The sequence below is a fragment of the Halichoeres trimaculatus genome, unplaced genomic scaffold (genome assembly GCF_033239565.1).
Source record: "Halichoeres trimaculatus isolate MK-OKI-2021-1 unplaced genomic scaffold, fHalTri1.1 fHalTri1_scaffold_17, whole genome shotgun sequence".
Taxonomy (NCBI): domain Eukaryota; kingdom Metazoa; phylum Chordata; class Actinopteri; order Labriformes; family Labridae; genus Halichoeres; species Halichoeres trimaculatus.
In genome coordinates this window covers 27,990,383-28,100,612 of record NW_027437195.1, presented here as the reverse complement: position 1 = coordinate 28,100,612, position 110,230 = coordinate 27,990,383, and the positions used below count along the sequence as shown (strand labels likewise).

The 110,230-nt window shown below is 39.4% G+C and overlaps 2 protein-coding genes across 2 annotated transcripts; both read left to right on the top strand.

Moving 5' to 3' along the window:
* Window positions 1-411: 411 nt before the first annotated feature.
* Window positions 412-98,945, top strand: LOC141806806 (uncharacterized). The gene is made up of 9 exons (XM_074692486.1): window positions 412-537; window positions 5,603-5,745; window positions 6,338-6,509; window positions 49,044-49,115; window positions 96,401-96,518; window positions 96,853-97,115; window positions 97,251-97,386; window positions 97,482-97,738; window positions 98,897-98,945. Exons 1-9 carry the CDS (start codon window positions 412-414, stop codon window positions 98,927-98,929), a joined length of 1,320 nt encoding a protein of 439 aa, XP_074548587.1. The 3' UTR covers window positions 98,930-98,945.
* Window positions 87,517-88,506, top strand: LOC141806839 (phospholipase A and acyltransferase 4-like). Its single transcript, XM_074692523.1, has 4 exons — window positions 87,517-87,531; window positions 87,776-87,884; window positions 87,980-88,245; window positions 88,370-88,506. The coding sequence occupies exons 1-4, from the start codon at window positions 87,517-87,519 to the stop codon at window positions 88,493-88,495; spliced, it is 516 nt and encodes a 171-aa protein (XP_074548624.1). The 3' UTR covers window positions 88,496-88,506.
* Window positions 98,946-110,230: the final 11,285 nt, after the last annotated feature.

Below are 110,230 nucleotides of genomic sequence, written 5' to 3'. Positions count from 1 at the left end.
GACTAGCTCTTCAGAAGCCTCCTCCACTGTTGCCATCATTGAATTAACCAGTGTTTCTCTATTCAAACTGTCTGATTGGAGAATGAAGAAGTTTCATTTAAATCTTGGCCTCAAAGGAAGCTTCAGAGAAAACCCTGGTCTTGTTTATCGGTGGATTTGTAGATCTAGCGGTTTTTCAAATATTCTTTTGAATCATATCTCACCATCTCTAACCTCGAAGGCTCCCTCCAAATGTTAGAAAGCCTCTGTTGTATGAAAGGTAAGACCTCAGCCGGCTCCATGAAGCCCCTCAGTCACGCAGCGGCCCCCCCACTCTCATGAAGCCCTCTCAGGTTGTTTGCTCAGGCTGTCGCCCTGAAGACAGCCTACTCAGTTTGGATGTTCTTTTCCCAGGCGAGAGCTGCCGGCTACATGTTTGCTTTCCCTCCACTCTCAAAGGCCACATTCACCTCAGGGCCTGAGGAGAAAGGGACCATGCTATATGAAAGTATGCAGGCCACGGTGGGCAGCGCTACTTTGAAACTAAGTGCCCGTTTGGTATGTGCAAGCAGGCGAGGGTCGTCCTGGTGCTTTTATTTATTTACTTTTTTGTGAGGGTGCTTGCATTCCTCACAGTGTGGGTCAGGGGTTTGATAGGTGGGTGCCACCGATGGTAAAACCTGGAAGATGGTTCTGCTACGGTATTTTCAAGCCTCTGTTTGAAAACTATGAATAGATCAAAAATACAGAAAGGCAGTAAAATATGACCGACTAATTTGAACTTGTTCACACGAAAAGCCCGGCTCTCTGACGCTCACACTGTTCACTCATCAAAGGACAACTTCAAAGCACGATCCCAAGTCCTGTATCCCCTCGCCCTCTGAGTCACTGTATGATAACAGAATATATAAAAAGTTATGAAATGTGCAGCTCAGAGGACGGTTTCCCTTCTCCTTTCTCTCTCCGGGTTGTCGTCTCTTCCATATGCTCCTCTTTGTCTTGTACATGTGCAGCAGAGCAAGCAGCATGGGAGCTGTCTGCAGTGATTAATTAGCCAAATGCATTAACACCTCTAACACACAAACCCCGCAAAAGTAATTAGTGCAGAGAATTAGCAAAAGTCAGTCAGATTATCTTGTCAGAGCTTGTTATGAAAGTTTGAGTCCAGAGGAAGCTCCCACTCCCCCACCCACTGTGGCAGAATTAATCACATGAAATGCACTTGAGCTGTACATACTGTGCACTGACTGTACCAGAGGTGTATGGAAGTAGAGCTAGCATCCTGATGATCCCGGTGTTTCCATTATCATGATTTTAATGCAATATTTAGGTTTTGCGCAATTCAAGGTATAATGAAAATGCAGCTGCTGAGGCCATGTCCATATGTAGACCATGGACTGGAGAAAAAATTGGACGTTATCTCGCTCAGCTTGAAGTGAGGTCGCCACAAAAACTGCTCCCCCTGGTGGCTGGCTGCAGTAGAGGTAAAAAAAAATCCATCTCTCCAGTCATTCCAGATGGGCTGTGGTCAAACTTTAAAAAATGAATACACTTCGTAGAAATGTTTCTCATGCCCGATTGTTGTGGTGATTTAAAGATATAATTTGGCTGCATTGTATTCAGGTCCTCTTTTTCCTGGAAAGTTTCATTTTTATTAGTTATAAGAGGTTTAAAATGAGGTTTTACGTCACTTTAACGATGATTGACAGCTGTTGGGAGGTAGAGTTAAGAAGAGATCAGACTCTTGAAATAAAAAATCATTATTACTTTTGTTACCCGGCACCTGGGAATTTTGGCTTCGAAACCGTACAATGGTAAATGGTGCTGTCCACTCTATATACAGTCTATGATGTAGATGGGTATCTAGGAAACCTCATATGTTTTTACACGTATAGGCCTGTCATCCACACCCACCCACAGTTTTGCGTCACTAAAAACTTTTGCTGAAAACTCTGGCTTCATGGTTTCATGTATACACCAGGAAACAGAGTTTTTGGTTCTCAAACATCACAGCTGAATGATTTGGGTTTGTTTGAATGACAACACTTATCACAGGATTTGCCAGGTTACTTGTGGGCTTAAGTACTTTTTAACAAAGCAAATGAGGGGGAATATTATTTTTTGAAAAAACCAAGCTACAAGTGTACAAGGCCTACCTAAATAAAGACGGTCCTCGAGTTACGAACGAGTTCCGTTCCTACGACTTGCCGTAACCCGAAATTCCACGGAAGTCCAATTTTTACCCTTAATACCCCCTAAATCTCTAAATAACTATCCAAATACACAAATTCATGGGAAAAAGGTACAGACAATTAAAACAGACAATCTACACTATGGCTCGACTTGAGACAAAGTGGACGATGCTGATGACGATGTAGCACTGCGTAGCTGTATCAATACGCACTCCGCGTCATAGCAGCTTACAAACAGAGTGACGTAACTTTGAAACCGTCTCTATTTTCTAATATACATATATTTATTGGGGTTGTAAAGTTGAAATGACATAAGTCGAGGACCTCCTGTATCTGAAAGTAGCAAAAAAAAACCAGACACTTACAGGTAACAGAGGTCAAAGAAGGGCGTGATTTGCTGTAATTTTGCAGAGTCATTACACACAAACACAATGTTACTTACAGTGTTTTTCCACCTCTGCATTTGGTCAGAAATTTGTAACTGAATTCAAAACTTTACTAAATATCATTCAATGGGCTTTTGAAGAAAATAGAGATACGATTTTAGCTGTTGGGTACATAAACGGCAAATAACATATTAAAAAAAAAAAAAAAAACAACCAGACAGTCAGAATTAAGGTGATTCTGATTCTGATTCTGATTCTGAAAAAAACTTTTGCAAAGTGCACTGTTAACTCCAGGAAGATCAAAATTGGGTAATTTTCCATTTTGACACAACTTTCATCTGCAATATTTTTGTTCCCAATAAAATTACATGGCTCAAAAACAGTCTTCAAAACTTTGTCTGTTTCAGTAACCATTGAACCAACCAAACTCAGGATGAATGTCCTGGTGTTCTAAGTCATCAAAGTACACCGTATTGTCCCTGTTGCCACCTTCCTTATACTCCAACAATACAAACACACACACAATGATCCATCAGTGTTATAAAGTGTAAAAGCAGCCCAGCCTCTGTCTCCTTTCAAGATCCATTCTCCTCATGAGGTTTAATAATCAGAGGCAGCAGCTGACAGAGAGCAAGTTCACTCTGAAACTCTGGGTGACCAAAAAGTGCTGCCACAGACACAGCAGGGTGATTCTGATGAATATTTAAGCTTTTTGCTTAATTTTCAGTCAGTCCCTCCAGGACGTCAAGTCTTCCTCCATTATTGGGACCCGAAAGATCAAACACTTCTCTGTGACTCGTTCCTCTCCTTTGATTTTACTTTCTCCTTCCACGCTCTATCTCTATCTCAGATCTGTGTGGTAAGACTGAACCTTGACGTTTCTTTATCTGCATTTCAATAAAGGATTGGGTTTACTTAGAACTGCAACAGATGCTCTCAAATATATCATTTAAAGCCTCCAATGAATTGAGTTCAAGTTTATTAAGGATTCTTGCAGACAGATGGATTTGGCATTAGAAAAAAAAGTGCCTGTTCACTCGTTGGTTGGGGTTCTCAGTTACACTGAATCAAAATACTGTGAATACTGTTGTCAGTATTTTAACTTTATTTTACAGCAAAGTAATTTTTGTTGTGATGGTGTTTTGTAACCGTGAGTGAGGTGGGAGCACAGTGGGTATGAGACCCTGCTGTACATTGATATGTCACACTAATGGGACAGAGGCTGTCAGTGCTCCACATGGCCCGCATTGGCTGTCTGTGCTCTACATGGCATTGTTATGTCTGTATGTGTGTTTCCTGTCTCTCCTGCAAATTCCAGGTGAGGCCACCAACTGTCAAACAAGGATCACCTGGTCACAGAGCTTAAGAGCTCAGAGCTGCTTGCAATAGTGAAAGGCATTTGAGCTGGGGACTGCTGCCTTGCTTCCTCTCCTTGAGGAATATGTCTTGTTGTGTTTATTTAGCGTTGTTTAAAGTTTGATTCTTTCTGTGTTTTAATAATAAATCCTCTTTTGTAATTGTTGAAGATGTTAATCTTAGTTTTTTACATGGGTCTTTTATGGATTGTTGTTAGCCCCATCGGGCCACATTGTTAGTGGGGTGTAACTCCATGGAATGGCAGTCTGTGCTCAACATGGCATGGACGGTCTGTCTGTGCTTTACATTTTTTGCATTGGCTGTCTCTTTTTTTACAAAGCATGCACTGGCTGTCTATCCTCAACACAGCACAGCCCAGCTGTCTGTGCTCTACATGGCATAGACAGGCTGTCTGTGCTCTACATGGTAAACACTGGCTGTCTGTGCTTGACATAGCGCTCACTGGCTGACTGTGCTCTACACTGGCTGTCTGTGCTTTACATTGCACTTACTGGCTGACTGTGCTCTACATGGCATAGACAGGCTGTCTGTGCTTTACATGGTACTCACTGACTGTCTGTGCTCCCTATGGCACACACCAGCTATTTGTGCTCCTCATGGCATGCACTGGCTGTCTGTGCTCTACATAGCACTCACTGGCTGTCTGTGCTCTACATAGCACTCACTGGCTGTCTGTACTCCACATGGCACGGACCATGTATACAATGATTTTTAAAGTGTGTTGGCCAATTTTAAATGGAGTGGTGATTTTTTAATACCACCACTGGGGCAGTAGTTTAACTGGAACACAGACAGCCTGTGCCATCTGAGCAGCATCTCAATGTACAGCAGGGTCTCCTATCCACTGTGTTCCTTCCTCATTCACGGTTACAAAACACCAGCACAACACCCTCGCAGGTTGCAGTATACCTGAGTCAACTGTCAAAATCTGATAAGCGGCTGGAAAATAAAAGTTCTGGTCTTGTCTGATCCCACAGATCCAAACCTCTCTGTCTTGTTATAGAGTTGCAACCCATAAATCCAGAGGCTTGTGTTTGGTGTTTGTGCTCTGATTGAAACCTGTAGCATCAGGTAGCACCTCTCCTCACAGCACACTGCGAGGGGGAACCTGAGCGGATGTGAAGAAAGTCTTGAACTCGCTGTGTGATTCTCCCACTTTCGCCTGGCAGGTATCGCTGTCTCTCCTCTGCAACGTCTGATTTCAAGGCAGGTTTTTCAAAACAAAACACTTCCTGCGGGCCACCACTCGCTCCGTGTGAGGAGACATTGTGGCTGTGCAGCTATTTCTGCACGCCTCAGAATGGTGTGCACAAACAGAAAGGCTGCGGACAATGGGCAGCATGCAGTGAAGTGCAGGCTATAATGAGGCAGATGTCTGGCTATTGGGAGCCCACAGCAGGCGGGGGCTGGGGTGGGGGGGACACATCCCTGCTTTTGTTGGTGGGGTTCACCCTCTCCCTCTGCTTCTCCTCTCATGGCCTCTCGCTTCTTCTTGCTCTCATACAAACATGTGAACATGCACACGTGAAAACACACACATACCCCCCCACACCTCCTCCATTGGTTTTAATTATCCCACTCCAAATCCGCCGCTCCATTAGTAGCTGTATAATAGTGTCCCCCCCACTTCTACCTCCCCTCTTCCTCCCCGGCTCCTCTCCATTCAAGTCGGGGAGGAGAAGCTGCCCTTTGAGCCCCTGTCAGCCTCGCTGGCCGGGGTCTCCAGGTTCTCACATTCCCCTTCAGCCAATCAGAGCTGCGCGTCGAGGCAGGGCCCAATTAGATGACAGCGTCCTGCCAGAGGAGAGGAGGTGAGAAAAAAAAGAAAGCCAATCGCTGTGATTAATTTATTCAGATTCCCTCCGGGGACCGACTCTCCTGGAACGCACCCCATTTTTATGTACCCTCATACCCGACACCCCCTCGCCCCCCTCTTCATTCTTTTATTGCGTTTGTGAAGAGTGATAGAAGAATGCAGAGTATTTCTTTTTCAGGCACTTTTAATATGTGCCCCCCCTCTTCACTTCCCCATTTTATTCACCCCTCCTCCTCCTCCTCTCAAGGTAATTACAGAGAAGTCTCAATAGATGGGAAATTCATGTCTTTGAGCCCCGGCCATATGATGTATGAGAGGGAGGCTGGTGCAGAATTAAAGGAAGGAGACAGAGAATGGGGGGACGGCAGGAACTTGAACCCGCAAGTGTTATTGTGCTGAAGCCGAAGAGGCCAAAACATAGTATCCATGGTAAATAAAACAGAGAGCTTCTTCAGGCCCCCTCAACAGCGCCCCCTCCTCCTCCTCCTCCTCCTCCTCCCACCACCCCTCATGACCTGTTGCTTTCTTCCAGCCACCATTGTCTGAAGTGTGAAGTGGGTGACATCACCGTTTCCTCTTGTAAACAGGTGTGATGGGCTGGAAAAAACAAGCCCCAGTGTGCGCTTCGGGGCTCTCGTTTCTTTTCAGTGCGTGGGTTCCATTTCACCTCCTGTCCTCCGGTCCCCGGTTCTGGGGCTGCTGCAGGGGCCCACCCTCACCCTCCTGGACCCCACCCTCCATCCCTGCGCTGTATCTGCTGTAAGTGAAAACACAAGTGAGGAAACCAGGAAAAAAAAAAAATCTAATTAGTTGATTTGGAAGTGAGGGATCTGTCTGAATGATTGCTGCTGTGAAGAACGGGTGGAGGGATTATTGCAGCATCAAGAATCTCGAGAAGATTTTTTTTTTTTCTTTGTCAATATGGGTGTTGAATATTTTTTTTGTTTTAAGTTTTCTCTGTTCTGACTTTCTTTTTTTAAATTATTAATTAGTGCTGTCAGGCGATTAGAAAAATTAATCTAATTAATTATGGGATTTGTAATTAATTAATCTAATTGATTTCATTTTAATCTCATATCTGCTTAAGGTCTCAAAACAAAGAATTTGAATTCCAGGACATTAAAATTACATTAAGAGACATTTAAAAAACCTTAAAAAAATAAGGTGGGAATATATACAACTCATTTTTAGGTACCCTGAGGCCCGCAACACATGAAAAAAGTGTTGGGGTTCTACCTTAACAAAATCTACACAGTCCTGCACCTAAGATAAGCTGATTTGATTTTTAGGACGGTTTTTGCTTCTGTCACATTTTACTCGATGTGGACTCAACTTTCACTGCAATATAAACTTCTATACTTCTATGAGGTCAGGAGAACCAGGGCTAAAGACTAAAAACTGTGAGGAACTATGCATAAAACACTTTATTTAAATCTTGGATCAAAGAAAAGTGAAGTATTTTCAGTTTTACATGCCCTGAACACACAAACTGTTGCTCATTGGTGCAGAGCAGCCCCAAGCTGAAACATGACACCAGGAGGATGGAAGCAAATTTTCAAAGAATTCTTTAGATTTAAATTCAGGATATATATCGATCATTCAGGGCTTGTTTGATGCAGTAAAGAGTGTAGAATTATCTGTTTTTTACAGAATTGAGCTAGAGCAAACAGTTGATTTTCTGCAGATTGTCAAAAAGGACGTGTTAATAAACGAGACCTGGACTGTATCACTCTCGCTTCCCCCCTAAAGCATGTTGCTGACATCATGTGTGATACATTCAGGGACCATCGGAAATTTGAAAATCTGACAAGAACACCACTTTTTCTAAGTAGGACAAACGGTTTGTAAATGCCAGACATTTGAAAATAAGTGCGTCCTTGAACGCCCTGCGGGTTTGGGATCCAGATTAATCTGCGTTAATTTTTATAACGCGTTAATTTGCGTTGTAATTAATTAATCTAATTAACGTGTTAAAATGACAGCCCTATTATTAATTATTACTGACTTTTACATGTTTAAACATTTTTAATTTTGAGTCATTTAACCCCTTAGTTTCTTTTTTTTGTTAAAGTTGTAGTCTGTCGATCCTGTATTTGTAATACAATAAGCAAAAATAAATGTTGCTGGAGTGTGGGCTCACATAATCCTCAGTACCCTACTCAGAGCACCCCAGTCTAAAAATTCTGGGCACACCCCTGCTTGTCACCGATTGCCTTGTTGTAGCCTACGTTATGATGATAAACGGAGATAAACGGACAGGACTAACCTTTCCCCCAGGTAAAAGTCAAACAACTTCTCAAGTGTTTGTAGCCGCAGTGCGCTGATTTCTCTCTAACCAATTCCTAAATGTTTCAGTCAACGATCTTAAGCTAACTGCCAGCACAGAGTGAACAACGAACCTTGATACTGTCATCTTTAGCTGACACAAACTCAAAAAGTGACTGTTTCCAGCTAGAAAACACACATCTCTCCTCTCCCCCTCTATTGTCTACGTTTGTGTCGCCGCCTGCAGTTACATGTGAGTTGTCCTCATGCTGAAAACATGATGAATGCGCAACTCCCATCACTCCCCAAGACGTAAGAAAAAAGCATATAGATTTTTTACAAGAAAAATGAAAAGAAAAGTAACGCACAGTGACTTGGGTTAGTAACTTTAATCTGATTACTGATTTCGAAATAGTAATGTGTTAGATTAGTCAGGGTAAAGGCTGATTTATGCTTAACACGTCCATGTGGCTTATTGCGGATTTTTGCACCTATGCCCCCTTGCACGGTCCTTGCGCAGACTCAAAAATTTCTAACCTGCCAGACGGGGACATTCAGACAAGATGGCGGAAGAACAGGATCTCCTACAGGCATCTGTATGACTCTTCACACAGAGATCACCATGGTAATCTAGTGGTAAATTAATCAAAGGCGTTAAATTGCGGCCACTCTCTGCAGAGAAGAGGAATCTGTTTATAGAACCTGGAAAAACTCCAGGACAGATACGTCATGTTGTAAACAAAGGCAAACTTCTTCGACTCTTGTTTAGTTCTTTGGTAGACGTACGTTTGAGATACACCGCCCCCCTACAGTTAGGGAATGGACACCAAAGGACGCCGTGTGGGGCGTTAAAAAGCACAAAAGTCTTACCACATTCTCTCGTGTGGATCTCTGCATCTCATTTTGAACGAAAGCATAACATAGCCTTACCGCGTTTCTAAGGCTGTGTTCAGACCAGAAAAGTCCTTTGGTCCACTTGTTTGGTCCGGACCAAAAGCAGACTTTATTTTTTTCGTTTGGTGCGGTTCGTATTCAGATTGTACTTTTTGCAAGTGGACTATATTCTGTAAACACATCCACGTGTGTGAGGATCAGTGGTCTCATTGGACAGCACTGACAAAGGGCAGCACACAGAGTACAGACCTGGAAATGGAGGTAAACATGTGTTTGTGCTCTTATTAGAGCTGCAAAATCATTTTCACTTTCAAGAGCAGCTCCTTCAAAGCAGGCTTAACAACACCGTTTACAATTTAGGAACAGCGAAGACCAATGCGCGCAGCAAGGAGACGCTATGCTCTGCGTGTCCTGACCCACAACATGCTAGCAACAGCGTGGCTAAACAGAAGACGGAGGATCAAGTATGAACTAAAGACGGTTAGGTTACGGTGGCTTTATAGGCCCAAAAGGCGCATGTATCCTGTAGTTAGTTCGGATGGACCTTGGTTTGTATTCAGACCTGCACTGGAGAACCACGAACCGCACCAGAGTTCGTTTGGAAGCGGACCGAGACCACCTCAAAAAGTGGGTCTCAGTCTGGTTGTTTGGTCCGCACCAGGGTTCGTTTGTGTCTATTCACACCTGCATGAAAAGTCCGCACCAGCGTGGGAAACGAACCCCGGTCCGTTTAAAGTGGACCAAACAGTCCAGGTCTGAATACACCCTAATAGTCATTCCATTTGTGCTCGGACCTGGGAAGTCGGGAGTGGGAATGACATCATCTCCGAGTTCAGTGTTCCAGTTGCCAAGTGGGAAAAACTTGCCATAACAGCAACATTTCTGTATATGAATCTAGAAAAATACTATGTGTCCGGCGACAAACTTTAGTCAGGAATTCTAAAATAAAAAGAATATAACAGGGGCGTAAATACTGTTTTAACCCTTGAACTTGGATTTTCCTACTGGAAACTCAGGGGTGTTGTGGGATTCTGACCTTGGGGGGCGTTCCAGTTGGGTGTTCCCACTTGGGCCTTGCACAAATGGAACGCACCATAAGTAGCATGTTTCCAGCATCACTGGTGCCTAAAGACAGCTGGGATAAGCCCCAGCCTCTGTAACTCTGAAGGAGAAAATAGTTAAAGATACCTGAGGGATGAGAAGTTAAAGAGAGCAAATCATCTCTAGAAGCAGGCTGTAAACATGTTTGATTTCTCTGTAAATGGGCTTTTAAATATCAGCTCCGATGGGATACCCAGCCAGCCTGAGGACAGCCAGGCTCTGCAGTTTCATTTTGCACACTCTCAGTTCACTATCACTGAGTTTATCCATCCACTCGTCGCACAGAGCATCAACAAACACGTTGTCCTGAGCTCAAACTGAGCGTGGAGTCGATGTGCTGTTGTGATTTGGGTGTTTGGACCCCATCACAAACCCGCTCTCTGTCTCTCCTCTGTGATCCCTGTCACTCTCGCCTCTCTTATCCACCCAAGCAGAAATTCCATTAAAAGCCGAGCGCTGGAAGCTAACGTCAAGTTTTCTTCCCGTTCTCAGAGTTGATGGAGCCACTGTCCGCACTCCCTTCTCCATCTGCTGCCACCCATCTCTCAGATTAACCTCCATTAATCTGAGTGCCTGTAACTGTGTCCTGGTGATTTATGCCTCTGGACGGGCCTCACGCTCTCAAGGCAAAGTCTTCTCCCTCATCAACAATCCACCAGGGATGACAATTAGCGAGGCGCTTCCACAGATGATCAGGCCGCCTCATTAGGCGTGTAACCTAACATTGCGTGTGCGTTTCATCCACTCACTGTGCTGACACTGTGACGTATTTTGGTTTTGATCTCAGAGCGTCACATCACTAACGCCACACATGATCTTCACTTTCTTAGACGAGGTTGATGACGGTTGCTTCTTGATGTTAGCGAAGGTTTCGGTCGTGCTTGACTGTTGCAATCGCTGCCAGTCGCCGGGCAACTGATTAAGATGCATAAGGGCGTAAGTGTTCAGCTTAAGACTTTACTGTAACACCAGCAGAGTGTTTCCTCAGCATCTCTCCCCAGCTGCAGGGACGTGATGAATGCATGATTCATCGAAATGAAAGTAGCGTCTAATGAGAGCGTCGGTGGAGTCCCGTTTTCCCACCTCTGCTTCGGCTGCAGATGGACCATCATGCTCCAGCTCCACAGAGGAAATTAGATATTCATTGAAGGCTGAATTAAACAGTAGCTCACTGATGTTGCAGCCTACTTCCTCCTTGTTTTCAGACTTCAATCAGATTTTCAAGTGAGCCGTAAACTGAACCAAACATGACAAGTGATGCTGTTTACTCCTTGTAAAGAAAAAATGATGAATGGTTTGGGATTTCTGTGAACAAAGAAGCTTTTTTTTGTTGATTAATCTGTATCAGAGACAGTTTCACTGAGAGCATCCAGCTCCACTGGAGGAAAGTGTGTGTGTGTCTGTGTGGCAGATCAGGGATAAACACTCACTGTTGGCACCAGATTGTCTGTTCTGGTAAGAACACTAAAGTTTTTTTTAGGACTTTCAGCCTCTTCCTGTGGTAATGAGCTCCTGAAAATACTTAAATACACGGAAAGTTAGCCGGCACATTTCAGCTGTAAAAAACGTGAATTTATTGAGCAAAAAAAAAATCAACAACAACAACAAAAAACCTGTCATTAAATTGTTTGACATTACTAACACTGGATAAATTGCATTTGTGTCAAGTTAAACTTGTTTTAACTTGCTTTAGTGGCGTTCATTAGAACACGACTTTCAAGTTTGTACTCCTGTGTCAGTGTCCTCGTCAGCCTGCAAAGCTCCTCCAAAGCACATGAGGGCAGTGTATTGGCAGTGTAGCAAGCACTAAAGAAAGAGAGAACAACAACAAAAAAATGATATCTTTACAGTACAGACAATATAGTGTATAAAATTCTGTACGGTTGAAATGTAATGAATAATTATTCAAACAAGTTTTTTTTTTTTTTTTCTAATTTATGAAACTTGTACATGTGATGTCTTAGTTTTTCATGTTTAATAAATTCGCAAAAAAAAAAAAAATAACAAATCTTAAATACATCAATGTTTTTTAAAAACAAGAAACTTAAAAAGAAATTGAGAATTTTTTAAAAAATTTAAAGTTTCAGAAATTTTCAAAAAAATATGTATATATATGAAAATGTAAAAATAAAGAAATAAAGCAAAAATATCTCACAAATGAAAATTCTAAAATTTGATGTTAAAAAAAACATTTGAAATTTTAAAAAAAATGGAATTTCAATTTTTTTGATTGAAATTTTAAAAATTTGCCAAATTATCCATATTGAGCAAAGGAAAAAAAAAAAAGAAAACAAAGGAGATTGAAAAACCAGTTTTTTTTTTTTTTTGTTTAAATTGATAATTCTAAAATTTGCTTATTTAATACAAAAGATTTAAAATGTACAAAAATGTAAATATTTTTAAAAATTGAATTCAATCTCTTATATATATATATATAAATATATATATATATATATATATATATATATATATATATATATATATATATATATATATATATATATATATATATATATATATATATATATATACATTTAAAAAATTTGCTTAACTATCCAAAATTAGCAAAGGAAAAAAAATCTGGAAAAAAAAATGAAATTTAAAAAAAAATAGAGAATTTTTTTTATCTATTTTTTTTATTTGTAATTTCTAAAATTTGCAAAATGTATTTACTTATTTTCTTTCCGGAGTCATCTTCAGATAAAAAATATGTTTTGAATTGTTTGTGCCAAGTAAATAAATATCTTTCAATGGAACAAGAGAAAGGTTCATTGTGTTAAGACATTTTTCTAGTAACAAGCAAATTTTCTGGCAAATTCTCTTGTGTATGGTTGCCAGTCTGCCAGTATTTTGGCGGATATGGAGACAGCAGACTGGCAACCATGTACGGGCTGCACCACTGAAGTCTGCAGGGGCCTGAGTAGAGGATGCTTCCCTCAAAGTCAAAACACCACTTCCCCTCGAGTGATAGACGAGGTGTTAACATTTCGTCCCAGAGGAGCCCACTGAGTTTCTTTCTGATGAACCAAAGCTAAAAGCTGGTTTCTAATGATGGAGCTGGTCCGGATGGGGTTAAAAGTTGCTTAAGTCACTGCTCCAGTAAAAGCAACGTGTCACTTTTATAAGGTCATCAGGAGGTGTGATTAAACCAAAGGCAAAGCCAACTTATAAAGTGTGTTAGTCAAGCCACAAACCTCCAGAGCAGCTCCAAGACTTCAATTTGGACTCCAGAATAAACCCTACACTCCTGGTTTGGGGCTGAACCATTCAGATTTCATGGGGGGAGTCAGTTTCCTGAAGTGGGTCTGATTGTTTTAAGATGTTTTGGATCCACTAACATCATCAGACACCTGCTTACTCTAGTTTCAAATCCAATTACATCCAGCGTGTGATGAGTCAGTTTATATTGGAGTCTTAATGTGTTTACTTACACAGAGGCCCTCGTGAGACACACACACTCACACACTCAGATGTCTGCTGATAACACAGACATGAACACACTCTTGTGAAGAATCCATTAAGACCCTCGACAAAGTGTTTTTTTTTTCTCTTGTACTCAGATTCTAATTTGCTCAGACCTATAATCAAAGTCGAGAGGGCGCCGGTTTGTTTTCAGCGCCCGCTGAAGCTCCACGTCCTAATGTTCGCTTCACTGTCATTCACACCATCATACTTTCATTTTCCCCACGATGAGGGAGAAACCCCGGGGGTGTTTATTAGTCAGACCCCCCTTCTCCTCCCTCCTCACCTCCCTCCCCCCTCCTCCTCTCGTCACATAATTGCAGGGCTCCACAAATGGCTCCACTTTGAGTCCATATTTGAGGGACGTGTTTGTACGAGAACTGTCAGTTTTATTGATTTGTGTCGAGGCGTGGAGGACAGAGCGAAGAATAACGGTAAAGCAGTGATTTAGAGAATGAGCAGAGGAGGTTGTGGATGGAGGTGGAGGTGGGGGTGGTGGGGGTGCAGTATGAGACGTTTCCCGCCTCGTGTTAAGGAGTATGTCTGAGCTGCTTGTGACAGCTCATTTACAATGCGTTTTGATCCTCTCAGAGAGAATGGGTTTCAAAAAGAATTCAAAGTGATGCAATTATGTCGTCATCAGACTGTGAGGAGCGACGGCTGAGGAGAGGTCAGCGCAGAAGAGATCTTAATCTGTCAGCCAGGAAGCGTCATCACATCCAGCAGCACAGGAGGAAATAAAAGCAGGTTTCAGTTTCAGTATGTAGATTTGACTGTCCTGTGACGTGTTGGTCACAGGACAGACTCGGGACTGGATGAAGTGACCCAAAAGAGACGCATGATACGTAAACTGGAAGGATTTTTTCTGCCTCTGAGGCCCCGTTTACATGACAACATTTCACCACAAAATGCAGAGAAAAAAATCTGCATCTATGTTGTTGTAAGCATGCCAGGCCTGTAGTTAGCGCTATACTGAAATTTATTAGATTTATTTCTTTTTAATTTTGCAAATTCATTTAAAATGAAAAAATAAATAAATCTAATAAATTTCAGATATTTGAATGTTTTTCAAAAAATAAGAAAATTGAAATTAATGACAAATTTTCCAAAATTTAAAAAAGTTTGAGAAATTTGCAAAAATAAAAAAATGAAATGTAAAAATGAAAAAGTAAAGCAAAAAATACCTCAAAAATGGAAATTCTAAAATTAGATGATTAAAAAAAAATAGCCATCACATGTACAAGTTTCACAAATTTAAAAAAAAAAACCTTTGTTTAGATAATTATTCGGGGGGCTCATTCCCCGCTGCTTGATAAAGACTGAGAGATCAACAGTATTGTTACATCTGAGTCTCGAAACTCCAGAAAGATCACAAAAATTTTTCACTCGTCACTTTATTGACAATAACAAATAAATAAATTACAGGGTCTGAAAAGTTGCCAAGTTGGACGTGAAGACAGAGCATGCTCAGACAGAACCCAGCCTGACAACTTTTCTCTTCATCGTACACATGACAGAACTTTACTTTTGATCGGTTTGGGAAAAGGAATATTCCACCCCTGAATGAAATTCCATTGGGTTCAGCCTGTTTATCCTGATTCTGGTGTTTAAATGGAGCATCTATATTTGTTTTGGGTCTCTAACCCATTTCTAACCAGAATATTAGGCTCCATGTGAATCCAGCTGTTGACGATTTCCAGACCATCCAGACCCCAGGTCTGCAACCTTAATTTTCAAAGGAGACATTTTGCCTCAGCATAACTAAAATAAAGTCATTCCAGAGCCACAAAATCAACTTTATCTTCACAATAAAGACTATAAACTGTATAAAATCCTTTACAAAGAAAAATCTAGTGATTAAATATCTAAATTTGAATAATTGTACATGTGATTTCTTAGTTTTTCTATTTTTAACAAATTTGCTAAAGACAAAAAATTTTAGAAATTTCAAAAAATTTCACAAAGTTTCAAAATTTTACAAAAATTAGCAAAAAGTAAAAAAAAAAAAAATAAATTAAGTAAACTTGCAAAAAATATAAAATTTCAACAACTTGAACAAACAAAAAAAATGTCAGACCTATTTTGGAATTTAAAAAAAAATTTAAAAGAAAATTAAACTTGATAAATTTGCTAAAAAAAAAAAAAAAAAAAAGGAGAGAGAAAGAATCCTTTAATCTGGTAACATTTGTTTATTATTTTGCTCAACTCATCGTTTTTTGTTGTTTGCTAATGTCTCGCCACATATCAAGCATGTATAAAAGTTGTCAGTTAACAGAATCCATCCACACAGTATTGAAATCAGTATTTTCTTCCAGATTAGTCTTTTTGTAGATGTAGTTATCTTCCCAGGGCTGTAAAACTTGAGGTTAGCCACAGGTGCATGGAAAGTTGGTGGGCTGTTGATGTTGTAGGAGGTGAAGTAGAGCGGTGGCAGGCTTTATTGACAGATGGGATGAAGATTTAGTTCAACTAAATGTTAACGCAGGATTTTATTTAGTGTCAGTCTTTAATCATCAATACCCTCGGCTAGGGGCCACCTTGTTGTGGCTGCCTGTTGCAGCAGCTCTCTCTTCTTTGTCCGTTTCTTGTTATTTTTTGTCTCTTTTTCATCATCTCTGCATTTGGAGTGGATCATTACTTTGTTTGGCTCATTTGTTGGTCGTGGACACCAACTGTTTTTGTCTTCAGTGATATTTTTACTACTTTTTCTCCTGTGTTTGTCTGGAGATCTTACATGTAACCATGGCTGCATTGTTTACATGTGAAATCAGCTGTTTGCAGCCTTTAGCATCTCAATGCTAACTGGTGCAAGGCCGGATGTTTCCCAATAAGTGAGAAGAAGGAGGTGAGGATGACGTGGAGTGACAACATGGACCTGGATTCTTAAACAATCACTATTTTCTCTCCTTAAAGCAAAAGAAACATACTTAGCATCTTCCTCCTTTTCAAACCTAAAATAAATGATCCCAAGGTCTTTTTAATCAATGCCACTGAGGCTGAGATGTTCTCATTACTACACTTCTCTACACCAGCTACCATGAATCCACTCAGCAGCTTACATAATTTAATTTACACTCTCTGGAAAATTCTGTTTTAAACTCAGTGCCTTCAGTTTGTTATGTAGGCACTAAAGCGTTGAGTCCAGATCACCCAGTGAGCTCACTTTATGACTCCAGAAACACGACACAACTGTTTAAAAGAGTAAACACTCAATAAAAGACTAATTAATCCTGATTTATGGTCTTCTGTTGAGAAGCGTTCGAATGCGGAGTGATTTTCTCAGCTCACGTTTCTTCCCTCCTCCGCTGTTATTCTTTGAGATTTGATGTTTCAGCGTGTAAGAAATCAAACGTGACGTTTCGCTCTGAACAAAGACACAAACAACTCCCGAAGCAGACATCCACCCAGCCTGTTCGCCTCCCCAGCCTCCCCCCGGGGGCTGAGAAATGGGAGCGTTTCCTCAGTGACAGAGGGGCAAAAAAAAAATGATTGTTTTCTCAGATGTTCTGTGGCCCCGCCGTTCCCCACGGTGACGGTGACAGAGGCATTCTGGGATAGGCTGTGGCCGCGCTTGGCAGGCCTGGAAGGCGTCAGTGCTGTTTCTCCCGGGACGTCCTGGCACCGCGTCCCAACCCGCAATGCTGCAGCAGCCGCCTAATTAAAACCACACCGCTCCTCTTCTGCTGCTCCTCCTCACACTCGGTTACATCCCCTGACTCATAAAAACACTCTCACTAAAAAGCATCTTTAAAAAAACTCTTTGCATCTAATCCTCGCTCTGAGTGTTTGTTTAAATCCGCTTGAAGCACCACATGGGTGGAGTTTACAGCATCGGATTTTGTTAGATTAGTTGTCAATCGCGTAAAACAGCATCAAATTAAGTCTCTAGCACTTTCTTGTGGTTGTTAAATAACTTTTTGGCGCTGGTGGTGTTGTCAAATGTGGGGAAACTCAGCCATCTGGCTTCAAAGCAGCTGGAGTAAAGCAGCTTTGAAGAAGTATCAGCCCAGGTCTGAGTCAGAGTCCACACACGGAGTGAACTCTTCACTCTGCCCAGACTCACAAAGACATGGGGGTCTGTGCCGCCCCGCCGCTGTCGGTTCAACATTTAAACATCCAAATGTTTTCCTGCTTCTCTGAGCTCATTTCTCTGCTTCCATTAGCAGAAATGTCGTCAATCAAAAGCTCAAAAAAAGAGTTTGTCACAGTTCACTGAACCTGGATGGAACAATGTTTGCAAGTCATGTCTGAAGTTTGTTTAAGTCTTCGTTTTGGCGCCAGATGGTTCTGCCACTAAGCCCCAACAACCCCGACAATCTCAAAAAACTGTTTGAGGCTTCACTCTGACGGACAGCTCACTCCACGTTATTTAAATCACCCTGACGTGCCACCAGCCCCGGCAGGCCAAGACATATAAATCAAACAGGAAGTGGTATTTTTGAGGGTTTCTCACCCAGGTCTCATCGCAGGTTGGCGGAGGGAAACGCTTCTTTAACTTCTGCTGCTGCGCTGCTGAAAAGCGTCATCAATCAGAGGCTCGTTACCGCCAAGAAATGAGATACCCAGAATCCCCTGGCAGAGTTTAGACCTCACATGATTTCCAGCAGCTTTGATTCTACCCAAAGAAACTTTCCCAGACTTGTGGCCTGCCTGTTACATGTTACACTTTGCATGATCCCAGAAACACAGAGGCTTGGGTTGAACAAGAGGAGATAACTTTGTGTTGCTGATTGTTCTGTGTGTCTTGTTTTAGCGCCGCGAAAGCATCCGTGATCGTCTTCCACAAGAGCCGTGAAATCCCAGCGGGTGTCACGGGAGCCGCTCAGTAATTAGCTGCATCTCAATCAGTCCAAACTGCAGCACGTCTGACTAATCCATTTAGCTCTGAAAAGCCTTCCCTGTTCCAGCAGAGTGCTGGACGAGAAGAAGACTGGCTGAGCATGAAAGTGGAACATATGACACAAGTAGTTATAAGTCTGAAAAAAAGAGAGGATCCAAGCTGTTTGATGCTAAAAAGGAGGAGAGCGACGCAGGGAGCTGCGTGTCACAGCGATGAGTGATGGAGCTCACACAGACGGTTTCTGTACCAGGGAACAGCATGGCCACTGATGCTACATGAATATTCAACGCTCTGCACGCTGATGAATATTTCAGAGGATGTATAGGTGGCACCGCGCTCCTGGAGCCTCTCAGTGACTCAGTTGTTCAGTTTTAATTTTATAACCAGATAAAAACTCCTCACAGGTGCTTTAAATAGACGGTCTGATAATCTTATATATCAGCTTGACTGAAAAACGTTAGCATCAGAACATGTTGTGCTGTGTCGTGTCAGAAGTTGACATTTGTTTAAGTAAAGGCTAAAAGCACAAGCTAAAGGCTGAAAAATGAGCTTGAGGCTAAAACATTAGCTAAAGGCTAAAGTATGGGCTAAAGGCTAAACATGAGTTAAAGGTAAATACACAAGCTAAACACAGAAACACAAGATTGAGGCTATAACACAAGCTAGAGACGATACAGGTCAAAGGATATATCATAAAACTAAAGGCTAAAACATTAGCTTAAATCTAAAACACAATTCGAAGGCTAATTAGCTTATGACAAAAACATGAGCTAAAGGCTAAAACACTGGCTTAAAGATTTGACACAAGCTAAGGGCTAAAACAAGAGTTAAAGGCCAGAATATGAACCAAGGCTAAAACACTAGATAAAGGCTAAAACACAAGCTAATGGCTAAACCAAAAGCTAATGGCAAAAAAATGGAAGTTAAAGGATAAAAACGTGAACTTAGGCTAGGACACTAGCTAAAGGCTGAAATACTAGCTTAAGGCTCAAACAAAGATTTAAGGCTAAAGCATGAACTGAGGCTAAAAAATTAGCCAAAGGCTTAAACTCAAGCTAAAGGCTGAAACAAGAGTTAAAGGCCAGAACATAAACATAGGCTAAAACACTAGCTAAAGGCTAAAACACAAGCTAATGGCTAAAACACTATCTTAAGGCTAAAACAAGAGTTAAAGGCCAGAACATGAACTTAGGCTCAAACACTAGCTAAAGGCTAAAACAAGAGTTAAAGGCCAGAACATGAACTTAGGCTAAAACACTAGGTAAAGGCTTAAAAATAAACTTAAGGCAAATAAGCATGAGCTAACATCTATGAGCTAAAGGCTAAAACTAAGGGTAATGTGTTTGTGCTAATGTTGCCTCCAACCCACAGTCAGCAGTTATTCTGCAGTGGTCTGTTCAAACTTGAGAGTCTATCAATAAAATGAAGAGCCAGGTTACGTTAGCTCTGCTTGGTGAGGTTGGAGTTGGTAGATGAGCTCTGGTAGGACAGAACCAGGATTCACTAACGTTACATGTTACAGACACGTCTCAGAGCACCGGGCTGTGAGGAACACTGAACAGATCGTCTGCTCACCTTCAGGACACTAAACTACAAATTGAGTTTACAAAACTACAAACAAATACCTTACCTTGTCGCTTTGCATCCTGGGAAAAGTTGGCTTGATCAAAAATAAGTCGAGTTATAAGGGAGATCTGATCTCTAACAATAAAAAAACACCTTTGCAAGAGTCACATCCTCACAGCAGTGTGTGCAAGTGCTCATGGGAAACAGAGTCTATTTCCAAGAAAAACACAAGTTTTTCCCTTTTTGTTGTGTTTTCTTTGTTTCATTAATAATCTTATTCTTAGCCATCCTTGTCTTGTGTGTTTCCTGTTTTATTTTTTAGTTCTTCCTGTGTTTGTAGTTTAGTGTTTCACTCCTCTTTGACTGCCCCTCATTACTTTCACCTGTGTCTTGTTTCACACCTGTGTTGATTAACCCTGTGTGTGTGTAGCCTCTGATCAGCTGAGCTGCTCCACTTCTCTGTCAGTTCGTCTTGTCTTCTGATCATGCTATCAATGTTTTCTAGAGGTAAGTGCTTTTGTTTTGGGCTTTTTGTGCTCATGCTTGTCTGTTTTGGAGTATTTTCTAAAGATGATGGACTTCTCCCTGAGAGGACGTGATGGTGATGTGTTTTTAAAGCTGGGCTGAGGTGTGTTTGTGTCGCTAAGAGTGAATGTAAACATGATTATCACACTCAAATTCCTCATAATCTCAGATAAATCTCTCCTACATTTCTTTCTTTCATTTTCTTTTGTGAGCCACACACACACCCGCACGCTGTCTGTATCCTGTATATAAAGGCAGACTGTGTAATCTGTTGGATTAGATTATGTCTGAATTATACTCCTTGCTCTCTTTTTGACAGAGCTGCTCCTTTTTGTAAATCGAGTTAGCTTTGCTCCCTGCTTCGTCTTCACTGTTGTGTACTTAAGATGTTATTGGCATGACAGAAAGCAATATCCAGAATGTTCTACGGTGTAGTTTGCTTTATATTGGAGACAGTATGGCACATAGAGTCTTTAAATCCTGCTTCAAGCTTCACTCCTGGATTTATTTGGTGCATAAATTTAAGGACAGACGTCTGCATTTGTTTCAAATCCTGACTCGAACACGGAAAATAGGATTACAGGAATCTTTATGAGGCTTTTAAGACATAATGGGTTTACTTCACTGAGACGTTACATCACAGTGACTACGTTAATATACCTCCTGAAACTTTAAAATACCCATAAAGCTCAAGAGTTCCCTGTCTCTCAGCCACTTTGTGTTGTATACTTTCTGTATGAATCAGCTCAAGAGGAGGCAGAGCCAAAGGCGAGCGAGGAAACCTTTGAAAGAACAGCATCAGGACAGGGTTTCTTTCTAGACCAATGCTGTTTTTTACAGGGTTAAATCTGTGAATATGTGTCTTTGCAAACTTTAAATCAAAATCTCTGTTAATTCAAAAAGGAAGCAAATGCAGAACTGTGAGAAATCCAGTTCCATCCATTGACTTTAAATAAAATCATGCATTAAAATTTGTTGAATATCTGTCAATAAAGCCTGCCACCGCTCTACTTCACCTCCTACAACATCAACAGCCCACCAACTTTCCATGCACCTGTGGCTAACCTCAAGTTTTACAGCCCTGGGAAGATAACTACATCTACAAAAAGACTAATCTGGAAGAAAATACTGATTTTAATTCTGTGTGGGTGGATTCATTTAACTGACAATTTGCCAGCTTAATATGCATGCTTGATATATAGCAAGGTATAAGCAAATGCAAAAAATTATGAACCAAGCTACTTTATCAAAATATGTAATAGAATATAAGTATTTTTCAAAAAAATGTAATTTAATTAGATTGATAGTATATTCAAAGATATATTTTTAAATTAATTATTGTTTAAAAATTTGGCAAAGTTTTGCAATTTTTGAAATGTTTGCATATTTTTGATATTTCAGAATTTTTTAATTTTAGTATTTTTTCATTTTTTGCTTTTTTGAAAAAAAAAATAAAAACTAACATTTTTGTAAACTTTTTAAATTTCATTTTAAATTTCACAAATTTTTGGAAATATTTTAAATTTTAATTTTAGAATTGTTTAAAAATCTAGCATAGTTTTGTAATTTTTTTTATTTTTTATTTTTTGCAAATTTTTCATATAACAGAATTGTTTCAATTTCAGTAATTTCAATTTTGTTTACATTCTTGCATTTTTAAAATTCTGAATTTCAATTTTTTGACACTTTTAAATCTAATATTCAAATTCATTTTAGTAGAGAGCTAAATTTATTTATTTATTTATTTATTTATTGAATTTTTAAATGTATTAAATTTTTTTTGAAATTTTTAAATGTATTAAATTTTTTAAAATGTTTAAAGAATAAAAAAATACTAGGACATCATACATACAATTTTCTGTTTAGATAGCTATTCTCTTGTTGTAACTCTGTATTGAATTGTATACCCTTTTTAGTCTCTATTGTCAAGACAAAGTAGATTTTATGGCTCCTGAATGACTTTAATCCAGGTGAGCTGAGGCTAAATTTGCTCCTATGAAGATAAAGGTTGCAGACCCCTGGGTCAGAGGTTTCATCCCTGTTTCATTCTGTTTATGCTTTAACCTCATTGCATGGCTTTGAACCTCCATCTTCAGTCTGCATTGTTGGAAAATATTCCATTCATGAAACTTTCTTTTAAGCTAAGCAGCAAAATGACGCAAACAAAAACAGGTCGGTCTAAAGAAAGTTGTTTTCTTTCCGACAGCTTCCTGTTTTTATTACCTAAAGTTTTGCATAAGTGCTTCCCACACATCACACACTCCTGCACTAACACACGGCTACTTTCAGACCTTTCATCCTAAAGCCTCCTGTGTTCACCTCTGCACCTCATCTCAGGGAAGAAACCCAACATGACGCTGACTCACACTTGAATTACCCGTGTAGGTGCGCGAAAGCCACATCCTAGAGCGCTCACTCCAGTTCCAACAAAGGATCAAAAAGAAAAGTTTCTCCTTCGTTCTTTGTGCTTCTCCTCTTCAGCTCTGCAGCATTACGCCTCAGTCTGAGAGGAAGCGCTCATCGCCTGTGGAGAAACATGAAATCAAGAAGAAGCATTTTCTGCTCCAGCGCAGGAGAAAATTCACTGTCTGTGTTCTGCAGGGAGATGTGTTTACACCTCTGGAGCTGCTCCACAAAAGCTTCTAATGATGTGGAAAATGAGGAAATAAATACCCTCCTGATTTAGCTCCTGATGTAACACACACTCACACGTATAATTTTCTCAAGTGTTTTCACTGCCTGTCATAAAACAAGACAGTAATCCTGCACGCTATCACCACACTCCCTGAAGGCTTCCAGGAAGTCTCAGCATTCCCTGTTCCTCGTGTTTGTTCCCGTGGTTATTGTGACGTTTTCTCGATTTAGACCAAATTTACGTCTGGTTGTTTGGGTTCCCCACCACCGACGCTGCAGCAGCTGCGCAGAATTACAGCGAGGAAACGATAAAATATCCCTCTTTCTGGAAACGGTCCGGGCACGTCTTCAATCTGTCAGACTTGTTTTTGTTCCGTTTTAACGTTAACGTCTCATTGTGTCACATCCATAAAATGATATCATGCTTCCACTCTTTAATATCAGACATATGAAGACGCTTATCGATGCTGCAGTGCAAAGTCAGCAAAAAAAAAAAGGAGTACTCACTGAATTTTTATGCCTAAAGAAGACAATTTTGTACCATGTTGTAATTTTGGTGACCCTTTTCCACGAAACTGGTTGTGTTTTACCAGGGAGTGTGTCACCTTGCGCCCCCTGCAGGTCTGGAGTACTTCTGTTTCCAAGCCTCAATTTAGAGAGCGTTTTGTTTTTGCAGATGTTGGATGATATTATGTGTTTTTTCTTGGCATCATTTGTCAGAGCAGTTTATTCAACTTTTTCTTATGTGCATGTGTTTCCTCTGTTGTGTTTGCGTTTGACTCTGCATGCATTCGTTTCTGCATTTGAAGCTTGTTCCCCTCAAAGGCGATTAGTTGGAGCAGTTCTTGCAGCTTACTTGTCATAATTTATCCATCTAATGGCTAAAATACACCAACTGCATCACTTCATCATAGATTTCTATCCAAAATTATTTGTCCCCGCTCCGGCAAGTCAGAGCCATGAGCATCGATTCGCAAGGGTCTTGTTTCTGCCGGGTGCTGGAGCTGTGACCAAGGATGTACAAAAAGCGGATGGAGTGAGATGGGAAAACCACCCAAAAAAAGACCAGTGACTTTCGAACTACAACAAAGTGCGTCAAAACCAAATTGTAATTGCCTCGACGACAAACTGATATCATGAGTGGAGCCCGGCGTTGGTTCATAGCTCACATATCAAGCTTTCTCCATCTTGAACAATTCTTCAACAGATTTGTTTTGCTAATACTGCTCCAGCATCAGCCATGTGGAGAAAAAACAGTGACTTGCTTCTTACCGCCAAACTTTACAAGTAGGGGTTCCCAAATTTCTCGGCCCCCAAAAGATCAGTTCCAGGGCTCAGGGACCCCCTGCTGTGGGGATACAGGAACAGGGTGAATTCTAAACCAGAAAAAATGAGCAAAGCCAAAGAAACTAGTTTAGCTAAGAGATAGAAAATGAGTCTACCTGTGTGCACGTGGCTTGTTCATCTCGTGGTCTTGTGGCAACAAAGATGTGTAGATCAAACATTTTATTTTGATTCATATTTTATAAATAATGGATAAAATTTACAGCTGTGAATAGTTTTTGATTATGGAAGGCATTCCATGACGTCCCCATCACTGGATCATGAACTCTCAGTAGGTCCTGACCATGGACTGTATAAAATATGGATGTTTTTGTGGACTTCATCCATCGTAACCCCTAAATTCCACTGCAAGTGCCACGCCGCAGCACGGCGCGGCGCGGCGCGGCGGGCAATTGGAACGTACTGCGGAGCAGTTTAGCTTCCATTGTAATCTATCAGGCAAATTCCACTGCCTGCGCCAGGGCAATTTCTGTGCAATTTTGTTTGGAAAGTTTTTATCAGACAAGCCCTCGATCTCAAAAGGTTGGTGACCCCTGCTCTAAACTGTGGAATAACAAAGAAATTCAGGTACGCAGACCTCAACCTTTTTTTTAACCAGTCTGTGAATATGATTTTAATTAAGGATGGAAGAGTACTGGTATCGATATTGGGTATCGGGCTGATGCCAATTATTTTTAAGGTATTTGTACTCATGAAGGCTGCAGATACCTCAATACTCAAGCCAAAAAAAATCTTGCGTCAAGTCAGTCCTCCTTGCCAGTAGTTGGCACAATTGCTGCAGTTTGACACCACTACAAATACATGTCAGGTTCTGTTCAGACAACATGAATGAACCAGGGAGAGTTGACGGTTAAACTGTTTTATTTTTCACTGCAGTTTATTTTAAAAAATACTTAAACTTTCACAGTTGTTTTATTTTGCACTTTTGTTAAATTATTGAAAAAAATCATTAACTCAGAGTTGTTTGTGTTTTATTTTGGACTTAATATCAGAGTGACTGAGCTGTCTTTGATCAAAATGATCCGTTACTGTTAATTGTAATTTTGTGTTTGATAACTTTTGGACACTCAGCCTACAGTGGATGTGAAAGTCCATGATTTATCAGATCCCTTGTTGAGGCCTGTATCACGCTGGTAGGTCTGGATAATTTTACTGAAATGTTTCCAGTTTTATTGGAAAAACCAGAAGAAGTTGAAGAAGTGGCTCATGAGCTCTAACAGAGGTCTACGGGCTGCCACGGCAGACCACCTTTCCACATTTGTGACCAGGAACACCAGGAACTCAGGCTCATTATGCTTTTACAGGAACCAGATCTCACAATGTGCAATTAAGTACAGCACACTCACACACTCACACACACCAACACACTCACACACTCAGAACTATGAATGAAAAAGAGCTGAGGTTGTGTTTTCATGAGGTTGCAGTGGATGTTAAAGTATCTTGTTTATTTACAGCACTTTCTGCGGCGCTCGCTGTCTGGGTGAGGACGGGTGATAGTGGAACAGGAAATCCAGAGTCGTCACTCACAGCGTGGAGCAGATGGAGAGCACATGTCTGACTACTCTCCCTTTCTGTCTCTGCTCCTTGGAAAGGTTGTGGTTGGAGCGCTGTCTTTGATAAGCAGCCAAAACAATCTTCCTCTTCACTTTGGACATTAGTTATGAGGATTAGTTGTTTCCTTCTGCAGCGCTTGGCCCATCAAAGGTTCCTAAAATGGATCGCTCTATATTTAGACTGCGGTTCTCTTTTTGTCTCCAGGCGCAGGATGTACAGTAGCAACCTGCACGTCCAACATCCGGAGTGCTGGTTTTGATATTAGAGGCTGGACGGTGGAAGAAAAAGAGAAAGTGGGAGAGGAAAGACTGGCCAAGGATTGGTTGCTTTAAATAGATAGCCTTTGCTGTATTATTTAACACTTCTTGGTAAATGTAAATGAGGCATCTTAGCATAGAGACAAGCCAACATTTCCTGAGATGCTGATGGTTAAAATGCTGAGTCCTTACCCTCTAACCCCTAGAGACACCTCCTGTTCATAGAGGGATTATTTGTTTATCAACAACGCTGGATGTGCGAAGGCACTTTGGAGTAAAATGGTTGGACGTGGAGGAGTTTACCAAAAACAAAACTAGAAAATCAGAAACCGTCCAACACCAAAAAAAGCACACAGACTGCTGACTCTGAGATTCATAATAAAAGAACCAGAAAACTACATCCAGAGCAGTGGCAGCTGCTGGTCAGTCAAGGAGGGGAAGCTAATTTTTTTTCCGGCCTACATCAAAAATTTGTTTATTTAAACGTTAATTCTACCCTCTGTTCCTTTTCAAGAAAATGATCGTGACCCTGTCGTACCAACCAGGTGTTTTGCCAGGGATTTTACCAGTATTCTCTCAACATTGGTTGTTTTTAAGAAGGGTAACCTCGCTGGGGATCTAGGGAAGCCTCAGGATCAGTACAGAACAACTGAGAAGATGCTCCGGTGGAGGGTTATACTTCAAGATCGCTGACTGGCTCATTTCACTGTCAATCAAAAATGGATTCAGCCTCAGACAGATCATCCAATCATCATGCAGAAGCCCAGCGTCCAGGCCAGCCCCCTGTCTCATAGACCCCCAGAGACGCTGAGCGTCTGATGGGCGGGACAAAGCCCAGCGTTTATCCAATGACCGTCCAGTTTCCACAGTGGAACAACCCACTCTATGCTTCCCCGCTGAAGTCAGAAGACGCTCAGCGTCCGACTGTGTCAAAGCTCTGAGACGCTGCAGGGATGAATGAGAAGGAGGTGGAGCCAGTTACCTGTGATAGGAGCTGATTCTGAACTAAAGATGAAGGAATTCTAGCGCAGATTTTGTTGATGAAATGTACACACAGCAGAACATGTCACCACTTTTTTGGAGACATTTTAGGGGAAGCTGAGCTTCCCTTCCAGTCCTAGAGCAATTGCCACTGGTCCAGAGTTAATGATTTACCCACAGACGTCGCTGGTGTTTCAGTGTAAACGGTGACCCTGTTAACGGGTGACTCTCTGCCGTTAATCACTTATACTGTCAGCTGAGAGTCACCAGTTAGCATGGTTACTATTAACTCCAAAACACCAGTTGCTCTGTGACAGTCAAAACTTGACAGAAGTTGCCTCTGTTGTACTGTTCCTAAAAACTGACCACAAAAAAAACGAACGTTTTGATGCTGATAACAGGTTGAATTTAGTGTCCAAAAAATGCTAACTTGTCTGAATGAATGTTTCTGTGGTCAAGATGTGTGCACATCTTGATGATGACGTGAACTGATAATCCCTCTATGGCATCTGTTCAGAACCCCTCGCTATATCCCTTATGACATCATCAGCTGTGCTGTTTCCATGGTTTCCACGGTTAAGGTCTGTCTGAAATTACTTATTGGTAGTTCTTTCCCATACATGGAGGGACATTCCATTTCCTTCTATCCCTTATGACATCATCAGCAGTGCGTTTTCTATGATGATGGGGAATAAAGCTACACTCCGGAACCAGTCCTGTTTGTAACATCTGTTTGGAACCAAATTGGAATCCCTTATGACATCATCAGCTGTGTGGTTTCCATGGTAACAGATAATTTTCCATTCATGTTTATAGGCAATCCTATAAAAAGAAAGAAAGTTGAGTATTTTAAAAGTCAGAGGGTTGAAAGTTTAAGTCATACACACATGATTCTCTTGAACATTCTGAAAAAATCGCAATTTGATTGGGGAAAATCTGTGATTATTTGTTGAAGGAGTAGAGAGCCAAAAAAACATTGCACAATTATATTCTGGCTCAAGATGGTAAAGGGAGGTCAAAGTTTATCATTGCATAAAGCCAGGTTTAAAAAGTCAGAACAGCAGTAAATGAAGCAGCTCTATAATCAGCTTTCTGAGCTTCAACACGTTGAATGTGGAAGCTCTGGGTCCTGGCGTAACCTCGCTTCGATCAAAAGCATTTCCTCGGCTCTCCTCCCTCTTGTCTCTGTTCCATCTTGCTGTCAGTCTTCAGACCTGCACACCTGCAGACCATCCGCTCACCCAGTCCAGCAGCATTTAGATCCAGACTCTTCTCTCTGTGTTGTTCAGATCACAGCATGGGACCACTCTCTGAGTCCTGCTGCTATTGTCCAGAAATGAGAGGTGGTGAGTTGATACCGGCTCTGAATACACCCAGCATGTTTATCATATAAAGTCAATGTGAAACTTCCGTGGTGGTCATTGTCAAAGTCTAAATATCTGACAAATTATTTTTGCTGTATGCATGTTGTGTCTGCTTAAGCATAAACAACACCTCTTCATAGTAATAGTGATACCAGCGCAGGAATGAGGACGTCAACCTGCAAGAAGGACTGAAAGGTGGTGGTGCTAGCTCTGCTAATGTTTGCCACATACTGCAAGCAATAAGTTATTGTCTACCTGTAGACTCTGAGCTTGCACGAGACAAATTCTGCTCATTTAGGGCTCTTTTGAATGTTTTCTTACCTTTAGGCAAAAAGACATTCATTTATGTACAACCAACAATGAAACAAGTCACTTTAGACTTGTGTAGCTCCAAGTGTGTAGCTCACACACACTTGGGTGCATTAACCCACAGTCACTCGAGAGAACTGCCTTTTTTCTTGCTTGTCTCGACTATGCTGAAAAGGGAAACTTGCGTCAAGTCATCATAACTCATCATGACTGACAGGTATCAAGGTGACCGACCCTTATTCACAAAAACAGAGACCTGGACCCTGGTACACCTGCACTGGTTGCACCATTGATATTTACGGCAGGCCCGGACTGGCAATCAGGAGAGGTGGGACTTTTCCCGGTGGCCTGCCTCCTTATTGGCCTGCCTGGACAGGCCAGCCACGGACTGGCAGGCAGGGGTGGGCTGGCCATCGGGAAATTCAGGACTTTTCCTGAATGGCCGGTCTATTCCAGACCCTAACCAGCCGGTAGGGATGGGTACCTTTCACATTTGAAACGATACAGTACCGATGCCCTATACCTGGCAATCGGTCTTCGACGGTACCGCTTTTTGGTACTTTTTTGTGTTTATGTGGTAAAAAATATTAATTTGTTTAATAATAAAATATTTCATTTTTCAATTTAATATAATTATTGTACAATATATAACCTTGCAATGCTGTGTTCATGTCCAGCATGGAAAATCACCTACTCTTCCACTCCCTCACAGTCACAAAGATGCATTTAAGTGCCTGAATCTGGTACCTTTTGGTTTTACATGAATCGGTACCCGGTACTTTTGACAGAATTCGGTCGGTACCTATAAAAGTACCTAATTTGGTACCCATCCCTACCAGCCGGTGGTCTGAGCATTTTTTACTTTTTATTTTTAATTAATGACGTCAGGCGTGGACTGGTCATCTTGACGTTCTAGAGAATACCAGAACAGCTGGTGCTGCCAGTTGGTCGACAGCCAGTACTGCCGGGGGTGCTGCTGGTCTGTTGACCGCCGATGCTTCAGTGTCAGACTTCCTGTCTTTCTTGATCTGCTTTGTGTAAATCGATTGGTTGTTGACCAGGGATCCGGCAATCTGGCATCCCGTGATGGAGTGGAGATGGGTTCTGTGTATTTTAGACTGTCAAGGGTTGACGTCCATGACCGAATGAGTGTAATCTTATTTAAATATCATTTTAAAAGAGGTTCATAAAAGCTAAATTGCTGAGGTTAAGTAGTTGATGGGTTCCACATCCTTGGCTCTCCGTATCAACCGTTTTGTTGCATATGATCAAAGTCAGCTGGACTCAGACTGTAGTTAGGAACCAGAATTCTTCTGACACCAAAGATGGTGTTCGAGCCTTATTTAACTTTTAACGTCAAGGCCAAATTAAAGTCTTGATAAAGTTGGCACTATTGCTTTCATGTTTTACTCTGTATTTCCTGTCGCCCCAGGTCAGTAACCCTGATAACCCCCAACTCTCAGCTCTCAGCCAGTCAGGCTCCAAGGTCAAACTCTTTTGACCACATTCTGGATAGAAACCCTAATAAAGGCTTGGCAGCTGGTCTACAGAGTTATACTTTAGCTCATTTTCTAACATAACAATGCATTTATTCCTTTGGCAATGAAAGCTTTTCATACCCTTTCAAAACGCCCCACTGCAAATATCAATCTCTGTGACATCTCTGAGTCTCCAGAAATGTTTGCTGAGAACATAGTACCCATCATTTATGCAGGAATATTTCATTTGGAAAAGTTTGAGTTATTGGGAGACGATTACAGCTGTCCTGTTTCTCTGAAAGTGGAACCGCGTGGCTCTGCCAAGAACCCTTCTGACTCACACATTACTGCTCGCTGCATGAAGTCCCAACTGTAAACTACAATTATATCACATTCCAGGTCACTTTGTGGTTGTCCAACACATTTATATTGCTTCAATTAAGTCCCCCAGGCTTTTGACTGCAGGGATAAATTCGCCCAAACGGACCTCTGGGCTGCCCGCGGTTTCCCAGCTATTCCATTTATTTATGGCCTCAGCATTGTTTGTGGCTCTGCGGCTGCAGCATTCCTGGAGTTGTCACTTTGACGGCCAGCAAAACATTCTGATGGAAAACATGGTCCACCAGGGGAAGTCGTCGTAACTTTTCGCCAAGTTACATGAAGGAATGCTTCACTTTGCTTAATTACAGGGCACTTCCTTTAATTATTGCAATCGAAGTTAGCTCTAACAAGAGACCAGCTTGTTTTCAAAAATGATATTTCATGTCTGCTTTTCAGAGAAATGCACATCCTGTAACAGTGAAAGCTGCAGACAGAATGTTGTAATTTACAATCTCTTCATCATGGGGGTGAAGATGTTTGTGTTTGTGGCATTAATTAAAGATTCATTACAATTATATTACATGGGTGCATGTGCAGACCTGGTGCAGACACCTGTTGGACTGTAGTGGGAATCCTGCGAACAGTTCACAACCTGTCCGTACTTTACGGTTTAAAGGCATTAATATCAATGCACAGTTTTTGATCTGTAATGAAAGTCAGTAGCAGAGTGATGAAGGTTTGTAGACCACCCTTAAAATCTAATTGCCCAGGGCCTGGTGTGGCTTATGGCCCCATAATAGAGATAGACTGATGTGTCATTGTTCTCAGGGCTGATACCAACTATAAGTAGTTAAGGAGCCAATAACCAATACATGGAGCCAATATTCATTTGCAGTAAAAGTGAAAATATTAATGTCAAAATTTTGAATAACACAAACTCCAACACTTAACTTTGTTCAAACGGATTTAAGCTTTGTTTAAAACAGCCCCCAGGCTCAGCACTATGTCTAAAAGGCAAATAAAAACTTTAAAAAATAAATAGCTCACTTTAGTTTTCTACAGTAAATAAAGTTTTCCCAAAAAACAAAATGTCTCTGCCTGTGAAGATGCAAAATATCAGGGCCAATGATTGGCCAGAAACTTTGCTCACATTCAGTGTTGACATCCAGGTTTTTGAGTTTACATATTTGAAATATGTAAAGTATAATACTGCTGCTTTAACTCAGCCTAAAGCTTCATCTGTGATCTGTCATTCCATTAAGCTAAACCATACAACGGTTAGCGTTAAGGTTAGTCAGAGTTAGGTGGAGGGAAGTAAACCTGTCCTCTATAACAGGGGGGAAGAAGGTGCTATGGAGATCCCTCTGGTTCCGCCACTCCATCCCTGTTGATAAGGCCTTGTGGTGGTCAAGATACTTATCTATATTTATATATATATATACATGTTTTTTTTTAAGATGCTATGGGGAGGATCTGTTTTGGTTGGACTACCTCTCCACCTTATGGCCTGGAGTCTCAAAAACACTGTAAATTACTTTTAATGAGGCGTGTGTTGGTTTTGGAATTAAATGGAGATCGGCTGAAGACAAATTTTCTTTGTTCAAGACAAATTTTTGCTGGATACAACACGCTGGGGTAAGGTATTTATAAGTACAGTTACGTAGTGCTACAGTTTGAAATGAGACATCAAGCTAATGCTGTAGTAGCCAGCTACATGTGGTGCTATCGGCAGCCCTGTGCTCCAACATACCTGTAGGCTAATGTGACAATAAGTTAACATTGTCAGGTTGTAAGTAGTTAAGTAGCTGTATATGGACACAGTCACACTGGCAAACTGTGCTGTGCATGAACACGATTCATTCCACCCGTAGCATTTTTATGAAACTTTTTCTTTCATGTATTATTCCTACAGTATTTTTCTATGTTGCTTTTATCCATAGTGTTCTTATTTATATTCTGACAATGCTGTAAAGCACTTTGGGGGCCTTTCGGGTTACTATAAAGGGCTTGACAATCATTTTAAACAAAGCAGGGGTGTTAGAGGGCTGTGTCAGACAAAAATGACTGACCATAAGTCTAATAGTCTCTTTAGCCTTTAGCTCGTGCTCTATCTCTCTCCTGTTTATCTTTCTTCTGCTCTTCTGTCCTTTTTCTGTCTGACTGTTAGGCTCCAGTCTCCACCATCACTACAAAATTAATCACAGAAATCATTCTCAGCAGAGAAAACACAGATCTCTCTTCTCACTACGAAACTTTGTCAGCTGGGAGTCACTCATTTCTCCTTTTATCTGCAGGCTTACTAACTTTACTTGTCAACCTTGTTTTTAATTGCCCTCTTTTAACAATGAATGACATGAATGTCTTTCCAAATAACTCAACCTTTTAGTTATTTATTGTGTTTTATACGTTGACAGTGAACCTGAAAGCTTGGCGTTAGTTCTGTCTTCACTTTGTTTCACCCAATGTTGGAAAAATCTCCCACACACCATCTTTTTAATCTTTGTTAATCTCAAATAAGATGTATTAGATTCAGTCATCATAAAAAAATGCACATTGCTCAGTGCCGCATGTTTCATACACGTGCAGGGATTTGATTTGAGTCGCATTTGCAAAGTGTGTTTGCGTTTTTCACCTTGTTAGCGTTCGTCCAGGATTCAGCCAGTAATTTTAACTCAAAGTGGTGGGTAAGTTAGATGGTGTGCATGATTTAAAACCAGATTTTATCATTTGAGCATTAAACCCCCAACCACATGACTCTCTACACGTTTGGTTTTATGAAAAATAAGCGAAATCAAAAAGCTTGTTCAGCAGCTCTCTCCATTATAAATAAAGGTTTTTAAAATTCATATTGACAGAAATCACTTCTCCTGACTCTTCCTCTCCATGCTTTTGAGAGATTTTCATTCCCTGCTGACCTGACCCACTTTGACTCACTGAACCCACCACAATCAGATAACGTGAAAAATCTCACTTTAAATATTGTTACTGCAGACGTTCCTGTTCTTACTGGGACTTCTCTGGAGCCCGCTGATCGTTTTAAGGTTGAAGTCGACTGAATTACCATATAAATCACGAACTAATAAACACAGCAGTCTGGGTTTTCTCTGGGGAGTGAGGATGAGATTCTTTGGATGCTCATAAAACATCTTTATCCCCGAACGGCTTGGCCCACTTTAGCCCTCCAAACCGGCCTTAAAATATGCTCTTTCATCCACTTCTTGATCGCGGGGTTTTACCAAGGTCAGCAGCCCGGCCCTGGATTCCTCTCAATGAAGTGGGAGCTTCAGGAATGCCAGAAAGATCCAGGGGCAGCGGGATCACTGACCTTACACCTTCCTATCTGTGGTTGGAGTCTTGATTTACCGAAGCAACCTAAACCCTCTGTCTCCTTGGGGGGGTGGGGGTCTGGATCAAGGGTCTGCAACCTGCGGCTCTGGAGCCTCATGTGGCTCTTTGACTCCTTTGCAGTGGCTCCTTTTGGCTTTAAAAAAATATATTGAAAAAAGATTTTTTTTTCTTACAGAAGTATTGGTGATAAAAGACACTGACACTAAATAAAATCATGGGTTAACATTTACTTGAACTAAATCTTCATCCCATCAAGTTTTACAGCCCTGGGAGTAAAACTAAATCTACAAAAAGAAAAATCTAGAAAAAATACAGATTTTAATTCTGTGTGGATGGATTCATTTAACTGACAACGTGCCAGATTAATATACATGTTCAATATGTAGCAAAACACTAGCTATACAGAGAAGATATGAATTGGAAAGTATTATCAATATATGTTTAAATATTTAAGTATTGTTTAAAAACAATACAATAAAATTTGCAAATTAATTTAATTTTTTTTATTTGCAATTTTTTTATTTTTAAGATTTTTTTTTTTTTTGCAATTTTATGTCTCTGTTTTTCAATATTTTTTTGTAAATTTTTGAAATGTCAAAACTTTTTGGAATTTTTTTGCAAATGTTTAAAATTTCATTGTTTTTGGAAATTTCGTAACTTTTCGAACATTTGCAAATTTATTTCATTTATATTATTATGATTTTGTAAATTTTTTTCAGGTATTTGTAATTCCAAAGAACAACAATTTAGGGATTTTATTTTTTCTAATTTCAAGAATTAGTTGAATTTTGGCAGTTTTTTTTTTTTTTACAATTTTGTATATATATTTTTAAGTTTAGCATTTTTTTTCAATAATAATTATTTAAAAAAATGCAAAATTAAAAAAAATGAAATTTAATGAATGTGCACAATTCAGGATGTTATGGATTTTTTTAAAAAGGCAAAAATTGTTTTTTTTTTTTTTTTTTTTTGCATTTAAAAAAATTCCATAACCTTATGAATTGTGCACATTCATTAAATTTCATTTTCTTAATTATGCAATTTTTTAAAATTTCTTCTTATTTATTTATTTTTTTAATTTTGCAAAATGTTTTACTCATTTTTTGTAAAGACAAAGTAGATTTTCTGCCTCTGAAATGACTTTGATCCAGGTGAGCTGAGGCTAAATGGCGTCTATGACACTAAAGAATGCCATCCCCTGGTCTGGATAGTTTCTGGAATGTGCTTCTATCAGCTTGACAGCTCATCTACTGGTTCGGTTGACTTCAGTATCCAAAGATGACTTTCCTTCCAGGCTTCATTTGCATTCCCCCTCCTATCTCCTTTCCTCATAATTAGACTGCCGTGTACAGTCTGCCTTGCTCATGGGACCTCTGTCCACAGCTGACAGATGATGCCAAACTGTAATTTCCTCATCCTGGTTTTCCCATGCTCGCAGGGTGTTCCTCAGTAAAGAGCGCTGGTTGAGAGACAGGCTGCATCTGCGCCGCGGTTACACTGCCTCTCTCCATTTCCCTCCACAATCACCGACAATGGAACAATATCCAATTATCTGCAGAACAACGCCGCCGCCCTGCCAGCTGTACATTAGGGCTCAGTTTCTGGGAATGATTCTCGTATCTGGTTGGCACAGAGGGGCTCTCTCCACAGCTGCTCGGCTCAGCTTCCAGCACGTGAAAACAGGAAGACGGGGAGATACAGTGACACACTACACCACATTCATCCCCCTGTCTGGGTTTTTTTAATCAGATAGTAACTCTGCAGAACTTCATTAGTGATCAACTGCGGTTTTTCCTGCGATGAACACTGGCAGTGGGTGCAGCTTCTAGACCTCCTGTGTTAAGCTGGCAAGAACATGTGGTTGATTTGTATTTTTATTGTCTCTCTGCAGATTCTAACATTGATTGGGACAGAGTCAAACAATCCTACATTCATAAAGAATTATCTTCTTGCTTTTATATCACCAGACGGGGGCACAGTAATCTAAAACCATACTCCATCATCTGTTGACCACTCGACTAAGACGTACAATAGGGGTCCCGATCAAATCCAGTAAAAGAATCAATCCAAACACATTATTAAGATTCACAGGTTATTCAAAGATACAATTCCCCTCAAGTTGTCCAGAATCCAGCTTCATATCAAAGATCAGTCATAGGGATGGGAATCTCAAGACTATTTACTGATCCAGATTATTAAGCTCAGCAACAATCAGCTTTTTTGACTCCTCCTTCTCCTCACCTTGTGGGAAACATCAGGCCTTGCACCAGTTAGCATTGACATGCTACAGGCTGCTAACAGCTGATTTCACACATAAACAATGCAGCCATGGTTACATGTAGGATCTCCAGAAAGTAAGACCTGTCCTTCCATCCATCGTTATTGGGAACATAAGATCTATCTCCAATAAGATGGACGAGCTAGCTGTGCTAATCCAGCAACAGAGGGAATACATTCTCAAAGTCCCGCTGGGCTTGACTGCTTCCTTGAACTTTTATTTTGGTACTTCCTCCAGGGGAAGATTAAGAAATCTTAGATCAATATTTAGCCTAAGCAAAATATTTAGAAATCTTAGCAAATATTTAGAATGTAAACTAAATGTTAGGAAATGTGAAAAAATCTGTCTTTTTATTTTATTTTATTTTTTTATTTTTTTATTTATTTAAGAAATCTGCCAAAAATGTTTTTTTTATTATTTCAAAGATTTGCTTTTTTTTTCTTTTCGAAAAAATGATAATTTGAAAAATTTGCAAAAATTCCAAAAAATTATGAAGTGTAAAAAATTTGCCAAAATTTACTAAAATTTCTAACAAATCTGACATTTTGAAAAATTTGCAGAAAATTAAAAAAAAAATCATAATTTGAAAAAAAAATCAAAATTTGTAGAGGATTCTTGTACTGATAACCTATATAAACATAGCTAAATATTTAGTATCAGGACATTTATTTATAACATTTATATAGTAAATTTAACATTTACATATAATATTTGAAAAATATATTTCACAAACATTTCTCTAAGGCTGCATTAAAAAGTGATGAATTAGTGCTAAATGTTATTTGTAGTCTGTGCAACCTTACAATCGACGCCCTATAAGTATGTGCATATGGAGCCTGACTGAAGATAGTGTGATTAAAAGAAACAGCTCTGGTTTATCTGGATGAATTTGTCACGTAGTGTCAAGTATGAGCGTCATGGAGCATCTTATCTCTGTGTACCATCAATCAGAGCAACTTCATCCCCTGGTTTTAAATGCCAAGCATCAATCTCCTCAGAATGAATCCAATATGCTTCCCTGCATTAAATCTGAGCACTTAAGTATCTTAAGTGGGCTGCAGTTTCCTCGCACATGAGTAATTTCCTCCTCAAGTGCTCTTAGGTAAATTTGAACCAAAGCAGCGGCAGCATGGTCGCCTCAGTCAGACGTTTTTCTGCTCGTTTCCAGCTGTGAAGGAGAAAAAGGAGGGGAGGAGGAGATGAGCGAAGAGATGAGAGGCGACATCGGAGTTTGGGGTTTCCTACTGTAGATCACAGGGTCAGAAGAAGAGGGGGTAGTCCTGAGAGGATTCTCCATCTTGGAGTAATGTTAGATGTCTATCTTCTCAAACCGTCATACATAATGAAACACGCGTTTTTGTGTCTTACACTGCACATGTAGCATCACAACACACTGCTGCTTCTGGGCGTGTGAAATCATCACAACACAAGTGGAGTGGATTCTCCATTGGCTTAAGAAGAGCTGCAGCTCAGCCTAACTAAGACGGGAGGATAACGTATGCATTTTTAATAGAGACAAATAAAAACGCCTGGTTCAATCAGAGAGGAATTTATTCTGCAGGAAGTTATTTCTGCACGGTGGGAACACTGTTTTGTTTAAAGATATTCTATCATGCAATTTTGTTATCTGGTTTGTAGAGTGCACGGCGCGAGGGAATAGCTTTTTCCCTCACTGGCGTCTCCATATGAAGTTACATCCAAGAGGGATTGTCTTTGTGCGTTTTCTCGCCTCTCTGCCCGTTTCTCATCCCAATTTTTTTTTTCTCTATCTTAGCAGCTCACAGTCTTTCTCCTGAAGTGGAAAATCTGAAGTAATTGGTTTCTGAATTAAAGCAAGCAAGCAGGGATGAAAACAGGCTCTAATTCATTTCAGCCTCTCAGGGAGAAAAAAAAAAAAGGGGTGGCGGGAGACTTTGGGGAATTTTGTCGCCATGGAGTATTCGCCCTCAATTTCCCGCCAACAATCGGCAGCATCACTAAGTATCTAGGTGTTTCTATTAATAGAGCTCCAGGTCAGCTTATTTTGATTAACCTCACGCCTCTGCAGCCGAGCAAACTCTGGCTTAATGCATCTCAGAGAAAGGAGTTTCACGTGAAGCGAGAGATGGGGTTTAAAAAAATAAAAATGACACAATTGGTCGACTGTCGGAGGAATAAAGTGGCAGAGAATCGTAATTGGAGGGAAGAGAAAGCTTCCATTTAAACTACGGGAATTAAAAGGAGTTCAAACTCAGTGTCAGAGTCTGACAAAAAAGCACAATGTGGTGTATTACCTGGAAATGAGGCATTATGCAGCTTTGACAATGAGCCATTACATTCATCCAGCAGGATCCGTCTCAGGGGTTCACGCAGCAACTGTCCTCTGCATACTTATCAGGGAAACCTTGCTGCTGCATCTCCATCATTCCCTCCTGGAAGGCGTCTTTAAACTAAAAGAGCAGGGTTAAAAAGAGTCATGTTAGAGTCATGTGCAGGGGTCTGCATACTCTCATAGGATCTGTGTTGCCTCAGCTCACCTGGATTAAAGTCAATCTGGAGCCACAAAATCTACTTTATCTTCACTACTGTAAAGTGTATAAAACTGTATGCATGGGTAAGTTCTAGAAAATATTTATCTACACAAATAGTTTTTTTTTTTTTACATTTGTGAAATTGTACATTTGATGTCTTGTTTTTTTTTATTTTTCAAAAATTTGCAACAAATTAAAAAAAATAAAAAAATAAATAAATAAAAAACCTGCATAGAAATAAATAAAGAATAAAAAATGTTTTATAATTTAAAGTGGGGATTTATCATTTGTAAATTTGATGTCTTTTACTATTATTTTTAAAAAAATTTACAAAATTTTTCAAAAATTAAAAATAAAAAAGGCATAAAATTAAAAAAGAATCAAAAATGTTCCATAATATAAAATGGGGATTTTACATTTGTACATTTGATGTCTTTTTTTTTTCATTAAAAAAAATGTAAAAAATTCAAATATTAAAAATGAAAAAAACCTGCATAAAATTAAAAAAGAATCAAAAATGTTTTATAGTATAAAATGTGGATTTTAAAAATTGCGAATAAAAAAAGAAACATTTTAAGAATTCGCAAAAAATAAATTAATTAATTAATTAATGCAAAAAAAAAAAAATTGTGGTTTACAAAAATTGAAAAAACAAAAAACAAAAAATTATTTAAAACGTCTGTGGGTTTGTCTTTGTCAATGTTGTTGGAAATTTTTGGATTTTTAAAGATTTCTATTTTGAATTGATAATTTGAAAAATTTGCAAAAATTAAAAAAAAAAAAAGACTCATATGTTGTTGTTTGCTAATGTTTTACCACATATTCAGCATGTAAATTAACCTAGCATGTCAGCAGTAAAGTGAATCAATCCACACAGAATTAAAATCTGTATTTTCTTCCAGATTAGTCTTTTTGTAGATGTAGTTATCTTCCCAGGGCTGTAAAACTTGAGGTTAGCCACAGGTGCATAGAAAGTTGGTGGGCTGTTGATGTTGTAGGAGGTGAAGTAGAGCAGTGGCAGGCTTTATTGACAGATGGGATGAAGATTTAGTTCAACAAAATGTTAACGCAGGATTTTATTTAGTATCAGTGTCTGGTGCTTTCTTCACCATTAGGTCAGATTACTGGTCTATTGGTCTTAATGGTTCCAATCTGACTCATCAGAATCATGTTATACCATCTGCATTCATGATGACACTTCGTGCTGGAATAGAAAAGCAGAGAAGGGCACTAAATACAGACTTTGGTGTCAGAGCCGAGGCCGCTCAGTTCGAGTTTATTGAACAAAAGGGAAACAAAGGCTTATGTAATGGTGAGGAAAGTCAGGGTAAAACCAGAGAGCAGTCCACAGCGGACGTAACGATGCAGGGAAAGTGGTAAAAAATGAAAGATCAAAAACAGACAAGGTCAAGGAGAGCTGAGGTACAAAGCACTCAGAGCCATCGCTTGGGAAACGATGCATGCTGGTGTTTAGTGTCCAAAAAATGACCCCATGCCTTTTCCTCAACGTCACAGGCTCAAGGAGGGATGCATATCTGCTGGAGCAGCTGCTCATCGCTACAGCTTTCTCTTCCTCACCTTTTTTTTTTTTTTTTAACTTTTTTTTTCTCTTTTTTGTTCTCTTCGTATTTGGAGCTTGTTTTTAACTTTTTATGGCTCATTTGTTGGCCATGGACACCAAACTGGTTGTGTTTGCAGTGGTCTTTTTACTCTTTTGTTCCTGCGTGTTCAGGGTCCTGAGCATTATTTATACACAAGTACAGCTGTAAAGGGCCCATAGCATGTTAATGCTAACCAGTGCTAGGCCCATTGTTCCCCATGAGACAAGGAGAGACAGCATTGGCTTGTCCTTCCATCAATCATCGTTTTGGGGAACATAAGTGGGCTAGTGGCACTAACCCAGCACCAGAAAGAATACGGGCGGGCAGAGTAGCATCATGCTATTCACAGAGACATGGCTAACAAAGCTAACAGCACCGCCATACTGGAAGGATTTCACCTATAAAGCAGAAGGAGACTTAACAGACTTGTGAAGAAGTCCAGTTCATTCCTGGGTTTTTCTCTGGACCCTGTGGAGGTGGAGGCTGTCAGGAAAATGACGTCCAAGCTGTCGTCTCTGATGAACATGTCCCACCCCTTCCAGAAGACTTTTCACCTTAATGTTATCAGTCTTTGCACATTTCATACATGTGTATTGGTGTTTTGCATATTTCATGTGGTTAGATTTTTCTCTAGGTTAGACTAATATTATTTTATTTAATACATTCTTCTTATTCTACATTCTTATATTTGCTGCGGTAACTCTGTAAACTTCCTCTTTGTGGGACGGCTAAAGATTATTTTATCTTATCTTAGCACTGGAGTTTGGCCCCTTATCGTTGTTGTTGCTCATCGTTGAACTTGGATTTTTTTTAACCAGGCTGTAAACATCCCTATTTTTGCTGTTAAGATTAACTATTTCATAAAGCTATCAAAATTGACGCAATAATAACAAGTTAATTCAAATTCCCTTTAATGCCACTAACTTAACTGACTCGCGATTAATGCGCGCACACTTTGTGGATGACCCTCGGACCATCCCGTAGGTTGGGAAATGTGGAATTGAAAGTTCTTGTTGGACAATGTGTATGTTGTTGTATTTCATGATCTCTATCACTTTTCGTTGAGCTGCCTTTAAAATTGGCTGTTTTTTGGTTCGTTAGTTGGATATTAAATGGTGGTAGTATTAATAAATGATGTTATATCCAGGTCATAATGCCCTTTCAGCATATTTCTTGAGCATGCAGTACCTTTGATGTTGTGAGACGATTATTCTGGACAGTATTTCTTATTGTTTTGGGTTGCTGCAATAATAACAAACATACATTTGCATAAAGCAGGCATAATTGTCCTCTCCCATGGTGATAAGAGTATAAAAAACTTTAAAATATGCATTCAATTTGAGATTAATCACCAGTTAGCAATGGAGAATCACGCAATTATTCATGATTAATTGCTATTAATCTTGATTAATTGAGATTAATTGTGATTAATCGGGATTAAATGTTTCAATCGAATGACAGTCCTACATTTTGTCTTGGTGTGAATGTGGTTTGTGGTGTTTTTGCAGCCATCCTTAAGAAGCTGAAGTTTAGATGTTGACTCTCTACCATGGCTGAATTTTATTAGGTGAGAAACTTCTCCCTCAGACTTCAACTGGAGTTTGAGAAAAACTAGAAGAAAGGAAAGGAAGGGAAGTCCGCTAAAGGAAACAAAGATCTTAGAAGAGTTTTAAAGAGTTTAAAGGTGAAGAGTATTTCATGGTGACCAGTTTGTGCTCTTTTTAGAAGTGCTGCCCTCTGCAGTGTGTTGTCTCTGCAAGAGATCCACGGCAAACAAAATGTTGTTGATGGTGATTATTTGCAAGCTAAACAAACTTTTTTTAAAGGATTACATATTGTTTTACAAAGGAGCTGGCAGCGTAGCATTTCATTATGTATTTCCTGGTCAGACAGCTCTATATGTGGACCGTATTACTCTGTTTGCTGGTTTATTTATGGCAGCAGAGGTGGTGACTCAGAGAGCATCAAAGGTTTCAGGAAACTCATTGTTAGCTCAGACGTTGATGCAACAGCCTGCAGCAAAGATGGAGATGTCTGTAAATAGCAAAAGGTAAAGTGAGTTAAAATCCATATTTCTGTTACTTCACCTGCATCCTGTAGGATAAATCTAAAACAAAGGTACGAAGGATTTTAAACTGCACAAGAAACATCCAGCAAATTCTCTTACAGAAGGACTGTTTCTAACTCTTCAAGTCTTGTTGTTATCCCAGCTGTCCCTGTGCAGCTGCACAGCCCAAAAATGCAGACATTAATGCATCCCTTGTGTCCCCAGCCCAGGTTACAGTTCAGCGTTTGATCCTCCTCAGGCGTCGGATCAATCAGGAGCCATCAGTGACGTCACGGTGACACTGATGGATCTGGTGTGGGGAGTTTTCACACTGTAAACAGGGAACATGTGTGTGTACATGGCAGGGAGTGGGGTCAGCTGGATGGTTGTGTGTGTCTGGTATCATCAGCCCTCCTCTTTGCTCTCAGCAGATAACCTCTGATGTGTATGCGGGGGGTTAATCCCGGGATGACAGGGGGGGAACGTTCCTCAACGTGCTGCATCTGCAACCTCTCAGTGTGTGGGGATTTGGCCGTCCAACAGCAACAAACACAATGAGACAACTGTCCCTTTCAACCCCATCACCCCAAAGCCTGCGCCCTCCCAAAGGATCACAGCACCCTGATCAGCAAAAACCTCATTCACGCAACTGCTGGATCACAACATAAAGGGGGATCAATTCTTTTCAATGAGGGAATCCCTTTCATGGGATTTGGCTCTGATCTGCTGGAGAGCTGAAAACATCCACAGATGGACTCAAAGTTACTCAACCCCCATTCCAAAAAAGCTTCATCAGCAACTTTTACAAACTCTCAGCTGTTTGCATCAAACAAATCAAAGAACAATTTAAAATGAGTGACAGAAATCATATCTGTGACTGTTCTCTCTGATTTTAACAGACCATTCTTTTTCTAAAGACTACTGCAGCCATGATTCAAACTCTTGAATAAAATCACTCCTAACAGGACGTGTTTGCAAATCAGGTGTTGCAGCTGATCAAGGGAGAAGAGATCATTGTCCTTTAGTTTATTTGCGAGTAAACACAACATTCAAGCTGGGCTCCTCCTCCTTGGCTCAGTGCCAGCAGCAGCACACACTCACTGCCTCCAACTGTGAATACATGGATACACCCACTAGCCCAGCAACCACCTGTAGCATTGCGTTTCTACATCGGAGAGACTCGAGAGGCGTGCACCTGACTTGGCATGTTAGCACAAGCTAATTACGGGTATTTGGCTCGTACCTGGTTAACAGGAAGCTAGCTTGTGTTGCTCTTTGTCTCATGTTGATCTCCAAGTTCCTGAAAGCAAGTGAAAGTCAAGCCAAGCTTCACCCTCATTTAGGAAAAAGCTTTATCTGTTTGAGGTTTTGTTTCAGTTTGGTTGTGTCTTTCTTGCCCTGTGCTACACCCACTATCGTAGCCGCTCAAGCTAGCTTCTTCCACTCGCTAATTAACACGCAAAGTCACTTGCACATTGGGGGCGCTGTGACCACACTTTTTTCCACCCAGAAACGTCATTAAATAACCACAACGTCAACATACAGGCTGAGGAGAGGGCTGAGGCAGACACAGACACTGAAACACATATAAAGAGCCACAAAAGTGACGACTGAGCAGGATTATTTCTGTAAAAGTTAACATTTTATTTTTTGAGAAAAATCTTACAGACTGTACCTTTAAACTTAAGCTAATCTGAATCAACTTTTTGCTTACAGCTCTTTTAAACTTTAAATATATCCAAGAGACCTTTCTCCTGCAGCTGTTCAACTCCACCTACCACACTGCATCTGACACTGATGTAAAGCTTGACAGACTCACAAATACGAAACCAAAAATATTTCAGTCGCCCCCTGGTGGCTTGCTGCATTACAGGTAACAAGTCTGTTAACACCGACAAATACTAAACAATAACATAAATTATAAGTGAAAATGAATAAATCAAATAATAATATGACACTTAGGTTAAAATACTAATTTTGTTTAGAGAATCTGGCTCTCACAGGGTTTGCCAAACAAAATGTCAGACTAATGTAGCTGATAATCCCCTCACTATAGTTTCACTTTGTACAACAAGCCGTTGCCAGGCGCCGCCCTGTTGGTTGTGGTTGCCAGTTGCAGCAGTTTGTCTTCTTTGTCTGTTTTTTGTAATTCTTTCATCTCCTTTTCATCATATCTGTATTTGGAGTGGATCATTACTTTTTATGGCTCATTTGTTGGTCATGGACACCAAACTTGTTTTGTCTTCAGTGATATTTTCAGTATTTCTGCTCCTGTGTTTGTCTGGAGATCCTACATGTGACCATGGCTGCATTCTTTACATGTGAAATCAGCTGTTAGCAGCCTGTAGCACGTCAACGCTAACTGGGGCTAGGCCTGATTTTCCCCACAAAGTGAGAAGAAGGAGTTGAGGATGACATGGACCGGTCCTTCTGTCCATCGTTAATGGGAACGTAAGATCTATCTCCAATAAGATGGACAAGCTAGCCATGCTAACCCAGCAACAGGGGGAATACCAGAAGGCAGAGTAGCATCATGCTATTCACATATATGGCTAACAGGGCTAACACCAGACACCAACGCCACATTTGAAGAACTGGAGAATAATGGACAAGCTGTCAGCATCTATTTTCTTATGGACCTTTTTGCACTTTCAATACTCTTTCTTACTTTTGGTTTCTTGATTGCTGCTGTGACTCCTCCTGAATTTCTGCTTGGGGATAAATAAAGTATTTTCTATTCTATTCTATTCTTTAAAATAAATGGTAAAGGTCTCCATGGTATTAACCCTGAATCAGGAGAAAGGTTGGCTCCAGTTTTCTTGGTATCAGAAGTTTGAGGCTCCTTTTCTGTGAAGCGATGAACCAAAACTGAGAGTGAAGCATGGCGGTGCCTCAGGGATGCTCTGCGGCAGTTTTGCTTCCTCTGGCGCTGGAAACCTTTTTAAATGCTGTAGATGCATGGTAATGATTAGAGTTAAGCTGTTTCTCTTTAAAACAACAAAACTTAAAGTAAACAACTACAGAAACCTCCCTGAAGGAGTCTTAAATTGACATTGAATTTACCATTAACAGCACCGTCTCCTGAAAAACAAAGTATTTGTTCCACCTATGCACACTCCACTATGTCATTCCACTGGAGCACATCTCCTCTGCCAGCCTACAGCTCTGTGTAAAAGATAAATTAAAAAGTAAACAGCCCCAAGGTGAGAATGTAAACAAACATGTCTCTCTTTAAGACTGATTTAACCTTGGCAGCAGCCTGACATGGATGGTTTTCTGTGTACATGCTCTGCTCATGGGCATGTTGGGAGGGAAAGGAAGACAACAGTGTGGAAGCAGGTTAATTAAATTACTTTACACAAAAACAGAGCTGAGTTCTCGAGGTAAAGACACTTTTTGGTGATTAATTTTAAAGATAAAGTCAAAGCAGCGCCTGATCGGACAATTTTGATACATGTGGGTCTTAACTCAAATATCAGGTGATGCAGAAGTTGTGGAGGGATCATGGTGATGGATTAGGCTCAGTGTAACACAGTGAAACTCTTACAGGTGATTATGATCTGATAGTCCATGTTGATGAAGACGAATAGGAAGCAACCTCGAGGGCCCTCACATTTATAGAGCGTTTGTTTGACTCTGCGTTTTGTCTCTCATCACCTTGTAAAGACCTCTGAGCTCCGTTTGCTAAGAGCTCTCTCTGACTAAATGTGTCTGAACTGGAAGTGGGTCAGGAGCACTTTGTTCATCCTCAGCCTCTTGTGTTGTCTGACGCTCTTGCTCTCTATCAGCGCCCGACAGCCTGATTGATGGATCGTGCTCAGCAGATTTAGAGCCGAGCTGTTTGGATACAGTGTGTGCCGATAGAGCGCTTACTCCAGGCTCCACTTGTGTTTTCCTTCGTGTCTGCTGACAAGTCCGGGGTTGTAGCGGTGCGTTGAGGGCCGCCGTGTTGGGCAAGGCTGAGTGTTACAACAACACGGCTTTGTTATCAAAGAAAACATCTCAGGGTTAAAGACAGACGACTTTTTATGGGAGCTTTGATTTATGTGATAGTGTAATCAAGAGATAGAGTTGCCAGCTCATAAACTTTTACACTTTGCTTTTCTTAGAGATGAAGTTATTTCATGGGAGTTGACAACAGCATGATGATTTACATGAATCTGACTAAAGATCTGAGTTTTCTTTGTGGACAAATACTGGCAGAAGAATCCACATCAGTCGATATTAAAAAACAAAAAAAAACAAAACTATACTCTGTAAGTAAAACCGACATTTCAGAGCTCCTCACACTGAGAGATGAGTTTCTGAATAAGACATCACAGCGTGTCGGAGCCATAGGTGCTTCCTGTGACGCCCGCAGGTCTTTCTGTCTGCTGGCTCCTGATAGAGACACATAAAGCAGATTTCAGACAGGCCCTGAAGCGTTCAGATTCCCCACTGTGGACACCGTAGTTTGAAAAATTAAAGTGTAAGGTGACGTGGGTGGAGAAGTTTGCTGTTATTACTGCTTCTGAAGAGATCTGGGTCAGATTCTATGTGATTTTTAAACCTTTCTGAAAACCACTGTGTGCTGGCCAGGACTACATTTCCCATGAGCACTATCACCTACCGTCGTAAAGTAGAGGTGAGCAATACTGGAAATTTTGGTATCGGTCTTACACCAAGTAAATACAGGGCCAGTATCGCCAATACTGATACTGATACTTTTTAATATTTAAGGTTGATGTATCATGAAACTTCTGACCTTTAGGTGTATTTCTGATTTTTTTCTATTGATTACGTTGTTAAAACATGCCACAGATTTGGGTTAAGTTTAAAGGTGACTGCAAATTACTTTATTTTCATCATAAACATTTATGTTCAGAAACAATTGAACATAAACAAAACAACTTTTCCCCAAAAACATTATTTGTGAAATTCTTCTCTTAAAAAAATCTAGTGCAAAAAAACATTCACTTTAAGGTAAAACTAGAACTTTATATATATATATATATATATATATATATATATATATATATATATATAATTTAAAATAAATTATTTATTTATTTATTTATTTATTTTTATTTATTTATTTTGGTGGGGGGGGGGGGGGGGTACAGAGTTGAAGACTACAATATAAAAATAAATAAAAGTTCTCCAATAATTGCATTCATTTTATTTAAAATAATAAAGTTTAAACAATTATTGCACCAAAAAAATGTTACAAAAAAATTCAAACATTTTTTATCAAGTAGAACTGTTTATTGAAACAATGGAAAAAATTGGAACATTTTTTCCAACATTGCACTTTTATTTTTTCTTAAATAAAATGAAAAATTATCCATAAGAATTATCAATAATTATATATACCAACGTTGGTATCAATATTATCAGTATTTGGTAGATCTGCCCACCTCTACCCCAAGGTGACCCTGAAAATGAATAACTAACATGAGGGGAAGTCAATTGATCTCAGGCAGGTGGGTTACTAATCTAATCTAACACGTTATTTTTTCCAGACCAGTAACCAGATTAAAGTAATTTATTCAAGTTACTGTGCGCTAATTTTTTTCATTTGTTCTTAGTTAAAAAATATATCTGTTTTTTTTTATTAGCATCTCGGGGCGTGGCGGGAGTCGCGTAGTCTACACGTCACGTTTTCAGCACGTGGACAAGTCACGTGCAGCCGGCGACAGCTACAGTACATAAACAACAATGGAAGCTGAGAGAGATGCGCGTTTTGTAGCTGGAAACACAATGACTCAGCTAAAGTCAGCTAAAATATGACAGTATCAAGGTTCGTTGTTCTCTCTGTGCTGGAAGTTAGCTTAAGATCCTTTAACTGAAACATTTAGGAATCAACCAGAGAGAAATTAGCGCACTGCGGACATAAACGCTGGAGAAGTTGTTTGACTTTTACCTGGGGGAAAGGTGAGTCCCGTCTTTCACTGTAGCTCCCTCTATTCCATGAGCTGAACCCTCTGTTTAGCATAAATCCATCCGTCAATGAGCAGAGCAACATAACGTAGGCTACAACGAGGCACCCAGTTACAAGCAGGGGCGTGCCCAGACTTTTGAGACTGGGGTGCCCTGAGCAGGGTACTGAGGATTATGTGAGCGGACTCTCTTACATTTTCTTTTTTTTGCTTATTGTATTACAAAAACAAGGTTAACAGACTACAGCTTTAACATACAAATGAAACTGATAAAAACAAAATTACACTAAAACAATTAAAAAATAAGTAAAATTAAAAATAAAAATTTAAAGGCTTTCTTTAGTTGCATTTTGAGATACAAAATGCATAAAATGAATATTTTTGTTTTTAATTATAAAATACACATTACACAACTACCAACAATCTCTGCATGTTTCTTTAAAACAAAATACGTTGATTTTTATTATTGTTTATTTTAATGGCAATCGTACAATTTTGCCAAATTATGCAGCTGCAGGTGTTGTCGACAGCTGCTGAATGTAGCTAATAAAGTAACTTGTAATCTTACTTAGTTACTTTAAAATTAAGTAATCAGTAAAGTAACTAAGCTACTTTTTTAAGGAGTAATCAGTAATTGGATTTCTTTTTCAAGGTAACTGTGGGCAGACTGCCGTGTCCGGTGGATGTTTATAGCACAGATGGAGTGCCAGTCCCCATGGAGCTAAGACCGGCCGACTCCGGCCTGGATGGACTGACCCACGTACCGTGAGTAGCTGGTGTACATCAGCTCCTATTTCAGTTTCCTTTTTCCTGCTTTGGCTTCTTTCTTGGGTCTGCAGTAAAACCCGGAGCGGATGTTTTTGGTTTCCTTTCTGGTTTCCTGTATGGACTGGATTGTGTTGTTTGGGTGGTTGAAAAACCCGGAACTGGATCAAACTCTAAGACTATTTTGCACATTTTTGTGGACTATTTTTGTCACAAATTGTAAAAAACACTGATTGAAATTGAACTGAGTTTTGGTCTCATAACTTTGGCTGAGCTGTGCTGCTTTTTGCTACTTCCTTTATGGTTTTCTGTCATGCTTCTGGTGTGAGTTTGTTTTAGCTGCTGCTTTGTAGAGTGACTGTAATAAAAGCTTTGTCATCTCCTGTGGACACATTTTGATTGAGATATGTGCTTTAAAGTTTTGTCTCAATTAAGGAATCTCCCTGAGCGACAGTTAAGACAGCGCTTTGGCACCTTTCCCGTGTTGTGCATCCTTCTCCCCTGTGCAGAGTCTCACTGCCAAACTGACATGGAGCCAGAATTACAGCGTCTCCTATCAGCCGTGATTACATTAGAATACAAAGTGTGTGTAATTTACACGCTGATGATGTTGTCCTAGTTTAAAAACTGTAGTTAGGTGAAGTTTTGTTGATTCAATCCAGTAAGAAAACATCACATAGAGCTGACTCCCTTCTTGCTGGCTGATGAGTGCTGAAAGAGGTGAATACTGATCTGATCTTCAGCTCGATCGGCTTATTCAGACGCTGGTTTCAAAGGAGGGGGGTTCCTCAGGGCAGGATGCTACTGCAGGCTTGTTGATCCTTGAGAAACTCCTTATCTCTTCTTTGTTGGCCGTGCGTACATTGATCACGCTCATTGTTGTGCTCCCTCCATTGAGGCTGGATTGAATAAGCCTGCTGCGTAACAGCTTTTTTTCTGCTCCCCGTCCAAATGAAGACGTTCCCGCTGAGAGAGATCTGACACAGAGTGAGACGTCAGCCTGACAGAAAGCTTCACGTAGCCTAATTCTCATTCACTGCGAGGTGATCTTCTGCTCTGCAGCATGATTAGCGTGCTTTGGTTTGAGATGTATTCATGAAAATACTCCATTCTCCCTGGAGGACAAACAGATTTTCAGCTTTTCACGTGTTTTTGTGCAGATACTTTCTGAAACGCTTGTGTTTGCAGCAGTTTTCACACCATCAGTGACAGAGATTTTAAAATCCTGCTTCACATTTTCTGAACAAACCAACGCACACATTGGTATAACCTTTCAATTGCATGTTTACTGCATAACTGATGCTTCCTGTTTGGGCTGCTTTGTTGATTTCATTCATTCATCGATAAAGGAATTCAAAAAGTGTTATTAAAAATCCTTTACCTTTTAAAACTGGAACACAAAGATAAATATATCACAAAATAATCTACATAAAAGGGTTTATTTTGCATCATTTATTAAAAATGAATAAATGAATGTTTCCATCATGATGTAAAAATGTGAATTTTCAAAAAACACTTCAGACGACACAAGACCAGATTAAAGTCAGGTAACGGTGCAGAATCAGAAATATTTGGGACTAGAAATGTTTTCAGGTCAAAATAGTCCTCAAAATAAAATCCAGATCCTGATCCTGCCATAAAATCATCCTGACTTTTTTGCCCACATCGCCCCCTGATGGAGAACATGTTCCTTGGTCAGAAGCAGGGTTTGCTGATGTTTACACAGTGGGCCAGGAAGATTAACCCATCATTTTTTTCCGCACTATCCAAAAATGCTTGCAGACAAACATAACAAACATTGAACACAGTTTCTATACTTTATTCTCTGTCAACAAAAAGATTTACGTCTCAACATGGCCACCCTTTGCCTTTATCATAGCCTGGAGACTTGATTTGATCTGATTTGATTTATTTCGGTCAATTTAACAGTGGAAAATAAATACTGAAAGTAGAAAAATACAAAGGCAAAAAAAAACAGAAAATGATCGAGCCGTCAAAAAAAAAACAAACGACAACCTAGCACTGCCTGGCATGAGCGCCGCACTGTCTCTGCATCGAGTTTTGACCATGACTTCATAATTTTGTAGTGATGGTGGACACTGGAGCCTAACTGTCAGACAGAAAAAGGACAGAAGAGCAGAAGAAAGATAAACAGGAGAGAGATAGAGCACGAGCTAAAGGCTAATTAGCCTGTTGACTCCAACCCATGTGCAGCAGTTATTCTGCAGTGGTCTGTTCAAACTTGAGAGTCTATCAATAAAATGAAGAGTGAGGTTATGTTAGCTCTGATTGGTGGATGACTGGCAGGACATAACCAGGATTCACTAACGTTACACGTTACAGAAATGTCTTAGGGCGTAGTCAGACCTGGACTGTTTGGTCCACTTTAAACAGACCAGGGTTCGTTTCCCACGCTGGTGCGGACTTTTCATGCAGGTGTGAATAGACACAAATGAGTCCTGGTGCGGACCAAACAACCACTTTTTGAGGTGGTCTCGGTCCGCTTCCAAATGAACTCTGGTGCGGTTCGTGGTTCTCCAGTGCAGGTCTGAATACAAACCAAGGTCCATCCGGATTAACAACAGAATACGCGCACTTTTTGGGCCTATAAAGCCACCGTAACCTCTCCGTCTTTGGTTCATATCTGATCCTCCGTCTTCTGTTTATCCACCCTGTTGCTGGCATGTTGTGGGTCAGGACACGCAGAGCATAGCGTCTCCTTGCTGCGCGCGTTCGTCTTTGCTGTTCCTAAATTGTAAACGGTGTTGTTAAGCCTGCTTTGAAGGAGCTGCTCTTGAAAGTGAAAATGATTTTGCAGCTCTAATAAGAGCACAAACACATGTTTACCTCCATTTCCAGGTCTGTACTCTGTGTGCCGCCCTTTGTCAGTGCTGTCCAATGAGAGCACTGATCGTCACACACGTGGATGTGTTTACAGAATATAGTCCACTTGCAAAAAGTACAATCTGAATACGAACCGCACGAAACAAGGAAAATTTAGTCCGCTTTTGGTCAGGACCAAACAAGTGGACCAAAGGACTTTTCTGGTCTGAATACAGCCCAAGGGTACAGGGCTGCCAGCTGAGCTAAATTCAGTCAGCTACTAAACTACTTACAAACTGACAGTGTTTACTTGTCGTCAAGTTAGACAACAGATTCGTGGGAGCACCTGGCTGCCGATAGCACTACACATCGCTGGCTAATACAGTGTTTGCTTAATGTAATGTTTCAAACCATAGTGCCACATGACTGTACTAAGACCCTTACCTCAGCGCGTTGTATCCAGCAAAAAAGTTGTCTTGAACAAAGAAAATTTGTTTTGATCTGATCTCCTTTTAATTCCAAAACAAACACACACCTCAGTAAAAGTAATTTACCACAGTGTGCGAAGACTCCGGGCCACAAGGTGGCGAGGGAGTGCAATCAAAACAGATCCTCCTCTTAGCATTTTTTAATTTATAAAATTGAAAAACAACAGAAAGGGTATTAAAAAAACTTTTCTAAATTAGACACAAATCTCGGTAATATTCCTGCTGTTGTAAGGAGATGCTCTGAGATTAAAAGACGTTTCACTTGTTAACCTCTAAAGATGCTCAATCTCATATTTCCTGAATGAACGGCGGCTCTTAAAAGCATCACTAGAGGATCCAGCTCCTTCTCTCTCCGCTGTAACCCTGACCTCATTCTGCTGAACTCTTGTATCCACATTTCCTCTTCTTATAAATTTGAACTTATGATTGTTTTGCCCGTTGATCCATCCAGCAGGATGAGATAATCCTTCCAGGAGGAGATCCTCCAACCAGTCCCCTCGTGTTCCTCTGTCTTCGACTTCACATTAACTCAAAGACAATATTTGCTTTACCCTCATTTTCCTTTCTCTTCTCTTCCCTCTTAATTTATGATTCATGTATTTTCTTTCTTGTAGTCGGCAGAATCTCATTACAGCGTGTACCGTGACACATATATGTTTCATTAAAATCATCTATGGAATATTTACAGAAGCAGGATCCACTTCCTTTACTGTAATGATGATTTAATGTTTTTAATGTTAATGAATTCAGCAGAGATCTGTTTTACTCACAGCTCAGAGTTGGAGCTGTGACACAGAGGCTGAGTTTAGAGATCAGAGCTGCCCAGTTCTACGCAGATGATGAATTTTTAATTGGGATGTAATTACCCAGAAAGGGAGAGCGTACTCCTGGTAACGGTAACACCTCCCACAGCCCGCCTGCTTCATGCGCCTGTGGTTTGGGTGTGGTGGCTCCACACATACTGTAAGCTGGCATATGCAGCACAGGAGGTGTGACTGCAGTGCCCTCTACTGGTGGAGGTGTGTGCAGACTGTGCATGTCTCTGAAAGGGAACCACAGGTGAAAACAGAATCTGCAGACGTCCGTAAAGAAAACACAGAGGCTCAAAAACAACTCCTCATTATTATTTCTCTGATAAAAGTGAAAATATTATCTGTAACTGGCTCAGCGTCGGCTTTGTTAGACTGCAGACTCAGAGAGTAGAGAGAAGGCCACTTTGTGTGTGTGAGTGTGTGAGAGGCGGACCGGCTCTCGACTCCCCTCTGCTTATCTTTCCCATGATACGCCGTCTCACGCTGCGTGGGCTGGACTCGGCCCTCCTCCTGGCCCTGCCCGGCTATTCTCCCGCATCAATAGCTCTGTTTGACTCCCCCAGCCGAGTCCCGAGCAGTCTGAGGGCCCTCGATCCTGCCCCCCCTTCTCCTCCCTCCTCCTCTCTCTGTCGGGGCCAGCGAAGACTCCTGCGCCACAGGCTGAGCTGCGAAGGAGAGGGGTTCGATTCACACCCCCCGCTAAAGAGCTGTGAGACAAAAGCAGAAGAAGTAAAGAGAGAAAAGGAACTAGGCGTTAAAACCAGGTTGACCCAATGTTAGTCCATCAGTCTGACGGGACGGGTTATGGAGGGTCTGCCAGAGTCCGGTTTACAGTTTACACACCCAACTTTCCCAAGGCCTTCAGACAGAGAGGAAGAAGACAGAAAAGAGGAGTGTAGGGAGACGGGAAGAGACAGGAGTGAGAGAAATTAAGGATGCAGCAGTGAAGGAATGTCTGAGGCAAAAAAAGAAGAAAAAAATATTTAAACCAAGTGAAACCACTCTGTCCATGCAGTCAGATATTATATCAGGTTATTTGAGGACAGAATTTAACTGCAGTTTCAGAGGAACCAGGATTTGGTGCCAGTTGCCCGTGCAGCCTCTCCGTCTCCAGCTCCCCGTCAGTTTCAACCCTGAGCCCCTCTGCAAAGTCTCCTTTAGTCCCGCCAACCTCACGTTATTTCACCTGCTTTGCTTCCCAAGCCTTGGACACATGTAACCAGGCATTTTCACAAACAAATGTCCCCACATGCAGCGGACAAATCCGCCGAAAAGTGCGGTTTGAGGCATTTCAAACCCACGTGTCAGTGTTTTCAGACATAAAACCCGTGCTGTCCAATCAGAATGAGCCCCCGTCATTCAGCTGTGAAGTTTGAGAATCAAAAACTCCATTTCCCAGCGTCTACACGAAACTGGATTTTTCCAAATCTTCACTTTGGCTGGAGTTTCCAGAAAACAACATTTTTAGCAACGTAAAACTGTGGTTTGGTTTGGATGACAGGCCTAAGCGTATAAAAATAACTGCCGTCCCCCCGAGACGGTGGAGTCCATCTATAAACTCCTAATAAGATTCACAAGAAAAAAAATGTGACTTGAACAGAAAGTTTCCTAATAAAGGATGTTAAATAATTTAGAGTCAGACGCTGGCAGCTAGGGATGGGTACCGAATCAGGTACTTTTAAAGGTGCCAACCGAATTTTGTCAACAGTACCGGGTACCGATTCCCGTAAAATCAAAAGGTACCACGTTTAGGTACCTAAACACATCCTTGTGACTGTGAGGAAGTCAAAGAATAGTCGATTTTCCATGCTGGACATAAACACAGCATTGCATGGGTATATACTGAAGAATGTATATGTTAAATTGAAAAATACATATATAATATTGTTAAAGAAATTGATATTTTTTACCACATAACCACAAAAAAGTGCCGAAAATTGGTTGCGTTGAGTACCGGTACTGATTGCCAGGTACCGGGCATTGGTACCATATCGTTTCAAATGTGAAAGGTACCCATCCCTACTGGCAGCGTGTGAGGTGTAATGAGCAGTGGCGTGGCGTGGAGATTTTTTTTGAGGAAGCCAATTGAGACAAAAGCCTCTTATCTTTATTTTTTTTAGGGAGTTGGGTACATAAAAGGCTATGTTGCAGTTTGTATCGCTATTTCATGTAACGGACCTGTTAGAGCGCCCAGAGTGCGCTCGTTTTACTTACTTTGAACACCGACACACGCCCTTTAGCTCTCCCACTCTCACTCACTCATTCACACACGTACATTGTCCTCTTGACTTAGCTTAAATATCTTATTAATTCATTCAACCGCCCACTTAAACACACAACAGACCGCTTCGTGCACACTGCTAATGTGCTAATTTCGCTGATTTCATTCAGTGGCTCGATGATGATGATACTGTGATTTGATTGGTTTGAGGCCAAAGACGGGGTGGCTTCCCTTGACACAGTCTTGGCCAATCACAGGTGAGCAGTGTCATGAACACGGCCTCATCTGATTGGTTAATCATTCTTGTTTTTTTTCACCAAGGGACGCCAACTCAGCTTGGCTTCCTTGCGGACAACAGCGTGCAGTATCGTATTTTCACCACGCATTCGCCACAGAACATTTACGAGGGCGCTGTTTTACACATTGTAAAATGCTCAATAACTAGAGGAGAGGAATAAGGAAGAGATGACAGTGACAAAACACAGAAGAAGTATCGAAACTGTTAAAAATGAATATTTTCATTAAACCACAGCTACAGTCTAAAAAAAAGAGAGGAAGCATGGCTTCCCTTGGCCTCCGGGAGAAAACGCCACTGGTAATGAGAGGGATTGAGAGTGGCAGACGGCTCGGCAGAGGACGACAGATGGAAACAGACACAGAGATGAGTCCAGCTGAATGGGGCGACTGCATCCACGCAGTGTGTATGAGCTACTCTACTCACCTTCCCTTCAGTTGCCATGGACACGTCCAGTGGCGTATGAAGTACTCACCTGGAGTTCTTAGGTAGTTTTGGTTTTTGCATAGTCTTACAAAGTCTTGAAAGATAGTTCACCGCAAAAAAATTGAAATTGTATCAAATGTTTGTCTTTTTAGACTTAATCTGAGCTGCAATCACCTGACCAGTCCAGAAAAATGTCCTATTTAAAGTTATTTAAAGCCATAAGTGAAGTCTGAATTACTTGTAACAAGTCAAAGCCAGTGGGGTCAGAAAAAAGTTTCTTGCTTAAGACATTGTTTCTGATTTTAAGAAACTTGGATAAGGATGCATTGGAGGATATTTTTACTTGTTACAAGCAATTCAGACTAGAGGTCGACCGATATGGGTTTTTTGGGGGCCGATGCCGATGCTTTCCAAATTTGGGCAGCCGATGCCGATATGCATAGCCAATTTTTCCAATTTGATATTCAGGCCGATTGTTAAATAAATATATATTTATCACATTTTTGTGAAACGCAGCAATTTCTGAGCAACTGAAAGAAATCTATTACAACAAGTCGTGTCCAGTCCTCTGAACATTTATTCAGCTTTCAAAACAATGAAATATTTTGTCTGAGTAAACACACAATGTAACAAGCAGTAGTAAACATTCACACTCTTCTTAAAATGTCAAAAAAGAAATTTAAACTTATTAATATAATTTGAACAAAAGTATGTAATGTATCCAAGTGGTTCCACAAGTTTGAGGTGCTCATCTTTTTTGTGCCTGATCAAAAATTGCGTCATTTTATACAACGGATCAAAAATCGGCTTTTTAAAAGAAAATACGGCCGATGGCTGATAGAGACAAATGTCCAAATATCGGCCGGCCGATATATCGGTCTACCTCTAATTCAGACCTCACTTTTGTCTTCTTAAAGGCCTATCCTTAAATGAGATGTGTTTTCGGACTTATTAGTCAAATGTGGCTTTTATCAAGTATAATAAGTCGAAAACACTTGATAAGATTTCAGTTTGTGCAGTTTTCAACATGCGCTGAAAATAGCTGGCAGCCAATGAGTTGATATAGCAAAGCAAAAGTGAAAGTAGCAACAAAAAACAGAAACTCAAGTATTGAATAGATCCTCCCAAAACCTACTTAAGGTATGAAACGAAGTACTTCTACTTACACCACTGGACACATCTACGCATCCTGGAGAGCTTCGATGTCTTGATGTCTTCTCAGAGGGTCGTCTGCAGGTAGATGGTTGCTGAACAGTCGAGATGGGAGAAAAAATCGATTCACATATGTATCAGGAATTTTCTGTCTGACATTATCAAAATTTTGATTATTGTCAAAAATCCTTTTTTTCTTTCAAATTCTTCATTTCAGTCTTTGTTTATAAACTGGATTGGAAAACAGTTTCGACTTCTCTCCAGCAGAGGGTGAAATGTTTCTCGCTGACCCATCTGATGTGCTTTTTGGGGAAAATATGGCTCCTTATGTAGTCTGAAGACGTTATCATTCAACTTTTTCACATGGTCTGGTGTTATAAAAAGCAAACTATCGTAAAAGTCTAAAAAATCAGAAATTACGACAAATCGGCACCCCAAGAATCGTAATGGAATCTAATCGCAAGAATAGCATATCGTCTCAGGCTTACTAAACAGCTTCATGGCTGCTCGGCCACCAACGACCTGCAGAAAACAGCCAAGAGACAACTCAAGGAGTCAAGTCCAGAAACGTGGGACAGGATGTTTTGTCTGTGTCACATTTTGTTTTAAATGAATCAAACTCGGCTCCAGCTGCCTGGACGCCGTCTACCTTTGGACGCCAAACACCTCCACACAGCCAAGAGTCGCTCCAGGAGCACAGGATGAGACGTTTGATTCGTCTGGTACTTGATCCAGTTTCAGTATCCGGGGTGGGACACAGCTGTGGTCTTAGGGGTCCAAACCAGGTGTTGGGCCAGCATCGATCATCTACCTGCAGACCTGAAGGAGTAGGACAGTTCCTAGCTACAATCCAAACGGCCCTCCAGGGAGGAGAAATGTAATAATCTGTGAGTTTCAAAGGGAGAAATGTGCAGAATTCCTTCAGGGATGTAAAGACTGGGAAAACATCTCTCTCAGCACGGATAAATATTTGGATTAATCCTGGTTTTCTCATGCAAAGTGGGGCCTTAGCGATACCTTCAGCAGAGCAGCGGCTCCTGGATGAGTTAAGTAAGCCCCAGCAGCTTAAAGAGATCAATTGGACCCCCCACCCCAACCCACCGTGGCCCCCTCCTCCATCTTCTCCTCCTGCCCATTCAGAGAGCAGCCAGCAGCATGAGATGGAGGCACACTCATGTGTGAAATAGACTCTTCATGAGGACGCTTCTTTCAGGCCGGCGGGTTTTTGGGACCTCCGTCTTAATCCCCAAATTCTCGGAGGAGGGAAGGCAGGAACAAGGCCTTTTCTTTGGGAACAGAGGGCGAGGGGCGGGGCAGGGGGAGAGGCCGACCAGGCCATTGACAACAGTTGCGTCTCTGCGGAGGTTTAGGTGATGATTTCATAAAGAATGGTCGACTGAGCAGCAATGGCCACCCCTGTGACGGAGAAAAACACGCTCAGCTCTGCAGGATCTTCCTCTCTGCTCATGTGTTTGTCAAAGTGAAGTTTTGCTTTAATGCAGACAATGGGCATCATGGGATGATATGTGCACACGGACATTCATGTGCATATTAACACGCAGGCAGAAGGTACGAACAAGACACGTGATCTCAGCCATGCACAGTGAATCTGAAAGTTGCTGCACACAGGCTCACTGAGGCAAAACAGATTCAACAGAGAGTCTCTGAAAATGTGGCCAAACACACACAAGCTACGTGAAACGCCATGTTTTTCAAATAGAAGGTGTTTCCCATAGATCAGGAGCCTGCAACCTTTACTTTTAAAGGAGCCATTTTGCCTCAGCTCACCTGGATTAAAGAGAGCTTCATCTTCATCTTCACAATAAAGAAAAAAAGTGTAAAAAATTCTATATATGCTATAACTTAGTAAATAAATATCCAAATGAGAAGTGTTTTGAATGTATTAATTTTCACATGTAATGTCTTTTTTAATAAAAAAATAAAATAAAAATAATAATTATAAAATTTTCAAAAAAAAGGCATAACTTAGAAATCTTAAAGATTTGCAAAATTTTCATTTTTTTTTTTGATTTCAAAGAATTTGCGAATAAAAAAAATTCATGAAAATTCAAACTCAGTAATTTTGGGAGAAATTGTCTTAAAAATTTTCAATAAATTCAATAATTTTTTAAATTTCAAAAATCTTCTTTTTCTTTTATTTTAAGTTTCAAAAATTATTTTTAGTTTTTTTGGCACATTTTTAAGTCCCTTTCTTTAAATTAACAAAAATGTCTTAAATGTTTGCAAAATTGGAATAATTGACTTTTTTTTTAATTTTTGCAATTAATTGAAATCTAAAATGATTTTTATTAATTTTTGTTTTTTGAATAAATAAATTTGCAAATCTTTTGAATATCTAATTATATATTTTTTTGCTGGAATATCTTAATTTTTGTTAGTTATTCAATTTTTTAAAATTTTTGGACAAATTAGTTCAATTGTTTTTTTTACTTTGCAAATTTTATTTTTTATTTTTTTTATTTTTGCTTCTTTGTTGAATATCAAAATTTCCCCTTTTTTGCAAACTTTTTTAATTTCAATTTTTTATATATATTTGCAAATCTTAAAAAAAAAAAAACACATCACATGCACTATTTGATTTAAAGGCTTTTTGTGTAGATAAGTATTCCCTAGATTTTAACTTTGTATAGAATTTTCTACTCAATAGTCTTTATTGAGAAGATAAAGTAGATTTTGTGACTCTGGAATGTTTTTTTTTCTGGTGAGCTGAGGTAAAACACCTTCTATGAAAGTCAAGGTTGGAGACTTGGGGTGTATTGTGTGTGTGTTGAGAGGAATGTTGTGTCAAAATGGACCTTAACTGTCTTCATGTGTCTTCTACAATTTTAATTTGAGTTATGATCCTGAAGCCATCCATTATTCTTACTAACCATATATCAGAAAACATTGATTTAGAGATCAGAAAAAGTACTCTCTGTTTTAAACCACGTGTCACAGGTTTACTGTCGTCCTACGAGTACAGACAGCAGAGAAATCCTTGCGAGGCTGTGAGCAGTCTGGTTTTGTTTCACTGAATTATGATGATAAATGTTCTTCACTTACTTTTTCATCCATGACAAAGATGAGACGATAAACACTGTGATGAACATCTTGTTCCCATAAATGAAACCAGACAGCGATGAAATATCATTATGGACCGTCACATATTTAAAATCATGACTGATACATTCAGGATGTAAATTCACATTTTATCCACAGCTGATGTCCCCCAGCAGGCTTTCTGAAATCAATCAGAGGCTATGAATAATTTCAGAAATGACTGATGAAATCATGTCGCTGCTGTGCTGAATGAGTTCAGACTTCTCTGGTTGTTTTGTGTTAAGATACAGTAAACAAGAGACGCACTTGGCTGCACATGCAAAGTGACATGAGTGAATCAGAAGTGACACAGGCAGCATTCACATGAACTATTATCTGCAGCTTCATATTAAAGCAGAGCATTGACAGAGAACAGACAAACGATTCTTCTCTTGTAATTATTATCTCCTCAAACAGACACAGAACATTCATTTTTCCCAGCTGACTGTAAAACACATCCACACTGATCACTGGGACTTTTTCTCTTTCTGAAACTGTTAAGCAGAAATTAACCTCACCGTGATTTTTTTTTTTTTTTTCAATTAACTTTTCTCTATTTAAGCAGAAAAGCTGCATTAGCCATCAGGTTGTGATGTGGTGTTGATACCACAGTCTCAACAGAAGGAGGACAATCCGGACTAATGCATGTACCCGGGAGAGAATAATTGAATTTTTATCTGTTTTACACTATAATAAATCCTGAGACATTAGCAGGGGCTGAGCTGTGAGGACTTTGCAGAGCATGGATAATTACTTAGCCGGAGCTGAATCTCTGGGCCGGTCAGACTGAGAGAAAAAGCTTCATTATGCTGCTCTGAAGAGGCCAAAGAAGGACCCGCGGTGGTGGAAGCAGCTGTTCCTACAAATACACACATTTATCTGCTGCCTGCTTCTATCTGTGGAGCACTGAGCATCAGAACATCTTTATTATCTGATAAAAGAAAGCAAAAAACAACTCTGAACAGATGATGATTATTAATCTGTCTTACAAAGGCATACATTAACTTAACTAAATTTTGTACTAAATTGAGTACCCCCCCCCCCCTTTTTTTTTCTTCCAGATGTACATGATGTCTTTTTTTTTCTAAACATTTGCAAACTTTTCAAAGAATTTAAATTTGTTAAAAAAATCTTGCGAAAAACATCTTAAAATTTCCAAAAATGCAAAAATGTGTGAAAATAAAAAAAAATGAAAAATTGTTGAATTTCAAAAATTTGGAAAGCTAAAAAGACAAAAAATTTCAAGAATTTGCAAAAAATTAAAAGATATTATGAAACTTCAAAGTTTTGAAAAAAAATTCAGACTCTAGTAACTGAAAAAGTTCAACAAAATTTTTCACATTTTTGTGATTTAAAAAAATTGCAAAAAGTTTTTTTTTATTTTTATTAAAAATCAGATATTATTTATTTATATATTTTAAAAAATTTTAACTACAAGTTCTTACAATTTTCAATTCAAGAAATTTGTAAAAAAAAAAAAAAAAAAAAAAAAAGAGAGATGACTTTCAATACGTTCACAATATACAATTGTGCTTAAAAAAAATCCAAAAAATTTAAATGTGTTAAATTTCAAAAATTGCATTTTTTTTTAAATAAAAGGAACTTAAGGTCAAGAATTTGCATAAGTTTCAAAATTATTTTGAAATTTCAGAGTTTTACAGAAATTCCAGAGAATTTTATAATTTTGAAGATTTGCCAAAATTTTTCACATTTTTGTGATGTAAAAAATTTGCAAAAATAAAGAAAAACAGTAAAAAAAAAACCTGACAACTTTTTTACAAATACCTGAAATTATACAAATCTTCCAAAATTGGTTGAAAGTTTTGTTATTCCAAGAATTTGCAAGAGTAAAAAGAATTTGAAATAACAAAAATTTGCAAAAATGTCTTACAGTTTTGAAATTCCCAAAATTTTGCAAAAACTAAAAAAAGATGATCTTCAATACATTTGCAATCATTTTAAATTTTTTGAAAGAGTACTTAATTTAAAACATATATTGATAATGTTGCTCAACTCGTTTTGTCTTATTCGCTAATGTTTTGCCACGTTGTCAGTTAAATGAATCCATTCACACTGAATTAAAATCTGTGTTTTCTTCCAGATTAGTCTTTTTGTAGTTATCGTACCAGGGGTGTAAAACTTGAGGTTAGCCACAGGTGCATAGAAAGTTGGTGGGCTGTTGATGTTGTAGGAGGTGAAGTAGAGCGGTGGCAGGCTTTATTGACAGATGGGATGAAGATTTAGTTTAACAAAATGTTAACACATGAATTTATTTAGTGCCAGTGTCTGTACACATCAATACCCTCTGTGAGAAAAAAAAAATCTTTTTTTTTTTTTTTTTTAATAATATTTATTTAAAGCTACAAGGAGCCACTGCAAAGGAGTCAAAGAGCAGCATGAGGCTCCAGAGCTTTGTAATTCATATTCAAACTCAATTGTTTTGACAAATTATCAGTTACCACCAACCCTAAATCGGCAGGACCTGCTGTGGATATCACGGTGGCAACTGTCTCCTTCTTGCAGCATTTAATCCCTCTTCTCTGTTTCCTGTCAGATTATAACCACGTGTGAAGTTTAAAAATATCACATCAAACTTTTATCTGGTCCTTGTTCTTGTTAAACACCAGTCTAACTGCTTCAAATCTGAGACAGAGCTCTCACATTAAGAGTTTGGCTGTGCACATAACTTCTCTGGACTCAGCATTAACATCTCTCCCTCCTGCTCTCCTTCCATCATCTACATTTCTATTTCCCACTAATGACGCCGTTCCTTTCAGATTTCCTCTTTCATACCATCTATTAATGTCTCCAAATGTCACATCTAGCAAGACGTACTTCACAGTTCTGTGTCTGCGGAGCATTAATATTCAGCGCCTGACTTAATGTCAGACTCTTATGGAGCCAGATGAGCTCAAAGTATCCGGTACAGAGCAGCAGTTTTGAAGAAGTCCATTTTTGAGTTAGATGATAAACTTTTCAAACTGTTTCACCTGAAAACTCACCGTGTTTCTTTAAATAACTCAAAAGCACGTGTGTGACAACTCCAGCACACTTTGTTTTTTTTGTTTCAGGATTAATTTCATTAAACGAGAAGCACTGAGGAGTATCCAGCTTCAGGTTAGAGTGTGTAAACTGTGCGCTAACACCCTGTAGTTTACACTGTTATTTGTGTCCTCACACCCTCTGCAGGAGTCCCCTTTACAACAACACCAACATCCACAACTCACTAATTTGTTTCCTCGTTTATCGCTTAATTAACTTCCCACATTCCAGCCGCAGGTCCTGACGATCAATATAAATCACTGCTGCAGACGGGGACCCGCTAATGAGATCAGATTAAGGAGTGGAATTACACCCGCTGCTGCCACCAATGATTAGAAATCACTAAGTAGCCCTCTGTGCTATTAAAAGGCCATTTAAACAGCATCCATATACCCTATTTCTGTCTGCGACTATGTGCTAATTACAGGCCGTCCGACACGGATGAATCACCACCAACCGCTCTTCCTCCTGCCCTCATTCTCTCTGCTGAGGCTCCACATCTCTCACAGTTTCATTGTTTAGTCGAGTCAACGTACGAGCAATGTAAGTTTTAGACAGGCCACATGTTCACCGCAGAAAACTGAAATCTTATCAAGTGTTTTTCTCTTGTTATTAGTAAAAATGTCGTTTTAGACTTGATATAAGCCCCTTTCACCTGACCAGTCCAGACAAATGTCTCATTTCAAGTAGGGATGCACCGATCCAGCTTTTCATGTCCCAATACCAATAATGATACCTGGGCTTTGGGTATCGAGTAATAACCGATCCTGATCCGGTACCAGTGTTAAATAATAACCTGCATGCCCTACTGTGGGATAAGACTGGTAATGTTTGGAGTAACAGACAAAAATGAGTACATATGGAATTACTGAAGTTAATATTTATTTAAACTATAATTGTTTAAATTACAAAAATGTTTCAGAATTTACAGAAATGACTATTTGATTGTAAAATTTTATACCTTGTAGACTAAATCAAAGTTTAGCCTTAGTGTCAAGTTTGGACTTTTAATCAAATTGTACATGTAAATAGGGATGGGACCCGAATTAGGTACTTTTGTAGGTACGGACCAAATTCTGTCAAAAGCAACAGGTAACAATTCATGTAAAATCAAAAGGTACCATGTTTAGGTACCTAAATGCATCCTTGTTACTGTGAAGGAGTGAACGCGGTTTTCCATGCTGGACATGAACACAGCATTGAAAGTTTAGAAGAATAAATATGTTCAATTTAAGTAATATATATTTTTATTATAAAACATATTGATAATTTTTACCACATCAACACAAAAAAGTACTGAAAATTATAACCGTTGAGTACCAGTACCAATCGCCAGGTACCGGAAATTGGTACGTATCATTTAAAATGTGAAAGGTACCCATCCCTACATGTAATATGTAACTTATACTTTTTTAACAATTGCAAATATTCACAAAAAAAACTTGAAATTTAAAAAGTTTGCCAAAAGTTGAAAATTTTGATATGCAACAAATGAGCAAAAATGGAAAATTAATATTAAATTTTGAAAAAAAAAAAGCAAAAATAAAAAATAAAATTGAAAAAAAAAGCTTAAATTAAAAAAATACAATAAAACAAATGAAAGGTAAAAACTAGCAAATAATGCAAAACTTTTTGTTTTGTTTCAGAATTTACAGAAAATTACTATTGGATTGGAAAATTCTATACCTTGTAAACTAAATCATAGTCCTTAGTGTCAAGTTTGGACCATCAATCAAAATGTACTTGCAATATGAAAGTTTTTTTCAAAAAATTTGCAAATATTAAAAAAAAAAAACTTGAATTTTAAAAAGTATTCAAATAATTGGAAAAAATATATTCAAGATATGTGCAAAATTGAAAAATAATATTAAAATTTGAATAATTTGCAAAATAAAAAAAATGGAATTGGAAAAAATTTGCTCAAATTAGAAAAAATAAAATAAAACAAATGAAACCTAAAAACTTGCAAATAACGCAAAGCATTTTTGTCTAGCTTTAGAATCTACAGAAATATCTGATTGAAAAGTTTCATTCCCTGTAGACTAAATCGTAGTCTTAGTATCAAATTTGAACCGATCCTTTTCTGCCGATACCCAATCCAGCTTTGAGGGGCTGGATCGGCGAAAATACCTGATACCAGGATCGGATCAGTGCATCCCTAATTTCAAGTTATTTAAAGACAAAAATTAGGTATGAATTGCCTGTTACAAGTTAATTAATCTGCCAGTGGGGTCAGAGAAATGTGCTTGTCAAGATTAGAATAATGTCTTTATACAAGCACATTTCTCTGACTGATTTTTTCTTACTTGTTACAGCAATTCATACCTCATTTTTATCTTTAAATAGAGATATTTTTCTGGACTGGTCAGGTGAATGTGGCTCATGTTAAGTCCAAAACACATTTTTACTGAAAATAAGACAAAAACACTTGAGATTTCAGTTTTTTGCAGTGTTGACTCAGGTTCACCAGCAGGGGCTGTCCACACACAGGCTCAGGTGTGGGTCTGTCAATCATTTCACACCCTGTGACATGAGAAAACCAGACACCAGGAACCTCAAAGCTTTACGTTGTCATGAAATAATGTCCAACACTTTCTTGTTGTAAAAAGCATTTCATGGTGGCTCCTTTTTGATGTGTTGTGCAGAATGGTATCTGAGAGCCGGGGTTTGGTGAAGGACCAGTTAGCACCTCCACAAGTTGCTTTACTCCCTGCCTGTGAGTAGGAGGGGAACAGGAGGAGATAAAAAACTGTTGAGCAGGAAACTGGTCCGTCCTAAACATCCTGCCCCCGCATGATTAGAGATCAGCTCAAACACACTCTGTCCCTGCTTCTCTCAACATCACGGCACCAAGGTCACTCTGATCCTGTGTCTGTGAGTCAGCCTCCTGTTCCGGCTCCAGGTAAGGACCCGAGTCAGGAAATGAGGGAGCGAGTTCTCACACAGATAACGATGTTTGCTCCAGGAGGAAATCTTTTTAGTGACATTAAAACCGGAAAGGTTATCAGCAAGCAGCAGAAGAAATGTGAAGAAAGCTCTGAAACGTGTTTTCTCTGTGTGGAGTCAGGTATGAGTCCTGATCCATCCCAGCTCTTCCTGTCAGAGTCTGAGAGGGCAGAGAGAGAAACCCTGCACTGTCTCAGCTCCATCCCTGGCATCCACGCTCTCTACCTGGCTTTATAAGGTCTTGGACGCTCCTCAGGGCTCCGTACCCAGACCGCTTTGTTTGGACTGAGGCAGAGGAGGAGACGTATGGCTGGTATCACCCTGACGCCAACTATTAAATCTTTACTGCAAACACAGTCCAGTGCAGGGGTGGGAAAAGGACAGGCTTTAGATTTTTTATTTCTTTTCCTGTGTGACAAAGACAAAGAGCGTAAACACGCTGAGTGTTCTCCTGCTCTGGGGTGGATGGAGGCTGTATTTAATTTTCATGGTTTGTTTTAATTTGCATGAAGTGCCACATGGGTACAGCTCACTAAATCTGCTCCTCTCGTCTCTGTTCTCATGTTTTCTTCTGCAAACCGGCTTCACCAAAGTTTATATTAGGACAGGTTTCACAGGGAGGCTTCTAGCTGCACCTTAATTCCTCCATGTGATAAAAATAATAAAAGATAAATCAAAGTTTGACATTTACAGTTAAGATTCAGCCAGTGATGGGAAAACAGTGTTTTTCAGTGCACTAAATCAATGTCAGATTTATTTATAAAGCACATTTAAAACAGCCAGCGGCCTACCGAAGTGCTTTATAGTGAAAAAGGGCAGAAAAAAAATGTTAAGAACAATAAAAGCATACAAGACATAAAAATTTAAAACAACAGTATCAACATGAACAAAAGACCCAATAAAAGTGGCTGTACCAAAACAAAAGCCGAAGAGTTGGAGCCTCAACTGCAAAGTGTCAATCTCCTTTAAATTTTAATCAGAGTCAGTTCAGTTCACTCCCACAAAGTGATTCATTCAAAAGATTCGTTCAGTACTTCCCAGCAGCTCTGCCCCTGATTCAGAATTTAATAAGCTGAAAAATGTAGAACCCCAAAAGATTCATAATTAAATCCATAAATACAACATTTTGAAATTAAAACCATTTTGATAAATAACAGAAAAATATGTAATATGGCCATTAAATTGTGAAATAAGGCAATTTTATAGAATATGTTTTATTATTCTTTAATATCAAATTACTATAATTATTTCATAATTAATATTTTTACAATTTCATACTTTTTAAAATAATGACTTTTTATTTATTTTTCTAGCTTTTATCAAATTAAAAAAATGATAAATAAATTAAATAAATACATTTAAAAAAAAACTATTTTGAAAAATGACATTATGAAATAAAAAGTCCATTGTGGAAAAGAACATTATGGAATAAAAATTAACTTTGTAAAAAACATTATTTTATAAAAGCTTGGAAAATGAATAAAAGTAATTATTTTAAAAAGCATGAAATCTTTAAAATAATCATTATGAAATATTTAACAATAATAATTCAATATTACAGAATAATGAAACATATTTTTATTATAACATTGCCTTATTGCACAATTTAATGGCCATATTTATATTTGTCTGTTATTTATCAAAATGGTATTCATTTCAAAATGTGTATATGTATTAATGATTCATTTTTGGGGGTTCCATAGAAAATAAGCCCAACGTTCAGTTCTGAGCTGAGAGTTGAGTGTTCTGTTTATGTTCAGTTCACACATCACTCACTGACTGACAGACTGAGAGGAGGAGAGACTGAGTCAGAGCTTCTTTTCTGTACGTTCACTGAACGACTGAGTGAGTGAGTGTAAATGTGCAAGACTGCGAGTCATCACACACACTGTAGGTCCGCTGTACTGTCTGAAACACAATCAGTTTGAGACGGTTGTTAGTGAATGTTAAAATGGTCAGCTGAGTGGAAGTGGGTGTGGTATATAAGCTGTTTGCAAACCGACAGAAGCTATAAAGAACACACACATTTTTGCGACACCCAATGTTTAATAAACATTTGCTGCTTCCTTAATTTTGGAGACACGGGAGAGAGCTCCAGGGGCAGGCATGAGCAATACAGGGCTCCCAACTGACTCCTTCCTGTTGATTTAGTCGGCACGTGTCATAGACATAATGGGAGAAGGGAGGGCAGGCTTGGGCGACTCTTACAGTCTAGAAAGAGAAGCACCAGTCAGGAGACAGGAGAGCGCAATAGCAGTTGAGAAATGAAGGACTCCTTTTAGTAAGTGATTTGGCTCAGTTCGTTCACCCAGATGATTTGTTCATTTTGAACAAATCGTTCACAAACGACCCATCACTAGTTTCAACCCTTTACTTACAGAATAATCACAGAAACAGAATCTTTTCTGGTGTCATACACCGGACTTCCACCAGATCTAACTTTGTGATCCGTTGCAGTTTAGCTTAGTCCCGTGTTGTCCGTTAACATCCTTCTGAAGTCATGTGACTGAGGATTTTACGAACTTCCCACCCATTTGATGAGTTTCTCCTTATGTCTTTATCAAACTCTGAAAAAGCTCAAACCTTAAAGTGAAAAAGGATCCAACAACAACAAAAAAATATTCTGTCACTTAGACGTATGTTCAGTGTTGTTTTGTGGTTCTAACTTCCTGTCTTTCTCGCAGCGGAGATGAACAAGAACCAGATCTGGTGGAATCTGACTGCAAGTGTGAGTGACAGTGAGCAAGGAAGTGATATTCATACTGTTGTCGTGTGTGCTTGTAAACCTTTGGGACCAGAGTAGCATCAGAGCAAAGTGTGTTTGAGGGTTAGCCCTGCTCTGAACACTGCTCTTAAAGACGAATGAAAAGGCCAAACTCAAAGTCTTCAATGTTGCAAAACTCAAACAGCAGTTTTCTGTCACAGATCCGTGAGGTCACACCTTTTTGAAAAGGTGGGTCAGCAGGTGGCGTCCTGGTGCGTGCAGGAATCTGTTGCACGCCATCACATGCTCTGGCATGTTGAACTGGTGACACAGGAGGGTAAACCTGATCCCAGAGAGGCACTGTGATAGATTCTCCATCAGGCTCAGATTGAAGCGTCTCTCCTCTGGGACCGGCCTCTGCTCAGCCTCAGCTGTCTGATGGCAGGACGGTGTGGCTGCCAGCCAAACGTAATGTTTACACTAACAGGCACAACTGTTCTGTACGTGGTCACGATGAATTAACAGCCCTGAGAGCCGGGGCTTTTGTGCCCTGCTGTGATTTTAGTGAGACAGGTGCAGCAGTGGGAAACACAGAGCTGGGGGTTTGGGGGGGCAGGATGGGACCTGAAACTGGCCCTCAGGATCTACATTTGGTTTTTATGTTCAGCATTAAACCATGGATTGACACCTCATGTTATCAGACCCTGGTGGACACATTTTACAGCAGCTTTCCAGTAAAACCTGAGCTGTAGATTCATCGTTTTTCAAGAGAAAACTTCTCCGGGTCAAGAACAGTGAAGCAGTCACTGTGGGACAACCTCAGCGTATGTTAGTTTGATTCTCTAGATCAGGGGTCTGCAACCTTTCCTATCAACAGAGACGGGCTGCCCCCTCATTCTCCAAAGAAATGTGGTTTGGAGCTGCAAAACATAACACAGCTTTTAAAGTTTTCTAAGTTTTATTCTTGTCTTTTTTACATGTTATAACAAAAAAGAACCCCAAACAGAAGTTCAGTTTGTAGGCCTACTTTGAACAAATTCAACATTAAAATATATTGGCTGAATTGAGTCCTTTTTATATTTGTGTAAAATTAATAAAATGATAAAAAATAAAGATAAAATTAATAATAAATAAATAAAATAATTATATTATTTATTCTATTAAAATAAATTATTATTTTATTAAAATAAAATAATAATATTATTTATTTTAAGTAAAATTAAACAATAATATTATTTTACTTAAATGAAATAATAATATTATTTATTTTATTAAATTAAAAAATGATATTATTTATTTTATTAAATTTAAAAAATGATATTTTATTAAAATAAAATAATAATATTATTTATTTTAATTAAAATAAAACAATAATATTATTTTATTTTAATTGAAATTAAATTATTTCATTAAACTAAAATAATGACATTAATAAAAAAATATTTATGACTCAAGTCAGGGTTGTAAGATGTGACTTTGATCTAAATTTTCCATTACTGTGTTGAAATCAATCACCTTCATTCTTTTTTAATTCGGTACTTTCTAGAAAATATTTTGTGCTTATTCTGAAAAGTATTTTTTAAGTTTTTATTTTTGTTGCAATTTTTTGCCACATATATGCCTATACGCCTATTCTAGTTGACAAATTATTATATATATATTTTTTTTTTTTCAATGACAAAAAGGCATCATCTTAAACTCCAGGATAACTTATTTTTTTCCTGAGAGGAATTCTGGGAGAATCTGAGTGGAGCCGGGTAACACAAATAATATATTTTTTTTTTCTTTGGAGTGTCTAATCACCACTTAACTCTACCTCCCGACATATTTTACAATCCCCGAAAAAAAAAATACACAAGAACGGTAGCTGTCAATCATCATCAAAGGTTATGTAAAACCTCATTTTTAACCCCTTATAACTAATGAAAAAGAAACTTTTCAGAAAAAGAGGACTTGAACACAAGGCAACCAAATACCATCCTCAAGTCATCACAACAATCGGACGTGAGAAACATTTCTACGAAGTGTACTAATTTTCTAAAGTTTGACCAGAGCTCATCTGGAATGACTGGGGAGATGGATTATTTGACCTATACTGCAGCCAGCCACCAGGGGGAGCAGTTTTGAACGACCTCACTTCGAGCCGAGCAAGATCACGTCCATTTTTTTGACGGTCTGTCATCCAAAGCTTTGGGCTAAATGCTAACATCAGCTTCCCATCCTGCAATGTCGATATCGTGTCAGTATTCCTCTGCGTCATTCCACCAAAATGTTTGTGGGCAGATCGCTGGATTTCTTATTTCCAGTCCCACCAGGTTTTCTGTTTGCTTTTTCCATGTGGAACCAAAGTGATCTGAGCAGAAATGATGACAAACAACCATTAAGAGGAGAAGTTGAAATGATTCAATGTACTGCAAGTCCAGAAACGTTGCAAATGCAGCGGCTGCGAAGCTCCTTCAGACTTTGTCACAAACTTCAGGTAACACAGAGCAAACACTGTTGAAAAACAGACGCTTGAATATCAAAAGATTTCATTTTTCCCATGGTGCCGCAGTGGGGAATCTGGCTCTCTGTGACGTGTGTCTGCTTTCTGTTACAGCCACTTGAAAGCTAATGAAAGAGGAAACTCCAGAACAGGACGGCGGAGCTCTGCCACTCTGCGGTTTCTTCTCCTCGTGTTTGACTTCAGCTGCATTTTTTTCTCTACAGGTGTTCATTTGAAAGTCAGATCAGAAATATTCTACCTGCAGGTTTGTTGCTAACGAAGATTTTAAACACTGAGGAAAACAAACTTGGATCTCTGAAGCGTGAGGCTGAAGCAGCGTCTCGGGCTGGTCTACTGTATCCATTAGCAGGCGGAGGAAGCGGCTAATGAACAGCAGGTCGTCAGTACGGGTCTCCTGAGAGCGCCGGCTGCTGTAATACATTCAGCACTTAACCTGAATCTTAACCTGCACCGCCTCATTAAACATCCAGCTGTACAAATGGAGAGACATGTCGAGAGTGTTCGCCGTTAGAGGATTTTCTTTCAGGAAAGCGTCTGCTCGACAAGGAGGCTTTAAAAGGAACCAGTTCCTGTGATGTGGGGAGTTCAGCCGAGGTCAGGCCACGGGGCCAGTCTGGCTTTCGTCTCTCCTCACTCCCAAAAGCAAGTGCATAGAGGAGCCCTCCCCCTTTCTCCTGCATCCTACAGACACTTTGAGTCCAGATCCTATGAGTGATTTTCTCAGCATGTGAAGCATTTTTGGCCATTATTACTTACCTGTGTATGCTCATCAGTCTTTGAAGATATTTCTTTTAGGCCAGGGGTCTGCATCCTTAACTCTTATAGGAGCCATTTTTCCTCAGCTCACCTGGGTTAAAGTCATTCCAAAACCACAAAATCTACTCATAGATAATCAAATCTAGATAATATTTATCTGAACAAGACTTCTTGGGGTTTTTGTTTGTTTGTTTGTTTTTTTGTTTTGTTTTGTTTTGTTTTGTTTTAATTGTGTTAAATTGTACATGATGTCTTATTTATTTTCAAAAATTTGCAGAATTTTAACAATTAAAGTTTCAAAAAACTTGCAATTTTTTTATTTCAAAAACGTTAAAAAAAAAAAAAAAATTTGCAAAAATTGAAAAAAAAATTGTTGAATTTCAAAAAATTAAAGTAGTTTAAAAAATAAATTATAAATAAATAAAATTTCAAGTATTTGCAAAAAATTTAAAAATATTTTCAAACTGAAAAGTTTTGCAAAAACTTCAGACTTTAATACTTCAGGAAGCTTACCAAAAAATGTTTTTACATTTTTTTTGTGATGTAAAAATTAGCAAAAATTTAACCAAAAAAAATCATAATAATCAAATCTGACAACTTTTTTAAAATAAAAAAAACTACAAAAATTGTTTGAATTTTTGTTATTTCAAAAATTTGCAAAAAAAAAGTAAAAAAGTAAAATTTGAAAATTTAAAAATTTGCAAAAAACCCTTAAATTTTTTTTCCAAAAATTTTTAAAAAAAGGATGATTTTCAATACATTTGCAAACATTTTAACGATTTTGAAAGAATTTAAGAATTAAACAACATATATTGAAAATGTTGCTCAACTCATTTTATGTTGTTCGCTAATGTTTTGCCGCAGTTAAATGAATCTATCCACACAGAATTAAAATCTGTATTTTCTTCCAGATTAGTCTTTTTGTAGATGTAGTTATCTTCCCAGGGCTGTAAAACTTGAGGTTAGCCACAGGTGCATGGAAAGTTGGTGGGCTGTTGATGTTGTAGGAGGTGAAGAAGAGAGGTGGCAGGCTTTATTGACAGATCGGGAGAAGATTTAGTTCAACAAAGTGTTAACATGTTTTTTTTCAAGTGTCGATATCTATTATCATCATTACCCTCTGTAAGAAAAATAAAAAGTATTTATTTCAGTAATATTTTTTTAAAGATTTAAGGAGTCATTGCAAAAGAGTCAACGAGAAATAAGAGATAAGGACAAAGTTTCAAAACAGAAAGTGTGAAGGAGCTCCAGCAGAGTTACAGTAGACCTGCAGACTTCTCTCTGACCCTGCTTTGAGAGTTCACTGCTTGTTTTTGTAGATAAACTCTGGACAGAGCTTTTATTGTGAAGGAACAAATAAAAAAAGTTGGAAACAGGAGCTAATTAAAAAGAGGCAGAGGGAGCAAGTTTGGTGGTCTCCTCTCTGCCAAAAAATATCTTACCCAGATCCAAAACAACAGCAGCTTCGCCCCCTCAGTGTCAGCGTTTGCTGCTCACTGTTACACACATAGAGTATTTTCAGTCTGGAGAAGCTGAATCTGGGTGTTTCTTTTGAATCAAGTCTGAAAGTTTTGCAAAACAACTGAGAAAACAACACATGAGACACGGGATGCTGGGCGGATGTTGCGTTGGAAGTTGCAGCGTTCACTGTGGTGTTTGCTGGGCCAACAGTCGGATATCTGAAGCTGGCTCATATTAGCTCGTCTTATTTTTCTTATCTCTTTGTCCTCTTTGTATTTGGAGCCTGTCATTGCTTTCTATGTTTCCTTTTTTGGGCTATTGACGCCAAACTGGTTGCATTTGCAGTGGTGCTTTTACGCTTTTTTTGCGCCTGTGTCTTTAGATCCTATGTTTAACCATGGTTGCATTGTTTACACATGAGATTTCACCTGTTAGTTACCTGTAGCATGTTGATGCACTTTAAATTGTACATGATGTCTTATTTATTTTCAAAAAATTGCAAAATTTCAACAACTAAAGTTTAAAAAAATCCCTTTTTTATTTAAAAAATGTGCAAAAAAAAAATTGAAAAATGTTGAACTTCAAAAAAATTTAAATAGTTTCAAAAATTGACTTTTTTAAAAAAAAGAAACAAATTTTAAGAATTTACAAAAAATCAAAAATATTTTTAAACTTCAAAGTTTTGCAAAAAATTCAGACTTAAAACTTTTGGAAGTTTACCAAAAAATTTTACATTTTTGTGATTAAAAGATTTGCAAAAAATGTAACAAAAAAAGAACTTACAAATCTGACAACTTTTGAAAAAATGCTTTAATTGTTCAAAAAAATTGCCAACATTTTTTGAAATTTTTATTTAAAAAATTCACACAAAAAAAAAAAATAGAAAAAGAATTTGAAATTACAAAAATTTGATGCTAACCAGTGCTGGGGCCTGTGTTCTCTGTGAGCTAAGAAGAAGGAGGCGAGGATGACATGCTGATGCTGCAGTGTGAGCTAGGAAGAGAGCCTCCTCCTCATCCTTTCTCTCAGTAGGAGTAGGGCCTTGTTGGTATCAAGTTGTTAATTGAAGAACAGAGAAATAACAGCACCGACTTTGCCAAACAGACAGTAGATCCATCCTTGGGACCGGGAGCTGGTCAAAGACAAAGATGGACTTGTTTTTGGACTGGAAGAGGAGAGGCAGAGTAATATCGCTGACTAATGGTTCCTCTGATGATAGCAAATAGTGCACTTGCCTTGGAAATGAGTGGCTTCAATGAGAAAAACTACTTCTCCGGGCAACAAATCGATAAAGATCTTGATTTCTGCAAAGCAAAGAGTTTGCATTTACTCAAAGTTCCAACCATAAACAGTGAGTAAATTTAACCGTCACTCTTTCCTCGCAGCAGGAGGTGGAGCGGTCGCACTCTCATAGAAACGTTTCAGCCTCTGAAGGTGAAGACTGGTGGCTTGTTCTAAAGCTGTGACTTCAGAGAAAAGAAAAAAGTACGAACAGGGATACGGTTTGAGCTCTAATTTCCTGAACTCTTAAAATGTCTCAATTAGGTGTTGTGGAGTCAAACTTCACTCATTTACAATCTGGTGGTTATTCATCTCTGACATTTCCCACACAGCCTCGTGTTGGTGTGGTGCAGGTTGATCTGGTGCAGGAATTAAGTGGAAAATTCAATGTTTGCTGGTAAAAAGTGAATCCAATTGGCTGAGATTGAGTTTGGTGAATGAGCTCGACCTGTGGAGTCTTATTTTAGCTGAATACCTGTTGGGAGTTGGTGTTCGAGCTCCCTTCATGACACAGTTTTGCTGCATAGTCCTGCCGCTGTTGAGGCAGTGAAAGCCTGGCTCTGTGGCGTATCTGCAGCAGGAAATTCTCAGCTGTGAATTTTCTGCACTGGGTCAGCCAGTGTGCTTAAAAGTTGCCCCCCACTTTCTGCAGCTGTCTGTGCTGGCAGCATCCGCCTCCCAGCCCTGCCAGTCACCAGCGCTGTCAGATCAGTAACGATCTGCTGGAAGCTGCTCAACAACCCCGAGCCATCAGTCAGTAAAACAAAAAAACCCGCCCACAGCACGGCCTGGCCCAGAACGCAGCCATTCATCACGAGGAGGGGAAGCTGGAGCTCCGGCCAAGCCTTTCATGGACACAGAGAAGGGATCTGTAACCAAACCATGCTCAATTAAGGCTCTGATTCGCCGGGGGGAGATAAGGGGTGATCAATCATCCATGGCGGGGCCTCGCGCAAACACTGTCAGGATGTGCCTATTTTGGTGTCGTATTTCTTCAGGGTTTTTGTAAGACTTCAAGAGTTAAACCACCTTGATTAAATCAAGCACGTCCTCTTCTTTGCAGCAGTTTCTCCTGTGGTGCAGTCATGAGCAGGCGTCTGCAACCTTTACTTTCATAAGAGCCAGTTCTCCTTAGCTCACCTGAAATCAAGTCAATAAAAGACAAAAAACAAACACAAAATCTACTTTGTCTTCACAATATGACAATAACGTGTATGAAATTCTATAAAAGGTTAAAATCTAGTAAATAACTATCTAATGATTAAGCTTTTTGAATCTATAAAATTGGATTTGTGATGTTTTACTGTTTTATATTTAATAAATTTTCAAATATCTAAAAAAAGATTAATAATTAAAAAAAATGGGGTAAAGTAAAAAAAAATCCAAAATTTGCATATATATATATATATATATATATATATATATATATATATATATATATATATATATATATATATATATATATATATATATATATACACAGTTTTACATTTTCAAAGATTTGCAAAATTAAATAAATGTAATCAATTTAAGAAAATTTCAAAAGTGTCAAATTTCAGTAAATTACAAGTTTTCAAAAAACATATTTTTTTAAATATGCATTTTTTTAAAGAAGAAATTTTTAAAAAATCCAAAAATCTAACAATTTTCAAATTTTTAAAAAATTGCAAAAACTTCAAGATTTTTGAAATAATAAAAATATGCAAAAAAGATTTTAAAAAACGAATTGTTATTGATTGCAGTTTTTTTAAGTTATGAAATTAGAAAAAAAATTATATTTAAAAAAAAAATAATTCAAAAATGTAACCCCCCCCCCAAAAAAAATAAATAAATAAAATAAAATAAAATAAAATTGAATAAAATGGTTATGTGAAACATCTGCAAAAAAAAAAAAGTAAAATAAAAAGGATTTTTGCGAAGAAAAAAAAAACAAAAGAAATGAAATCAATTTGCCAAAAAAAAAAAAGAAATAATCTCTTTTGTGTAAAATCATTTGTGTATAATTTTGCTGAACCCACTATTTTTGGCCATTGTCTTTTGTTTTGCTACATATTAGACATGCCTTTAAACCATCCATCCAAAAATAATTAAAATCTGTATTTTTTTTCCAGATTTATCTTTTTGTAGATGTAGTTATCTTCCCAGGGCTGTAAAACTTGAGGTTAGCCACAGGTGCATGGAAAGTTGGTGGGCAGTTGATGTTGTAGGAGTTTAAATAAATGTTAACACATGACTTTATTTAGTGTCAATGTCTTTAATCACCAATACCCTCTGAAAGAAAAATAAAAATTCTTTCATATTTTTTTAAAGCTACAAGGAGCCACTGCAAAGGAGTCAACGAGCCACACGAGGCTCCAGAGCCGCAAGTTGAAGACCCTTGGTCATGAGGCTGTCTCTTTGCATCTCGCTTTTTTCCTTTTTGCTTTCTTTGTTAGTCTTGGTTGCTGCCTCCTCTCACGCTACCTTCTCCTCCGCTCTTTTCCAACCAAACCAGAGACTTTTAGTCCTTAGTTTTCGAGCAAACAGAAGGTTTTTTTCCTGGGAAAGAGCTCCCAGACTCCTCATGTTCTGACCACTAATGTGAAAGCTTTCATGACCTGGCTGAGGGTAGAAAACACTGGTAGCAAGATGAAGTTTTATTTATACAAAACTGCCGAGGATTATTACTTATGCTGTTTGAAAGATGAAAAAGCCACTTCGTTTTTTTTCACCGCTCTTTCCTCGTCTTCATCTGTTCACATGGGAATCATTTCCAACCCCACAGACGAGTTAAAGCGGTGTGTTTGGAGTGAGTCATCGGCAGTCGGGCACCTTTCAACTGTTTCCTGCTGGTTAAAATATCCTCCGCTTCTTCTGTCACATGGATGAGCTCTCAGAGGAGACCGCAGAGGGTGGGCAGGAGGCGGCGTCTTCCTCTCTGTGAATCATCCTCCACCTTCTGCCTGCTGAGCCTGACACTTCCCTGAAGTCTGAGGAGTTTGTTTCCTTTACTTCACTTCTCCTGCAGATGCTCAAAATACATACACAGACAGGGACGCAGGTTGATATAAACTGAGATGAAGAATAATAATCAGGCTTATTTACTCCTAACCTTCCCAGAACAGTGGCAGGTAGGTGTTGGTTGATTTGCAAAAGCAACAACCAACAACACAAATGTGGACACAGAAAAGTTGTAAAAGTAACTAAATGATTATTTTCTTTTTTTGATCTTCAGGTATTATACATGTAGCTCGAATGCTAACATTTTGGCATGACTGATTTACACAGCTAAATAAAAGACAACGTATTTTCCCTGTAAATAAAGAAATAAAAGTACAATGAAGCATCTAACAACATTCCTACCAAGCTTTAATTATCAAAGATGTGGTTAAAAAAATAAAATCATTGCTTACTTTCACGAGTTTTCTGTGTCTGTAGGATAACTGACCACCTTATAACTTCCATCGTGGCTGTACTTCCGTTGTGTTGTAGCTTTTGCAATTGTGTTGTGGCATATGCATTCATAATGTAGCCTCTGAGTATGTGTCATGGCTTTTGCATTCTTATTGCAGCTTTTGCATTCAAGTTGTGGCTTTTGAATTCGTGTTGTGGCTTTTGCATTCATGTTGTTGCTTTTGCATTCAGGTTAAAGCTTTTGCGTTCATGTTGTAGCTTTTGCAATGAAGTTATATCTTTTGCATTGATGTTGTGGCTTTTGCATTTGTTTTTTGCTTTTGCATTTTTGTTGTAGCTTCTGCCTTCTTGTTGAAGCTTTTGCATTCATGCCATAGCTTTTGCATTTATGTTGTAGCTTTTGCATACATGTTGTAGCTTTTGCATTCATGTTAAAGCTTTTGCATTCATGTTGAAGCTTTTGCATTCATGTTGTAGCTTCTGCCTTCTTGTTGAAGCTCTTGCATTCATGCCATAGCTTTTGCATTTATGTTGTAGCTTTTGCATTCATGCCATAGCTTTTGCATTTATGTTGTAGCTTTTGCATTCATGTTGAAGCTTTTGCATTCAGGTAAAAGCTTTTGCATACTTGTTTTGGCTTTTGCATATGTGTTGTGGCTTTTGCATTCCTCCCTTTTTTGTTTTGCATTCATGTAGCTTTTGCAATGAAGTTGTATCTTTTGCATTGATGTTGTAGCTTTTGCATTTTTTTTTTTTTTGCTTTTGCATTCATGTTGAAGGTTTTGCATTCATGTTATGGCTTTTGCATTTGCGTTGTACCTTCTGCATTTATGCCATAGCTTTTGCATTGATGTTGTAGCTTTTGCATTTTTTTTTTGCTTTTGCATTCATGTTGAAGGTTTTGCATTCATGTTGTGGCTTTTGCATTTGCGTTATACCTTCTGCATTTATGCCATAGCTTTAACATTTGTGTTGTGGTTTTTGCTTTTTTTTTTTGCTTTTGCATTCATGTTGAAGGTTTTGCATTCATATTGTTGCTTTTGCATTTGTTTTTTCCAGCTTTTGCATTAATGTCATAGCTTTGCATTCATGTTCAAGCTTTTGCATTCATGCCATTGCTTCTGTGTTTTTTGCTATCGCATTCTTGTCTTAGCTTCTGCATTCTTGTTGGAGCTTTTGCATTCTTTTTGTAGCTTTTGCATTGATGTTGTAGTTTTTGCAATTGCATCGTTGCTTTTGCACTCATGTTGTGGCTTTTGTATTCATGTTACAGCTTTTGCATTCATGCCATAGTTTTTGCATTTATGTTGTAGCTTTTGCATTTGTGTTGTATCTTTTGCACTCAGGTAAAAGCTTTTGCATACTTGTTTTGGCTTTTGCATATGTGTTGTAGCTTTTGCATTCCTCCCTTTTTTGTTTTGCATTCATGTAGCTTTTGCAATGAAGTTGTATCTTTTGCATTGATGTTGTAGCTTTTGCATTTTTTTTTTTGCTTTTGCATTCATGTTGTTGTTTTTGCATTTGTTTTTTCTAGCTTTTGCATTAATGTCTTAGCTTTGCATTCATGTTCAAGCTTTTTTTTCATGCCATTGCTTCTGTGTTTTTTGCTATTGCATTCTTGTCTTAGCTTCTGCATTCTTGTTGGAGCTTTTGCATTCTTTTTGTAGCTTTTCCATTGATGTTGTAGTTTTTGCAATTGCATTGTTGCTTTTGCACTCATGTTGTGGCTTTTGTATTTATGTTATAGCTTTTGCATTCATGTTGGTGCTTTTGCATTCATGCCATAGCTTTTGCATTTGTGTTGTATCTTCTTCATTTATGCCTTGGCTTTTGCATTCCTGCTTTTTGCCTTTGCATTTTTGTTGTAGCTTTTGCATTGATGTTGTAGCTATTTACATTTGTGTTGTGGTTTTGCGTTCAGGTTGTGGCTTGTGCAAACTGTCCAACACACACGGGCCAACGTGACTCAGACACAAGCAGAATCACACACATGAAGAAAACTTATCACCTGCAAACAACAAGCATTTGCAAAGAGACCAAACATAAATAAATAAATAAAAAGTTATTCCAGTTTTATAAGTCTGAGCATACATTACTGAGACATATGGACAGTATACCATTGAGCGAGGTCAGAGCCTGCAGAGGAGGTCAGAGCCGCGCTCAGGGTCAGATCAGTTCCTGGGGTTGTCGGGTACACTGTGTTAAGAGTTCACTCTGGATGATTGGCCCAAAGCAGGAAGTCTACACGGGGAACCACGAGCCCTTTTCACATTCACCCATCATCCCATGCTGCTGCTGCTCTGAGCTCCAACGGCCAGAGCTGCAGAGAGCTCGTTGGCACGTCATCTGAGTTTCAGACATGACATCTCAACAGTCGCTGGCATCTTTCCTCTTCTCTCTATTCTCTCCATGTCTCCTCTCAGAGAAAATTGTTGGCCTGAAACACTTTCACAGATAAGATGCTTTTGTTTCTCCACTTAGCACGTTTGCTGGGTGTCACTGTCGGGCATTTGAGGAGATTTTTGGGGAAGAAAACAGATTTGCTTCATTTTTGGAAACAACAAGAGGGACTGGAGTTTGATGTTAGTGTCAGCTCAAGTTTTTCAGACACAATTCTGTTCTTTAACTCTTTATAACTGAAGTTTCTCCTTATCCCAAATTCACACATACTACGTGAGCGTCACAGCGTCCAGCATGGAAAATCGCCTACTCTTCCACCCCCTTACAGTCACAAGGATGTGTTTAGTTACCGTTTGATTTTACGTGAATCAGTACTACGTACTACAGACAGAATTTGGTTGGTACCTATAAAAGTACCTAATTTGGTACCCATTCCTAATGATCAGTTTGTTATTATGTCTGTAACAGTGAGCAGTCATTGGAGGCATGTACCAGAGACAGAACGTGGGCTGTGTCAACACAATGATCATTTCTTGTTCAAAACATGAGACTGTTTGGAAAAAAACTAAACTAAACGACAGATCCCTGGTTCCTGTTGTACAAAAGTGAAGCCAAAACACCCACCCCATGAGTCAGTTGATTATGGAGAAATTTAAAATGTCCTTTTCAGTCTAATTATTCTTAGATTAGGTCTTAACAGCCTGTCTGTGAACCATCAGTTTGGGGTGTGCGTGTCTCTTTAAATCCAAACAAGCCCCTCAAAACCCCCGCCCCTCTTTTGCAAGACACACTGTGGATAACAGCCTTCAACCAAGAATGCAACAAGATGTTTTTTAAATGGTGAGTTATTATTTTCAATTTGCACAGACCTGACAGGAAGTCACAACTTTAAAACACCTGGTGGACTTTCAAAATAAAATACCGCCGGATTGTATTTCATTGTACTACAACCGAAAAGAGACATAATGTGCGGAGCTTGGCCTTAAGTCAACAGGTTTGGGGCAAATTAAGCCAAACCTTTGGTCACATGACCCCAGCTGTCCTTGGGTATCACTCCATCCTCGTACAAAGGTAGCAAGGAGCCAACTTGTTACAGGAAGAAGGCATAAATACAAAAATAAATCAACATAAATAACTCCAAAGATAGAAATCATATTGGACAAAATGTTTGTCTGGGATTCATGAACAATACTGCAACCAGCCAGAGTGTAAGGAATGTTTTGGCTTCACTTTAAGGGGCTGTAATCTCATCCATCATTTTCAAACAGCCTTTGGTCAAAGCTTGTTGGTTTCCAGTGTAAAAGGATCCGTTCAGTCAATGCCAGATAAACTGCGGATCAGTTTGTGAAGGGGACCCAGCTCTTTGTTCCAGGGTTGGAAATCTCTTCCAAGTTTACATGTCTAATTGACCCAAAGTGGAAAAACCTCCTGTTTGTTTATTCTCCATTGAATATCTCTGCTCACTTTTCCGCCTCCACTTGTACCGCAGCTCTTCTGTCAGTGTGTAAGCTGCTTTTCAGTGTAATTATGCACAGTTTGCCACCTACAGTAGAAAAGCGCTCAGAGGTGAACTCTGCCCTCGGCTGCCCCCGACTCTCCTCTGCCCACTGAGCGCACCGGTCGCTATGGCAACTGGCACGAATCTCATTTTCCTGAAATTTGGCGACGGCTTTTAGAGGAAAAAAAGGGGGAAAAAAGTGAACAGTTGTATTTGCTGTACGCGCTGTGAAAACACATCTTTCATAGGGTGCCAGAGAGCCTGCGTAGCTTTGTCCTCTGTACAAATATGAGTGGCAGCTTCTTTTCTAACCCTGAGCAAACATCACAGACCCTCCTCCTCCTCCTCCTCTTCCTCCTCCTCCTCCTCCTCCTCCTCACTGGGCTGGAGGTACCGTGGGACTTTCTGCGTAAGATGCAGGGTGAAGAAAGAACCGGTGGCACCAGGATTGATCGGACTTTAATTAACCATTGTACGATGATCCATGACTTCTGCCAAACAGTGCGGGTGATTTACGGGGCTGACTGGTCGACTCTGGGTAGAAACGGCAGGTTCAGCTGTTGCGCCTCGATTCTGATAAATAAAAACCTAAACTGAGGAAGATTTACAAAGTGTATTTAATGTGTAGTTTGAATTTAAAGTTTAACACAAGTCCCATCTGTTTTAATTCTGATTTAATAAGCAGGCAGGCAGTTTGTTTCACTGTCGTCTATCTTTGAAAAGGTCTATGAGCTGTAGGGATGAGTACCTTGCATATTTGAAACGATATGGTACCAATGCCTGGCAATCGGTACCAGTACTCAACGGTACCGGTTTTTGGTACTTTTTTGTGTTTATGTATTAAAAAATATTGCTTTTTAAAATAATAAACAAATTTTTCAATTTAACATATTTATTCTTCAATATTTAGCCTTGCAATGCTGTGTTTATGTCCAGCATGGAAAATCCCCTACTCTTCCACTCCCTCACAGTCACAAGGATGCATTTAGGTACCCAAACATGGTACCTTTTGATTTTACGTGAATCGGTACCCGGTACTTTTGACAGAATTAGGTCGTTACCTATAAAAGTACCAAAATGTGATTTGCACATTTGTTGTTCTAATATTTAATATATAAAAAAATGAATGTAACTTGTTTCAACTTAAAAAAAAAAACATGAGTTAAAGGGCTGCCTTAAAATTTTAAGTTAGGACAAAAAATAAATTTAGTTTTTTTAAAACCAACAGAAGTTAACTTGAATTAATATAATGTTTTGTGTCAACGCTTGTCTTACTGTAGTTGATTCAAATTTGTTAGTTGGCTAAACTTCTTCTTATACTAAAAACTGGTCTTTCTTCTGTCTGATTTTCTACAGTTTTAAAGGGTTAAACAAGAGTTTTTTGTGTTTGAAACAAAACATAAATGGTTTACTATCCAAAAATTAGCTTGTAGCATTTGTAGCTAGCACATGAAAAAATAGATCCAGCAAGTCCCCATGTCCACCGTGAAGGACACTGGGAAAAACAATTGTTTTAATAAGTAAAAAAAAAAAGTGGAATGGAATAGAATAGAATAGAATAGAATAGAATAGAATAGAATAGAATAGAATAGAAAATACTTTATTTTTCCCCAAGGGGAAATTCAGGAGTAACAGCAGCAATCAAGAAAACAAAACTAAGAAAGTGTATAGAAAGTGCAAAAATGTCCATAAGAAAATAGATGCTGACAGCTTGTCCATCATTGTCCAGTCAGCCAGCCGCCACCTCCACAGGGTCCAGGACTGAGCTTCTTCAGCAGTCTGTTCAGTCTCTGTCTCCTGGATCCTGTCTGCTCACAGCAGGTGAAGTTTTTCCAATGTGGCATTGGTGTCTGGTGTTAGCTCTGTTAGCCATGTCTGTGAATAGCATGATGCTACTCTGCCTTCTGGTATTCCCTCTGTTGCTGGGATAGCACGGCTAGCTTGTCCTTATTATTGGAGACAGATGTTCCCAATAACGATGGATGGAAGGACAGGTCGATGTCATCACTGAGAACCAGCACATCGGGAAACATCCGGCCTAGCACCAGTTAGCATTGAGATTCTCAAGGCTGCTAACAGCTGATTTCACATTTAAATGCAGCCATGGTTAGATGTTGGATCTCCAGACAAACACAGGAGCAAAAATAGGAAAAATATCACTGAAGACAAAACCAGTTTGGTGTCCATGACCAACAAATAAACCATACAAAGTAATGATCCACTCCAAATACAAAGATGATGAAAAAGAGACAAAATAAATGACAAGAAACGGACAACAGGCATGTGAAGTATGTGGAAAAGCCTAAAATGTGACTAAAACTTAAACATGTTTTCATCCAAAAGACTAAAACTGAGACAACTACCAAAACAGCTAAGCCATGCTGGTGGAAACAAATTACTGACGAAGCAGAAGCTCATCAACAACTTTCCCTTTCTCTCTGAAGCAACCAGCTGAGCATCACGCTGCAACGCTGCTCCTCAACACTCTCCAAAGACAGGAATAAGAGGAGGGATTTACATATCAAAGGTCGACATCTGACACGGCCCTGCCTGCCTGTTTGAACTTACAGTAAGAAGGAGGAGGAGGAGGAGAAAAAGGAGGTGTGGGGGTTTGCTGGTCGAAGCTCACCAGGGTTTTTCTGCTCTGAGGAGGAGAGGTAGTCTGCACCCACAAGGAGGGATTAGGAAGGATTCAAGGGGGGTCGGTGTTAGTGATGAGAGCTCTGAATTCTGCCTCAGGGTTTGGTAAACCCTCCTCACACACACACACACACACACACACACACAGATGGCACAGTTTCCTGTGTGAAAGGTGAGAGGGGTGAGAGGAACAGGGTCGATGAAAGCAGGAGTAAAATAAAGGTTTATCAACTTATTGACCGAGACAGAGGAGAGTATGAGAGGCCAGGGCCGTGAACGCCACTTTAAAACGCCACATTTCTGAAGGATCACAGGAAATGAGCTCAAATGATACTTGACATCTTAATCTACTTGTTGCCTCGTCAGCACCAATATTTGTTCAGCTTTCAGAAACAGGCCACTGGCAGCAGTTTAAAAGAAATAAACAGGAAGCAGAGATGTGTTACCAAAACACTCACTGCCAACTAACCTGCACTAAGGGGACTAGGATTAGGAGGCTCTCACAAGCCGCAAGACTGAGCCTGTTACATTCCTCTAAGTCACACCTGTGTCACCCAAACCTGGCCAAATTCAACCAACCCCTGTGAATTCAGGGTGGCCTTGCAATTTTGTCCAATCACCGCAATGCATTCCCAATTTTGACCAATCGTAGCAGGCAGTCCCCCACGAAACTGGCTTCCTTGTTTATGAAGTTACGGAAATACATCACATCTACCAAGCGGCAACCTCCGGTCTAAGTATGAGACAATGCTGAATTGCAAAGCCAAAAAAAGCTGTTTTCAAAGAAGAAGTTAACCTATTTACAGCCTGGATCAAAAAACGTCTCCTGTCTGAATCACTAACTTCACTATCGGCACACACTGTACGGGGGTGATTTTTTTTTCTAACTCTGCAGTTTAGAGGATATTAAGATCGGGAGCTTGCCCAGTCAGAGGCACACCTCAGGTCATGTGACCGACAGCTGCCCTAGAGCTGTACACAAAGCCATTGCTGCTTCCAATATGGCTGCGACAGCCGATATGCTTCGTTTTCCGTTTAAGAAACAGATGGGTGACGTTGGGGAGGCTACTTCCATGTTTCATACAGTCTATGACATATACCAACAAATACTGCAGCTAAGGATCACTCATCACTGGATCATGATGCTTTTTTATTTCAAATGAATTGTTTTTATATAAATATATCAATAAAAAAATCACAACTACTTTCCCAATTTTTACCCACCTCAATTTCATTGCAAAAAAAAAGTTCTAAAAACACTGCAAAATGCATTGCAATTTTTCATAAAAAAACTGACGCAAATCACACACTTTAGGCGCAACAGTCACATATAAAGTCTACAACATCCTGAAGGGACTGAAAAGTGTGAATTTTATGCATCGAGGCCTGTTCTCCTGTTCTGACTAACGAGGTAGATTCAAGACTGCTTTAAGTGAAGAACCTTCAGATACTCTTTTCATAGAACTGCACATTAAATATTTTGTCATACATGTGCTGCCATACAATTACCCTGGTTTCTTCTTATTGGACCCACCCATCCACTCCTTGCCTTGTTTGCATGCTCTTTAAAACAGGACTGAAGTCAAATGAAAGTATTACATTTCCTTTTTAGACCTGAAACTGAATTTTGAATTCTTGTTATCAGAGAAAGTTTCCTATTGTTCGAGTTGCATCGTATTATTGCAGTATTAGTTTTTACAGCAAATAAATGGAGGTCACAAATTTATATTTTGTTCTTCTTGAAACATCTCATGATTACATTCTTTCTTTTGTGTTTACTTGCAGAAAATCTTTACCTTGTAAAAGTTGTCTATAAGACAGCCCCAGAATCCAAACTGAGTGCTGTCTCCAACAAAATGCACTCGTCATGCTTTAGCTACTGTTACAGTGAAACAGGTTCAACAGGTGGTTCAGTAAACAGGAGCGCTGACAGATGGGACCTGAGGTAAATGGCAATAAATCCCTTCTTCACTTCACGAGGAAATGGGGAGAAATTTTCACTCCTGGTTCATCAGTTTGAATGTTTTCCTCAACATCAGGAATAATCTGTATGTCTGACTTCACTTGACTGATAGGGGTCCAGCTTAAATCAGTTTATCTGTACACCAGAGATACCTAAGAAAGCTGTGCCAGATTCATACAAAACTTGGAATAAAGAACCTGAGACTCATGAGTTGCGCTCCTGAGACTTTAACATCCCAACTATTCCAGAGAAATGAAACTTAGCCTTTGAAGTGTTTGCACTGTTGACTCATCGAGTTAATGTTTAGCAAATACGAGCCCTGTATTTGAGCCGTGTTAACTGTGTTTGCATAACCTATCCGTGTGTCTATCTCCGTATTGAACGCGTATCAGCACTCAAAAGCGTTCGCCTCTCCAGTATCAGCTGATTTTGATTACCTTTGAATCGAGGTGAGCAGGCTACGAGTCGTTCCTGCTCTTACGGAGGAGTGAAGACATGGCTCCAACACTGGTGAGTCTCCTGCTGCTGCTAAAGGCTTATAAAAGATGTGAAGCTTTATTGATGAAATGTTTTGGTGTTTTTGGATTGTGTCATGATGTAGAAAACGAAAGAACAGTTTCATTGCCGTGTGTGTCAAACAGTAACCAGAGATTTGCTCTGCAGCTTAGGGAAAATACTCAAAGAGGTTGTGTAGAAATATTCTAATTGTCACACATTTGCACACATTATTTACTCTTTTTCTTTGTCTTTGTAGTTTGATCATGGTGCAAAGCCTGGAGACCTGATTGAGATTTTCAGGGACACATATAAGCACTGGGCCGTCTACATCGGTGGAAATGAAGTCATCCATTTGATTCCATCTGGTGAGAGGAGTTTGTTTTAAATCACACATTTTCATTATGTAGCAGACCTACAACAGCCTAATATCTGTTTCTTTGTTTCTGTAAAACACACACAGATAATTCTGGTTCCTTTGGGGGCCTGTTGACCCTCCTGGATAGTACCACGGCACAGGTGAGGCGCCAAAAGATCTGGGAGGTGGTTGGCCACCATCATTTTAAAGTCAACAACCTCCTGGATGAGGAGTACGATCCGCGGGATCGAGGCGTCATTGTGAGGGAGGCCTGCAGCATGGTGGGTCAGACACTACCGTACTCCATCACATCTCACAACTGTGAGCACTTTGTCACAGAGCTACGGTACGGAAAGGCCGAGTCACGACAGGTGAGCATTAGCTTCAAGCAGAGCTTTAAGAAGCTCAATGTTCACCTGACTGAAACAGGTATTATTAAAGAAAAAGAAGAAGGCATCTCTGACCGTCAGCTTGATGCTCGTGTGTCCTGTACAGGTGAAAACAGCAGCTGTGATTGGAGGAGTAGCTGCAGCAGGTGTGGGCCTCGTAGCTTTGGGCGCTATTCTGTTTGGCAGCCTGCTCAAGGATAACGACCAAAAGAAGAGGAGACATCACAAGTGAGACCGTCATGACACCAGAGACAAGACAGAGCTGGAGCTGCTGGACCTTACATCTGCCGCAGCTACCGAAGCTTCCCAACAAGTTTCAAAGAAAACTCTGATTCAGGATTTTCAGCTTGAAGTTCCAAGATCTGAACCCACAAAGAAATGAACATTACTCTCTTACAAAAGATTCCTATTCAACACATTCAACATGTTATACACCTCCTAATTGACCAAAAACATTTGTAAAACTTTGGTTATCCAATAGAATTTCAACTTTCATCTCAAAAAATATGACAGTTACTCTTTGTGAAAAATAAATACTCCAAATGTTGAAAAACTGACAGGCAAATTAAAGAAAAGGTGCGTGCAGGTTCATGGCTGACTTCACAACTATGGCAAGGTTCCAAATTGATTAGGAGATCAATAAGTTTTTAATCAATAAGCAGAATCAATAAGGACATTGGTATAATCTCTCGTAATAAACTAAAATACAAATGTCAAATTATAATTATTATTATTATTACTATTTTTTTAATTATTATTATTATTATTATTATTATTATTATTATTATTATTATTATCAGGGAAATGTACCATCCTGTTCCGGTCAAAATATAGAATAAACTGTATTTTAAGATTATCTAAGCTAACTTTAGCAAAAGCTAACCACCGGTTTCTTGTACAAATTTTATTTAAGTTTTGGCAGCAGGAATGCAAATATGTCACTGTAAATTTAAGATGTATTATTGTAAGTTTTATGATAATAATAATAATAATAATAATAATTATTATTATTATTATTATTATTATTATTATTATTATTATTATTATTATTATTATTATTAAGGTATTATTATTATTATTTTTATTATTATTATTATTATTATTGTCATGGAAATGTATCATTCTGTTTTGGTCAAAATACAGTATGAACTGTATTTTGAAATTATCTTAGTCTACCATAGCTATAGATACCTAATTAGTTTGTTTTTTAGTTTCTTGTACAAATTTTATTGAAGCGTTGGCAGCAGGAATACTAATATGTTTATTATCATAGTCACTGAAATGTACCGCTGTGCTCTGGTCAAAATACAGTATGAACTGTATTTTAAAATTACCTTAGCTTACTATAGCTATATCTAACTATTAAGTTAGTTGGTTAGTTTCTTTTTCAAATTTTATTAAAGCTTTTTTATCAAATTGTTGACACAAAGAAATACACTACAGAGATTTTTAGCTTTGAAAGACACTTTTGTTGAGTAAGTGACTATGATATAACTGATTGTAGCTTTAAGAAATCTCTGTCTACAGAGCTACAAGTGCAGAACAGAAGAACATAGGTTAATCACTGATTTTTCAGTCATGTGACTATAATGTCAGAGAAATAAAATCACAGTTTCTTATTTCACTTTACTTTTTATTTTAAAATAAAGTTGTAAACTTCACATATAGAACAACTGTATACAACGCCCAGCTGCGAGGCGTATCAGTGATGTTTTATTAGAGGTGTTCTCTCTCGGTTCATTCAGAGATGGAAACTCTCAGTCTGCAAAATGACATCCAGCTGAAGTCACACAAATCTGAGGATGATTTCTAGAAGCTTGTGGATGCAAAGCAGTTCCCAATCTGCTCAGGGAGCCATGAAATGTGCTTGAACTTTATTGAATCAAAGTCCCAAACTCGTCTCACTGACGTCCACCTGGATGATTGCTTCAGAGTGAACCTCTTGGAGTACACAACAAATTACAACACCCTGGTCAACAGCATGCAGTATCAGACAACTCATTCAAGGTAGGCCTTTGATAAGGCGATAGATATGTACCCAGCAAAAAATAAAATAAATAAACAAGGAAACTAAAAGTAGCTTGTGACACGTTTTATTGTTTCAAAGTAGCTCTCATCCAATAAAAGGTTAGAAACCCCAGCTTTAAAGTGAATCTTTTTGACTGTGATTCAAGTCATTGACACTGAGCTTTAAAGATTAATCCTCAAATCTGGCAACTTTTCAGTTTATCTGAAGGTGGAGCTTCAGTATTACTCAATCGATAACAAAATTACCCCCTGAGGAGGTTTTAGTCCTGAGAAAGTTTCAACTAAAAACCAAAATTGCTGGGCATGCCTCTACATATACAGCTCTTTGATAAAAGAAAGTGACTACACCTTTTTTCCAATGAATAAGAAGAGAGATATAAGACACAATATATAACACAAAGGCTACAAGATGAGCTAAAGGCTAAAACTCAGGCTAAAGGCTGAACAACAAGCTAAAGGCTAAAACATAGGTTAATGTGTTTGTGCTAATGTTGCCTCCAACCCACAGTCAGCAGTTATTCTGCAGTGGTCTGTTCAAACTTGAGAGTCTATCAATAAAATGAAGAGCCAGGTTACGTTAGCTCTGCTTGGTGAGGTTGGAGTTGGTAGATGAGCTCTGGTAGGACAGAACCAGGATTCACTAACGTTACACGTTACAGACACGTCTCCTAGCACCGGGCTGTGAGTAGAGCTAAATATAGCCGGCTACTTTTCAAAGCAAAATCTACCTAAGTGTTGATAAATACCTGACTTTGTGGAGTTGGATCTGGTAAAAAGTAGAGTTAAAAAGAAGATCTGATCTCTCATTTCAAAAACTGGTGCCTTTGTTAGAGTCTCACGTCCTCACAAGTCATGACAGCAGGGAGCAAGTGTTGATGGGAAGCAGAGTCTTTATCGCGAGTACTGACTCTAGCTTTTCCAGACCATCCTCACAGCCCTTTAACCCAGAAGCACATTTCTTTTTCTTGAACTACATCACAGGTGTTAAAAGGAAGGTGTATAAAAACAGTCTCTCTGTCCTGAGTTTTAAACACACTCAGTCTTTCTTCCTCACTAAGTATTACAGTTTATAGTTTACAGTTTCATTTAGCAGATGCTTTTGTCCAAAATGACGTACAACACAAGCAAGAATTTAGACAGAAGGAAAACCTAGTTAGTGCGACCATTAAGTGCATGTTTTTTTGTTTTTGTTTTTGTTTTTTTTTGGAGGGGGGGGTTCAATAATAATTTAATAATAAGGCTCAGATAAAGTGCCTAAGTGTTCCCTGAACAGATGAGTTTTCAGAAAACTCTTTAAAGTAGAAAGGGACTCTGTGGATCGTATAGAGTTAGGCAAATCATTCCACCATTTGGGAACAACAGAGGAGAAGAGTCTGGCTACTGATTTGGAGCTGTGCTGGGCTGGGAGCACCAGGCGTCTTTCACAAGCAGAGCGTAGTGGGCAAGAGGGAGTGTATGCCTGGATGAGGGACCCCAGGTAGGCAGGAGCCATACTTGTCAATGTTTTGTAAGCCAGAAGAAGAGCTTTGTATTTGATTGGAGCTGTCACTGGAAGCAAGTGAAGCCAGATTAACAGCTGGGTGACGTGTGCTGTTTTGGGCTGGTTAAAGACCAGACGTGCTGCTGCATTCTGGATCATCTGCAGAGGTTTAAATGTACACCCAGGGAGGCCTCCTAGGAGGGAATTGGAGCAATCGATGTGAGATACCACAAGGGCCTGTACCAGAAGCTGTGTGGCCTGTTGTGTCAGGTAGGGTATTAACACTGAATCAAGAAAAGAGATTTCTATCTATCAGACATCCTTCAATTAAAGTAAAATACATACAAAAAGATTATTTTTTCCAAATCAGCCTTTAGCTCCGGTTTTAGCCTTTAGCTTGTAGTTCAGCATTTAGCCTGTGTTTTAGCCTTTAGCTCATCTTGTAGCCTTTGTGTTATATATTGTGTCTTATATCCCTCTTCTTATTCATTGGAAAAAAGGTGTAGTCACTTTCTTTTATCAAAGAGCTGTATGAGTAGAGGCATGCCCAACACCTTTGGGTTTTAGTTGAAACTTTCTCAGGGCTTAAACCTCCTCAGGGGGTAATTTTGTTATCGGTTGAGTAACACCGAAACTCAGCCTTCAGATGAACTGAAAAGTTGCCAGATTTGAGGATTAATTTTCAAAGCTCAGTGTCTATGATTTGAATCACAGTCAAAATGATTCACTTTAAAGCTTGGGTTTCTAACCTTTTATAGGATGAGAGCTACTTCGAAACAATAAAACAAGTCACAAGCTACTTTTAGTTTCCTTGTTTATTCTTTTATTTTCTGCTGGGTACATATCTATCGCCATACTATAGGCCTACCTTGAATGAGAAGTTTGACACTGCATGCTGTCAACCAGGGCCTTGTAATTTGTTGTGTACTCCAAGAGGTTCACTCTGAAGCAGTCAACCAGGTGACCATCAGTGAGACATGTTTGGAACTTTGACTCGATAAAGTTGGATTCACAACCTATGTTCTTCTTCTCTTTTGTACTTGTAGCTCTGAAGACAGAGATTTCGTAAAGTTACAACCAGTAAGATATATCAGTCATTTACTCAACAAAAGTCTTTCATAGCTAGAAATCTCTATAGTGTATTTCTGTGTGTGCAACCTGTTAGCAACTTGATAAAAAGCGCCTGGATTCAGGACCAGTCTATTGGCTAGCCCTCTGTTGGACTGTCCAAAGTTGGAAAAGCAGTCGGCCGTGAAGTGACTAGCACACACATGCACAGTTTAACTGAGTGTAGCTGGCACATTTCCTGATAAATGAACTCTATCTCCTTAATCTTGTCTTCTTCCGAGATGGGAAGTGTGTGCATGGAATTATGTGGCTGTTTACAGCCAAAAACAAAGCAGTGATGGCTCTTCAACTTTGGCATTCTGAGCAGCAGCAGGGAGGGGAGTAGGTGGGGAGGGGGTTCGGGGGTATCTGCTCTGGTGGACGAATCAGGTCAGACTTGCTCCTGATTAGTCAAAAAAGGGAATCGCTGATGTCGGCAAATCCCCTAAATTCAAACAGCTTGTTTTGAGTCAGGATTTTACATTCACAAGCTCTACTAAGTACAGTTTTTTCATTAAATATCACATTTTGTGAGCTGGGAGGGAAAACAAAGACCCACAAATTTTGCTAAAAGACTTAATAAAGTGATTTTTGCATAATATGGGACTTTTAAAATTCCATATATAGTTCAAATATATTGAATAATTATCTAAACAATATTTGTTTTATTTATAAAGTGGTGGAGCTAAGAAAAGAATACTTGAATCTGATAACATTTGATTATCTCAACTCATCATCTTTTGTTGTTTGCTTATGTCTTGCCACATATCAAGCATGTATATTAAGTTGGCACATTGTGAGTTAAATGAACCCATCCACACAAAATTAAAATCTGTGTTTTCTTCCGGATTAGTCTTTTTGTAGATGTAGTTATCTTCCAAGGGCTGTAAAACTTGAAGTTAGCCACAGGTGCATGGAAAGTTGGTGGGCTGTTGATGTTGTAGGAGGTGAAGTAGAGCGGTGGCAGGCTTTATTGACAGATGGGATGAAGATTTAGTTCAACAAAATGTTAACACATGATTTTATTTAGTGTCAGTGTCTATAATCATGAATAACCTCTGTAAGAAAAATAAAAATTCTTTATTTTGGTATCTTTTTTTTTTGAAGCTACAAGGAGCCACTGCAAAGGAGTCAAGGAGCCACATTAGGTTCCAGAGCCACAGTTTGAAGACCCCTGGTTTAGAGAGAGAAATGGGTCCAAATGTTTGATGAATTTTGATCATTTTGGCAACAATTATTGACGAAAATCACACTCAAATGTTTAGCTGTCCTCCACTTACACAAGATGAATATACCGTGAGAGCATACCAAAAAATGTGACTAACACTGATGAGAATTTTAGCCTAAAGACTGTACGAAACCTCAAATTGCTGCCACTTTATCAGCCAACATTTGATCCTTTATTAAAAAGAAAAAAACTGCCGGGCCTTCCAAGAGTTTAGGTGTGGTTCGGTATGTGAAAGGTTTTATCTTGAGATTTTACAGACATGAACAAACATACAAAAAAATAATTGGTTCGGCAAATTTCCAGTTTGTGTGGGTTTATGTAATCTGCTGATATATAAGTGAAGTGAATATGAGCTGCAGGTTACTCTCTTCTCACCAGACGAACGAGAAACTGAAAACATGTCTGCACCACGGGTGAGTTTCCTGCTGCTTGAACTGTTCTTGCTCTAAGGTTAAGGTATATTTGAAGCTGCTTTAAGCTCAGCATCTTTAAAACCATGCACTTTTAGAAACTTCTAATGCAGATTTTATTATTCAGTAACAACAGACAGAATTTAGAGCAAGAAAACACTTCACAACAGAAAAGCTTGATGAAAAAAATGTGATCTTTATATATGAATTTTAAGTTTGATTATAAAAAAAAGACAAGGATAAATTTAACAGGATTTCAGAAAAAGAGTAGACCAGCTTTGACCTGTTGATGATGTAAACATTATTTTACTGAAGTTTTCCTTTAATGTGTTTTTTGTTATGTTTTTTTTTAATTATCTGTAAAATGTTTCTTTTTTTTAATAAAATGTATTATTATAATTTTTGATAATGAAAATTAAAGCTGCAAGCAGCAACAAGCGTGGCCGCGCCCACAGCTTATCTGTAGGGGTATTTTGCAGCCGCTTCTTGTTCTTCCCTCATCAAGAAGCCATGAATTTAGATGAGGTTATGCCCCTACAGCAAGCATCCATGGGTATTTTTAAAAATAAAAAAGGCTGCAGTACTGCTTTTGACCACTAGGTAGAGCTGTGACTTTGATATATTTACAATTTTCCTTAAAGTGGGTGAGAAATCATCAATGTGGATGATTTGCAGCATGTTTAAAAGTGTTTATTTGGGGTAAATATCAGCTGTGACCAATAGGTGGCGCAATTCCTGTCACAATAATGCATCCAGAGTCCAGAGTGGGACTGTGATAATGTGTGTTGAATTTTAAACAGATTGGACAATTCATGTAAATTATACTACAATGCATGAGCTTATACTTGTGTCGGGAGTTGGACCTTGATGGTGCGTGAAATTTGAAGCAGACTGGACATGATATTTAGCATTTTAGGCAGGGCCATCAACACACCCTTTGATGACAGGACAGAACCTGATTAGTGATGCTTTCCTAAATATGAGTTCCTGTTAACAGTAGGGGGCGCTTTACTTCAAGATGACAAAAGCATATAAATGCATTCAGGCAACTTTGGCAGTCGTTTGTGGCCGCGCCCATTGAGTTACAAAAAATCCTTTGATAACTTTTACTTCTGCATCTGTTTAGTATACACAAAGCAAATTTAAAATTGACCTAATAAAAAAAAAAATAGCTGAAGTACGTACCCTTAAATCATCAAAATCTAACATTTAACTGCAATTTGCAGTTTGTTTGGAATTCATTATGGTTGTATAGAGGTTTTTTTTCTTTCTTTTTTTTTTAAGGTTATTCACAAAAATCTTTAGGCCTTATTTTTACATCTAGAGGGCGCTGTGGAGCACGTATCAGCATGAAAACCCTAATAACAAATACTGTCATGTTTTTTTTTTTGGTTGAGTTTTTTTTTGTTTGTTTTTTGTTTTGTTTTGTTTTGTTTTTTTGTTTTGTTTTGTTTTTGTTATGTTTTTTTAGTTCTTAAAGGCACAGGCCATCTACACTGTGAAGCACTAAGGAGGCTGCTGCGGTTCAGCTTTTAAGTGCTCAGCAGGCTCTAATATCAACTTTGTTCCCTCTTTACTCATGTTACATTAACAGTTAGGTTTCAATTTACAGAGGTGTTCTGGGTGTGGCTTGAAAGCTGCACTTCTGCCAAACAGCTGGGGGGGGCAAAGGTGTGCTGAAAATTAGGAAACAAATTGAAGAAGGAAATAAAAAAAGGAGGATGTGAGGCCAGGAGAGGAGTGGCGTCTCCTGTTTGGAGCAGTTTATTCCTTTTATACCAAACTACAGTTCATTAATGTCAGGGCTCTGCTGTAAATTTACATTAAAGTCTCACTGTAAACATGAACACTTAACGAAAGGTTGAACTTTATTTTTGTTTTCAGGCACCAAAGCGCCAGCACAAGGCAAAGGCTGGAGACCTGATCAAGATTTACCGTCAGGGGTATCAGCACTGGGTGGTCTACATTGGGGATGATGAAGTCGTCGGTTTCCCTGGTCCAAGTGAGTCTTAGACTTCCTCCATGACTTTTTGACTGGATTCAGATTTTTCAGTGTTATCTTTCATCATTTTTCTCTAAAGTCATATTTCCAAAGCAACACAATGCAAACACCTGACTGTGTTAAATAGCTATGGATCATATAACAGCGTATTTGAAGCACAGGATGTGGTTAGAACATGTATAATAATAATAATCTCTGCAGACGCAGTCATAAAGAGGGAGGCTTTAACTACTGATGGCTCTGATGTTGCTGGTCTGTGTCCAAAGCTGGGGAAGCATCCCGCTCTGACTTTATTCTTTCTTCTTTTTCTGCATGTCTTTATTTTATTTCACAGAAAAAGAAAATGCTGATGGTGGGATGCCAACTTTGGTCGACGGCGAGGCAGTGGTGACACGAGGGAAAATCTGGGATGTGATTGGAGATAATGCCTTCAAAGTGAGCAACCTCTGGGATGATAAGACAACACCTCTTGAAGAAGCCGTCATCGTGAAACAAGCCAAGGAGAAAGTGGGTCAGAAACTGCAGTACTCTTGGTCAGGGCATAACTCTGAGGAATTTGCCAAACAGCTACGATACGGAGACAAGGTGTTCATGCGGGTGGGTATTTATCTCTTTGATATTTCCATTAGGTAACATTTCAAGAGAGTTTTATTCTTCTGTAGGGATTTTCTTCTGAATTTATCATTCATATAAGAGTTTAATGAATTTGATTCTTTTTTATTTACAATGAAGGCTACGGTGTGTGCATTCCTTTGCAAAAGAACTCATGATGCAAAGCCTGGAGACCTGATCGAGTTTTTCCGTTTGGGTTATCGGCACTGGGCTGTCTACGTTGGGAATGATGAAGTCGTCGGTCTCACTAGTCCAAGTAAGTGAAGTTTGCTGTTTAGTCTGAAAATCTTAGACTTTCTCCAAATTCCTACTTGACTTTACTTTTGTCTTTGTTTTATTTCACACAAACAGACGAGGGTGATGGTGTTATCCGGAACCTGATCAATGGCCAAGCTCTGGTGAAACGTGAGAGCCTCTGGAGTGTGATGGGAGATGATGATTGCAAAGTCAACAACCTCTGGGATGATGAGTGTGAACCTTTTGCACCAGAAGTGATCGTTGGAAAGACCCTCGAGAAAGAGGGTCAGGTCATGAGCTACTCTTTGCTTTCCCATAACTGTGAGCACTTTTCCACAGAGCTACGATATGGAGAGGCAAAGTCCAAGCAGGTGGGTCATCTATCTCTTTGATATTTCATTTGGTACCAACAAGAGATTGTTTTTGTTTATTTTTTTTTATTTTTTTTAATGTATTAACTCGTTAATGTTCCTGGTAGAAAAATAATGACGAGGTGCAGCAGTTTATCTCTGTACTCACAAACTAGTTTTTCTTAAAATCCTCTGCATTAGCTCCTTGTTGCTTTAAAAAAATATATGATTTTTAGAAATTTTTTAAATTTAAGAAGTTTAAAATTTTGGGATTTTTTTGGAATGCATTGAAATTTTCATTTAATTTTTTTTTTTTTCAAAATGTATCAAATTCTGAATTCTGTTTTTTATTTATCATTATTATTATTTTTGCAATGCTTTGAAATCGTTTTTTTAGTGCAAAATTGTCGAAATCTTATAAATTTTATCATTTTTACAGGTTTTCCCAATTATCTTTTGGTTTTCCTATTTTTTCTAACCATTTCAATTGTTCTTCAAATTTTTTGCATTTTTTAAATTATTTTTTTTATTTCAATTTTTTAGTTTATTTACTTATTTTTTTCAATTTAGATATTACATGTCCAACTTTCTTAGAATCCTCGAAGCTTTAAAAAAATGTTATTTTAACAATTTTTTTGATTCAGGAAAATTTGAATTTTTTTTTTTTTTTTTTTGCCATGCTTTGAATTTTTTTTCACAAAATTTTCCAAATTTAAAAAAATTTCCTCTTTTTTTAACAGGTTTTCAAATTTATTTGATTTGATTTTTTTTTTTTTTTGCAGTTTTCAAATTTTTTGTCAATTTAATTTTTTTGCAAAATTTTGCAAATTTTTAAAAAATATATATATATTTTACCTTTCAAATTTTATTTTACATATATGCAAATTTATCAAAATAAAAGAAAACTTAGATATTGCATATACAAACTTAACAACTGAAAAAATATCCAAACTCAATAATTATTCACTAGATTTTAACAATGTTTAGAGTTTCATACACTATATTTCCTTTACTGTGACGATAAAGTTTATTTTGTGGCCCTGAAATGACTTTAATCCAGGTTAGCTGAGGCAAAATGGCTCTTTTGAAAGTAAAGGTTGCGTGCTCCTGCTCATGGGGGATAAATAAAGGAGCATTTCTTTAAGCTACTGTTGAATTCACTTATCTCCTCTTTTGCAGGTCCACTTTTTCACCCTGGGTTTTTGGAGTTGAGGGATTTGGAGTTTGGTTCTTTGTTCAGACTCCCCTGGACGAAGAAAAGAGTCCGCCCCACTGAAAAAGAAAGAAGCCCCTAAATGAACGCAAAGATATGATTTTATGTCAAGACCTGAATCTGTACTCACAAGTATTCAGAGATGTGCTTTCTTAAGTAAAAAACTCAAACGCTGGTTTTCCTATTTCTGTGATTTAATTTTTATTGCTAATCATTCAATACATGCTGCTGAGCAGATGTGTTAGAGTGATACAGTGTGATCAGAGCCTCTGTAGACGTTGGTAATCACATCACACCAAAGTCTGAGAAATAAACAAAATGTCATCAGTAACTAAATCACAGTTCTGTTTTTAACAAGCTCGGTTCCTGGGTGAATAAAATAATGTTGCTTTGGTGTTTTGCTTTCTTTATGGGTGTTGAAACTGACTTAGAGGGACTGAGTCTATGTAGGAGGGAGAACCAGATTCTCTTTGTTTCTTTTATGAAAACTAAATTTGTCTGTTTGGTTTTCGGTTAATAAATCTTTTGCATGCTCTGAATTTTTCTCTGGCTCTTTTGTTTAGCCCCAAATTCCCTTAAACTGTGTTCAGACATCAAAACACGAACAAAAATAGACTCAAATGCTAAATTCTGTGATTTTAACGGTGCAGAAAAAGGACTTGGGGCTCGTGGCCAGGTCAGTAAAGCTGCTAGCAGGTGGGGGAAGTTAGGCTCGCATGGTCCCCAGAATCAGCACAGCACCCCACATTGTTCCCGAGGTCACTGCCTGAAAGCCCCATGAAATCCAGAGTGGGCTGCAGAGGCTCAGGCCGTGGGACCGGGTCCAGAAATAATAAAACCTCATACTCCCCATGTTTTGGGAGTCAGAGAGGACAGCTTATCGTGGCTCATCATTAGGCTCAGGAATAATCACCGTGCATTACAGATGTGCAGCCATGTCAGATGGAGGCACTGATAGAGAGACAGTCGTACATTGTGCAGGATTACAGGGAACGGAAATGCAACAATGGCTCAAACATAAACTCTGAGTGGACACTTAGCTCTGTCATCTCTGTCCTCTTCGTCAGGAAGACTCCTGTCAGAGAACACAGTTAGACTTGGCGCTGAAGGCTCAGCTTCTTTAAGCACTGTGAGGGTTTGTGAAGAAGCTGGCAAAATGCATGCAAAATTCCCTCACAAGAGTAAAACAAACTTTTAGATAAGAACATCCAGAAAGTGTGAGCAGCAGCCTCAATGGTGAAAAGAAGTGTTTCATGGGGAGCCCATCGTATTGCCAGAAAGCCCATTAGTCAGGAGGCCAGCTAGTCAGAAAACAAGGACCACAAGTAAGAAGGTGCTTTAGTCAGCAAATCAAAAGAAGGCCGTTAGCCAGAAAAACCAAATGGCCTTGTTGTCCGAAAATCAGAAGGCCTATTAGCCAGAAATTTATAGCCAGATTTTCTTCCTCCTGAGCTGCAGAACCGTCCGGGTCTGACTCGGGGTCCAATACAAAAGGACGTATCCTACACTCCGCCATTTTATTAGTGCTATCGATGCCTTACGGTGAAGTTTTGGCAAACAGCAAACTCGCTCGGTCTGCTCCATTCAATATGGTGATTTTGTAAATACTGCCATGCTGCAAAAACCGCCCCCCTGGCTCTACCCCCTCCGCCCCTCTGATAGAACTGACCAATCAGAGCACAAAGGGCTGTGACGTTGCGAGGTTACTGGAGGTCATTCTCAAAACGGAGCGTTTCAACGAGATCTTCAGAATGGCCTAAAATGAGGATATTGAGAACGCTATTGTGGGGCAGTGAAGGAACTAAATGACTTGTACTGAGGGCAGAAATGCTTTACAGGCATCCTAGTCTGGAATAGTGAAAAGGAGAAACAAGCATGATATGTCCCCTTTAAACTTTTTTTTATTGTTGGTTAGCTTACAACAGGTTTGGACACAGGACAACACTTCTCTAACTTTATCTGAGACTATTTCTCTGTTAAACGTTTCTTACAGCACACAACATCTTTCCGTTTTTCCAGCAGATTTCTGGTTAAAGCCGTTAAGAGTTGAGAAAACAAGACTCACTATTGTGTCTTTCTGCTGTGAGCTGGGCGAGAAGCAACACAGAGCCAACGTAAGAGACTTCAGCCAGGGAAAGACAAGAGCAGCATGGGATAAAAGCAGCTTGACAGGCAGCCATGGAGGCCAAAAAGCAGCTACCTTTGGAGCCTGTGTCACTCCAGGATATATGGTTTCCCCCACTGCGCTCTGTCACGGCTAACACGGCTAGCTTCTCACGTTCAGGCAGATGGAGGGGAGGAGGTGCAGGCGGCGAGCCAGACCAGGAGTACTGTCAAACCCCCAAAGATCATCTATTTGGTACAAAGATGTCATTGAGCCTTGTCTTTGCACCTGCTCGCGTCGAGGAGGAGACGGCGTCAGCTCTTCCTGTGTCTCTCCTGTGTTAAGATACGGCTTTGGAAAGGCCGAGGGCCGCCGTGCCAGATAAGTCAACAAACGAGCGCCAGTGAAAGTTTCTTCATCGTGTGAGGGGTTTGTTTGTGAAAGGGATGGTTGGAGCTGGATTTAGGAGGGCATAAAGAGCAGAGCCAGGAGGACGTGGTTAGGGTGAGGGGATGGCAGGTCGGACCACCCTAAATGTAAGGTTTTGTGGATACCCAGGCTCGCTCAGGTGGCAGCGATTGAAGAGGCACCTCCTTTCTCCCTTGCTTCGGCTCACAATGAGGAGACTGTTTCAACCAGGCGAAGGCTGGCCTCCAAGGCCGCTGACAGAGAAAGATTAGAATAACAATGGTCTGGGTTAATGATGTTTGGCCGTTAAGGACACAAAGTCGTTACTAAAAAAGCCATTAAGCCTCGGAGTCAAAGGGAATGAAAGGAGCGCTTTTTCATACTGATTACTCGCAGCGAATCCTAAACAGAGCAGCGATCAGCGCACAAAACACCAGCGGCTCTAAGACGCACTTTATGGTGGCTTCTCTGTGTTTTGCACGCTGCTATAACTCCTTTCTTGTTTATAAGATAGTGTGTTTTTTTTCATGAATTAGCTGCAGCTCCTTTCAGGCCTCTCACCCGACTTCTTCACTCCGTTCCACTCATCATGTCGAGGCAGGAGGCAGAGCCGAGTCGCAGTTGGCAGAAGGGGGCAAAAGAAAAAAAACAAAGACGACGAAAGAAAAAGAAGAGAAGTCTTTGAAGAAGACTGAGCTTGCAAAAGCTGTATTTTTAACTTGGATGGCACATCAGAGGCACGAGCAGCTACAGTTCAGCCTTTTTTTTTTTTTTTGAGGGATGTACGCACTGCTTCTGCTGCACCCAAAAAGAGCATTCTCTTTAAAGCCGAGCAGACGGAGACCAAACGTTCACCGCCGTGCTCCCAGGCCTAATTATCCTCAGGATCACAGGCAGGGAGAGCTGGTTTCAGAGGAGCAGAGGGGAGCACGCCACGGCCGTGTGTGAAAATGATTCAATGTGACGTGATTTCAGCTGTTATTTACATTCACATTATAAACTGACACCATCGTTTAGCGGGGTTCAAAGCAACACCATGGTTTCATCTGCTTCCTCTGTCCTCGAGGCTTATGTTTAATAAATATATGATGAGGAAAAACGATGAAAGGAGAGCCAGAAGAAGGCCACAATCATGGTGTCATAAATGTCTCTGTAACAAAGACTTCCTCGTGCCTGTGTTTTCCACACTGCTGCTTGCAGACCGGCTCAGACCAGGGTCAGTTACTGAGCTCAGAGTAGAGTTGAGTTTAAGTAAATCTGGCGTATAAATATATAACTCCACCTCCTCAGGACTTCAGCGCTAATGAAGACACTGTGTGGAAACTATACCTGGTGAAATCAGTCTGCAGGTGTTTTTATACAGCTTTGAACAGAGACAGAGACTCAGGTATTCATGCATTTTTTAAACAATCTAATGAAGGTATCTTCACTGCACACTCACCATGACCCCTTCATGCAGTGGTGTGCACAAAGGGGAGGCAGGGGTGGGCAGTACCCCTCCCTGGAGCCCAATTATTAAATAACACACTCTAAAGTGCCTCCTTTGGGAGCCAAAATGTACACTTGAGTGCCCCCTTGATGACAATATTGGCGCTTAAGTGCCCCAGAGGAGCTAAATTGGCACTGAAGTGGCTTCTTTGGAGCCGTAGTGTCATATCCACACTAAAGTGTCCTTGTGATGACCAAATAGGCAGCAAAGTGCTCCCTCTCTAGAGCCAAATCAACACTACAGTGCCCTCTTTGGAGCCAATTCTACACTAAAGTGTCCCCTAAGGAGGAAAGTTCAAGCTAAGGTGCCCTCTTTCAAATTAAATCTATGCTAAAGTGCTCCTTGGGAGCCAAATCGGCTCTTAAGTGGCACTAAAGTGTCCTCTTTGGAGCCAAATTAATGCTACAGTACCCCCCTTTGGAGCCAAATCCACATTAAGTGCCCTCTTTTGAGTAAAAACCATGCTAAGCTGCACCCTTAGGAGCTAGGTCGGCACTTAAGTGCCCACTTTGGAGCTAAATCTACACTAAAGTGCCCTCTTGGGGCCAAGTAAACGCTAAAGTGCCCCCTAAGGAGCCAAATTCAAGCTAAGGTGCCCTCTTTTAAATAAAATCCATGCTCCAACGCTCCCTTGGGAGCCATATTCACACCAAAGTGTCATCTTTAGAGCCAAATCGATGCTAAAGTTCACTCTATGGGGCCAAATCAACGCCACAGTGCCCCTTTGGAATTAAATCCATACAAAAGTGTCCTTGTTATGACCAAACAGGCGGTAAAGTGCTTCCTTAGGAGCCAAAAATTTCTACGATGCCCTCTTTAAAGCCAAATCCACACTAAAGTGCCCTCTCTAGAGCCAAATCATTCTTATAGTGTGCCCTTGGAGTCAAATCAGCGCTAAGGTGAACTCTTTTGAGTAAAAATCATGCTGAAGTGCCCCCTTGGGAGCCGAATTGGCACTTAAGTGTCCTCTTTGGAGCCAAATGGATGCTACAGTACCCTCTTTGGAGACAAATCCACACTGAAGCTCACTCTCTAGAGCCAAATTCATGCTAAAGTGCCGTCTTCTGAGTAAAAACCATGCTAAAGTGCACCCTTAGGAGCCACGTCAGCACTTAAGTGCCTACTTTGGAGTTAAATCTACACTTAAGTGCCCTCTTGGGGCCAAGTGAACACTAAAGTGCCCCCTAAGGAGCCAAATTCAAGCTAAGGTGCCTTCTTTTGAATAAAATCCATAATAAAGTGCACCATTGGGAGCCACATGGGCACTAGAATGCCCGCTCTGGAGCTTAATTGGCACTAAAGTGTCCTCTTTGGAGACAAAATCGATGCTAAAGTGCCCTGTTTGGAGCCAAATCCACACTAAGGTGCCTTCTACTGGGTATATTCCATGCTAAAATTCCCCTTTGGGCGCCAAATCCATTTCACAGTGCCCCCTTGGTTGCCAAAATGATGCCTAAATGCCCTCTTTCATGCCAAATCCATTCTGAAGTTCCTTATTCTTGAGCCAAAATCCAGTAAATCAAGTACTGCCTCAATGACAAAACAGGCGCTAAAGTGCACTCTTGGGAGCCAAAGTGTATGCTTAAGTGCCCTGTTGGTGACCAAACCACCTCTACACTGCCCTATCTTGATCGTCTTGAGCAGTGCCCTTCTGATTGGTAAAACACATTAAACTGCCCCTTGTGTTGAAAAAGCACATGAAACTGCACCTTCTAATTTCGATAAACTGCCCTCTCTGGAAGCAAAAAGAAGAGCTGCCCTTAAAAAAGTCTGTGCATGCTACCACTGTCACTTACTCACCTCATGGATCAAATCTTGTTTTCCTGTTTCCTCTTGTTACAGGTCTGTTGACTTCCTGTTCTCCGATGTTTCCCGCCCTCCTCCTGATTACCCTAATGAGCCTCACCTGTGTCTTGTTATCCTCACTCCCCAGGTGAATTTAAGCTCCACTTTCCATTTGGTGCCAGTTTGTCCTGTTTCCTGTGACAGTGGTCCAGTCTTCCTCCTGTTTCCTCTGTGAGTTTATCAGCGTGATGAGATGCTGATGACAGAGTGGACGGGTTGATTTAGAGTCATTTAAGGTTGAGACATTTTTTTTTTTTACATTTAATATTATTAAAAAAGCACACTGGGTTCTTCTATAGCAAACTTTTCTATAGCCTATGGCTCCCATCAAGCACAATGAGCCAGCCACAGTGTGTACATCCTTTCCCCTACACTTGGAGATCCTCTACCTGGACGTCTATTGAAATGCATTACAAAAAGTCAAAAATGCATCTTCAAAGAAAATTTTTCTTCTTAATAAGAAGCACTCTTCAGGGTCAAAGCTCAATTTTAAACAGATCTAAATCAATTTCCCTCTTTTTTTTTCCTCTGGGACATTTGTTTGTCTTCCCATGTCTGAACTTCCACCAAATCAGCATTTCCGTGCATGAATCCAGACAATAGAAGTTACAAATCATCGTTTTGGACTGAGTAACCTGGAGTCAGCTGGTTGATGGGAGGTCTGTGATGGAGCTCGTGCAGAGCAGAGAGAAATTAGGATGCCTATTTCTGAAAATGATGAAGTGTGACATGCGCCGAGCCCAGGGCCTCCCTCCTCCCACACAGGCCCAGAGAGGTGACTGAGGAGAGAGGGATCGAGGAAATGCCTGTGGCTGCGGCTCTTATTTTTCCATGGCAGCGTTATAAACATATAGAGCAAAAACATCTCCTACATGTACCCTCTCTGCCCGCAGGACTGTGGCTGGCCTCTCAAAAGCTTCACTATGTTATTACCGCCTGCTATGAATGCCGTTCTGTGTGTGCATACATGTTCTTATCTGTCTCTGCTGACTTACATGCATCTCTGTGCGTGTGTGTGTGTGTTTGCCTCGTAGAAGCATGCGACATATAATAAGTGCAAATGTTTATACCCAGCAGCTTCCTGTGTAAATGATCCCACTCGGACAAACACGGGTGGATTCATGGTGGGTGTAAATGTGTCTCAGAAATAGACTGGAGGTAAATGGTGGAGATTGTGCGTCAGCTCAATGGGCCTGACTGTGTTGGAAACAGGAGTAAATAGGTCTTTGCGTGCACAGATTTGCAGCTTGGCCTCCTACTAACCAGCATCAGTGGTGCAGTAAAGCCTAACAGCTGTACCTGTTTATGTACAGGAGGATTTCATTGATTACATACAGTACCAGCATTCAGGGATGAGCCAATCTGTGCAACACGTTCAGCTCCAATGTTTGTGGAGGCTCAAGTTGAAGGTCCCAAGAGAGTGTGCTGTATGTCTTAACCTTTAAAATATATACTGATAGGGGACCTCGTAATCTGAGTTTCCAGCCATCAAAGATGTGCATAGGGAAAAGTTCAGAGAAAATCACACAAACTGATTGGGGCACTTCAAAGTCTCTATGGCATCACCAAGTCGACTGACGAAATTTAGCAGTGAGAAGGTATATATGTGTTTTTTCTTCTAAACATGAAATCTGTGATTAATTTTGTAGTGATGGTGGACACTGGAGCCTAACTGTCAGACAGAAAAAGGACAGAAGAGCACAAGAAAGATAAACAGGGGAGAGATAGAGCACGAGCTAAAGGCTAACACGCAAGCTAGAGGCTAAAACACAAACTAGAGGCTTTAATATGAGCCAAAGGCTAAACCATGGGCTAAAGGCTAAAACACGAGCTACAGGGTAAAACACAAGAAAGACAGACTAAAGGCTCTAACACATTCTAAAACTTAGGCTGAAGAGGCTTAAAAAGGCTAAAAGCTTTTAAAAAAAATGCTTCAGGTTAAAACACAAGCTAAAAGCTAAAAAAAAAAAAAAAAAAAAAAAAAACAGGCTAAAGGCTATAACATGAGCCAGAGGCTAAGACATGTACAGAACACAAGTTAAAGGAAAAAACACAGGCTAAGGTCTTAAGCTTAAGCTACAGGCTGAAAAACTTGGGAAAGGCTAAAACACAAGCTAAAGGCTAAAACACCAGCTAAAGGCTAAAACACAGGCTAAAGCCTACACCAGGAGATAGAGGCTAAAACACAAAGTAGAGGCTTTAACATGAGCTAAAGGCTAAAACACGAGCTACAGGCTTAAACCAAAAAAAGACAGAATAAAGGCACAAACGCAAGCTAAAGGCTTAAACATTGGCTAAATAAGGCTTAAAAAAGGCTAAAGGTTAAAACACAAGCTAAAAGCTACTAAACAGGCTAAAGGCTTTAACATGAGCCAAGAGCTAAAACATGTACAAAACACAAGTTAAAGGAAAAAAACACAGGCTAACGATTAAAACACAGGCTGAGGGCTGAAACATTAGCTAAAGGCTGAAAACGTGGGAAAGGCTAACACACAAGCTAAAGGCTAAAACACAGGCTAAAGCCTACAACAGGAGATATAGACTGAAACACAAGCTATAGGCTTAAACATGAGCTAAAGGCCTAAAAACAGGCTAAAGGCTACAACACAAGCTAAATGCTAAAACAGGCTAAAGGCTTAACATGAGCTAAAGGCTTAAAAATGTACAAAGTGTTAGCTCTTGCTTTTATATAAAGTTATTAATACAAAAAATCTCCTGCTTTGTTTAAATACTTTGATAAAACTTGTTAAAGTTTGTAAATGCTGCTCCAGTTCATGCTGGTTTATCAACTGCCTCAAAACCCTAACAGGAGCTTTAAATGGTCATTGATGAATAAACTGCAATAGTTTAGATTCATGTATAAACAATGCCTTTGAATTAGGTCTGTAATAAAAATAAGATGCACACTGTCTCTAAAATAACAAAACGCAAACACACCAGCCGTGAACTATTCATGCTTTGCCTGTCTTTCAGCATTCCTTCACTGATTTCACAGGCGGGATTTGGGCTCCGTGCACACACCAGCTGGTGCTGAACATACCTCACAGTCTGCTCCTCTCCTCAGATCCTGCCCCCAGACTGGATCTTCTGGAAATGTTCTATTAAGGTTTAAAAACTGATGGTTGTCTTTTTTTTTCTGGTTGAAATTCACAAGTTACATAATTTCAGCCATTTGGGTGTTAAATATTTCAACCCTTTCTTCCACATAAGAGAGGATGTAAACTCCGTCACTCATAAAACTGAAGCTGCTGCATCATGACATGCATCAAGTAGGCTTATTAATTTTTGGATTTTTTTTGCAATGCATAAAATTTCTTTAAAAAAAATTGGCAAATGTTTGAATTTCCTTTTTTGGAAATTGATTACATTTCAATGATTTAAATTTTGATAAAATGTTTCAATTTTAGATTTTTATTTTTTGTAAAATTTTTCTTATTTATTTTTCTTTGATGTTTTTTTTTTTTAATTTTCACATCAGTCTAATTTTTAAAAAAATTTTGTAACTTTTTTGAAATTCTGCCAAATTTTCAATATTTCAAAAATTGTTAAAATTTTTGCACATTCTTTTTAATATTTGAAAACTCTTGAAATTTAAATTAATTTGTCACATTTCTACAATTTTATTAATTAATAAACTTTCCATTTGGATAGTTTTCTACTTGATTTTATAGACTATGTATAGAATTACACTTAATAGTCTTTATTGTGAGGACAAAGTAGATTTTGTGGCTCTGGAATGACTTAAATCCAAGTGAGCTGAGGCTAAATGGCTCCTATGAAAGTAAAGATTGCAGTCCCCTGACCATGACAAACACTGTCTCTTAAAAAGTCTGCTGACAGGAGCTCCAGATCCACGAGAGTCTCCCCATCTCTGCACTCTCAGGTTCTCATACTTATATCTGAGTTTGTGAAACAGTTCTGGAGACACACAAAGAGCCCCAGGGATTATTGTCATAGCCAACCCCGATATTATAGAATTACAGTCAGACAGAGCGACTCCTGGTGCTGCGCGGACAATTACTCTGCGGCCTGGAGCTCTGTGGAAAAGCTGCATTAGAGGAAAAACCTCAGTCCATCAGATGCTCCAAAACAGGGAAGTGTTGGCAGATAATGTGTTAATGCCCAGGAAAGAAATCACAGCAGGGCTCAGAGGAGGTCGGACTCGGCCTTATTAGAAAGTTCCTGTCCAAATGTTACGCAGCATGGGTGGGATTCGCTACATGACGACAGCCTCCAGAGACACTCATAAATTACCTGTTTTTTAAAGACCAGACACGTCGTGCTCCAGCTGAAAGTCTAACTCTGAGCTCTCTGGGTCCAAGTAAACTTTGATGTTGTTGAAAGCGTACTTCAGAATCTTCAAAGACCCTCTGGATCTCCAGGAGCTGTCACAGAAAAACCACACTTTCATATTAGATTTCTGAGGCAGAGACATCCAACACTTTGATGGCTTCTTGGCACAATCATCTGAGGACATTATCCAGCAGTGTTTGGCGCCCTCCAGTGGATGTATCATAACCTGCACTGGTCACAGCAGAGCTCACTCAACAGTGGACGGTCAGCTGGCTCCCTCTTGTGGTCGTTTTCATATTGCAGCTAAAAGTCCTGGATATTTTCGGCAGAGGGTGTACAAATGGGTTTGCCACTCAAACAAGGCAGCTCAAGGGGGCAGTGTGCATCCACCAGAGAAGTTTCTAGACATAATCTGAGCCAGGACTGAAGTTCAAGCTTGTATGTTAAACTTTTTACACTCCCATGATGTAAAAGTTTGTCTTTAAGGTTCGATGCTGCTCCTATGGAAAAACTCTTTGTGTTTTCCAGGTTCATATCTTCAGAGCGTGGTAGGAAAAGAGGAGGTGAAGGAAGAATGCAAGATGTGCTGAGGGGGGATATCTGCAGAATTTGAGATAGCACTGAGATTAAGGCCTTAAAGGGGAAATGTATGGTGGCCCTAAAGTGCAAAACATGATAACAGGGAAAATAAGAACACACAAGCAAAAAACTTAACAGGAAAGGTGGCTAAAGCGGAAAATCTTTAGTAAACAAACTATTTTTGACTGGAAGGAAAAGTTGTTGTTGTTTTTAAGGTTTTGTTTGTTTGAGTTCTCTTTTTTTATGTGTTGTTATTTTCTAAGATATCACTTTGTCTTCTTTGTTGTCATGTTTTCTTTTTTTGTTCTTGAGCTCTTTTCTTTGTTGTTGAACTGTCTTTTATCTTTTCATGTGTTTTTTTTATTGATTTTTTTTCATTTTCTCTTTTTTGACGACGTGTTTCTTTTTGTTGTTGTGTTGTGTTTTATGTTTTGTGGTATTTTTGTTGTTGAATTCTTGTATTTTCATGTCTTCTTCTTTGTGATCATGTTTTTTTCTTGTTGTTGTTGTTATTGTCTTTTAAATTGTTGAACTCTAATTTTTGTTTTCACTTGCTTTTTATTTATTTTATTTTATTTTTTG

Coding starts and splice junctions, on each gene's coding strand:
- LOC141806806 (XM_074692486.1), top strand. CDS start 412: ATGTTTGCTTTCCCTCCACTCTCAAAGGCCACATTCACCTCAGGGCCT. Junction 97,387..97,481: donor CGTCGGTCTCACTAGTCCAA/GTAAGTGAAGTT, acceptor TCACACAAACAG/ACGAGGGTGATGGTGTTATC. Junction 97,739..98,896: donor GAGAGGCAAAGTCCAAGCAG/GTGGGTCATCTA, acceptor CCTCTTTTGCAG/GTCCACTTTTTCACCCTGGG.
- LOC141806839 (XM_074692523.1), top strand. Junction 87,885..87,979: donor CATCCATTTGATTCCATCTG/GTGAGAGGAGTT, acceptor AAACACACACAG/ATAATTCTGGTTCCTTTGGG. Junction 88,246..88,369: donor GAAAGGCCGAGTCACGACAG/GTGAGCATTAGC, acceptor TGTCCTGTACAG/GTGAAAACAGCAGCTGTGAT.